General features: G+C 39.0%; 1 protein-coding gene across 1 annotated transcript; it reads right to left on the bottom strand.

Annotated features, from left to right (window-relative positions):
• Positions 1-18,527: 18,527 nt before the first annotated feature.
• LOC149202516 (uncharacterized) lies at positions 18,528-20,465 on the bottom strand. The gene is made up of 3 exons (XM_089401614.1): positions 19,768-20,465; positions 18,870-18,897; positions 18,528-18,687 (listed from the first exon to the last, which is right to left on the bottom strand). Exons 1-3 carry the CDS (start codon positions 20,420-20,422, stop codon positions 18,528-18,530), a joined length of 843 nt encoding a protein of 280 aa, XP_089257740.1. The 5' UTR covers positions 20,423-20,465.
• Between the last annotated feature and the right edge of the window lie 123,714 nt (positions 20,466-144,179).

Genomic DNA, 144,179 nt, shown 5'->3' with positions numbered 1-144,179 from the left:
GACCTATTCTGGAATTAATTAATGGGACTTAGCATAGCTTATGCTGAAAAACTTCATGAAATTCTTCTTCAAGCTTATCTGCTAAGACAGATAAAATCATGAACCTAGCCTATGAAGATGGCACCTTGTTAGAAGATGTTGTATGAATCATATGGATGGGAAAGACACTGGTTGCTTTCGTCTCCAAATGTTTGATGTGTCTTTGCACTTGACATTGACATGTATATATTGAGGTTATTAGATTGTTAAAGGTTTATTTTACCTCAATAAAAGTTCAACATTTTTGTCATGGCCAATGTTTGGTTGAGTAGATTTACAAAATCAAGTAACAGAAAGAATCATTTCATGATGAGCTAGCGTGTTCCAGTTTTTCATTTTTCAATATCTCAAAGGTATAACTCTTTTATTGGAAATTAGCAAGGCTCATTGGATTGGGAATGGCCACGATTTTATTGTCCTCCTAACTTAGCAACATTCTCATTTGGCTTTATTGACATTTTTTAACATGGATACATAATAAGCATGACATTCCATTAGAGCCCTGAGCTTCACCAACACAAAATCACAATCATAATGAAACTCATCCAATTGCAAGCATGGTTATATTGCTGGTTAATTAGAAGATGTCAAGCTCAAAAGAACAAACAATGCTTAACTTCTTTAAATGAGTTTGAGGTAAAGTAATAACTTGAAAGCAATGTGTAGTTGTGAGTACTGAGGAGATCAGTTAGAAGTTGTAGGGCTTCAAAATCTTAACAATTAATACAGAGACAAAATGTTCACGATAAGATCCCAAAGACAAAAAACTGCCAGTTGGGAAATTTCAAAGATAGTCAAGCATTTAAAAGGAAATGCAATGGAATCCCAACACTATGAGGAAATGTATCCATATTCCAACTATCATACTTTAAACATGTTAAATCAAGAAGGCTTAGACAAGCTTCCTTGCACCCATACAAACTTTAGTGGCCTGAGGAAACAAACACATCTCCAAGCATAGCACTTTATAAAGGCACATCTTTGTTGGTAAACCCAATATACAATTTTCCTAAAGAAGCTCAAAGACCCTTTTATAGGGTGGATCATTCATCAAAAGGGTCTTCAAGAGAAAACAAAATGTTTAGTTTTTGAGTTCTCCAAGCACTAACAAGATAGCTTTGCTTTACCTTGTTTTTTCAAACTCAACTTTTTCATTTTAGATGATATTTTTTGTACAAAGACATTGTTCAAGTTCCTTGTAGGTTGCAACCCAATTTAATCAATATTAGTACTATCTCGAGGAACAGTTTCCTTGTAAACCTCAGCCCCAATCTTGATCACAAATCTATTTTCCTAGTAGTTTGGTGCATTGTTCACAACTTGTTGAATGCTTGAAGTTGATATAAAGGATTTATGATCCAACTTTGACACAATGACGTTAGGGACCAGTTTGTCCACCTCTGATACACCCCAATCCAAATTTTTATTAGGAATATGGGAATAATATGCAGTGATAGATAAGTTTGGGAGGTATCCATATGGCCATATTCTTCCCATAAGTATCCAAATCATTGACCATGATTTGAGCATTATTGGTTAAGTTTTTCTTGCAATCCACTTGTTGGACGATAATACTTATTTTGTGTGTAGTATGACATACCTGAGATTGGAGCTACAGTTGTATACATAAGCAAGTGTTGCGCTCATCCATGCTTTCACATCTTTTTTCTTTGCTCCACCCCTATAGCTGAATTGATTTTGGCAATCTGAGTGATGGAATAATCTGCAAATTCTACACAGTGTTTAGCCACCACTGAGACGTTGGAATTATAGGTAGAAGTAGAAAGCAATTTTTGGGAGAGATAATGGTTTTTTTTTGCTCCTATTTGATTATCTCTTCAACTTCGGCATTTGCAATTACCTTGGTGTACAAAGACGACTTGCATCAAATCTTTCTGCATCTCAAGAGATTTGATCCCTCTCAGCCCTCTGTAGATCCGGATTTAAGATGGATCTATGCTTATCAATACGACATAAACAAAAAACCATAACTCACTTCATATGACACTTGTTGAAATGATATTGTCTTTAAATTAATTATTTTACCAACCTAGATTTGTCTTATATCTGGATCTACCAAGTGTCGAGAGGGATCAAATATTTCTCCATCTCAAGAGATTTAATCCCTTTTAGACCTTTGTAGATCCGGAGTTAAGATGAATCTACGCTGGTTTGATTCTCCCTTTAAATAGGATATATTCCACATGAATACCATAGGCAATACCATGGGTTCTCATAAACCTGGAGCTCAAAAACCACTGGTAACTTGACCAAGTCAAGTTTACCTTAACTACCGAACAAAAATTAATTAAAGAAAATAATAACGTAGAATTTTTATTTTAACATAGGGTTATTTTATTTTTATTTCAAATTTACCTTAACTACCCAACAAAAATTGATAAAAAAATAATAATGTAGAATTTTTATTTTAACATAGGGTCTTTTTTTTAATTTTATTTTTTTTACCAAGTCAAAATGTTTACATAACATAATAGGACAAGACAACATCTCTTACATACTCGCTGAAGAGTGCCTCTCGACACAATTAAAAAGACAAAATGATCATAACTACTTTGGAGATAGATCTCATTCTTTGATTTTTGTATACTACTACGAATATTCTAAAAGATTCCATGGAGGTTAAATCTCCACCATCCATTATTAAATTAAAATTATGGAATCCTTATTTCAAAATAAACACATTCATCCACATAATTAATATATTAATTTTAAGTTTAGAGATTAAATTTAAATATAATTTTTTTAACATAAACTATGAAATGTGAATGAGATTTGGCTAATAACATGCTGCATGCATAGCAAAAATATGTATTAGAGCATGATCTGTCACTAAAGTTATTGACCTAGATCGAATCTTCTTGCAAATTAATGGGGTTAATACGTCCCAAGTAGCGTGGGTTTGAGTTTTCAGAGACAAGCTGAGGCGTGTGGAATAGTGGCACCAGTTGGAATGGTGGAAGAGTTTGACTTTGTGCATAAAAGAAATATGTTCGTGAAATATATGTTTTAGATTTAGGAATTAACTTTCCCTAGATAATATTGGGTTTTATGTTTAAGTAAATATGGTAATTTATTTTAATATTTGTAATAAAACTTCCGCTTGGGATAGCTCAATTAGTAATGGTCGTGGAAATGAAGTCTCAACGAACTAGAAGTTTGGGTTCAAATATTGTTCTATCCCCTGATTGGGGTGAAAAGTTGGACATGATAAAGATGTAGTCATACCAAGCTTTAAAAAAAAAACTCTTTGTAATAAAAGAAGTTTTACAATAAATAAAATTTACAATATTTTTAATGTTTATATTGTAGTTATTATTACTATTATTATAAAACCTATGAATAATATTATACCCTAGTAATATGAACCCTCAGATTAATAAACCGAAGGGATTGATATATAAACGTAAGGGAATAATAAACCTAAGGGATTATTAACCCAAGGGATTAATATTATAAACGTAAGGTATATAAACCCTAAGATAAATATTGTAAATCATAAAATAAGCATGGTTCGCCATGGTTTACCATGGTTGACTAATATTTTCTCAAATATGAAAATCAACTATGGTCCAACATCGCATTGTGACAAAGATTGTCTCAATATGAAAATCAATCATGCTCAACGATGGTCAACCATGATCCAACGTCACATTGTGACAAAGATTGTCTCAATATGAAAATAAATCATGGTCAACCATGTTTCTTTTAGTGTTTATAGTATTTATCTTAGGGTTTATATACCTTGGGTTCATAATATTAGTCCCTTGCATTTAATATTATTCCCTTGGATTCATAATCCCTTGGGGTTTTAGTATTAAGCCCTTAGGTTTATTATTTTCTTGGGTTTACAATATCAATCTCTTAGGTTTAGTATTCCCTTGGGTTTATAATATCAATCATGGTCATCCATCATCAATCATAGCCAAGCATGGTCAACCATGGTTGAATGTTACATTGTGAGAAAGATTGTCTTAATATGGAAAGCAACCATGGTCAACTATGGTCCAACGTCGTGTTGTGACAAAGATTGTCTCGATATGAAAATCAATCATGGTCCAACATAGAATTATGACAAGGATTGTCTCAATATGGAAATCAAACATAGTCAACCATGTTTATTTTAGGGTTTAGAATATTTATCTTAGGGTCTATATACCTTGGGTTTATAATTTTTATATGTTGGGTTTATTATTTGCTTGGTTTTATAATATCAATCCCTTGGATTTATTGATATAAGGATTCATATTCCTAGGGTTTAATATTTTCCCTTTAGGTTTATTATAAATCATGGTCAACTATGGTAAACCATAGTCAACCATGGTTAATAGTGCTCAATCGTGGTCAACCATTGGCCAACGTCGCAACGTGACAAAGATTGTTTCAATATGAAAACCATTCATTGTCTCAACCATGGTCCAACATCACATTATGAAAAAGATTTTCTCAATATGATAGTCATGGTCAGCGATGGTCAATCATGGTCAACCTTGGTCAAGCATGGTCAACCATGTTTTATAAAGTTAAACATGGTAATCCATGATCAATCATGCTCAACCATGGTCGAACATCACATTGCGACAAAAATTGTCTTGATATGAAAATCAACCATGGTTAAGTATGGCCAACCATGGTCGAACATCACATTGTGACAAAAATTGTCTTGATATGAAAATCAACCATGGTTAAGCATGGCCAACTATGGTCCAGCGTCACATTATCACAAGGATTGTCTCTATATGAAAAGCAACCATGGTAAACCATAGTAAACCATAGTAAACCATAGTAAACCATGTTTATTTTAGTGTTTACAATATTTATCTTATGGTTTATATACCTTGGGTTTATAATATTAGTCCCTTGGGTTTAATAATATTCCCTTTGGTTCATAATCCCTTGGGGTTTTAATATTAAAACCTTGGGTTTGTAATAACAACCCCTTGGGTTTATAATACCAATCATGGTAAATCATGGTCAGTCATAGCCAACCATGGTCAATCATGGTCAACCATGTTTATTTTAGTGTTTGCAATATTTATTTTAGGGTTTATATACCTTGGGTTTATAATATTAGTCCATACGGTCCAACGTCACATTGTGACAATGATCCAGGTCTGGGTGTGATGAAGGACCATTCCAAGACCTTTTACTTTCGTGATGTGTTAAATTTCATTTTTAAAAGAACATAAGTGGATACATCTACATGTTGTAAAGAAGAGGAACATGTCAATCATCAACACATGAAAACATAAGCCATTGATAACGGAGTTCTTCCAGGAGGGACTACGTCTACGAGCCTCGGTGTCAAGATGGTGTAGGCTGCTACATTAAGTGATGTCAATAATGATGATGTACATAAGAGGTGATGTCACTATTATACGAGGAAAATGCCCTCATGGAGGAGTGGCTCCAAGAGATGTTCCACTATAGGAACTCTCAATCAAAAGGACTCCTATCAGTATGACACAAAACTCATGCATGATGATCATCCCGCCAACATGGCATAAAAGTGATCTCAATGGGTGGTGGGCCACCAACGCCGCCACCCCAACCATTCAACGTAATATTTATGGAGGGGCGGGCCATAACCGGCCCCTCCCCACCTCCCACAGAACCACCACAAACCACCATAATTTAAAACACCAAGTTAGGTGGGCCAGCCCTTGGGGCACGGACCCAACCCTATTAAAAACAACGACCACCGTTGCAATGAACATGGGTCGGCCCTTGGGGCACGGACCCAACCTCAACTGCCATTAAAGAAGAGATATGAGCCATTGGAGAGGAGGTAAGTAAGGTGGGTGGGCCGCCCAAGGCAGGCCCAACCCAACCTATTTTTTGTAATTAAAGAATTTTGTCATGTAAAAAAAGGAGGAGGCAGGGTTTGACTGCCCAACCTGCTCCGTAACAAACTGATCGTAAACCAACTCACAAAATGGAATTCTTGTGATTTCCGCCCACCGTTTATTATTTAAACGCAGTTTATCAGTGTGCCCAGAGAGAAGGGGGAGTGCACACAGTTTGAGGCAGATTTTTGCAAGAGGGCCGAATTTTCATTTTGTCAGATTTTGACAAATTTTATATGGTTTAAGCATTTCTTGATGACACGAACCTGATGGCACAGTCAGTTTCCTGATCTGAGCATCAGATTTGCAAAGGACACGAAGGAGGGAATCTTGGAGGAATCTAGGGGGAATCTAAAAGATTCCTTAAGCCCCAGAGTTTCATTTTCTCAGAATTCAAAAATTTGACAATCGATTTTGCGCTATTCAATGCCACAAATCTAATGGTGTGTTCAGATTTTCCATTTTCTCATTTCATTTTTTGGCCACTTTTCTAAGTGGAGTGCAGGGGTCAGCATTCATGTGCGAGCAGTCATTTCCATGTGATTCGACGTCGTGAGATCGATGGAACGAACATCCTCAGCAGCTTGACATCCTTTTCTTCAGATGGCCCCTGGATGTGAGGTATATGCAGTGTGTTCATGTACTTATTTTCTATGCATTGTGCTGCACAAATCCCTGTTTGATGCTTGATGTGGGATCTTGTTTCTTACTCGTTTTCATGATTCATGCTTGATGTGATGCGGAATCATCTATGTGATGTACTTGTTGTCATGATTCGTCATGTTTCATTTGAGATCCCTTTGTTGTCATGTTGATGGGATGCTCATGTTGTCGCCATGTATGTTTGCATTGAGATCCCTCTTATGCCATGTTATCGGGATGATCATCATGCATGAGTTTTGTGTCACACTGATAGGAGTCCTTTTGACTGAGAGTTCTTGTAGTGGAACATCTCTTGGAGCCACTCCTACATGAGGGAATTTTCCTTGTATGATAGCGACATCACCTCTTATGTGCATCATCATTATTGACAACACTTAATGCAGCGGCCTACACCATCTTGACACCGGGACCTGGGGACGTAGTCCCTCCTGGACGAACTCCATTATCAACGACTTATGTTTTCATGTGTTGATGATTGACATGTTCCTCTTCTTTACAGCATGTAGATGTATCCACTTATGCTCTTTTAAAAATGCAATTTAACACATCACGAAAGTAAAAGGTCTAAGAAGGGTCCTTCGTCACCCGGACCTGGATCAAGTGGTATTAGAGCAGTCTTTGTGTGGATGTGAATTGCAACGTGAACAATGGAACGTGCAGCAACAAAGGATGAAAAAGCAATGTATGAGACCATGCTCAACATTTCCAAAAGGGTGGAAATAATTTATGAAACTCTACAAAAAGAGACAGAGGAAAAGGAGCGATTGCAGCTTCAGTTGCGAGCCACAGAAGAGGCCCTGGAAGAACTGAAGCACAACAACCAAAGTCTTCAAACAGATAATGTTGAATTAAAGATGTGCCTACATGAAGATAAAGAGGAAAAACATAGTTTTCTATGACAGCTGCAAGCAAAGGACGAGGCCTTGGAAAAGCTGCAGCGTGACCCATGTGAGGTAAAAAGTAATTCTTTGAATTCATGTATGTGTCCTGATGATGATTTCGTTGTTTTTGAAAATCATACCACATGAATTTGCTCCAAACTATTGAAGAGAATGAGGTATGAAGGAAAAGGCTTGGGCATTAATGGCCAAGGCATTGTCAAACACATCAAAGTGGAGGAATTACCCCGACAAGCAGGTTTCGGGTATGTTAGAAAGGAAGTTGGGGAATGCGCCGAGACAGATAACGAACCACCAACAATAGATGATGAGAGGCCCTCATCAGTTCTTTCCAAATTGACAGAGGAGGTAAAATATGTTGATTTCATTTCGGTTTCATCTTCACATGGTATGGTTTCTGTTGGAGATTTGGAGATCCCAATTACAAGGAAAAACATGATGCTCCTTACTAGGACGAGGCACAAGAAGGAAAAAGAACTTGGTGTTAATAACCAAGGCGTAACTCAACCATTGGAGGTTGTGCAGAGACCTCAACTTGCAGGCTTGAGATACATCGAGGGAAAATGCTCGAAGGTGTCAGATTCTTTCAAGACATCGTCGAAATCATCGAGGAAAGAGAATGATCAGAACACATCCCTATCATCCCATGGTAGCGCCCATTGCAGGGAAAGAGTTGAGGCAAGCTCTCATTGCCATACCTACACCAGAGACAACAAGGAAAGGTATAACCACTCTCGACATTCGAATGTTCATTTCCATTATAATCATGTTGTTAGAGATGAACGTGAACCATGGAATCGAAAAACATGTACCTTTTGTGGATTACATAACCATACATTTTCTAAGTGTTGGAAAAGAATGGCAGCACGCAAAAGGATGAGGCATCAAAGACCCTCTCAACAGCAGGTAAAGAAACATGTTAAGCAAATCTAGAGAAAGAAGATGTATTGCAGTCATTGCAACAAAAATGGCCATCAAAGAGCCACTTGTTGGAGGCTCCATCAAGAGCAGCGCCTTAAAGAGAAAATGTCGGTGCATGAACCAGGTGAAGCAGTTGTTTGACCATCGAATGCACCACGAGGCGACCCATTCACCTTGATAAGTGAAAAATGGTTTCTAGATATGTTAGCTTGTCATGGTCGTGCTTTTGTAAATCATTTGTTGCATTTTAAAATGTAAAAGTGATGATGTTTTCCATCACTAGTTAGGCAACAATGATGTCTGGTCTCATTTTGAGTTGCATGTTGAACTATGAAAGTGATGTCATGTTTCCATCACTTGTCAAAACAAAATAGTGTTTGGTTGTATTTTTGTAAATCATGTGTTGCAATGATGATGTGTTTTCCATCACTTGTTGAAGCAACAATGATATGTTGGCCTTGTTTTCGTAGTTGGGGTATTGCGTCCATCTTGTTGTAAACTTGACCACCGAGTATGTGTTATAAACTCGTGGCAAGTGTGGGACACTTGGGTCATTAGTTGGTCATGAAAGTCAAGCATGTAATTTGCAAAACAATGTACTACAGGTTGCAGGTGTCGGCTCATCACTTAAGGCTCCGAAGAACAAAGGTGAAGGAGATGGAAGCGAGGCCTTTCAGGACGCTTGTGATGTAGACAAGGTACAGAAAAGTTGCAGATTGTTTTTTGTGCTTTTGGAGGACCAAAAGCTCCTCAGTGGGGAGGATTGATCCAAGTGGCTCCAAAGACACACACGAGACAAAGAGCGCTTATGGAAGCTCGAAAATCAAAGTGTTTGGATTATTCTTGAACTAGGTTCATGTTAAATATCTCGTTGTCATGATCACGGTGGTGCAAACGGTTCGTCAATCTGAGTCCGGATGAGGAAGATAGAGGCAATCAAAGTTGGGTTGACCTTTTGCTGACTACACAAGATTAATGAAGACACAATTTGTATTTTTTCCGACGGACGGAATCTGGCCAACTCCAGCCAGATTCCGGGCGAAATTTTCGCCTCGTTAAAATGACTCCTTCGGCTTAAAATCAAATTTTTTAGAAACGACTTTATTATTTTATTAAACAAAAAAAAATATAAAAAAAGGGGGGTTGGTGGCCCCCTCGCCACCCCAACCATTCAACGTAATATTTATGGAGGGGTGGGCCATGACCCCTGGACCCTCCCCACCTCCCACGGAACCACCATGGACCACCATAATTTAAAGCACCGAGTTGGGTGGGCCGACCCTTGGGGCATGGACCCAGCCTCAATTACCATTAAAGAAGAGATATGAGCCGTTGGAGAGGGGGTAAGTAAGGTGGACGGGCCCAACCCAACCTATTTTTTGTAATTAAAGAATTTTGTCATGTAAAAAAAGGAGGAGGCAGGGTTTGACTGCCCAACCTGCTCTGTAACAAACTGATCGTAAACCAACTCACCAAACGGAATTCTTGTGATTTCCACCCATCGTTTATTATTTAAACGCAGTTTATCAGTGTAGAGAAGGGGGAGCACACGCAGTTCGAGGCAGATTTTTGCAGGAGGGCCGAATTTTCACTTTGTTAGATTTTGACAAATTTTATATGGTTTCAACATTTCTCGACAACACGAACTTGATGGCACAATCAGTTTCCTAATGTGAGCAACAGATTTGCAGAGGACTCAGAGAAGGGAATCTTGGAGGAATCTGGGGGGAATAAAAAATATTCCTTAAGCCCCAGATTTTCATTTTCTTAGAATTCAGAAATTTGACAATCGATTTTGCAATATTCGACGCCACAAATCTGATGGTGTGTTCAGATTTTCCATTTTCTCATTTCATTTTTTGGCCACTTTTCTAAGTGGAGTGCAGGTGTTAGCATTCATGTGCGAGCAATCATTTCCATGTGATTCGATGCTGTGAGATCGATGGAACGAACAACCTCAGCAGCTTGACATCCTTTTCTTCAGATGGCCCCTGGATGTGAGGTATATGTAGTGTGTTCATGTACTTCTTTTGCTATGCATTGTGCTACACAAATCCCTATTTGATGCTTGATGTGGGATCTTGTTTCTTACTCGTTTTCATGATTCCTACTTGATGTGATGTGGAATCATCTGTGTGATGTACTTGTTGTCATGATTCGTCATGTTTTATTTGAGATCCCTTTGTCATCATGTTGATGGGATGCTCATGTTGTCGACATGTATGTTTGCATTGAGATCCCTTTTATGCTATGTTGGTGGGATGATCATCATGCATGAGTTTTGTGTCATACTAATAGGAGTCCTTTTGACTGAGAGTTCCTATAGTGGAACATCTCTTGGAGCCACTCCTACATGAGGGCATTTTCCTTATATGATAGCGACATCACCTCTTATGTACATCATCATTATTGACAACACTTAATGCAGCGGCCTACACCATCTTGACACCAGGGCCCAGAGACGTAGTCCCTCCTGGACAAATTCCGTTATCAACGGCTTATGTTTTTATGTGTTGATGATTGAAATGTTCCTCTTCTTTACAGCATGTAGATGTATCCACTTATGTTCTTTTAAAAATGCAATTTAACACATCACGAAAGTAAAAGGTCTTGGAAGGGTCCTTCGTCAAACCTGGACCTGGATCAAACAACGATGGTCAACCTTGGTCCAATGTCGAATTCTGACATAGATTGTCTCAATATGAAAATCAACCATCGTGAACCATCATCAATCATGGTCAACCATGGTCCAACGTCGCACTATGAAAAATATTGTTTCAATATGAGAATCAAACATGGTCAACCATGGTCCAATATTGCATTGTGGCAAAGATTCTCTCGATTTGAAAATCAATCATGGTCAACCATGGTCCAACATCACATTGTGACAAGGATTGTCTCAATATGAAAATCAACCATTGTCAACCATGCTTATTTTAGTGTTTATAATATTTATCTTAGGTTTTATATACCTTGGCTTTATAATATTAGTCCCTTTGGTTTAATATTATTCAATGAAGGTCAACCATGTTTTATAAAATCAATTGTGGTCAACCATGGTTAATCAGGGTCAACCATTGGCCAACGTCGCATTGTGACAAAGATTGTTTCAATATGAAAATCAATCATTGTCTCAACCATGGTCCAATGTCGCATTATGACAAAGATTGTCTCAATATGATAATCATGGTCAGCGATGGTCAATCATGGTCAACCTTTGTCAAGCATGGTCAACCATGTTTTATAAATTCAAACATGGTCATCCATGGTCAATCATGCTCAACCATGGTTGAACGTCACATTGTGACAAAAATTGTCTTGATATGAAAATCAACCATGGTTAAGCATGGTCCATTGTGGTCCAGCATTGCATTGTGACAAGGATTGTCTCTATATGATAATCAACCATGTTTATTTTAGTATTTACAAGATTTATCTTAGGGTTTATATACCTTGGGTTTATAATAACAATCCCTTCGATTTATAATATCAATCATGGTCAACATGGTCAATCATAGCCAACCATCGTCAATCATAAGCAACCATGTTTATTTTAGTGTTTACAATATTTATCTTATTGTTTATGGTTTATAATATTAGTCCCTTGGGTTTAATATTATTCGCTTGGGTTCATAATCCCTTGGGGTTTTAGTATTAATCCCTTGGGTTAATTATTCCCTTGGGTTTATAATATCAATCCCTTGGGTTTATTATTCCCTTTGGTTTATAATAACAATACCTTGGGTTTATTATTCCCTTTGGTTTATGATATCTATCATGATCAACCATGCTCAATCATAGCCAACCATGGTCAAATGTCACATTTCGACAAAGATTGTCTCAATATGAAAATCAACCATGGTCAATAAGCATGGTCACATTGTGTCAAAGATTGTCTCATGGTCCAACGTCACATTGTGACAACCATGGTCAACCTTGGTCCAATGTCGCATTCTGACACATATTGTCTCAATATGAAAATCAACCATCGTGAACCATCATCAATCATGGTCAACCATGGTCAACCAGGATCCAATATCGCATTGTGAGAAATATTCTCTATTTGAAAATCAATCATGGTCAACCATGGTACAACGTCACATTGTGACAAGGATTGTCTCAATATGAAAATCAACCATGGTCAACCATGTTTATTTTAGTGTTTATAATATTTATCTTAGGGTTTATATACCTTGGCTTTATAATATTAGTCCCTTTGGTTTAATATTATTCAATGAATGTCAACCATGTTTTATAAAATCAATTGTGGTCAACCATGGTTAATCAAGGTCAACCATTGGGCAACATCGCATTGCGACAATGATTGTTTCAATATGGAAATCAATCATTGTCTCAACCATCGTCCAACATCGCATTATGACAAAGATTACCCCAATATGATAATCATGGTCAACCATGTTTTATAAAGTCAAACATGGTCATCCACGGTCAATCATGTTCAACCATGGTCGAACGTCGCATGTGACAAAAATTGTCTTGATATGAAAATCAACCATGGTTAAGCATGGTCAATTGTGGTTCAGTGTCACATTGTGACAAGGATTGCCTCTATATGAAAATTAACCATGGTCAACCATGTTTTTTTTTCACTACTAGTTCATAGATACCCATGGTCAGTGGGTCTGCTACGTCCAGGATCGAACAACCTAGGGTGGACCCCACCCGAAGGGGGTCACACCCCTCGGCCTATTTAGTGACCTGACCCCAAGAGCTTTTGGGTTTCGACCCTGTAACCTCCCATTGGCGAGACACTTGATTGACCGACTGAGCTAACTCTTGGGGCTCATGGTCAACCATGTTTATTTTAGTGTTTATAATATTTATCTTAGGGTTTATATACCTTGGGTTTATAATATTAGTCCCTTGGGTTCATATTCCCTATGAGTTTTAGTATTAATCCCTTAGATTTATTATTCCCTTGGGTTTAATAATATTCCCTTGCGTTCATAATCCCTTGGGGTTTTAGTATTAATCCCTTAGATTTATTATTCCCTTAGGTTTATAATAACAATCACTTGGGTTTATAATATCAATCATGGTCAACCATGGTCAATCATAGCAAACCATGGTCAATCATGGTCAACCATGTTTATTTTAGTGTACACAATATTTATCTTAGGGTTTATATACCTTGGGTTTATAATATTAGTCCCTATGGTCCAACATCACATTATGACAACAATGGTCAACCTTGGTCCAACGTAGCATTATGACACAAATTGTCTCAATAAGAAATCAACCATCGTGAACCGTCGTCAATCATGGTCAACCAGGGTCCAACGTCGCATTGTGAGAAATATTCTCTCGATTTGGAAATCAATCATGGTCAACCATGGGCTAACGTCACATTATGACGAGGATTGTCTCAATATGAAAATCAACCATGGTCAACCATGTTTATTTTAGTGTTTATAATATTTATCTTAGGGTTTATATACCTTAGATTTATAATATTAGTCCCTTTGGTTTAATATTATTCAACGAAGGTCAACCATGTTTTATAAAATCAATTGTGGTCAACCATGATTAACTAAGGTCAACCATTAGCCAACGTCACATTGTGACAAAGATTGTTTCAATATGAAAATCAATCATTGTCTCAACCATGGTCCAATGTCGCATTATGACAAAGATTGTCTCAATATGATAATCATGGTCAACAATGGTCAATCATGGTCAACCTTGGTCAAGCATGGTCAACCATGTTTTATAAAGTCAAACATGGTCATCCATGGTTAATCATGCTCAACCATGGTCGAATGTCACATTGTGACAAAAATTGTCTTGATATGAAAATCAACCATGGTTAAGCATGGTCAACTGTGGTCCAGTGTCGCATTGTCACAAGGATTGTCTCTATATGAAAATAAACCATGGTCAACCATGGTAAATCATAGCCAACCATGGTGAATCATGGTCAACCATGTTTATTTTAGTGTTTACAATATTTATCTTAGGGTTTATACACCTTGGGTTTATAATATTAGTCCATTGGGTTTAATATTATTCGCTTAGGTTCATAATCCCTGGGTGTTTTAGTATTAATCCCTTGGGTTTATCATTCTCTTTAGTTTTATTATCAATCCCTTGGGTTTATTATTCCCTTTGGTTTATAATATATATCATGGTCAACCATAGTCAATCATAGCCAACCATCATCAACCATGGTCAAATGTTGCATTTCGACAAAGATTGTTTGAATATGAAAATCAGCCATGGTCAATAACCATGGTGACATTGTGGCAAAGATTGTCTCATGGTCCAACGTCACATTGTGACAACCATGGTCAAACTTGGTGCAACATCATATTCTGACACATTTTGTCTCAATATGAGAATCAACCATTATGAACCATCGTCAATCATGGTCAACCATGGTCAACAAGTGTCTAATCCCTTGGGTTTATAATAACAATCACTTGGGTTTATAATATCAAGCATGGTTAACCATGTTTATTTTAATGTTTAATTTTAAATTAATTATCAATAATTAATGAATTATTTATTTATATTTAATTATTAATTAAATGAGTTATTTATTAATAATTAAATAAATGATTTATTATTTAAATATTTAACAATATTTATATGAATAAATTTAAATATCAATTAATTAAATAGCAATATTAATATATTAATTTAATATTAATATTGCTATTTAATTAATTAATATTTAAATTTATTAATATAAATATTCGAATTCAAGCTTCTGTGATCCATATCATAATGTATAAAGAGTTTTTCGGAAGAAGTCACATTGAAGATTTGGGTCGACGCGTTTCGAACCAACAAGTGTGGTTCATCTTCAGGACACGATGAAGAAACAAATCTAGGAAGAGGGTTAAATAGGAAGACAGGTCAACCTAACAGTTAGAAGAAAACAACTATGTTTGACTCTGGGAGGGAGAAAGGACCAGTTTAATAATAATTAAATTAATAAATATATAAATATTTAATTTTAATATTTAACTGGTTAACGGCTATATTTTATTAAGATTAATAATTAAGGAATTTAGACTTCTGTGATCCATAACATTGTTCAGAAACTCTTCGGCAAAATCACATAACCAATCTTTTGTCGACGCGTTTCGAACCAACCAGTGTGGTTCATCGTCAGGACAAGTTGAAGAACTGATCCGGCTTAGCTTGATTAAATAGAGCGTGCAGAGACTCCAACGGCTATATTGCCAACAGCTAATTTTGACCTAATGGACAAAGTCAACCACTAATATTCTTGATATAATAAATTCTTATTATTCTTAGAAAACAGCTAAATTTGGTAAATAATATATTAAAAGATTGGTTATGTGATTTTGCCGAAGAATTTCTGAAGATTAATAATATTCAATTCTTTTTTACTTTATCAATATATATAAAAATAACTAAAGATTAAAACTATAATAAAAATTAATTATATAATATTAATATATATATAAATAACTAAAGATTAAAACTTGACAATAAAGATTAAATATATAATATATATATAAATAATGAAATTAATAAAACACATATCAATATTAATAAATAATATTAATATTAAATAACAATACATATAAATAAAAAAAAATATTAATATTAGAATTATTAGGATTTATATATTAAGTCAATCAACTTAACGAATATTTGATTAGGGTAAAATTCCATTCTTATTATTTTATTTTATATGTATACTCAATATTAAAAATAATAATGAATCTATAATATTTACAAAATATTTATAATGCAAGTATTACTTATATTATAATGGTAATACATATTGTTTATATATATATATATATAACTGAAAAAAGATGGAGAGAATTACGAGGAGAGAGTGGGAATCCAACCGCTACTAGAAACTTCAACCCAAATCTTCAGTATGACTTCTTCCGAAAAACTCTTTATACAACATAAATATGGTTATTAATATTAAATATTTATATTAATAAATTTAAATATTAATTAATTAAATAATAATATTAATATATTAATTTAATATTAAAATATTAATTTAACATATTAAATTTATAATATAATACATATAAATTGACGCCTACAACATATATCGACCACATTTATTTATATGATTGTGCTAGTATTATATACTAGCAATTGTCCCAAAAGGTACAAGGAGAGGCCAATAGGACTATTTAATTGGAATTTTTGAATTTTTCTAGAAGAGTTAATTGGTTTGTGGAAAACCTTGTTTTCTTGGACTGGATCATTGTGCAATTACTTTTCTTTGGATGTTTTGTTTATATCTATATTACAAGGAACACATTGAATGTCTTATTTCATTTCTGCTATCCTTACTAATATCCTGTCCGTGCTTTTTCTTGATCAATTTGATGAAATATTCCATTATCCTTTGGTCAAAGTCCTCACCTACATATTAGTGTACATCCTGGTAAGTTCAAAGCTCGAAAGCCAACCAAAAAAGTCAATCATAACCACCATGCACGTATTCAAATTCATAATGTAAAACTGTGCACGTATTCAAATTCATAATGTAAAACTGCCAGACAGAGTTTAGACAGAGTACCTCCAAGATAGGTATCACAGTTTGTAGCCAAAACCTCAAAAGCTCTGTTGTCAATAGTCAGAACACTGACATCAAACGTGCCACCGCCAAGATCAAAAACAACAATATTTTCCTCTCCACCCTTCTTGTCCAAGCCATAAGCTATTGCTAAGGAAAAATATTTACAAAGCTAATAGTAAAACTGTACTTGCAGAGTGATAGTTCTACGTAATACAGAATAAAAGTTCTACATCATAAAAATTATGAAAGGCAAACCAAACTGCAAAAGGCCTGAGACCCAGTACTCTGAAAACCAACCAGATCGATACAACCTGAAACCAAGTACTCTCAATACCAACCAGATCGACACAACCTTTTGTATGAGCTGAATATCCATGTATAAGCAATAAAAAAATAAAGCAAGAACTGTCCAACAAGGCTGCAATTTTTCTTATAAAAATATCTCCCACCGCAACGAGTTCATAACAGAAATTTAATGGCACTCCCCTGCACACACAATTTACATATTAACACTCCATTGCATGCATGCCTGCTTCTAAATGGTGTCCAGTCCACACTCTTTGCTTAAATGCCAATATCTATTAAGAAAAAACTACTGCACTATTACCAATATGTTGTGTTAACAACATATGACCAGGCAATTGGGTATTTAGATATAGCTGTTGGTTCCAGTGAAAAATACATCCCCACCGATAACGCACAGGAAAATGCAAAAGACAGCTAAAATAAATATTTGAATGAAGGTTAGCAAGAAGATGAGAATGAGATACCATTCTTTTAAAACAGTTTTATTATCAAGGCCCACATCTCCATAGTTGTCAATTACACTGTTTGATGATTGATCCATCCAAACAACAACATCCAGACCCCAGAAGATGAGCATGGCTTTGAATACAAGATGGATTTTAATAACAGTTATAATGATATACTTTGTTTGCTTGAATACCAAGAAGCTCCTAGAAGAAATCTACTACACTATATCATTTATTGGATTTTAATTGATACAGGCATTTAGGTCTTCAGAACTGGCTGCTGCTAGCATTTTTGCTTCTACCAACAATGTTCCAACACACAGGAAGATGCAACTGAAATAAATAGTTGTTGCCACATAGTGCTCACACCTCAGACACTCATGAGGCAGGACAACTGCAGAGATATTCTATTGCCAAAGTTTGTTAATTAAATTCTTAATTCCGAAAACTATGGAGTATAGCATGAAATCAGGACACTGCAGAAAATGGACAATTGTTTGCTCTTGTAAAGCTTTTACTTGATAGTGAACTAAAAAATGTGGCACCAATTTGTCCCAGTGAAACCTGCATACCAACTATATTTAACCTCTCTTTCTTACAAAGTGAAAGAATTACCTGAACTACACTGGTGTACCCATTTTCAAAGTCTCTCCCAGCGTTCTCCCATTACATCAAAAAAAATGTTGGGACAAATGGGATCGAACTCTGGAGAGTTTTTCCTGTACATCCTCTAGCTCTCTGTCTACACTAGCTATTCCAACTAAAACATCTTGATGTTTCTCCTCGATTCACCCAATAGAGATCGATATCATCTAAAGCTATTTTGCGACCATCATAGATAAAATCAAAGAAAACAAAGCAAAGAAAACAAAGCAAAGAAAACAGGAACACAGAAGAATATGGATGTTGCATCACCATTATTGCCCGATGTTGGTGGAATACTAGTACCACCCAAGCCACCAGATGCAGGTATGCTTATATTAAGAAGTGATGAACTGCTATTGCTGCAAGTAATTTGGAAAAATCAGAATGCTACAAAACTATAAGCTGAGATATAACATAAAATATATCAAAAATCCAGTAAATCTTGATTCTCAATTCTGTATGAAAACTTGAAAAAGTACTTATTGTAGAACAGAAAAATGAACAAAAGATAGGAGGAGGAATGCGGTTCCTTAGTATATACCTTTGTGGAAATGTGCATGTTCCAGTACGTGTCATCACAAAATCCGTAAAGGAAGATTTGCATGAGTGCAATGCATTCTCCAGTCTCATACAATTTCAAGCCTCAATTTGTATATCATGTTAACCCATGAAGGGAAGATTTTCGAAAAGGTATAATGTCAAGCATATTAATCACAGTCAAATATCTTGAATCTAGCAGAACCAAAACGGTGCACAAAAAACAAAAACGTCTTTTATATTCATATAAACTGGAACAGTAAAATTTGCATAAGACAGAGTGGGTATAAAGGACACTTAGTATGCATACCCTTAGCTTCTCATAACAAAATCAATAAAGAAAAAAATAATATGCAATATATCCAGGCATAAATGAAAGTTATGTTGCATGCAGAAGAGCAGATTGCCTACAAATATAACTCTCTCTTAATACATCACACAGTTCCATCATTAAACCAAAAGGAAATATCCTGAACAATACAAGTTATCCATAACGAGTGTTTACATTTGAAGGTTGCATGCAGTTTCAAGGCAGAAAACAGGCAGGAAATGGGTCTATAATCATGTCACTTACTTATCATGGTGGAACCTACAATGGGAAAATGTATATCAGCGGAGGATGTCTTTGCATTCAGATGAGCTCAACCAGGCATGGAAGTGGGTAGATGAATCATAAGCATGCAACTCAACTATCATCTAACACAATGTAAAGATGAGACTCAGCGGAAGGTATCCAAGAAGTTGACGCAGTGAAACAAAACAAGCAGACAACAAACTATGTAAAAGTGGATAAAACGTTTATCGTCACCACAGGACCATAGGAATCCATATAAACTGAGAAATACAATGAAAAGAAAAACAGGGGGCAAAAAACAAACTTCGCATAAGGGCATATAGCTTATTTGGATCTTGAGTAGTCACAATTGCATTGCCAGCAAAGTCACAAGTACCAGGGGCCATGCCATTCTTCTTGTAGTAGCTGTCAAAAGCATAGCAAGCATGAAAAAAAACAGTATCTGGGTTATAGCACGTGCCACTTTGTTGAATTGTTGTACAGTCTGCACCTCCAAGCCCGCAAGCATAGTCCAGAGCAACCTGCAAGCTTGAATCAGGGGTACCAGGCTTTGCTACACACCAACTTTGGCTTGAGTTGGTTGTTGGTGTTGTTGTGGTAGATGTTGAGGGAGGGGTGTAAGGGGTAACTGTTGGGGTGGTAGGGGTTGTTGGTGTGATTGTTGTTGGAGGAGGAGTTATTCCTATTGGTGTTGTGGGTGTGGTCGTGATCGGAGTTGGAGGAGTTGTTGTAATAGGTGTAGTTGGAAAAGTATCAAGCTGAGATCCCAACTCACTTGTCTTGTTCCTGGTAGAGTTAGCTTTATTGTCCAAAAGCTCCCTAGAGTTTGAGCGGAACAGTTCTTCCCCTTCTCTGCTCAACTCCTTCAGCATAGAAACGTCCAAAGAACTCATTTTCACTATTATTGTCCATATCCGAGCCCTATTCATGCTTTGGGCAAGAACTTGATCCCTGAGATTTTTGGTCATTAAAAAGGTCTTCATTGTTTCGGAAAGCAGACCTTGATCATTAATAACTATGGGAATATCAGGACAAGCTTGACTCAAGACTAGTTGATGTGGAAGGACAACTACATTACGATACAGACATTGATGCTCATCCTGGATTGAGTGCCAAGGTCCCTACTCCCATCTCTTCTTTTGATTCTTAATGGTGTTTATCTCTAATAGTATATCTGGTATTTTGTTATGCTCTGTAATGGGTCGCTTGTACGAGGGGTTTTTGTATTTTCGGATTAGCTAGTTGATATCTTGTGTATTATGGGATTAGTAGAGAAGTATGAATCCTCCTATATCCTCAGGAGTTAACAAAAATCTTCTTGGTGGTCTGGTGAGAACAACTATGCAATTTTGAGTTATTTTGGTAATACAAAGTGCTTTAATTAAAAAACAAATGTTTATTTTTATATAATTTACAATATTTAGAAATTGAAGTGTATTAATGTTGATATGAGTAGATTTTTATAGATGGATTAGTTAGTTGGTAAATATTCACATGCATCAAAACACTTATGTCATGATAGATATCACATTACAAAGATTCAAAGAAATCATAAAAACCAACTAAATTATAACTTTATTTTAAATTATTATTTTATTATTAATTATTAACAGAATCAATACATAGGTTAAACATATATCCTTTAAAAAATTATGTAACTTGGTTCTTACCATTGAGACTTACTTTCACTTTATTATGGAGATTCTTAACCCATAATAAACTATGTGATAATATTATGGGCCAATAACGTTGCTTACTCATATTACATATCCCAAAAAATATAACACATATTCATATGATATGTTTTTTTTAATTAATAAATTTAATTAAAAAAAAAAAACATAACTACTTTAGAAATACATCTCATTTTTTTAATTTATTATTATTTATAAAAATATTTTAAATTGTTATGTAAAAATAAAATCTTTATTATTCATTCAATAAATATTTAATAATTAAATTAAATTTTGAAAATTTTATTCCAAAATAAACCCATCATCAATATAAATAAAGTAAACTGATTAACCTTATTTTATTAAAATATATTTTTGTATTTTCTTTATAAAAATTATCAACCATCCATTAAAATTTGATCAAAGTTTTAAATTGAACTTAGATTTTTGTATTTTTTTATTAAAATATATTTTTGTATTTTCTTTATAAAAATTATCAACCATCCATTAAAATTTGATCAAAGTTTTAAATTGAACTTAGATTTTTGTATTTTCTTTATAAAAGTTATAGACTATCAATTCGAAATTTGAACGAAGTTTTAAATTTAATATTAACGTTGATAACAACATTTTTTGTTTTGGCATCATCAGAATTCCATGAATATTGTATAATTTGATCATTAAAATGATGTTATTATTATATATATTTAATTACCATTAACTAACAAATAATCTTACTTTTGAGGGAAAACTTACTAAATTTGATTATATCTGACCAGTAACTTTCCTTTTGAGAAAAAAAAATGTTAAATATGCCTGATAAGGATGTTCTGCTGAATCCACTTGAAAGGACACGTTTGGCGAAAGAAAAATGTACTCGATGCCGAAATTTGTTTGCTAAAAGTAATTGCCAGTAAATTATGGAGGTATCCTGATCGAATCGCGTCGGTTGTGAAGATGCCCTTGTACTTTCAAGTTTCACGCAATCCGGTGGGAAATAGACCTCAAACATCTCCCAGGTTCGGCAGCCTCGGTCGCTGGTTCGAAACCGACAAAATACGCGGAGATCGTCTACTGGTTCTTCGGTACTGTCAGAATCGGTCCAATTACATTTACAACGGAGCACTACTCTTTGTGCTGTGTTGGGAGCACCAATTCCATGGTGCGGTTACTATTAAATTTGGAAAGCTTGTGTTGTATTTGGAGCACTAATTCAGTGACGCGGTTATTATTAATGTCGGAGACCTTAATGCTACATTTAATGCTGGTATTGTGCATCCACGAAAGGCTTTGATCTGGATAGCTTACGCGTTGTCGGCCATTGGAAGGAGTCAGAGGGGTTCGATATTTGTGCTGGACAAATTTTCGAGACTTAGAGTCCAATCTTTGCACGCCCGGGATTTGAGATATTAATTAAAACATTGGCAAGCTCTTATGCTTTGTCTTTAGGATTTTTCATTGTTTTACCTATATGGCATCTCTAGAGCTCCGCTAATTAGATTAAAGTTTTCGTCTGTCAAGAACTGCAAGATTTTTGTCAGATTATGGTGTATGCCACGCACGAGTGAGGCGTTCTCTGATTCAGCTAGAGCTCCGCTAATTAGATTAAAGTTTTCGTCTGTCAAGAACTGCAAGATTTTCGTCAGATTATGGTGTATGCCACGGACGAGTGAGGCATTCTCTGATTCAGCAAGGTTTGAGCTAGAATCCTATTAAAGTTCAGTGTTTAGCGACCTGTAATCATTCTGGTAGACTTTGATGAATTTGTAGAAAATGCTTTGGCTATGCCTTCTCTCATTCGGCAAAGCTTGAGCTACGTTTAGCGAACAATCCCGTTAAAGTTCAGTTTTTAGCAACCTGTAAGCTCCATTCTGCTAGACACGATGAGTTTGCAGAAAACGCTTTGGCTAGACTTCTTAAGAAATACATCTGGTAGCCTTTTAAGCTTTTCCTTGCTTACTGTTTTCTTTTATGGAGAGCATTGGTAGATTTGGAGTTCAAAACTGACGGATTTAACTGTCATTCTATGGTGAGCATTGGTAGATTTCGAGTTCAAAACTGAGGGATTTAACTCTCATGCAACGATTTAGTAAATAAACGCCAAATTTCTACACACGAGATCCCGGCAATAAAACTCGCGCCGCTGCAAAGATTCTCGGTTGAGACCACGACAAGCAGAACGCCCGCTGAAAAATATTAAAAATAAGCGTAATACGAAAATTGTTTGCCGCAGAACTCTCCACGTGTCAGCACATAATGCGATTGCACAACTCTCCACGCGTCAGCACGAGGAACAAAGGGACGACGAAAGTCCCCTTCCTTTGAAGGCCTATCGGCCTAAATATATTTTTTTCATTTATTCATTTTTTAAATTTGTTAAATTAAATAGGAAAACCAATTCTAATTTTGATCTTTAAAAAAAACCAAAAAAAAAACCGCCTCAGTAGAAGGTTAGCGAACACCATATGAATTGTGGATTAAGTTTGAAGCCTCTCCTCGTGGGAAAGGTGCAGATGTTGTTATTCAATGTACAAAGGTTGCTATTCAATGTAATGCTTCTTTCCGGTGTGAATTATAGGTATTTTTACAATGGGTAAATACAAATTAAAGTACCAAAATGTTTAATTTGCTTTTTCTTAATACTTGGCAACATAGAATTATTATAATTAAAAAGGACAAAATAATTGACAATCATATAAGAATAATGGAATAGATAACGAGACATGCCTCACTGCCATGGCAATGGAATGTATTGTTTCACATAATTCTACACACAAAATAAGTTGAAATAAGGTTAATTATGGTTTCATTGAACTCTGCACTTAATGTGGCGTAGGTGGAATATTGAAGTGGTGTGGGTGGAACACACCAAGTCCATATTGAACGGGTGTGGTGGAATCCACCAACTCCATATTAAGGTGGTTTATATAAGAAATTTTAATTTAAAGTTTCGATACAATATAGTGATATATGTTAGAAAATTATAGTTATATAGTGAAAGTGGCGTATAATTTAACAAGGCCACGTAACTAGTGTTTCTTTGTCATTTAGTTTAATTATTGAATTTTGAAATGTATGAACTAACTATTGTATTTGAACAAGAGCTACTTTGTAGATATTTTTGTTTATTTTAAGCATCCTTAAATTAGAGTAAGAAACAAAGAAGACATACATGAATGAATGAATAAAGTGTTTTTAGTAGCCATAAAAAACTGCTAATAACCTGAGACTTAGTACTTGAACATTGAAACCAAAATTCTAGAACCATACTTCCAAACAAAAAATGTTTCTACCAAAAGTGTAAAAAAAATATTGATATCGAACGTTGAAACCAAAATTCTAGAACCATACTTCCAAACCAAAAAATGTTTCTACCAAAAATAATAAAAAAAATATTGTTATCTTGCATTAGAAATCTACTAACTAAAACTGCTAACATATACATATATATAACCTCTCATCAAATTCTATTTTTACACAATATTACATTTGTTCAAATACATATGAATATGCTCAAGATAAACATCACAAATATATATGAATATACTAAATATGAACAAAAAGTATATGTTCTACACAAGTGAAACGAACACTCAAGTAGAGATTTTTATCAAACACAATAAACGAACTAATAAATTAAGAAAATATTGATGTTGTAATGTTTTATGTAATAAAGACACAATTACCTTATTAATTTTAGGTGATATAATTTTTAACAAAATTATGATATATATTTTTTTAATAATGTGTTTTTGAATGCATAATAATTTAAAGATATTTCAATTATTTTTTATTTGATTTTAGGCAAAATTCACTAGTGACAATTTGACCATGACTTACATAACTAGATTCCAATGTATTGTAAAAAATATAAAAAATGAACATTTACATTAATCACCTTATGACATTTCAAAATGAATAAAGTATTTGGAAACACTGATATTAAAAATGTGAGTTAAACAATATAAAATTATAATTTAACTAACCATTATATCAAAGACTTTGAAAATAAATATGATTAAAATCTTTCTCAGTGAAAAATGGGTATTTCAAGGTGTATTTCAAGAACCAATAGATTAAAAGTTATGTAATCTTTGTAAAATAATAATTTAGCTAACTATCACATTTTTAATAATTTCTATATTTCTCAAAATGAAATGTATTATTTATTATTTAATAACTTATTTTTTATATGATGTAATATGTTATTTGATAGTGTATATGACAATTTTATAATTGTATAATTCTAGACATTGAAATTTAATATAAATTTTAAAATGCAAAACAACTAAATAAAGATTCAAAGATAAAAATAATTAAATACCACAAAAACTAAAAATATATGGCATATTAAAATTTTCAGTTAAAAAAAATATTTTCCAAAATATTTAACATGAATTTGGGGAGACACTTAAGCCCATTGCACCTTCTTACTTTTACTTTTAGTTGAAAACCTCTACTTGACAATAGACAAAATTCACCAAATCCACTATTTAAAGAAACCTGTATTGCTGGCTTGAAAAATTGCTGAAACCATTTGTAGCATCACCAGTACAAAACATTTTATCATGACTTCCCTGTCTAACCAGATTTATGATATTTGATATTTATTAAAAAGCTAGATCACTACAGAATAAGACTCTAACAAATCAGAATGTAGAAAAGTTACATTTAAAAAAAATAAAAAATAAAAAATTAATTTTTTTTCAAAGGTAAACATTAGATAAGATCATTTAATTTTTGGTAAATTTAAAATTAATGTCAACGTCAATGTTTTTTGAATACGTTATTACCCTGTTGCGGTAGGGAATAATAACAATGAAAAAACATAAATAGTAACCCTAATAACTATTCTCCTATCAAATTGAAACTCAAATTATAATAAGTTTTTATTAATTCAAAACACTATTAATATTGAAACTAAAAAACATAATTTAAAAATCAAAATAACTCGAATCCATATGATTCATATAATACTCAGGCATAACGTACGAACAACAATAAAATACTAATACGTGTATTTATAAAGTCCCTTAATGCCACATGTACTTGAGTTTGCTTGTTATGTGTGGCCCATTCGTTCCACAAATATAATAAATGAATTCCTAATACTTTAATGTTATGCCGATTTCCAGTACAATGGAAGAATAAATGTAGACGTTGAGCTTGTCAGCGTACACAATACGAAACCGCCAATGTTAGTCGATGCTTGTGAAGGTACACAGTACGAATGTTCTTTCTTTTGATTTATGAAAAGGTTCAATCTGTCAACGTACATATTATCATTACAGAATAAGACTCTAACCAATCAGAATGTAGAAAAATTACATTAAAAAAATAAAAAATAAATAAAAATAAAAAAATTCAAAAGTAAACATTAGATAACATCATTTATTTAATTATTATTGCTAAACATGAATACAATAGGAGAGGAGCTCTCGGCTACCGCTCTGCAACCATAGTCATGGAACCCCGTTGACAGGGGTTTACAGGCCGTCCCACGGCCCTGTAAACCCCACCTAATCCCGTACTTTTCCACCCTGGGCCGCCCTCGGTTTTCCGTGCTGGCTGCGGCCTCTGTTTTCTCTTAAGGCCGTAACCCTCTCCCTCTCGTTTTTACCCTACCCTAGGTTTTTATCCTTTTTACCTCGGCACCTTACCATTTCTGGTTTACCTGTTTCACATCTGCATCGGAACGGCGCCCTCTCTCCGGATCGGCCGACAGCACCTCGAAGGCGACGTTTATTCGATTGGCGGGGAGATCAACCTGTCACTATTACCTGTTTGGGATCTTTCTGTTTTTTCTCTGACTGCTACCGGTGAAACCCTATACGGTTATCTGGTATCGAGGAGGGCTCTGTTTGGACGGTTACATTTTTTTGCGGGAGGCCTAGCGCAGCTGCCGACATGGACACTGAGGAGGTGGATTACTCGGAGTCTCCGCTGGCGGATAGCTCCATCTGGCAGACCACGTTTTCTTCTTCGGGGGGTCTGTTCAATGGGAGCCTGTCTGCTGGCTTGGAAAACGTCTCCCCCCCCATTGACCCATCTCTCCCCTCCGATTTCCTTCCCGGTGAGCCCTCTACCTGGAACTCTTTTGCGATCCCATCTCCGGCCACTTTGGGTTTCTTGGCCGACTGCTTACAACCCTCCCCGAACGGAACTCCCCCCCTGCCTTCGGATCCTCCCTCCCTTGTCCCTCCTCCCGTTATTCAGGCGACTTCCCCTATCCCTCCTGTCGCCATCCCTCCCTCCTCGCTTTCAAACCCTCCATCGGCTCCCTCTGCCCCCTCTGGCAGCTATCACACGGTCCCTCCCCTTCCCGAAGCCATCCCTCCCTCTGGGTCGTGCCCTCTTCCTCCCCCTCCCGTTCCTCCCCCTGTGGGCTCTCAGGCTACTGCAAGCCAGGGCCGTATGACCTCCCGGCCTGCCAAAAAGCAACGCTGTCTAAAATCTGCGGAGGATGCCATTCTGAGGCTGGAAGAAGATATTCGCTGGGGGGAAGCCATGGATCTGGCGGACTGCGTCCTGGTGGGTCGGATCAAGGGCAGACATGCAACGGCTGCAAAATTAAAGGAATGGGCGACAGAGATTTGGGGACAATACCTTGTGGAGATACCTACGGTCCAGACCTTTGTGCGTGGGTGGTTCGCACTCAAATTTGCACGGGCGGATCACACGAGCTGGGTCCTTTCATCGTTTTGGCATTTTGAAAAGGCCCCGGTCCTCCTCAAGCGATGGACGCCATTATTCGACCCGGAGACGGAGATCATAGGCATAGGCCCAGTCTGGGTCAGGCTACCAGGATTGCCGTTGCAGTACTGGTCAGAAGACATCTTTAAGAGGATTGGAAACGCACTTGGCACTTTCATGGAATCAGATAAATCCTACCTAGCGACGGGCTCGCTGGCTTTTGCGAGAATCTTAGTGCATATGGATACCAGAGGGGGGGTGCCGGAAAACATCAACATACATTGGAAATCTTCTTCAAGAACACAGAAGCTTGATTATGAAGGCCTCCCCTACAGATGCAGAAGATGCCACCAGGTGGGTCACCTTTTTAAAGACTGCCCACTCATCCAGAAGGGACAACAGGCGGCAACAGACCAGGACCAGAACACTGCAGCAGGACAGACTATCCCCCCTGTGGATATGGCGCGCAGAACAGACCACATAATCACTTCAGACACGGTGGAGGCCCCCCCAGCTCCCCGCCGCAAGAAGCAGGGCTCCAACTCGGCCCGGCCTCCTTCTCCTCCTCTGACGAGATCCAGAGCTGCGAAGGGAGCGGTTTTCTCCTCGGGTACGTCCTCTATTTCGTCTGCCTCTGTTTCTCATTTTGCATCCATATGTATATCCTCTTTGGGTGTGCCTCCCATCTGTATCCCTCCCCCCTCATCCCCTTCTGCCCTTGACCTCGTCATGGATTCAAACCTCTCCCATAACCCTTCGTTATACGTATCCTGCCCCATTCCGAAGCCTCCTGGCATCCTCACACCCTCCCCTCTCCCTTCTGTCCCCCACCCCTCCTTCCCCTCGCCCTCCCCTTCTGTTAACTCCTCTCCTCGGTACTCCACCCGCTCGACCTCCAAACAAATCCTCCCGGACTCCATAGGGCTGTCGGTGGAAGCCCTTATCCTCTCGCCTAAACAGGGGCGGGGTCGACCTTCTGGTATGACCATAGCTCGTAAACATATGGAGGATGAGATCCTCCGCGGCAAGCAACAAACTCTTCACAGGGCCCTTAGAGCAAAGGACACCCGCCATCATCCCCCTCCATGAAAATTTTGTCCTTCAACTGTAGGGGGTTGGCCAGCCCCGATAAAAAATCGGCTCTGAAGCGTCTTTTTCTCTCAAACACTGTGGACATTATTTTCCTTCAAGAGACATTATGTAAAGCAGACTCTGCCACCTCCCTTCTTGGTTCATGGATGCCGGGATGGTCCTTCACAGCCATCGATGTGTCAGGAAGATCAGGAGGTATAGCTATAGGCTTTAAGAACAATTCTATTAATATCAAGAACATCTGGGGAGGTGTGGGTTTTTTGGGGGCCGATATATATTCAAAGGACATGGAGGAACATCTTAAAATTATAAATGTTTATGGCCCCTGCCAAAACAGAGAACTTTTCTGGCAAAAGCTTCTCGGTTCCGAGCTCCTTCTAGATGAGAACATTATCTTGGGGGGAGACTTAAATTTCTCCATGGGCTTCTCCGAATCTTGGGGTCACCAGGCGCAAATTGATCCACTCTCTGATTTCTTCGGACAACTGCTTGAAGATTACCGCTGGATTGACCTCCCCTCAGCAAAAATCCAATTCACATGGAAGAACAACAGAACAGGGGACCAAAGTTTAGCCAGGAGGCTGGACCGTTTCATCATCAAAGAAGGTCTAAGTAATTCACACCCTAGAGCAAGGCAATGGGTGGGAAGCGGAGGGATCTCGGACCATAGACCTATATATTTGGAAATGAGTGCAAGACATCAGTCACATAGAGCCCCGTTCAAGTTCAATGCTACCTGGCTGCGGGATCCCACCTACATCAAATTGATAACGGACTTCTGGAAGGCACATCCGATCCGGGAGGATGAAGACCCAGCCACTGGTTTTGTAAGGAACCTCTCAGAGCTCAAAGTAGTTTCGAGAGATTGGGCTAAGCTGAAGAGACAACAGGATGACCAGACCATCTCCCTTGCGGAACAAGCAATAGAAGCCCTCGAATCCCACTCTGATGGTACATTCATATCCCCAGAGCAGAAGTCAATGTATGATGATCTCATTAAAAGGAGGACCCAAATTCTCAGGGATAGAGAGGATTCCTGGCGACTCAGAAGCAGAGCCATCTGGCTAAAGGAGGGGGACGAGAATACAAAATTCTACCATCGGTTTGCAAATGGTCGGAAGGCAATCAACACCATCTGGGAACTACAGGATGAGCATGGATATACGGTGAGCAGGCCTGGAGATCTAGCACATCTCGCCACTTCTCACTTCAGAAATATATACAAAGCCCCAGAACAAGCAAGCCTACTTGAAATAATGAGGGTGGCAGAACTCTTTCCTAGATTTGTGGATGAGGAGGATGCAGAAGATCTCACAAAAGATATTACTTTGGAGGAACTGGAATCTACCATTAAAGGATTTCAGAAGGACAAAAGTCCGGGACCGGACGGCTGGACCATCGAATTCTACTCAGCTTTCTTTGAGCTGTTGGGGCAGGATATTCTCAATGTTATAAATCATTGCAGTCAAAATGGATCCATCCCCTCAAGTATCAAAGCCACTTTCATAGCCCTTATACCTAAATCAGACAAGCCTGTATCCTTTGATGATTTCAGACCTATTTCGCTCTGCAATTGCCTATATAAGATATTGGCCAAAATTCTTGCAAACAGGATCAAACCCATCCTCTCGGCTAACATATCCTCTGAACAATTCGCCTTCCTTCACCGTCGACAGATTCATGAAGCAATTGGTACTGCTCAAGAGCTTCTTCATTCTATGCAGAGCAAAAATCTGAAGGGTATGATCCTCAAGGTGGACCTATCAAAAGCTTTCGATAGGGTAAATCTTTTATACATCAGAATGCTCCTCACCCATCTGGGCTTCCCCTTCCTTTTCATTAAGAGAATAATGAGTTGCATCTCTGATGTCCCGTTCAGTGTCCTCCTCAATGGCTCCCCCTCCCCTTTCTTCACTGCTGAAAGAGGCCTCCGGCAAGGATGCCCCCTCTCCCCCCTCCTTTTTCTTCTCATTATGGAAGGATTAAGCAGACTGATAGCATCTGAGCATAGAAGAGGAAGATTAAAAGGGATAAAAATATCGGACAACTGCTTCCTCACACATCTACTTTTTGTGGATGATGTTTTGATCTTTTTAAATGGTAGTATGGCTGACTCTTCGGCGCTAAAATATGCTTTTGATCTATTCCAGAAAGCAACAGGGATGGTTATAAATATTCAAAAATCCACCATAACAGAACTTGGCTGCACTCCTCAGGAGGTCATCTACATTAAAAACCGCTTCCCTTTCCATATTCACCCCATAGAGGAAGGGCTAAAATATCTTGGATTCAGGGTGAAACATGGAGGATACAAAATAGCAGATTGGATTTGGCTAATCTCCAAAGTGGAAAAAAGGATAAATGTCTGGTATAATAGATATCTCACAAGGGCAGGAAGGCTCACTCTCATAAAAGCAGTCTTGGAAGCAACGCCGGTGTACTGGATGTCTCTAGCTTGGATTCCTAGAGGAATCTTAGCCAGGCTTCAAAAAATCTGCTGCAGATTCTTATGGCAGGGGAACAGACAAGGAAACCTATTTGCTTGGGTAAAATGGGAAACCATAGCCAGACCAAAAAAATGGGGAGGCTGGGGGATAAAGAGACTGGATCTATTCGCAAATGCTCTGGCAGCCAAGTTGGGATGGCAACTCCTTACATCAGACAGTCTCTGGTCGAAGGTAGTTAAGGAAAAATACATAGGCCCAGAAAGTATATACAGTTGGATATGTAGGGAACAAAGAGGAGGAGGAAGGCATTCAATCATATGGAAAGCGGTTATAAACTCTCTTCCCCTTATTCGAGAGGGCCTCACCTGGAGAATCAGGAATGGAAACTCTGTTCGAGTTGGTATAGACCCCTGGATTGGTTGTGGAAATGTGCACTTACTCCCAGCACAACTCCTAGCACACCTTAGGGATCAAGGAGTCACGCAGATTGCTCATATTGCAGACCAGGGAAACTCTACTTTTCTTCATCAGGCATGGAGGACAGTACGAGACCTTCGCATTCCAGATCAGTGGATACGAGAATGGGAGATATATGCGGAGGCGCTCTCACAAGCACAGGTCAGATTATCGGAGGAAGAGGACGAAATTGTCTGGGCTCTAGCAAAAAGCGGATCATACACCCCAAAGGAGGGATATCTACAGCTCATGCAGCCGAACAAACCAGACAATTTGCTGCAATGGTGGAAAACAATCTGGCACCTAAAAGCTGCCCCCAGAACTCGCCTTCTCATGTGGGCAATTCTTTTCAACAAATTACCAACAGGAGCAAACTTAAAAAAGCGATCCTTCCATGGACCTTTCTGGTGCCACTTATGCAAAAGCAATGACGAAGATACTGAGCACCTCTTCCTCACATGCCCGGTTGTCAAAGAACAGTGGTCTATACTTGGTACAAAATCCCCTCTATCCATCTATGGCAGGGCCATTCTATCAGCGACGCCTGGGAAAATTGGCAAGCACACCATTCAGGCAAAGAAAAGAACATCCCCCTCCTGATGTGCTGGTCCATCTGGACAGCCAGGAACAGAGCCATTTTTGACCAAAAATCTCCCCATTGGCCTGCCCTTATTGCGCACCTTCTTGCTGATTTTGCCCTCATTCCTGAGGATCCTCCACCTGCTCCCCATAGGACCATCACCCCGGAGATCATCGACAAATCCTTTCCCTGGGCCTATTTTGATGGCTCAGCCCAAGAGGCTGGTTGTGGGGGGGGAGCCATTCTCTATCTGAGAGAACACCACTCATTCTCGCTGCAAATTTACCTGGGTAGGGGCACAAACAACTACGCTGAGCTCACCACTGCTAAACACCTAATTTCATTTGCACATGAAAAAGGTTGTACAAAACTACAATTGTTTGGAGATTCACAGATTGTATGCAATTGGCTCACCAGGAAATCATCATGCACTGTTTTCTCTTTGAGACACATACTGGATGAGGCACTCAGACTAACAGATGCTTTTGAAAAATTTGAATGTCGGCATATCTACAGGGAGCGCAACTCTCGGGCGGACTACCTATCCAAACAAGCAGCGCAGAGGCAAGAAGCGGACTGGCTAATTCAAGAAGACCTGGATGGAACCTACTTTCAGCACTACCATAGACCCTTTGATGACCAACCGGCACAGAGGGACACTCAGAACTGAAAGGGGTCCCAATATGCACAAAGTGATGTTTTTTGTTTTTACATACATATGCTATTTAGATAGAACTGTTTTTTTATGGACAGCATAGATAAGGTGGACTGTTATAGTCACCTTTCTCTATTTTTTTGTGCCTCCTTACGGGGGGCAGCACTCTCAGCTGCACAAGCACAGAAACACAGTATATATGTTTTTTAAATATTACACAGACAGACTCTTATGACAGATACCTCTCCGAAACTCCCTGCGTGGATCAACAGTTCGGAGAGAGGATGGTGGTTTTTTTGTTATGATCGTACATCTTATTCCTTGTTCAGTACTTTATTTTGAAACTCTGGACAGCCTCTCGCGAGGTTATTGAGAGACACACAGTCTCAGTATGCATATGCACAGCATCTACAGAATGTAATTTCTCTTGACTAATAGAAATTACGACTTTTTCCATGGGAAAAAAAGATAACATCATTTAATTTTTGGTAAATTTAAAATTAATGTCAATGTCAATGTTTTTTGAATACATTATTACCCTGTTGCGACAGGGAATAATAAGTTGGAAAAAGAAAATTAAAATCATAAATAAATTTATTTATTAGCTTTAGCTAGTGATGTAACGGTAAGACACTATTTTTATTTTTCAAAATTTTTAGTTACTATTCAATGATTAAGAAAAGACTTTATAGTCAAATCTAAACATACAATTAACATGTTTTTATTTTTCAAAATTTAAGTTGCTATTCAATGATTAACAAAATGCTTAACTTGTTTAAATCTAAACATATAATTGAAAGTGATATAATAATGAGGTATTATTTTTCTTTTTTAATCTTTAAACTAATATTTAATGATTAAATAAAGCATAATTCACAATTATAGTTAAATGCTAATATGCAATTTAAATGTATTATAAAATTATTTTATTATTATTTAAAATAATAAAGGAAAATTTGATTTTTTTTTATTTGAAATTTTATTAAGATTATTTATGATCAATAAAATTAATATTAATATTGTAAAATCTGTATTTAACTTATCTCAGTAGAATTTTGTTTATTAAATATTTATAGGATTTTTTTAATCAAAAATTTGATTTGACAATAAGAAATTAAAAATGCTCACCTATTCTCATCATTTTCTCTAAATCAATGAATAAGGTTTTCCATAATAAATTTCTTACATTTCTAAATAATTTTACATTTACCTAATATATTTCTTACATTTCTAAATAATTTTACATTTACCTAATATAAGTGTAACTCTAGTATCCAACTCATTGCTAAACACGTATCAAGATTAATGAGGTTAATAAGTGGAGACTTCGTTGTTCTCCTCCTCCCACATACTTTTCATAATGTAAAATATGGTTCTATGAGCACACCTCATGTTTTGTTAATTGTTCTCGTGCACGCTTCCAAATTATTCTTCATATTTTCAATGTTCGCTGCACATAATAGTTGTTCCCTTTGAAAACATTTTTAGGTTTTAACATTTGCCTTCATGCATGAACGTCAGTTATTCAATAGATTTCATCACAAGAAAATATGTACAAGCTAAGTCAAATGTTGTCACCAAATGTTTGTTAGCTTTCTATCACATTTCACAATTTCATATTCATGGACCAAAATAATAAAAATGAATAATTAATAAATTCTCATCAATTAATACTTTTTGGTAAATTTTGTATAGGTTAATTAGATATATCATTTAGTTTAATGTAACACAATTGTATTGCTTATATTGCTTATTATATTTTATTATATTGTTTATTATATTGTAATATAACACCATTATATTATTGGCAAATTTTCTATAATGTATGTCAATCATATTTATTAATGTATGTCAACCACATTTATTAATGTGGTTGTGTTAAAATAAATATTGAAAAATGTTAGAATCTTTTTTTTATTAAAGACAATATTTTCATCAAAAAATGGTGCAATCTAACTAATAGACAAAATGATCCCTTTTTGGTTGAAGTCTAGTGTTGCAATTTTAGGCGAAATTGCGATTTTTTGTTGTTTAAAATGTGTTTTTGACTATTGGATTCAACACCGTAAAAACCCCCGAAAACACTTGAAGTTTGCATTAAATAACTTAAATTTATAATTCTTAAAACTGGTTATCAAATTTAAAACAAAATTGACCAGAAAAAATACTTGAAAAAGGAACATTTCCTCTATTTTTTTTTTAGCATTTCATCTATTATTTAGGTTGTGTTATTAAAACAAAACCAATAAAAAACAAAAATAAATTATATAACATTAAATTAAAAAACTAATTCAATCTGAATGAAAATAGACCCCAAAAAAATCAAATTATATAGCATTTAATCTTCTTATTAGTCTCTACCAAGGCACAACTCTAGCAATTGATTTGTTGTTGATCATTATTACTTTAACATTGACTAGTATAAATTATAATGTTGAACATTGAAAAATATACATTTATTTTTCAATATTATTGAAAAAAATATTTTCCAAACATTTGACTGGGTTGTAACTTGAAGGTCTTATTGCAAGTTTTGCATAACACAATTCCATGTGGATGACTGTATCAAAAAAAATTCTACAATAATTTTTGATATAGTTGCAATAATCTTGGCATGCTTTTTGGAAGTTTTTAACAAAATCAAATAAGATTAAATCCATATCGACTCTATTTGGAATTTAAAAGGCATGAAAATTTTCCACTAGAGATATTGATTCCGTGATAGATGCCACAAGAGCGAGTCGACCCCAAAAGAGATGTCACTTCAGAGATATTGATTATGTGAGAGATGCCACGAGAGCGAGCCGACCTCGAAAGAGATGCTACTTTAGAGATATTGATTCTGTGAAAGATGCCACAAGAGAAAACCGACCCCAAAAGAGATGTTATTGCAGAGATAGCCAATTCTTTTGACAAACTTAGCATTAGTGACAACATCATGGACAAGTATAGATTTCTCATTCCCGCATATAGCAAGCCAATAAATTCCTGAATTTAACCGAGAAAAATATAATTGATTTTCCCAAATCCTTAAAAATTTATATCTCGCCAATTTATGGATAATTTAAGTGACCATTTTCTAACATATCCTATGCATTTACTCAGAAGCATTACAACATTTATTTCTCAATGCTTGTCCCCCATATCCCTAGATTGTTAATCTTTTGAATTCATGCATGCCCCAGACTCTATTGGTGAAGACAAAGGCATTATTGTCTGGGTATGTGTTCTTCGTAACCTCATGGTGTTGCTATTACACGACAGTGACAACTTGAAGCTTTGCTAAAGTTAAAATGTATATCCAGCCATTATTTTGAGTGAAAAAATTATTCATTATAGAATTTACAATGATACAGGCATCAAAAGCGCCAATTTTTCACATGGTGGGTATATTGGGCTTGAATTTATAACCCAATTATCCATTATTCCAAGGAGAATTAAGCATATAAAATTCACCATCAAGCGTCGAGAATGGACTCCTCGGTGGCATGCACAAAGTTCATCAGTTCCATCTACTACGTACAAAATGTTGATCATCTTGTGAATCAATTATCGCTTATCCAAACCCCATGTCCAGTGTTGGGTATGTGTTACATTCTTTTCATGATTAGCTATACGCATTTTACATTGCATTGAGCACAGCCAGGGGCAACAACCCCCCTTGTGGGGGGCACGGGGTCTGGGGTAGTGCCCCGGGAATATTTTTTTTACGTGGACCCAATAATATTTGGGCGGAAACAAGGATTGGGGGGCGAACCCAAGGATGGGGGGCAGACCCAAAGATGGGGGGAGGACATACCCATCATTTTGTGCATGGGTTTTGCACATGGTTTTGGGCATGATGGTTTTCTACCCATGGTATTTTGTAGATCCGGTCAAGGGAACTACTGTTATGTTCTAATCCAGGGTTATGGATTGGGGTTTATAAATGTTTCAACATGTATATATATGTATTGTAACATTGAAAGGAATATAATTAAAAATCAATCTAGTAGTTCTAATTTTGGGATCTGGGAAAATCTTTGTGTATATTTATTTTATGTTCTCACTGTTGTATATTTTTTTGTTTTAAGAATTTGATTGTAGGTGATTTATGTAGAGGGTTAAAACCTACATTTGGTATCAAATCCAAGTTCGTCTTCAAGGGGACGCCTTTGTTGCTGAGGCATTTTGCTCGGTCTTGTGGTAGACCGCGTTCAGTGGGAGATCTGTCGGATTGATTCTTGCGGTGAAAGAAGATGGCAAACAGTTGAAAGATAGAGATCGAGAAATTTAAAGGTTAGAGTTTTGAGTTGTGGAAGCTTAAGATGGAGGATTTGTTGGTGAATCTATATTAGTGTATTATTGTAGATCTAGGTATGACACCAACAAGAATGTCGGCATAAGACTGGGCAAAGTTATCTCAGAGGGTGAATAACATAATACGATTGTGTCTCTCAGATTCGGTATTGTTGAATGCATCAGGGGAAGCTAAGTCAAAGGCTTTGTGGGACAAGTTAGGGACTTTGTATCAATTGAAGTCTCTGGTGAACAAATTGTTCATGTGGGAAAAGTTGTATAACCTGAGGATGAAGGATGGAAACTTTGTGACAGAGCATTTGAACGCCTTTAATACTGTAGTAAGTTGGTTGTTATATGTTGATATACAAATTTCAAATGGAGATAAGTGCATCAATTTGTTTTTTTATCTACTAGATTCGTGGGATAGTTTGGTTGTTGCAATAGGTAGCAATACAACTACCTTGAAGTTTGATGAAATAGTCTCAACCTTGTTGTCGGAGGAGATGAGATGGAAAAATATGGAGAGCCAGAATGGATATGCCTTGTTTGTACGAGGACGGTCCTAGAATAGAAACAAAAATAAGCCCTTGGGTGGGAGATCTAAATTTAGAGAGAGATCTAAATCTCTAGGAAAATTTGTAAAGGTATGTTGGAAATGCGGAAAAGAAGGGCACTACAAAAAGGACTGTAGATATAAAACTCCTGACAAAGGAAAGGGATCTGATGATTCTCCTTATGCAGAGGAAAAAACCACCTCAGACGAAGGTGAGGATGTGTACATGGATTCATCTTCAAGTACACATGTAGATCATGAGGCATGGTCAAGTGACTCAGGTGCATCCTTTCACTTCACTCCCCAAAGGGAGTTGCTCTGTGACTATGAGAAATATGATGGTTGTAGAAATTTTGAATAATAAACACTTATTCACAGAGATTATCCCGATTATACACTATTGCGGAATACATGCACAATACATAACCTCTTCTATGTTGATCATCAATTTAGCAGCATTAAAAACAATGAAACATCAATAGCATGCACACATTAACACAGTATGTATCCCAGGGAAATCTTACAGCTGAAAACCCCACACTATCTGTATATTAATGATTGAGAACATGTAACATTACATAGTACAATACTCCTCTCAAGTATCCAGCACTATCTCCACCTATTACACACAAAACTAGCTCAGATCCGAACAAGTCACAAGTTCAAATCTCCTCCACTACTTTGCCTGCCTCTATTGCACAATACCAAGTGAAAATCACTCACACTGAAAATCACGTGAGCACAGGCTATTTCATTGGGCATATACTGCGCAATCCTCATGGGCATACTCAATCCATGCTTGTGCAAATCTCATGCACAACTGATAGTCACAACTCACCCTTTCACTTACCTCTAACACCTGTCTCTATTGAACTGTCCATGCACTGAGTTAACTGATGTATTCTTTAGTTACTTTATGAGTTAATAATTAGTGAATTAATTAACAATCAATTCACACAACTCATCACTAGTGTATTCTCCAGTTAGACTGAATACAACTAGTTCAACTGAACGCAACTCCATCAACTCCACATCCAACTCCACAGAACTCACATGCATGATTTCTAACTGAAGTCCTCCATGCAATAGCTCAACTAACACATAAGAAACCACGTGATTCCTTCTTTTAGCTGCATGTGCCACATCCGTAAGCTCAAACTAAAGTGCTCCAAGAGAATAAGATAATGTTTAGAGTCCAAATATTACTAAGGGCTAATAATATTTGACTGTTTCTATTTTTAGCCTGGCAGTCTAAAAATAGACTTTGATCACTCCGCTGTGAACCAGAAATAGAAGCCCATCTATTTTTCCCAACATGACCAATCATCCATAAACAGCATTCTGCAACTCATAGACCATGATCCATATGTCTAAAAATAGACATAGTCTAAAAATAGACTTTGCGCCAAAAATACCCTGCGGGCCCACTTAGTGAAGGTGAATTCTTTCCACTAAGCTCCATCATCTTGTTGCATTCTCAACAATGGTGGTGGTGTCTTGTCAGGGGATGACAAGAAGGCCATAATCATCGAACGTGGAAAATTCAAGCTGAAGTTGCAAGGTGGAAGGATTATAACACTTCCTGGTGTTGTGCATATTCATGCATTGGCCATAAATTTGATTTCTGTAAGAAAGATGGATGATGCAGGTGTAAACATAGTGTTCGAGAAAGATACCGACAAGATGGTTCGGGGAGCACTAGTATATATGCAGGGAGTTTAGATTAGAACTTTGTACAAGATTCTCTGTAGAGCTATTATTTATGGGTGAAATAGTTTTGTGGTTCCTGAAAAGGGAGCAAAAAATCTAGTGGTCTCTAGAGAAAAGGGGATGTTATGGCATTAAAGGCTTGGACATATTGGAGAGAAGCACCTTTGAATACTACATGGTAACGATATGGTAGAAGGTAAGTCTAATTTCTCTCTGGATTTATATTTCTATGAACATTGTGTATATGGGAAGCAGAATCGGGTGAGTTTCCCCTCAGGTGGTAAGAGGGCGAAAGGGATATTAGAGCTTGTGCACAATTATGTGTTTGGACGTATGTCAGTTCCATCACTGGGTAAGGTTGTGTCCTATGTCTCATTTATAGATGACTTATCGAGGAATACATGATATATTTCCTCATAAAGAAATATGAAGTCTTTGACATGTTTAAAGAATTTAAGGCTCTGGTGGAAAATCAGACAGAGAAGAATATCAAGGTGTTGAGGACAGATACGGATGGAGAGTTCTGTGAGAAGGAATTTGAATAGTTCTATAAGAAGTGTGGTATAGCATGACAAAAGACTAATCCATACACACCTTGGAAAAATGGAGTTGCAGAAAGAATGAACATGACATTAATGGAAAAGGAAAGAAGCATGCTCAATGGTGTCAGGTTAGGACAAGAATTTTAGGCAGAGGCAATGGCGACTGAATGTTACTTGTTTAATATATCACCGTCATCGACATTGGAGGATAAGACTCCACATGAGGTATGGACTGGTAAGAAACCTTCTCTTTCACATCTCAGCGTATTTGTCTACCATGCACATGTACATGTTCGAAAGGAGAAAAGAACCAAGTTGGATATTAAATTTGAAAGGCGCATCTTTATTAGGTATAAGGATGGCTTAAAAGGTTATAAGCATTGGAACCCAAAAACAAAGAAATTTGTGTACAACCAAGATGTGGTGTTTAGAGAGGTGAAGGATGTTATTAAACATGAAGTCCTACCAAAGGAACCTGAAACGATAGAGTTTGAACTGAAGGAGGAAGAATGATAATCTATAGCAGAATATGAATCATAAGAGGAAGAGCCACCAACTCCAGTTTTGAGAAGATTGGTTCGAGAGAGAAGACAACTAGAGAAGTATAGTCCATCTACTTTTTGTTCAAATTTTTCTCTATCTATTACTGATGATGATCCCAAAACTGTTAGGGGGGCAGTGGATTTAGAGGATGACAAACTTTGGAAAGAGGCCATGGTTGATGAAATGACATCTTTGGACAAAAATGAGGCTTGGGATCTGGTGGATTTTCCGACTGGAAGGAAACCCATTGGAAGCAATTGGGTGTTTAAGAAGAAGATGAATGTAGAAGGCAAGGTGGAGAAATACAAATCTCGGTTGGTAGAAAAAGGTTATTCCCAGGTGTCGGGAATTTATTTTGGTGATATTTTTTTCTCCTATTGCCAATTTAGCTTATATTAGATTACTTTTATATGTTGTTGTTGCTTTTGATTTTGAGGTAGAACAGATGGATGTGAAGACAAAATTTCTTCATGGGGATCTAGAAGAAGAGATCTATATGAAGCAACCTAAAGGATTTACGGCGAAGGGTAAGAAAGAATTGGTATGCGGGTTAAAAAAGTGTATGTATGGGTTAAAACAATCACCAAGGATGTGGTATCAGAAGTTTGATACATATATATGGGGACTTGGCTTTACAAGGAGCAAAGCGGATCACTGTGTGTATTTTAAATTAATTGGTGACCGTGTTATTTATCTGGTCTTGTATGTGGGTCGTGCGTTGTTGATTGGAAATGACAAAGAAATTATTCAGGATTTGAAGACCAATTGACCTCCAAATTCGACATGAAGGATCTTGGCGTTGCAAACTATATTTTGGGAATGGAAATTAAATGAGATTGCGCAAAGAGGGAGGAAGCTCTGATTAAACTAGAGGAAGTATGTTGAGATAATATTGTAGAGGTTTAATATGTAGGATAGTAAATCGGTGAAGGTTCTTATTCCTGTAGGTGTAAAGTTATATGTTGAAAAATGTCCCAAGATGCAATAAGAGGAAGAGGACATGTCCCATGTTCCATATTCACGTGCAGTTGGTAGCCTGATGTATGTAATGATTTGTACTAGACCAGAAATTGCACATGCAGTGGGAGTATTGAGCAGGTTTATGTCAAAACTAGGGAAGAAGCATTGGACAACAGTGAAGCAGGTTTTCAGGTATTTGCATGGCACTAGTGATTATGGTTTGTGCTACCAAGGAAGACCAGGATTGGATAGAGTTTTGGACATCCATGACTTTGTTGATGTAGATTGGGATGGAGTCACTCATGCAAGCAAGGAAGCAATTTGGTTACAGAGATTGTATTCAAGTATGGGGTTGGTACAATGAGCTATAAGGATAGACTATGACAACCAAAGTGCAATTTTGTTAATAAAGAACCCTACTTATTATTCAAATACAAAGCACATTGATGTTCATTATCACTTTGTGAGGGATACTGTTGAGGAGAAAAAGGTGTTGCTAGTAAAGGTGGACACATTGAAGAATGTTGCATATGCATTGACGAAGTATGTGAGCACTGAGAAGTTTCCTTCGTGTAGAAAAACAATGAGCATTGCAGGCTTGGACCAATGACTAAGCTCTCTTATGTGGAAAGAGAACAACAAGTGGGAGAATGTTGGGTAAGTATTATATTATTTCCACGATTACCTAGATGCGTTGTATGTTGAGACGGGCGTAGCAGGGGGGTCACAGGGGGGTGGTAGACCCCCCTGTCAGGGGGGTTTGTAGGCATGGAGTCTGGGGCAGTGCCTCGAGAATTTTTCTTTTTATGCGGACCCAAGGATGGGAGCAGTATCCCCTGTGCACAGGGTCTGGGGCAGCGCCCTAGAAATTTTTTTTATGCAGACCCAATAATAGGTTGGCAGACCTAAGGATGGGGGGTGAACCCAAAGATGGTGGGCGTACCTACCCATGGTTTTGTGCATGGGTTTTACACATGGTTTTGGACATGATGGTTTTCTGCCCATGGTATTTTGCATATCCGTAGAAGGGAACTAAGGTTACGATCTAATCCAGGGTTATGTATTGGGGTTTATCAATTCTTAGGCATGTATATATATGTATTATAACATTGAAAGGAATATAATGAGAAATAAATCTCGTAGTCCTAGTTTTAGGATCTATGGAAAATCTATGTGTATATTTTTATGTTTTAAGAATTCATTTGTAGGTGATTTTTATACAAGGTTAAAACCTATAGGCAGATTCCCATTCTTGTAGATGTGTTTCCACTCTTTTTGTTCTTTTACATTTATCTATTCAAAAAAATTAACTGTGTTTGATTTCAATTTTAAGTGCTAATCTACTGAAATATTTGACTTGTTAATGGTGGAATAAGAATCCCATCGATGTGCTAAACCAAACAACACGATCAAAAGCTTCCACTAACTTTTCAGATGCCCTTATTCATCTTTGTATATCGATTTTTTTTAACAACTCTTGCTTGCATTTTGTCACATGAGTCACAAGGAAATAGACTATTTGAGTTTCTCAAGTTCTTTTAGCATGTTCTTGATGAACATTCTCCTTCTTCTATTCTTATCGATTGATTTGTTAGGGTGAGATGTTGCACTTTTGTTAAGATTTTTATGTGACAACCCTGGTGAAGTCCATCTTATTGTAAATATTGTCTCTATTTTGTCAAATTAAAATCATTTGAGAAATTGGGACACAGATTCCATAGTTTGGGGAAGAAGATTTACTTAAGTGGAACTAGTTGATATTTATGGCAGATCATGTACTTTAATGAACTGGTTGCATAATGAACTCAACTAAAAAAGGAATGGTTTGGAACCATACTAATATATGCAGATAGAGAATAAAAACTAAATGAGATCTAGTTGTGTTGGCAGACTGACAAGGGCAAAGAAGAGGGTATGCCCACGCAACCAGAGGCAACGACCACAATATTTAATTGGAGAAAATCCATGACTCTGCGCATTTGGAAGAGGCAAGCATTGAAAGGGATAAAATCCATGACTTTGTGCATTCGGAAGAGGAAAGCATTGAAAGAGGAGAAGAAGCCATGAATCTACGCATATGGAGGAGGCAGACATTGGAATTGGAAGGAAGAGAAGAAAGTTATTTATAGGGTCCTTTTTAGGGGGGTGCTCCATGGAGACTGGAGGAAAATTGTATTCTGAGGGAGAGAGAATTCACTCTGTAGCAATGCAACTGATGAAACCACTACATGTGGCTTGTTGGCTGAGAAAATTATAGAGAGTAATGGCTTGCCTTGAGGTTGATGAACCCACTGTGAGTGGCTTTCACAAGTGTTGATAAACCCACTGCGAAGCTTGCAGATTGATGAACCTACTGGCCAAGAGGTAGAGATACTCGTGTACTTGAGAGGTTGATGAACCAGTAGGTGTGGCCCTGGGTTGGGAACATTGGTGCTTGTACTCTCTAATGAGCTACTTGGATGGGTGATCTGCACACTCTCATGGTAGCTTGTATGTTGATGAACCTTCCCAAAATTAGAAAGAACTCTCCTCTTGGTATTGAACTGTTAGTCTGTAGGGCAAAAATAACTGCAGAATTAAGGTAGACCGAGACAACAACCTCTATGTTGTAACAATTAGGAGTTGTTGAGAAGTCCAAGGAACTGGTTTCTTATCTTTTGTATTTGACTTTCAATTAGCTGGTGGGTAAAGGAGGTTCAACCTATGGAGACCATGTTTCAGTTGTGGCATTTATTTTACCTCTAAATACTCCTCCTCAAGCTCTGGAATTTGGCTCAGGGGTTACTATTGCAAGAAAGGATTGGTTGGAGTGTGTCTAAGGTTGGGTGGAGAGTTGAAGCCCCACTCTCAGTCGGAAAATCATTGTGCTACATAAGATAAGTGTTTATTTTTGTTCCTTTGTTTAAATGTCATGTACATATGGTTTGTATTGGTTGAATGTTGTATTCGTGATATGAAATTGGCGTTTTAAAAGAGGAATGTCAATGCCATGTGCAACAATCTTTAAGGAAAGAATTGTTTTCATGTGACTAACTCTGGAATGGACTATAACCTTAATAAATGGGCCAATGTATGGGTGAAATCTCATCATTAAAATGATTTTCGTGTTTAATCTGAGATTGAAATTTAGTCCAGTGGTGTGTATGCAGCCTCTAGACATGAATAAATGTATAGGTGTATGCATTTGGATGCAATTTTCCCATTTAAGCTCATAAGAGATAGTGTAACTACTTATATGCATATGCATAAGTAAATAAATATATATGTATACATAGTGGATTATCATGGGCCATGACCAAGTCTCAGTAAAGCTTAGGAGGGATAGCCCAGATGGACTTGTATACTGAGATAATGTAATTACTTATATGCATATGCATAAGTAAATACATATATATGAATACAAAGTGGATTATCATGGGCCATGGGCAAGTCTCGGTAAAGCTTAGGAGGGATAGCCCATACATACTTGTATACTCATTATATATAGATATATATATATATATATATATATATATATATATATATATATATATATGTATGTATGTATGTATGTATGTATGTATGTATGTATGTATGTATGTATGTATGTATGTATGTATGTATCCACGCGCACTTGGAGCCTTGCTAAGGCCTCTTACCTTGTACGGATAATTGGTAAAGGATGCGGGGCGGGAATCCTTAAGTCCAGAGTGCAGGATTTTAGAAGGAAATGGCTTACACCCTCTTCGAACCTGCGACTAGGCGCGGTGATGAAGCACTTAAACAAGAGAAATCTGAGCTGTCAGAGAGTGAGTGCTTATGGTTTTCGAATAACCTCAAAAAATTTTGCCTGGAGATTTCAAGGGAAACACCCGAGATTTTATTCCATGGGTGTCCTAACATAGTGGGACCGGTTGAATGCCCTAACACAAAATGACGAAGGGAAGAACCATAATTAAATAATACTGGAAACCCCTATGTTACAAGGGGTTCGTAACTTGTCGTACATAGGCTGACGTGGTTCCCTTGTGGAGTTCCACGTGGCATCTTGTTTTAGCCTTTTAATCTGTCCAAGAGGGCTTAACCCCATGTGGCACATGGTGCTCTCACGGGAGTCCATGTGGATGATATGATGACATTTGACGTCATCTAGACATTCTATTTTGAAGACGTCACGCCAACGGCTTGGACCCTGGAGGTTTCGAGTGGAGGCACTATGGGAAGATTTTATCCCTAGGAGGACGTGGCAATTAGGTGTGTCAATGGACTCATTGGATTGGAGCAAGGAAGCCATGTAGGTTGTCTACATCACCTCGCAAGTTAAAAGGACAGGCCATCCTAACAATGTCAAAGAAGTCACAAGAGGGAATGGCCAGGGTGATGTGGCATGGTGGAGTTGAGTGTGAAACATTAACTAATGGTGACAGAACACATTGGTGGCGGAGCCCATGGAGGATCCCCGCCATCTTGGAAGGTTCAGACAGAAGATTCATTGGAGACTTGCAAGGGAAACAATCATGAATTTATTTGCGGGATGAGGTGGTAGGAGAGGGGCTCGTTCAACAGTTGAAGGGTTGAGAGGGGATTTACCCTTACAATATGACTATATATGTATTGATAGGTGTAAAAAAAAACTGACTATTTTGTCTATTGATTATATGTGTTGCTTGGTGCATTTTATTGTGATATTTGCATGTAGCTAAGTATTGATGATTTGGCATGATTTCATTGAGATTTAAGTGCTAACCTTAAATGAATTGTTTCAACTAGCCTCATACCAGTAGTGTGTCAAGGTGATGATCTACATTATGCACCTATGTATATTTAAAACTAACATTTATGTGTGTGTATGACAACACATGAATGTCAAAGATTGCATTAACAACAAAGGATGGTATAGTATAAAACCAAAGGACCAAGGAATGAATAGTAGGATGGTAAAATATAGTTCTAACCAATCACAACATGGGCAAGAAGAAAGATGAGTTGATCAAGGAGGAGGAACAAATTATCCCGATTGGATGGATACATTGAGGAACTTGAAAGCTGAACTCAAGAGTTGCAAGGCTGATAATGAAACTGTAATGATGTGACCCCACTTTTGCCCACTTTTACAAGCCCTTCGGGTAAATGTGAAGCGGAGAGCCACTATGACATGACCTGACCACCTAATTATAGTCAATGAAGTGGGGCCTACAAATGAGACTTACTGACCTTCCTCAAGAACCATAGACCACTCAGAGGCTGAAAAACCACCCCAGTTTACCAATCCCTAAGCTAGAACCCTTTTTTAGTGACCTAAGACTATAACCGCACCCTTGACACTATATGCATACAGTTGTGAGCCTCCAACCACACTCACAAGCCTTTCTCCATGCAATTATGGCCCCAAATATCCAGTTCAAAGCATGCGGTCCCAGGATCTGAGCCACTTTTCTAGGCTAGTCTCCAGACCATTGCCCATAACTTCTTATAACTTTTTATAATCATATTTTTCATAATGGCAATGCTAATAATTCAAAATTGAATTAGAAACTTGACCTAGACTGACTATAACATACTAAGTATTTCGTCAAACACATCATAAACACGTAAGTTACAAGTCAGGAATGCATACCTGAGTGTAAATTTTTGTACTTTAGCTGAAAATCACTGAGAAGGTCAGATGCACTCTCAAGTAGTTGCAACATCACTTGTTAGCCCATGCATTCATCAACCATTTATCAACTAATCAAAGCATGACAAGATCCATAACTATAACATGTTATAGAACCATGCTTATAACTAGCGTATAACCAAAATATTAAGCATTGCGAAACAACCATTAAAGAAACATAATAACAAGTATAAATGCTCATAACTCACAATAGGAAAATAGCTCTTATTAACATATGCAAAATTTAGCCCAAGTCAGGGGCTTCGACATACCACTTGACCATAGATTGAGTTGAACAAATATTTCTTTCATCCAATCACCCTCGTACCATATTCCAAGAATGAATGTGGGATCTCACGGGATAAACCAAGACATAAAAAACCAAGGGAATCTAGAGTTTAAACCACCCCTACCCTCAAACTATCGTGATCTCACCCAAATGGGTCAAGTGATCACAAAATAAAAACAAGCTTGGATGCCTCAGAATTCCTTCACCATCCCTTTAGGACATTTCCTCTCCACCCACCTATCGAGGGCTTCCTGGAGAAATCCATCTCCACCACCAACCCTTGGGAATTTTCCTGAGACCACCTCACCTAGATCCAAAACCTTTTGGAAATCCAAAGCTCAACCAATAAATGAATCCCATCACACCATGGCTAACCAGGAAATGGCAAGGCAAGGTTGAAACCACTGTCAAACCTGGATAAAACCCATTACAATGACCACAAGTGAACCAAATAAACAAATTGATGTACCATGCACTCACACCTCCACTAGGCAATCACACATGCAACCTGTTACCTGCAAAATATTCCTGCTGAAGCCATTGATCCAACCTTCTCCTTGCTTTCCTTTGCTTGCTTGCTTGCTTTCTCCTCTTGGTTCTCTTCTCTCTCTTTCTCACTTGACACAAGATAAAACCGACAAAAATTTGTGAACTAGTTCTCTAAATCATTTTTATTATTGATGTATGTATTTTCTTCATTTTTTTAAATTTTCCTTATAATTTCCCTGTCATGCCAATTTGTGTCTCTTCACCTTCCTTTTCTCCTATTTTCCTTTATTTTCATAAATAAATTCCAATTAATACTCCTTTCTTTTTTCAATGCCTTTGCCAATTTCCTTAGCCATTAATAAACCGAAAGTGATTCCCATTATAGTGTTTTTCCCAACATTCAACTTGGAATATGTGTCCCATGACCTTGGTATTTTCTTTCCCTTGGAAAAAGTCATAATCTTCATTAATGAGGAAAATTACATTTTGCAGATGTCAGCGGCATATACTGTATTGTGGGCTAGAAGCCTATCCTTGTGAGTACAAACTAGATAGAGGTGTTCTCCACGCAGGGAGACACTGCTCTGAGTTGTGATCTTCAAAAAATTACTTATGTACTTACTCTACGCAGAGAGTATCAAAAAATAATTGTCTTGTGAAAATGAACTGCTTGATAAAAACTTCATATAAATATTTATATAAAGACAACACAGGAAAATATATACAGAAAAAACTTTAATTCAGCTCCCATTGAGCTTTACTAATCTGATATCTCTATGAAAGGTCTATGATAATACTGATGGAAGGTTCCATCAGTTTGCTCCAGTATGCTCCAAGTGCCTACAAGCCTGTGCGCTGCTTCCTTGGATAGTAGATTGGCAGTTGTGTTCCTCTCCTTGTATATATGTTGACAAGTAAATGTGTCAAATAAATTTATAAGTCTAAAAATTTCTTCCATGATGTGTCTCAGAGAAAAAGCATGACAAATAGTAACTTTGTTAATCCAATTGCATATAGTTTTTGAATCTCCAAATAGCTGTAAGTTTTTGCACTGTTTTTCCAAGGCAAAGTGTATGGTGTATTTTGTTGTTGTAAGCTCAACAAAATTGTTTGTCCCTCTACCCATACCCATTTGAATTTTGTAAATATGATTTGATGTAATGTGGAGGACAATGCCTCCCCCACAACCAATGTCTTGAGTTGAACCATCAAAGTATGCCCAGGGGAGGGATTGGTTTATGCTCTCAGGGATGATATGCCTGGGAATTTGGTTTGTTTCCTCCTCAAGTATCTGTTGGTAATCTGCTAGGATTTGTGCAGTAATGTTCAGCCAGTGGGGGGGAGAATTTTGAAATATGATTCTGTTTCGGGCAATCCAAATGGCCCAGCTAGTCAGTAAAGGGATGTTTTTGCTCTTTCTGAAGATACATTGGACCACCATCCCTCCCAAGCTTCCTAAACGGTTGTGCCTTGCCACCTAGGGAGGGAAGGTATATGAGAGTGGATAGAATTCCAAAGCTCCCTTGTGCATGGACAAGTAAGAAAGAGATGATTCCCAGTCTCATTGTTTGCTTTGTAGAGGCCGCACCAGAAGGGTCCATGAAATGATCTTTTAGTCAGGTTTTCTCCCGTTGGGATTTTATGACGCAGAATGGTCCACATGAGGAGTCTGGACCTGGGTGGTGCTTTAAGTTTCCAAATGTTTCTCCACCAAGGTTCACTCTGTAGAGGTTTCAGAGAGTTTATAAGAGCTATGTATCCCTCCTTAGGTGAGTATTTCCCATGCTTTGCAAGAGCCCAGATAAGCTCATCCTCCCCTTCTTGTATCCTGATATGAGATTCCATGAGAGCCCCCGTGTATTCCTTCCAATGTTGCTACCATTGTCGAGGGATCTGTAACGTCCTTCCAGATTTCCAAGCTTGTTGTAAAAATGTAGAGCGACCATTGTCTTCTATATGGTTAATGTGCGTGATTCCTCTGGAGGTGAGGTATGCTCTGAGCTCCTGTGGGAGTCTGTGAGCGTTCCCACACCCAATCTAGGGGTCTATCCCTATTTTAACAACTTCTCTTGACTGTATTCTCCATGTGAGTCCATCCCTGATAAGGGGCATAGCCTGGAGGACCGCTTTCCATATGATCGATTTTCTAGCTTGTGTCCACTGAGGTTGTCGAATCCATTCCATAATATTTAATGGAGCTATGTATTTAGATATGGCCACTTTAGTCCACAGGCTGGAGGACGAGACTAGTTTCCATCCTAGTTTGGCCGCCATGGCTGTGGAGAAGGAGTCTAATATTTTTATACCCCATCCTCCCCACTTCTTTGGGAGTGCCAAAGAGTCCCAATTTGTCTAGGCGAAGATCCTTCTGGGTTGGTTTCCTCTCCACAGAAACCTGCAGCATAGGTTTTTGATTCTGGATAGTATTCCTTTAGGAATCCATGCTAAAGACATCCAATAGACTGGAGTTGCTTCCAGCACTGCTTTTATGAGTATCAGTCTTCCTGCTCTTGATAAATATTTTAAATACCAGATGTTTAGCCTTTTCTCTAGTTTGGTTATGAGCCAGATCCAGTCAACAATCCTATAACCATGTGGTTTTAATCGATAGCCCAGATATTTTAATCCCTCGTCCAGATTCAGTAGGTTATAGGGGAATCTTCTCAAGGCATACTAGACCTCATATGGAGTGCATCCTATAGCTGTTATAGAGGATTTCCCATTGTTAACCATCATGCCAGTGGCTGCTTGGAATATAGTGAATGTATTGAGAAGTGCAGTCACATCTCCTATACTCCCATTTAGGAAAAGTAACACATCATCCACAAAGAGTAGGTGTGTTAATGTGCATTCTTCAGTGATTCAGATCCCCCTAAGCCTGCCTCTTTGATGTTCTTCCTTTATCAAGAAACTGAGACCTTCCATGATGAGTAAGAAGAGGAGTGGGGACAATGGACATCCTTGCCTGAGGCCTCTTTCAGAATGGAAGAAAGGTGAGGCCGCACCATTTACCAGGACACTGTATGATACATTGGTGATACAACTCATAATCCATCTTATGAATTCAAAAGGGAAACCCAGGTGTGTTAAGAGCATTCTGAGGTATAGCCAGTTGACTCTATCAAAGGCTTTCGAGAGGTCAACTTTCAGGACCATGCCCTTCAGTTTGTGTGTCTGGATAGAATGTAGGATCTCTTGTGCCGTGCCGACCGCTTCATGTATTTGTCTATTCTGTAAAAATGCAAATTGTTCAGGTGAGATATGGTTGGATAAGATTGGCCGAAGACGGTTTGCTATGATCTTGGAGATGATCTTGTATATACAATTACATAAGGATATGGGCCGGAAGTCATTGAAAGATGTGGGATTGTCCGATTTGGGAATAAGGGCGATAAAGGTTGTGTTGAAGGCCTCATACATTCTTCCAGAGGTTCTGCATTCCTCTATAACTTGTAATAGGTCCCCCCCAGGGTTTCAAAAAAAGCCAGATAGAATTCCACAGTCCAGCCATCCGGGCCAGGGCTTTTATCTCGCTTGAACCATTTGAGAGTGTCCTCCAATTCCTTCAAGGAGACCTCTTTAATCAAATCCCCACTTTCATCTTGGTCTACAAACCTTGGGAATAGTTGGGCTGTCTTCATTATATCTCCCAGGGTGGCATTTGGTGGCGACTTATAAATGTTACAGAAATGGGCAGAGGCCATAGATGCCAGCCGGGGGAAGGTGTTCACAAGTTCTCCATACTCATCTAAAAGCTGCCAAATAGTATTGATAGCTTTCCTCCCGTTTGCAAATTTGTGGTAGAACTTGGTATTGTCATCCCCTTCCTTCACCCAGATGGCTCTACTTCTCAGCCTCTAGCTCTCTTCTCTGTTTTTCAGGATCTGGTTTCTCTTGGCCAGTAGAGAGGTAATTTGCTCTTTGTGCTCATGGGAGGAGAGTATTCCTTCATGGTCATTTTCATACTTCTCGATGGCTTCTTCTGGTTGTTTGAGAGTATGGTCTTCCTGCTTCCTCTTCTTATGAGCCCATTTCTTAGAGAGGCTCTTGAGTTCTTTAAGGTTTTTTGCAAAACCTTCTGATATAGTCCCTTCTGCCACTGGGGGATGATTTCTCCAGTAATTTGTGACAATGTGGATGTATTTAGCATCCCTAAGCCAGGCTGCATTAAATTTGAAAGGACCTTTTGGCTTGTTCATACCTCCTCTGATTTCCAAGTAGATCGGCCTATGGTCTGATATTCCTCCAGAGCCTACCCACTGTCTATTTCCCAGTCCCAATGTTAACATATGCTCCTTAATGAGATATCTATCAAGTATTTTGGAGAGACTGTCTGCTCCTACTCTGTTGTTCCTCCAAGTGGGCAGTATTTTTGGGGAGGGGATGTCTATGAGGTTGTGATCCTCCAGTTTGGCCTTGAAAAAATCTGAGAGGATATCCCTTTGGGCATTATGACCCCATGATTCTGCATAGCCGATGGAGAAGTTTAGATCCCCCCCGAGACAAGATTTTCCTTTTGAAGAATGTGAGATTCAAGGAGTCTGTTCCAAAACTCCTATCTATTGTGACAGGGGCCATATATATTAATGATCCTGAACTCGAAATCTAGTTCAGAGGAGTATATATTAGCGCATATGTACCCCGAACTCCCTCACACATTACAGATTTGAATAGATCAATTATTAACTCCTAACACTAGCCCCCCAGACCTACCTGGTGCATCGAGGGAATGGAAAGTCCAACCAGGTAGCCAGGTTTACAGGAGGTGGGTAATAACACTCCCCTGACCTAGGGTTTCTTGCAAAAATAGAATGTCTACAGGTTCCGCTGAGAGCAATCTCCTCATGGCTAATTTTTTTGCAGGGCTAGCCAACCCTCTACAATTAAAGGAGAGGAGTTTCATGGGGGAGGAGCCTCCAGGGTATTCACTGCTCTAAGTACCTAGTCAATGGCATGTTGTTTGCCTGAAACAATCTCTTCTCCTACTTGTACTTTGGCTTTGGATAGGGAGGATGGTCTGCCCCTAACCGATTTTAGAGGGGGAGGGGAGGTGATGATTCCAATACCCAGAGAGTCAAGGGCATGCGAGAAAAACCTAGCTCTGGTGGGATATCTTAAAGGAAGAGGGCTGGAATGAGAGGGAGGATCAAGTAATTGGGGATTTTGGGGAGGATGTTCAGGGAAAGAGGGTTGAGTGCAGGAGAAGGTGGGGGAGGGGGGTTTGATAGGGCATTCCACAGCCTTGGGGGGGATGAAGGTGTGAGAGGAAGACTGAACTGAAATGAATTGTTCATGACAAGATTCAATGTCGTGCAGAGATGCATTTGAGTATACAGAGGAGGAGTTTGTAGTCGACATACCCGTGGAGAACGTCGCCTCAGCAGCTGCCCTAGCTCTGGTGAGAGGTGGAGAGGGTGCTCTAATGGGTGCCTTTCCCCGCTTCTTCCTGATCTCTTTTGAGGGCACGGGTAATGCATCTGATTGTGCCTGATTTGCAACCTCTTCGCCCTCAGAGGAGCTTTTTTGAGCTTGAATATTGTTTTGAATTGTGTCTGTAATGTCCCTTAATAATAAATAATAAAAATAATAAATAACAATAAATAAAATAATAAATAGTAATAAATTAATAAACAATAATAAATTAATTACATGCTTTAAATAAATATAAATAAAAGAAATAAAATAAGAAAAATAGTAATAATAATAAATTAATAAATTAATTACATGCTTTAAATAAATATAAATAAAAAGAAATAAAACAAGAAAAATAGTAAAAATCAGTAAAACTATCAAAAAGTAAAAACAAAAGAATAAAACAAGAAAGTAGTAAGTTGCATGATTGACACATGGAGTGTGTGCATGTGGTTCCCCTTCTAATGTTTGCTCTATTTAATAGATGGTGAGGAAGATGAGAGGCATTCCATCATTCCAAGATTCTATCATTCATTCTCTTGGGAGAATAGTGTTCTAAGGCAGAGGAGTCACTGGCAGTAGTACGTTGATTGAGGGCTCGAGGGTGGCCAGTTGTAGCAAGTCCTTGCGCAATTGAGCCTACGGTTGGGTGGAGAGTCGTCCCCAAAACCTTGTTGCCGTTAGCGGACGTCAACCACAGGTAACACAGGTAAGTGCTACTTTGATTTGAATTTGGTATTAATTAGAAACTTAATTACCTGTTTATTTTGGGTTGTTACATATGGTATCATAGAAAGTTCAACCCTTAAGGCCTATGGGCATATTAGAAAAATAAAATTATTTTGTTGTTTTTGGATTTTTTTTTACTTGACTTGTTTTGAAAGTCACAGGATGGTTACTTCGCATATTTTTTTCTACAAACCCTCGCTATACACGTAAAAAAAAATTGTTCTAGCTCCATAGTTATAGTTAAATTTTGATGGTGTTCATTTTTAAATTCATTCCTATGAGTAATCTCCACGACAATTCTTATCCTGTACATATTATGAATCTGTTCCTTGGTTTATATGTTCTCGTTCTCTATTTGTTAGAGGTGCAAGATTAAATTAGCCATTCATAAGTAGGGGCATCAAACGTCCGTATCCGTGCTTTAGTTGATGTTTAAAGTGTGTTTCCAATGTTTGAGTACTACTTTTATTAATACCCAGTCATGATATTATCCGTAAAACAATTCCAAACAGATGATATTTCATTTTTGCCCCTGTAACTCGAAGGTGTAACTATTGTTGTGGTCCAAGCGATATTCTGTTTCTGATGAAGGTGTACTGGATCAAGCATTATCTGAAGGTTGTGTTGTAGTGGTTCAGCTTAATGCAGCAAAACAATATTTCAATGGCATCCAATGACATGTTTTCCATTGAATGGTCAATTTCTAAATGGTCTCAGAACCCGTTTCTCTGGTGCCTGAAAGACCTTGGGATATAATTCATCTCTTCCTTGTTTTAACTTCTTCATGGCATTCATCGGATCGTGTCTTCCACCTTGATTATGTTGATAGTTTTATAATTTAAAGGAATATCAGTGGTGCTAACAAGAATCGATCGCATGACCTCTCAGCGCCAAACGCTTCTTTACCAAGTAGGCTATACTATGCAAACTCGTTCTCGACCTTTTTCGACATGTTAAAATAATTCTTTTTAACAACATCGTGGATCGAGCCCTAGATAAACTGCCTTGTTTATGGATGCTGATTGATATTATGTTGGGAATATATTTCCCTTGTGATGATATGCGCTCAGGTTGTTTGATAGGTACTGTAAAGTACCGCCTTGAAATCAAGTATCTCCATCATGCTACTAATCGATCTCATGACATGCTTTCAAGGAGTCACGTTAACAATCATCCAGCTGGCGAGGAACAGCTCAGGTTTTTTGATGGGTATTGTAATGGATGGCAAAATACAATGTTAAGCTTTGTTTTCCTGCAGTGCCAGGGTTCATCGTTTTTAGATATTTTTCTTAAGAATGCTATCTAAGTTTTGGAGTGTTTATTGATAACTGATCGTTTCCATGAATCATCTGCATCGTGGACATTTGTTTAAGAATATTTTATTTCAGTTCTCTCCCCTCTTTCTCTCTCAAAAATTTTCCGAATATTTCCAATCTGGAAAAAGAATTCCTTCTCTACCGCAGTCAGTTCTTCTACCTGGAGAAAAACGGCTGTCGTCAAATTCTTGTTTGCAACTTTATATTTGTCTTGATAAATATGGCTTTTATTGTCTCGAAATTTTCCAAAAATTCACAGGCTTTTCAATTAACGTGACATGCTTGAATAACAATGTTGAAGACTTTTTCAAATTATTTATGAAAGGATAATCCATGGGAGAACCTCGCTTGGTTTCTATACATCCGTGCATGTAGGCTATCAGATCTGCAAGCGGGTAGAAAAATTCACCAAGATATCATCGCCAGGGAATTCGATCAATCTGTTTTTTTTATACTCTGCTTTTTATAATTCAAGGGTTTCTTTATTTTATCCTTAAGCATGCTTTCTTTCATAAGTACGATGCAAGGAAGAGCCCTGTGCTATTTGACTGAGTTATCAGTTGACCATCTTTTAAACATTTTTATATATTTCCCTCCAGCCTGTTTTTTTGGTGATAATTGGATCTACTGAAATGTCTTTACTTTTAAAGGTTGTGAAAATTACGTTAGAGAAATATTGCACATGAAGTGTTGGACTTAAAAGATTAAAATTATGATTACCACTATTCAGCACATGGGGGAACATTATTATTTTCTGCCGAGCAGGGACTATAGCAATGGATTTGCCTTTATCGGTGGGCAACTGTGTTAATCAACTTCTCTACCACCAATCAAATGCAATAAAGCTTTTATACTTCTTTTTTATAGCGTAAGATATAAGTAGCATATGATTTCCCCATCATATTGCAAGTGTTATTTTTTTGGGTAAGTTTTGAAATTGATAAAATAAAAAATAAATCTCATAAATACCCCCATCAAATTAATTATCTCTACATAGTCACTTTGTTATCTCATAGACTAGGTCCAAGAACCGATAATTGCTCGAAGCAATAGGTGCATGTCTCCATCAACTTGGTGTTCACCCAATTGCAGAATGATAAATGATATAGAGGCTAGAATATACACCATTTTATTACTTTGATTGTTAGGTGCTTAATGTTTGCCATCAATTCCCATCTGCAAAGATATGATCCCTGCATGAGCTTCAAAAAAAAATGCATTGAAATTTTAAATTTAAGCCAGAATGCATTGTCATTATGTAACGCGGGGAATCATAGAAGTTGTCAGAAATGAGAGGATTTAAACGATAAAACTCTTCTACAATAAACTTATTTGACAAATTCATTTTGTGTGCAAAGGATGCCAAATCTTCAGAGCCTCCTTGGGTTCGGTTGCAGAGACTTAGGATCAGTCACGTCTTTCGAAAAGTTTAGCGATAAATGATATAGAATCCTTGTATTTGGGTGAATAATATTATTAGTTGCATCTGTAATGTAATAGATTTTAAAGTATTTGGATGAGTATTATTATTTTCTTTAGTGTAATTAAGATACATTTTCCTTTAGTAATTAAAATTACCAATTAACAGTTGATTTGACTGTGACTAGTATTTCCAAATTCTTGGTGTGCACATTCGCAGGAATTATAAGTGTTTTTCTGTCTTTGGATTTTGCATTCTATAAGCTTTTGATTCTTTCCCGCTATTTTTAAAAAAAGAAAATAAATAACCTACCCTATTGTCATATTAAGTTTTTAGTGTGGGCCTAATGGTTAAGAGCATGTGTTTATATCCATTTTAAGGTCACAACCAAGCCAGACATTAAATTGGTGTACGAGACCCCTTGTTTGTGGGACAAGGGACCCACTTCCGTGCAAACCTGTGACCTCTTAGGACAACCGCTCATAAGGACAATTTTACTTTTTCTGTACTAAAGTACAATCCTAGAAACTATAGCTTGTATGTACTTTTAATCTATAGTTTTGACAATAGTTATTATTAAGATCTCATTGTCGAGTTCATTTTTTTTTAACAAAGCGGACAAGCTACATAATTAAAACAATATACTGTTGAATCCCATAGCTCATTTTATTTTTAATTTCAATATGGGATCATACAAATTTTAGGGGCACTACGTACTGGATTAATATTGCAATTGTGAAACAGGTAACCATTTATGTCTAAGAGATTAATATTAATAATTTCATTGAATTAGCAGAAAACACAGCAAGGCTAACTTATCTAAACTACTGCCTGTTCATTCAATCGCTGAAATTGGACAGTGCTAATGATTATGGTTATAAGTAATCAAAATGAAGAAATACAAGAAAGCTATATTGCTAACAACAAAATCATACTAACACTGCTGGAATTTAGGTTTGTGTAATCTCTTTGTGAAGCATCCAGGTTACAGCCAATTGCAGATAAATATGATCCACAAGGTTACCTCAAATGAAGTGCATATCTGTTCAAAGTCCAAGCACCAAAAGAAGTTCCTTCTCTCGTCAAAAATTCAAAGCGCTAAAATCATTATAGCTAAAATGTATTGTAGCCAATAAGTTTGTTCACAATTTCCTGGTTTTGTTGTAATTAATGAATGTAAAACCCGGTAGCTATTAAAGCTTTGCTAAGGGTTTTATATGGTATTGCCTTCGCGGGTGCACTTGCACGCAGGCCATATAATTAATAAAATGATTTTATTTTGTGTTTTGGAGAGGGATAACCTTCCCAGTCATCCGATCCAGTTTTGGGTCGGGTGGCGGTGTCTCTTCTTGTTATGGTGTGTTTCTGTTGGAATATTTCTTTGGTTTCTTAAGCCTTGGAGTAATTATTTAATGGCCATAAGAATCTCAAGATACATAAATTTGTTAACGATTTATTAAAGACAATCCATTAAATTTTTATAACATCTCTCTTCCAACATAAGTTATGATTGCTTAAACAGATACTCAAAATATTTCACTCTACAGCACAAAATTTCAATTTATCCTAGCACATAAGGTCATGAATCTGTAGACTTAATATTGGTGTGACATATAATTTCAAAAGTCATGGTGAATAAATTTTCTTTCAGAATTCAAGTACCTTCTTAAAACAATAATGCCACCAATATTCTTAAGCTTTACTCATTTGAATTTTGATTTTATGTTGAGACAATTCTCTAAGTTTTATTCAGACATCATTATTACCTTCCAACTCATGTTTTCCATGATTTAATACTACAAAATTAGTGATTATTAATAATTTGCATGATCAATCAAACAATTTCAAATTTGGAAATGGTCTAATTGCATGCCGTGCAATAGGGGAAAAATATACAAAACAGTAGAGAGAAATGAATCAAGAATTTTCAAAACTTTGTTGAAAAATTTGGCATGGTTAATGCATATCTGGTTAAAAATTCACTGCATAATTATTACAACAATAATCTAGGTATCTTCGCTCTTATTTTATGCTTCTTCAATGATGAATCTTGATATTGAGTGACTGATAATATTATTACAGTGTTTGGCTATCATTGCATGCATATGTGGGTGACTTGATTTCACTGTTAGAAATATGATATTTTTTTAGAGGTCGGATATAGGTCTGATCTTGACATTACAGTGATATATTACCTTTGCATTTCACACTAAGCTTGAATCTAGATCATTAGTACTCCTTATCTTGCATTCAATGATCATTGAGAAGTGAATTGGTGGACTGATTGGATCGTCTAGTGACTCACATCACATTGCAGTTTTTCTTTAATTAGCTATTGAATTTGGTATCTAAGGACTGATATATTCTTGGAAATAAGCTACAACAATTGGATTTCTTGACAGCAGACTAATGTTGGTATAACTTAAATTTTGGTGCATTCATTAGTTCCTCATTGGTTTTCTCATGCATCATTATAGACAGCAGATTGATATTTGCATTAGTATTGGAATGAGCCTCCTTTCTTATTTCTTCTTTGGGTTGGATACCGGCCCTTTCCTCTGTGGTTCTCTGCTCTCATTAGAATCTCATTGCATGGTAAAACCACTCATAGAAATCTCATTTTCTTGAGTTGTTTATGCTTGCATCCTCTTAACATTTTCTAAACGTTATTTCATAAAATGAAAAGTGCTAATCAACTACGATAGTTAAAGGTGTGACAGTGCTTCACTAATCTAAAAGTTTATTAATCCAAGATGTTGCTCACATAGCTCTCTCCATTACAACCATATAAAAAAGCAAAATTCTAAATGAGTCACATGATTAAAGGTATATGGTTTGTTATGACTCATTGATTCATTGGAAAAAAAAAAATTGTGATCTTGTAATCTTATAATCTTGGATGGTGATGATCTACCTATAATTGACAGTGTATAATTCTCTGAAAGATCGATATATTTTCTATCTATCAGCTTATTTTCACATGAATTTTGCCTTGAGAATCCTGTGATACCATGCTATGATGTTGAATGATGGTCATTTCCAAACATTGTAAACAACTGAACTTCGCATCCTAAACATTCATTTCTTGTGATTAAACAATACGCCAACTGACATGATTCGATCCACATTGGATGGCATTTTCTTTAAAAAAAATTGAGCACTATTAATATGGTATACTGGCATGTTTTTGTGGAGGAATAAATATTTAATGCTGGTGTAACTACTCACCACCGGTTCATTTTACAACACAGTTTACATAACGCTTGAAGTATTTGGATAATTGATGTTGAAATTTGTCACCAATTGAAGTGCTCTAACATAGTTCCAATTTACAATTGATAAACTCTGATATCTTATTACCTTTAGATGATCGTTGTTCACTTGCATCTGTTCATTATTTTATGGTTCAATCTGATCTAAAAACATAGAGATAACATTCCTTGAATGCTGATTATATTATTCACTAATTATTTGGGTTGGATTGCTATTCTCATTTAGTGATAGCAGTTGCTTGGCATTTCTCTGGTCTATTATTGCAAGAACACAACTCGTTGAATATGATCTTCTAACGATGACAGCAATTCCTTGATGAGTAAGATGTTGTGAAAGTCTAATTAGGAGTGCATACTTAGCTAAAACAGAATAAATCATATTTTATTGTTTGAACGTTATGATACATCTAAATCATACACTATGATTTCAGTTAGTTTAATTAACTATTATGATGTGGAGTATAATGTTACATGAGGTTTCGTGATTCAAGGTTAATTTCATATATTGGATAAAGTTGTCTAAGGAGAAATGGGAAGGAAAAACTTGCAAATTTTCTAATGATGATAGATCATGTGATTATGGCCAACTTTGTGCTAGATAGATACTTATAGTGGTTGAGAATGACAATGATGATAGTAGTGTTTCCAACTGTTTCAAAATCTAAAATAAAGATACTATTTAATGAGCAAGAATCTCTTGTCCAACTTGAAGAAGGTTGAATTTACAATAAAGCAATCAAATGGTATTGAGATCGGAACTTGACGAGATAAGAAAATATTTTTGGTGGTTGAAAATGATAATTGATGTATGTATAAGTGAACATGGATCAACAAACCCTCATGCAGGTAAATTAAGCATGATATAAAATAAATCATGATGACCTAGTGTTTATATGCAACTGCATATAGCGGTATTGAAATCGGTAAGCCAAAGGGTAAATGGATGTAAAACCAATGGATTTTAATTTTGAGATAGGTGATTTAAATAATGATTGTAATATCTTAACAATGAATTTCACCAAAATTTCCTTGGGGAAGGGAGAATATATGACGAGAGATTAAGACTCAAGATGATGAGGCTCATGTGAAATTTAGCAATGTACTTAGATGATTATATCTATGGTGTAAAGGGTCAACTTCCTAGTTGAAAGAAGTGGAAATGATTATTGAAAAAGTAATTGGTATCTTGATGAAAACATAACACTAATAACACTGATGAGATAACAAAGATCCTAGATGGATGTTGAATAATCTTAGTTCATAGTTGAATGTTTGTAAAATATTGAGATGTTCTCATATTGATGATGTTTCATGATATGATGGTATGAGGGTGATCATGCACATGTGGTTCATATTTATATAGTTGTTACAATAGTGATGATGTATCCTTATGATGATGATGATAGGCATATTGACATATTCATTTACTACGTGATAATAGGTATTTAATGTTGAATACTCATGATGGATATGATATGCATAGCACTATAATATGAGGATTATTGACATGTATGATATGTCATTGATACAAATATGTTAATGTTATAACTTATGATGGTATTTCATAAGGGGAAGCATGTGATAGTTGCATACAAATTTATGACATGCATGAGCATGTAGTTCGTTATTATTCATAATGTTGTGATTAATAATGATGAATGTTACATGATGACATGCGAGACTTGGCATGTGGATCATTTTCTATGATACTATGATGGTATGGCTAATGCATTGGTTGCATGTTGAGGTGTGATGATTCATAAGATTCCACAAATGGGCCGAGAGGGCCGGTTTATTTGATGATCTCGTGCGAGCCCATACGCACGAGGGATAATAAGTAACACCATATGGGTTGGGGACAAACTCAATCAACACTACATATGCCAGTGGTTCCTTTGTCTTGTGTAGCTCTTGATGGAAAACTCTTGAAGGGCTATGGGACCTTCTTGAGGAGGCCAAGTGCCTTATGTTCTAGACTAGGTGCCTAGTATTGTATTGGGATGCCGAAGTCTAGTGGGGGTGTAAGGACTTCGATGCCTAGGGTTGTGCGCCTTAGTGAGTTGTGGAGGGAGTGGGCCAACCTTGCGAGATGCCGGTGACATTGAGCACTGTACCGGATATCTGCCTTGGGACAGATGAGGTCTGAGTCAGGCTCGAGCCTTTGGGCCAGCCATGGACGAGGATATAAGCCGAGGAGGCTTATGCTTGATTTCGAAAGTGGAAGGCTTATGCTTGTTTCCGAAAGTGGAAAAAAGGACAGAGATTCCTTGGGATTTCCCAGGTGTTGTGAAACTTTCAATGCCTGCTGGTCATACTAGTTCAGCAGAGGTTGTCGAGATTGTTACATGACGTAATAAATAACAAAATAAATGTAATGTCCCTTAATAATAATTAATAAATAATTCAACTTAACTTCGGGACAAAGTTCCTTAAAGTGGGAGAATATGTAATGTCCCTTAATAATAAATAATAAAAATAATAAATAACAATAAATATTAAATAATAAGCAATAAATAAATTAATTACATGCTTTAAATAAATATAAATAAAAGAAATAAAACCAAAAAAAAAGTAATAATAAATTAATTACATGTTTTAAATAAATATAAATAAAAATAAATAAAACAAGAAAAATAGTAAAAATCAGTAAAACTATCAAAAAGTAAAAACAAAAGAATAAAACAAGAAAGCAGTAAGTTGCATTATTAACACATGGACTGTGTGCATATGGTCCCCCTTCTAATGTTTGCTCTATTTAATAGATGGTGAGGAAGATGAGAGGCATTCCATCATTCCAAGATTCTATCATTCATTCTCTTGGGAGAATAGTGTTCTAAGGCAGAGGAGTCACTAGCAGTAGTACGTTGATTGAGGGCTCGGGGGTGCCCAGTTGTAGCAAGTCCTTGCGCAATTGAGCCTATGATTGGGTGGAGAGTTGCACCCACGAAAGCAATGCCATATCAAACCCTTAGCAAAGCTTTAATAGCTACCGGGTTTTACATTCATTAATTACAACAAAACCAGGAAACTGTGAAAAAACTTATTGGCTACAATACATTTTAGCTATAATGATTTTAGCGCTTTCAATTCTTGACGAGAGAAGGAACTTCTTTTGGTGCTTGGACTTTGAACAGATATGCACTTCATTTGAGGTAACCTTGTGGATCAATTTCTATGGTACTATGATGGTATGGCTAATGCATTGATTGCATGTTGAGGTGCGATGATTCACAGGATTCCATAAGTGGGCCGAGAGGGCCAGTTTATTTGATGATCTCGTGTGAGCCCATACGCAAGAGGGAGAATAAGTAACACCATATGGGCTGGGGACAAACTCAATCAACACTACATATGCCAGTGGTTCCTTTGTCTTGTGTAGCTCTTGATGGACAGCTCTTGAAGGGCTATGGGACCATCTTGAGGAGGCCAAGTGCCTGATGTTCTAGGCTAGGTGCCTAGTATTGTATTGGGATGCCGAAGTCTGGTGGGGGTGTAAGGACTTCGATGCCTAGGGTTGTGCGCCTTAGTGAGTTGTGGATGGAGTGGGCCAACCTTGTGAGATGCCAATGACATTAAGCACTGTACCGGATATCTGCCTTGGGGCAAATGAGGTCTGAGTCAGGCTCGAGCCTTTGGGCCAGCCATGGACTAGGATACAGATCGAGGAGGCTTATGCCCAATTCCGAAAGTGGAAGGCTTATGCTTGTTTCCGAAAGTGGGCAAAAGGACAGAGATTCCTTGGGATTTCCCGGGTGTTGTGAAACTTTTGATGCCTGCTGGTTATACTAGTTCAGCAGAGGGTGCCGGGATTGTTACATGACGTAATAAATAACAAAATAAATGTAATGTCCCTTAATAATAATTAATAAATAATAAAAATAATAAATAATTCAACTTAACTTCGGGACGAAGTTCCTTAAAGTGGGAGAGTATGTAATGTCCCTTAATAATAAATAATAAATAACAATAAATATTAAATATTAAATAATAAACAATAAATAAAATAATAAATAAATAATAAATTAATTACATGCTTTAAATAAATATAAATAAAAGAAATAAGACAAGAAAAATAGTAATAACAAAAAATTAATAAATTAATTACATGCTTTAAATAAATAAAAATAAAAATAAATAAAACAAGAAAAATAGTAAAAATCAGTAAAACTGTCAAAAAGTAAAAACAAAAGAATAAAACAAGAAAGCAGTAAGTTGCATTATTAACACATGGACTGTGTGCATATGGTCCCCCTTCTAATGTTTGCTCTATTTAATAGATGGTGAGGAAGATGAGAGGCATTCCATCATTCCAAGATTCTATCATTCATTCTCTTGGGAGAATAGTGTTCTAAGGCAGAGGAGTCACTAGCAGTAGTACGTTGATTGAGGGCTCGGGGGTGCCCAGTTGTAGCAAGTCCTTACGCAATTGAGCCTACAGTTGGGTGGATAGTCATCCCCAAAACCTTGTTGCCGTTAGCGGACGTCAACCATAGGTAATGTTAGCCTCCTATACCAATAGGTTTCATTTTTTATGATTGGCAGGGGAAATTCCAAATATGTTCTACTTTGATGATGCAAAGATCCCATATTTCTGTGGAAGAACATGTCTGTATATAGTTTGGATAGTGTCCTACTTCTGGATGGGAGATCCAATAGCTTAATCTGGATCATGCCATGTTTAAATTGATGTTGTAGAATAGAGAAAGAGAATCTGTCCAAACTGTCTAATCTTGGCAGATTAGTAGATTAGGTAGAGAATAAAGGTTCCCAACTGCTTAATCTGGGGCCTTGGAAGTGATAAGGGTAGTTGTAGATAGAAACTCAAAAGGAAAAGGAAAGAAAAAGAAAAAGAGCAACTGAGGGTTTGCAAGTCTAAATGCACCCTCCTTGAAGTAATAAAAAATGCTAGGCACTAAGATGGGTAGGTAGAAAGGGGTTGCAGAAGCTTGTTTTCATTTATATTGTTGGCCTTGACAGAAAGCATATATTGGCAAGAGAAGGTTCACCTGTTTCAACATTTTGGTAACAACACAGTGAAGCATGTCTAACTCCCCAATCATTCCCCACAAAACTTCTTTCTAACATTCCCTAATGGTCCAATGGGATTTCCTCATTGAGTACTAATATCACCTTTTGATTATGGCAACATCAAGCCAAGGTGTTGATTCCTATTACACAAGAAAGCCACATTTCCTGTGTAAAACCCTTGATCATTTTCATCTGTTTCTGCACCTAAGTTTACTCATTAAACTTAGTATTCAGTTCCTCTCTCTCATCTCAAATCCATATTAACCCCTAATTTTACTATTTAGCTCCCCAATTTTCCCCTTTTCCCTATTATTATACCATTTTTGTGCAAAAATCCCATAAAATATATATCCCCCCCTCAGGCAATATAGCCTTAATACTCTAAAGGGCGAAGGCGTGATAAAGTTGGGCGCTAATGCAAATGTGCCTGCATAGGTTGTTTTGGGGGATTAAATCAACATCTGGTTGATCTAATAGCCCTAGCGCACTTTACAAACCTGTATATAGTTTACCCGCTGGTCTCTAAAACTTCATAAAACCCACGAATTCAGTTTATCCAAAGTTTATCCCGGCGCCATTTTCCACAAATAATAATTGTTTATTAGACGGGCCCCGCCGTATCGCTCTGCCATCTCCGCGTCCCGTCATCCGTCGGATTTGGGCCCTCCCATCCGACGGTCCTCGGCGATTTTGGACCGCCCCCGATCGCCGTCCTTTAGCGCCCGAAAAGTGTCAGAGGATGACGTAGGGCCTGAGGCGCGTGTCAATTTCTTGTTGGATCGGGCGGCTTCCGACACAAATCGGGCTCGTACCAAAAGCGGTCCGATAATACCGCTTACCGCTCTCCCTTTCCGCTCCACGCCATTGCCGCATCAGCGTTACCTCAGCTTCCATTCCGCCATTGTTCCGACTTGTCCGCCACGTCGCTCGTCCACGTCTACCCAATCACCAGATGACACGTCATCCCGCCGTACTCGACCCCACCAATGACGTCATGCTGACGTCATCCATCAAAAAGGTGCCAAAAACCAATTTTTCCATATTATCGCGCAAAAATCATATTTTTTCCCATTTTTCACTAAACGGGCACTGTGTAACTTGCATGCCATTTACGTCGTCCTCCGCCAACCTCAAGAAATTCATCCCCAAGCTGCTGCCGCCGAGGATTTTCAGTTATCAGCAACCCCCAAGCCGCGGAAAAATCAGGTATTTACCATTACCTCTGCGCACCTGATTTTCAATCACCTACTATTAAAAGCTCAAATAACCACCGAATTCCCCTGCAACTGTAAATGTAAACCAAGGTCATTCAAAGGGCAATTCCTGGGCCTTAATCCATCCAATTCCCGCACTCGTTGCTGTCTCGCTAAACTCAGACTCCATAGCGAGCGTTTCTCGCCTTGCGGAAGAACCACAGCTACACAATTTTACCTCTCTAAGCAGCATTTTACCTCTGTTTCACCCATATTAGCCCTTTTCTCTCTGCAAATTACCTTATCCATCGAAATTCACTGCTCTGTGTTACCTTTATTCAAAAGTCAAGTACAATTCAACTCCAAGTAACAACTAAGCCATGGAGACCCCTGTGGCCTTGAACATTACTCCCCTGAGTGCCCCACAGAGGAACCTGGACTGGCTGGCCCTTGCTGACAGGGATCATCAAATTAAAGAGACAGTTGAGATAACTACCAAATATCACATACACACTGTTTGTGAGCTGAAGGATAAATACATGAGTGGTGCTGATGACATAGGTATCTGGGAGTCTAATTTGCCCATTTATTACCTACCTCAAGTCAATGTGTTCCCAGACCTCATCCATCAGTGTTGTGAACACTATGAACCCTCACAAAGAGCAGTTTTGAGTTCATCTGGGAATATTTTATTCCACATCACTCCACAATCCATAAATCAGATGCTGAACTTTAAACCAACTAAACCTCTGGTCCCCCTTTCTATGAATTTTCTGCTCCAAGAAGCTGCCAAGTTGCCCAGCTCAGAGGTCACAAAGATTGGCCAGTTGTTCATGAAGCCAGAATATCAGCCCCGGCAACCTTCTCCTTATCTACATGTCTGGTTCAATGATACAGGGAGACTGCTAGTGGACATGATATCCTACATTCTGGGATTCAATACCAGTGAGTTTGTGGATGATACAACCTTGGTGATGTTATCCATGTTCACTCCAGGGCAGCCTCCTGCTCCCCAGTATGATTATGCCACATTCATTGCTGACAAGATTCATGAGCAATTCATGAATTTGGAGAGGGAAAGGGTATTCAAGTACACCTCCTATATATATCACTTAATGTTATATTTTCAGCCTGATAGTTTCCCTGTCTCCTTGAGAAAGCTGGATCAAGGCTGGATGCAAAAGGAAACAGGAGGTCAGTGGTATTTTGGTCATCAGTTTGTCACCATATCTCTTGCTCCCCATACAGCTATTGTGAGTTCATTGATTTGTTCATCTATCCGGCCTTGTCTCTGCTACAGAGTTATCCTCCTCCTAGACTCACCGACGATATGCAGAAGATCCTCCAGCTTTCAAAGAATTATAGCATTGGAGATTGGTACTTCTACCAAGACCACACAGTAATTAGAATATATGGCTGTGAGCTAGCCCCTTACAGACTGCCAAAGTATGTCCCCATGAGACTTTTTGCATTAGAGTATTTCCGACAATTTGGAAATGTAGACATGATTCATTTTCATAGCAGAAATAAGAAAGCACAACTGAAAATCAAACACCAACTGGGCCCATTCATTTTCAACAAAAGAGAAGAAGCATGGCAAGAAGCAGATAAAATTCTAAAGAGCTTCCAACTGCAAACAAGCTTCCTTTGGTCACCCTATGACCCCAATCATTTTATAAGTCTTAGAAGAGTCAGATACAGACTTGCCAGCTATGACCATGTCAGAATCCCACACATTGAAAAATATGAAAATCAGTTAGAATGGAAGCAGGGAACCCTAGTGGAGGCATGCTCTAGGGAAGAAATGAAGCAATTAGAAAAATCAGTTGACTTAGAATTTTTTTGACAGGTTTGCTCCCTAGTACTCAAGCATATTGGAGTAGTTGCTTCCTCTTCTACTACTCACCAGCAATCTGCCCAAGCCTCTACTCAAGCAGCAACTACAGCTAAAGGAAAAGAGATGCAACAAGAGGAGCCACTCTCTAACATAGAGCAGCAAGCAGAACAGCAAGAAGAGATGGCTGAGGCACCTTCAAATACAGAGCAGCAAACTCAGGAAAAAGTCCCTCCTAGGCAGGAGGTAACAGTGGAAACCTCGGTGCTACAAACTCCAACTAATGAGGAAAGAACCAGGAAGAGAGATAGGCAGGAGGAAACTCCTCTCACTACTTCAACAGATCAGCAAGGTGAGAAAAGACAAAGGCTGAATCCCTTTTCTGAGGAGGAGATGCCTGAAAGACCCACTGATACCATGCTCCCTCCCAACATTGAAACATCAGCCAGTTCCTTTCAGCAGGAACAAGAAATACAGCATGGAGGAGAAGTTAGTTCATCAGGGCAGCAGACAAGGTCCGAGCCTAGCATCAAGAAGCAGTTTATAGAGATAAAAGCAAGAAATGAGCCAATCAGAATCCAACTCTATAACCAGCTGCTCAAGATGGCGCCAACCAATCAAGAAAGGCTTATGTCGGCCTATGATATCCAAGAGGGAAAAATGACTCTTAGTCATTTTAGGCCCACCATGCTGCAGCCCCAGTCAGCTGCCGACTATATTAGGACTAACCTAGAGGTCTTTGCCAAGGACATCCATCCTATGGATCAGATAGAACTGCACAAACAAACAGGGGAGATGGTTTATGCCACATTGGCTGATAAGACTCTATTGGCACATAGGTTGCAAAACTCCCTGAATAACACTACTGCTCAATTGGAGTTAGAAAAAGCTTCCTCTCAAGCCAAGGATAACAGAATCAAGTCCTTGGAAGAAATTATCATAGAACTGGGGCATGATCCAAATGACCCTAAGGGAGTGCAAGCATTAATGAAGAAGAAAGATGAGGACATAGCAGCTTTGAAGAAGCTGGTTAAGCTACCACCAACCCTTCACCCTCAGACTGAAGATGTTGCCCAGCAAAGAAGAGATCAAGATGTGACGGCCATGCTGGTGGCTTTGCACAAAAGGCTAGTGGAGACAGAGGGTGCCTTGGAGGCGGCCCTAAAGCAAAAGGAAGGAGAACAGGTGATTCAGCCACCTCAGCAAGTTATAAATCTTGAGGATGCTCCTCAAGTTACAATTCCTCCCCAGGAAAGGACATCAGAAACAGGCCCTTCAGCACCAGCACCAGATGTGGCAGCACCAGAGCAGGCACCCAGCCTTGACATGCAGAATATGAGGAAGGAACTGGAGGCTCTTGAGGCACAGATGGCAGAACTAAAGGTAGCAAAAGAAAAATTGGCTACACTGGAAGAGAAATATGATAAATCAAAGCAGAATGTGGCTGAGAGGACAAGAGAAATAAGAACCCTGGAAAAGAAGATAAAGGAGCTGGAAAATGAATTAACCATGAACAAAACTATAGCTGATGTGAAGAAAATTCTATGGGCTAAAATTGGCCAATCCATTACAGACCAATGGCAGTCCATTGAAACAGTTCATGAACAAATGAATCTTCTGGGCAGAGCTCAAGCTGAAAATCAAAGAGCCAGGGCATCTTTAGGGAGTATGCCTGAAATAGCCAACAGAATGATAAATGTCCTTAACAATCGGACTGGCCTTCAGCTAGCAGGAATGGGCATTAGAGACAGGACTGATACTATTTTGCTGATAAAAAGGGTGCTTACCCTGAGAAGTTATGTCCAGACATTGGAGAGAAAGTGTCAAGAAATACAAGCAGAAGTGAATGAATTTATTGCAAAAATCACAGTTTTACATAACAGGGGCCTCCCCAGTTTGGTGACCAGTGCAGGAAGATTGTTATCACATGAACATTATGCCAAAAGGGTCAACAGCTTTGCAACAAATCAAATAACAGCATCTGCAAGCGCTCCAGAGGAAGCAGGGCCCCCATCTGGGCAGGATCTTTACGATAAGCTGGAAAATCTATTTTTTATTGAGCATGAGATCAGGCACCTTTTTGCAGTTCCTCCCAATTATTACAAATACACTGAAGCTGATGAAATTCTAATCAAAATGCAGAGGCACCAATTGCCCACTGAAGAATGGTGGAGGAGTATGATAGAAACTTTACTTTGATAAATTAATTTTGGCCTAAAGTCAGCATTTTCAAATGACTCATGTATCAAATCTACTTAAAGCAATAGTGGAAGACAGCTAGATGAAAAGGACAGTGTCTGGGTACAACTGGATAATGCAATTGATGTGTCCAACACAGCAACACCATGACAGGGCAGCATAAACGCAAGAATTCTCAAAATCAATGCAAAGGTGCTCGGCCGTCCCAAGACGCTCCAAAAGTCAAAAGATCTCTGACAGGAATGACTAGCTGTAATCAATCTGCTTTAATAGCAATAACTATTGTATCCACTATTTTTGAGAGTTGGTAGAGAAAGTTATGAGTCAATGACTCATTTTGAGATATTTTGTAAAGATAATTTTGTATATATACGCCCCGCTTAGCTTATTTGGGGGTTGTTGTTTATTTGTTCTGAAGAACTCGGCTGTATATTCTGAGAAGTATAATACAAGAAGCTGCTGGTTTTCTCAACTTGGCTATGCTTGGACGTGTTGTGATGGGATTGTTAGCTGTTGCAGAACTCTCGTGTTTTCTCATGATGCAATAAGTGTTTTCCTAACTGTCTCTATGTTTTATATGTTTACATAACTCATCTATGCTATATGTTTGATAATCTTAGTAGGAAGGAAAATGAATAGTTCGGGATTTGTCCAGTAAGACACCCTAAACTCAACCATTCCTGCTAATTATGTTTTCTTCAAGATTAGTTGTAAATATGGAATTCTTAAGTGCCCTTGTTTACTCTAATTTTATGATAAATTCTATTCAAGAATTCTCTTTTGCTCTTGAATAAGATTCAGCCTTTTATGTTATGTATCACCAAGAAAGAAATCTTTGTTGCCTTTCATGGTGTGATTCTATACTGTTTCTTCTTAAATCAAAGGTTTGTATCATGAATACCTATTTGGCTCTGCAGAAACATTCTTCTTATCACAGGCACTAAGTAATAATCAATCATGGACTCCACTTGCCCAATGGAATAAACCCTCTTTGATCATTGCAAACCCTTCTTCAAGACAACAGATGGCAACCAAAATTCAAACAAAAATGTATACTTCATAACTAGCCTAAAATCCCAAAAAACAAAGCTAAATCATAAGAGAGAGCCCTCTCTGATTGCAGGTAGGCTAGGACCTGTAATCCAAAGTTGGTTTGTGGTTACCTCGGCCGTATTCCCTTGGGAGTCAAAGGGAACAACCTGAGAGATAACATAATTGGCGACTCCGCTGGGGACTAAACTAATTTCCCAACCACTGCCCGATTCACAATAATTCCTACAAAATTTCAAAGAGGTCAGGAAACATAGAAGTTGGCTCCTAAGAAGAAAACACGTTACACTAGATCTAATCCAGATCCAAATCCATCACCTGTATTTGAAAATCCAAATCTTATTTCGAGGACTCTTAGGAAACAAGAAAAGGAAGAAACACTACAACAAAACAGGCAATTTGCGCCAGATTTAGCACCAGATTCTAGTGCATTTTTTTCTCAATTGGGATGAGCAACCTGGCGCTAAATCTGGCTCTATTGTACAATTTTTAAAGCGTCCTTTTTTGCACCAAATTTTGCATCTTTTTTACGCCAAATTTTCCATCATTTTCTGCATCATATTTTGCACCAAGATTTTCATTTGGTTTTACAACAGGTTTTGCTTCTAGTTTTGTGCCTTTTTTTGCATCTATTTTTGCATCATTTTTTGCTTCCTCTTTTGTGGAATTCTTTGCTTCTATTTTTGTGTCATAATTTGAATCGATTTTTACACCATCTTTGACATCTTATTTAGCGCCTTTTTTTACATCCAATTTGTGCCAATTTTTGCATCTGGTCTTATGCCATCTTTTGCTTCTAATTTTGTACTTATTTTTACATCTATTTTTGTGCCAATTTTTCTGCCTTTTTTTACACCATCTTTTCGATCCAATTTTGCACCATATGTTGAATCTGATTTAGTGCCAAATTTTGCATGCATTTTTGCACCATTTTTTGCATCCACTTTTGCATTTTATTTATCTCCCTTTTTTGCATCCTATTTTGCACCATATTTTGCATTTAATTTTGCATCATTTGTTGCATCCAATTTAGCATCATTTTTAACACCATTTCTTGCATCCAATTTTTCATCCTTTTGAGCATCTAAATTTGCATCCTATGTTGAACCATATATTGCATCCACCTTTGCATCCCATTTTGTGTCTATTGTTACGTTCACTTTTGAGCCATTTTTTCGTTTACTTTTGCATTTGTTTTTGCACCAAGTTTTGAATGATTTGTTGCATCATTTTACATCCAATGTTGCATCTCAATTTGCATCCAAAATTGAGCCATTTTTATGCCCATTTTTGCACCATTTTTTCTTCTTTTGTGTCCAATTTTGCACCATTTTTTATGTCCAAATTTGCATCCTTTTTGGTATCTAGTTTTTCATCCTTTTTGGCTTCCAAATTTGCATCCTTTTTTCTGCCACATTTTGTGTCCACATTTGCATCTCATTTTGCACCTAGATTTTAGTAGGAATTTTCATCTAGTTATGCATCATCTTTGACATCCTTGGTTTCACCATTTTTTAGTCCCATCTTGCATCTTGTTTTGTGTCTTTTCTTACATCCTTTTTGCATCCTAATTTTACACCGTTCTTTGCATCCTCATTTTGGTGTCCATTTTTGCATCCTTGTTTGCACCCAATTCGGTATCCTTTCATATGCCCTATTTTGTTCCCTTCTTTGTGTCTAGTGTTGCACCCTTTTTTAATTTTACTTTAAAAACATTTTTGTGTCATTGTTTGCATATTGTTTTGATGGCTAGTTTAACATCCAATTCTACTCCCAATTTTTCATCCATGGTTAAATCCACTTTTGGCTTCTTGTTTAGAGTTTTACTTTTATTTCCATTTATGACCACCTCTATGGGTTCATTTTACTAAGTTCATTTACATAGTGAAATATATTAAATTTTCTAAATATCATTTTGCTGTAGGATTTAATGCATGGTTAGATGAAAACAAAACCCTCTCAGTTTATCTCAGAAACCTAGGACAAACCAATTAAGAGAAAAGTTGTTCTAAGGCTTAGGATTCTTAGTAGATCAAGATGTAGAGTATAGATTAAGAAAAAGAGAATGAATTCTTGTGAGTCCTCACATGCAGGTCTTCTTGGAGTTTTTCGTATAGTCAAGAAGCGCTCCTAGCTAGCTCCAAAGCTTGGTCCTACACATAAGAGAGAGAATAAAGCAACCTTCACAACATAATATCTTAATAATCAAAACTATAAAAAACATATAAATATTATTGAATAAATAAATATAAACCAAAAACCCATGCATACATTAGTTGAATAGAAGAAGTAAAGAATGAATAGAAACATATGGAAGGAAGAACAACTGATCTATATGAATAAATTAGTTGGAGGAAAGTTACAACAATCAGATATAGTTACAACATCACCTCCCCCAACTCATAGCTCCAAAACTCTCCCTCTCAAGACAGATCTCAAGAGCATGACAATACAAAATTCCCATCATTTTTTCAATGGCCAAGCCTCTAATATATAGGAAAGTGGAGGCTATGAAGATTTCCAAAATTCCTCATTAGTTCAATTTGGGAAAAATCTTTTGGGTGAATAATGTTTCCTCATATAAAAAAGGAATTTTCCACTTTTTAGATGCTTTTGTGCTTAGGAAAAAGCTTCCCCATGCTTTATGGCTCTTTCCCACTTTTGTATGCTTTTATTTTTTAGGAAAAAGCTAAAGATGAGGATAAAGAGATTACATTCCACCATATGTTTCCGAAAGTGACCAAGAATGTCAAATTCAAATTCTAGTTTGCTTATGTTTTAGTTTTTTTTTAAATATATATTTAGTTTTAGTATTTTTTTTTTTCTAGAAAAATATATTTAGTTTTTGGTATATTTTTCTATAAGAAAAATTATATTTTGTTTTTATAAAAATGGATTTTAAACATTCCATTCATGCTAAATTTGTGATTTTATGATAGGAGTTTAAATTATATATAGTAAAGTAACTTAATGTCATGTGTCGTGTTGCTGAGATGGGTGTTATACATCTCTTTCTTGCTAAGTTATAGAATGTGCTTGGATTTTCTTAATGCAATAAAACTAATTATGTTCTTCATGATATCTTGAAATGTTCATCTTGAACCAGGCTAATAAAACAATAAAGTTAAAATAGGTTTTCCTTTGTCATTTATAGATCTTTGTCCCCATTAATCTTGGTCTTAATAGATTAATTGTCTTGTGGTGGCATTGAGTGGTCACTTCCATTAGTTGCATGCTTTGTAGTTTTCAGTTAGTGACATTTTTTAGGCTTGATAATATGTTATTTAATTTATCAAAATGTGTTATTGTCCATATTATTGTTAAATATTAATATTAAATATGCTGATTTTTAAGCATGTTTTAGCAAAACTTTCCCAAAATGTTTATAGATTGTATTTTATAATGCAATGATTCTTTGCTTGATGAAATTGTTTTGGGTATTTTTTTTAATGATTCATTGATTGATGAAATTGTTATGGATATTTTTTTTTAGTATATTAATTGTATGTGATAAAGTCAAAAATCACCTCTTTTTTAGATTTTCATTGATCAATTTCCCTTAAGGCCATCAAGTTCACCATTTGGTCCCAGGTTAAGGAAATATAGGAGTCATGAAGTGGAATTGTCCAAGCACTTAAATCTTGAGACATGTTTCTTTTTAGTCACTTTATACTTTCTTTCTATGTAAATTTTTGATGAAAATAGTCTTGGAACATGAGGGGCGTCAATAGTAAGCGAAAACAAACTCCTAAAAGAAAAATGGTATGCAAAGCACCCATAAATAATGTTGATATAAGAAGCAAAAATATTAAGTGAGGTTCAACCTCATATAATTAGAAAATGGGGGAGGAATTTCAAAGTAGTAGTGATTGATGCTTAGAGATACTTGGGTGGAATGGTTATTATTTGAAATGATTAAGACATCAAGGTTACCAATATGTTTACCTCTTTTCGCATTATGACAATACAATTTTAGTTAATTGACATTGAGGACTCCTACCATGTATCCAATGTCTATGACTCCAATATCGCAAATGGAAAACCTCTATTTCTCAATTCTATTTCTAGCACAAGTAATTTATACTCCCCATCTCCATGGATTGTTGGGAGTGACTTCAATATTATAAGTGTCTCGAGGAAAAGAAAGAATGAATCGAAATGTTTAACAAGATATTTTGTAAGCTATACCATTAAAGCCACAAAGTAGTCTCCATTAAAGTTGTCAAGAAATGAGTCTCCAACCCACACATGTGGATCAATGAGATGTAATACATGTGTGTGTGGTTACGAACTCAATACACCTCTATAATAACTCCACAAACTTATGTATTTCACTCTGTCACATAAATTGACAGTAGTGTGACATAAGTAAACCAAGAGTAGACATGAAAGCCTTAGGAAACAAACATTCCTTAGATCCTCAATTAGGTGCTTAAATGATGAAGTGAAAATGCAAGGAGAAAAGAAGAATTCATGATTTAGCCATCACATACATGTGATCAAGTGTGACTAGGAGTGTATATATTCATATATTTTCCAAAGAGGGAGTGAATACATGAGTTACCATTTATTGGCCCTTATTTTTCTTTCTTTTTCATTTTCTTATATATAGGACTTAGGGAATAAGGTTTTCATAAGTTTGGCACAACTCATAGACATAAGATTTACATGAATTTTCACTTCAACCTTAGAGTTTAGACTTAGATAAATCAATATAGTGTATGTTTAATGATTTTGGCTTTCACTTTTTTATTGTATTTCATCACAAATACAAAAGGGGAAATATTTTGCCACAAATCTATGAATGCTTAATCATAAAGTCATCATGTGATGAAAACAAATTAATGATGTTATTCTCTACGAAAATGATGGGTATTCTTGAGAAAATCTTATGCTTGTGGATGTTTCTTCCCTGGTTGAGAGGGAGTGAGGGTAGACACCATGTTATGCATGTGTCATGTACTATGGCTAGGATTAACAATCGTAAGCCTAGTAAAGGCACTAGTAGGGATAATGGTGGATTGGATAAACATCTGGGACCAATATTCTTTGAGAATTTGGACATTGACTAGGACTAATCGCCATAAGTCAAGTACATTAATCCAAGATAAGAATAGTCATGAGGATTGACATTTTCTGGTGTCAAATATTATGATAGTGGATTAGGAAATGATCATGTGAGGACATACCTGGTAAACATCTTGGTGGGGTAAGTGCCTTGAAAGGCAGTGGTGTCCAAATTTATGCCTCCCAACATTGTGCTCTGATCTAATGGAGAGATAAACTTGTTAGTCAAGGCCTTACTATTTTGAAAATTTTGGCTATGATGATGTAAATCATCATTGATGCTTATCAATCTAGATCCCTTCTTATATGAATATTTCAACTTGAGAGTACTTTTTTGTCTCATTATGAGTACCTCGCTAGTTTAGAGGGAGGGTCATCATCTTCATTATTGCCATCATCACCACCATCAATGTGATCATTATTGTCATCATTTCATTATCATCATAATCACCATTCATGTCTTCTTCATGATCATCATCATCATCATGATTTTGTATATTGTCGTCAATTGTTCATAATTATAGGTATCATAAGAAATATCACCAACCTTAGGACACATGATATATGAAAGAAAAATAACCACTTTATTTTTTAGAAATGATTGATGATCATCAACATCACTACCATTATCATCGTCATTATAATTGTCATCATCCCCATCATCATAACTAATATAAGTTTTATCATAATTTTTGTCATCTTCATCATGAACATCATAATCATCATTCATGCCATTATTGTTCTTGATTATGACCAAGATGAAAATAATGATAATGATGATCAGATGATGATGACTTGGAAGATGACGCCAAAGATAATTATTATGATTTTTACCATGATAACATTTAAAAATTGGGAGGAATGGCCAAGGTCATTAGCATCATCATCATTGTCATTGTAACTCCCATCGTCTTTATCATCATTGTCATTATCATAACAATCGAAATTCATGTCATCGTCATCATCTTCATTAGCATCATCGTTATAATTATTGACATTGTAATCAGTTGTTCATAATTTTCAATGTCATAAGAAATATAATCAATGCAAAAGATATGATGTGTGTTGGAAAATGGATGCAAAAGTAAACAAAAAAATGGGGTAAAAATAGACGTAAATTTGGATGAAGAGTAGACACAACATAAGTAGATGCAGAGCAAGACAGAAAAAATGAACAAAAGTGGATGAAAAAGTAGATGCAATAGTTCATACAAACTTGAACACAAAATAGGACTCAAACATGGATGAAAAAGTGGAAGAAAACATGGGCACAATAGTAAGCATAAAACTTAGCATGAATTGTGGTGAAACAAATGTGGATACTCCAATGAATGTAAAAAAAAAGGGACACAAACTTGAATGCAAAAAGGAGGAAAACTTGGATGAAAAAAGGGATGTAAACATGGGCCAAACATGGGTGAAATAGTGAACACAAAATTAGTTGCAAAACTAGACAAATCAAAAGTGGATGTAAAAGTAAATTCGAAATGGGATGCAAAAAACATAAACAATATTTGATGCAAACTTGGACACAAAAGAGGATGCAAATATGGATGCAATAGTGGAAGAAAATGTGGGTTGCAATGATAGGCATAAGATATGGCACAAATAATAGCACAAAAAAGGTGGATGTAATAATAGACACAAAAAAATATGCAAACTTAGATGCAAGACAAGATGCTATAAGGGATGTAAAAGTGGATGCAAAAATAGATGAAATATTTTATGCAAAAGAGGATGTGAAGATGGATGCAAAATTGGAAGCAAACGTGGGTACAACAGTATGTGCAAAACATGGAACAAATTTTGTCACAACAAAAGTAGATGTAATGATAGATGCAAAAAAAGAAGCAAATGAAGATGAAAAATAGGATGCAAAAAGGGATGTAAAAGTGGGTGTAAACATGGGTGCAACAATGGATGTAAAATAGCTTTTGCAACTTATTTGAAAGAGCAATTTTGTCCCAACAATTAGACTTGTAGCATAAAGAACATGGTTAATACATATGATTCGACCAAAAACTAGTTACTACCAAAATTCAACCAAAAAAAATATTACTGCATAAAAATAGAATTGAAAACAAAAAAAATAAAAACAAAAATTTCCCAAATTAAAAATAAATAAATGATAAACTTTTTTTTACCAAAATTTAGTGATTTTTTTAGTGCTAATACTAACATCACCATTACAACAAGATATTTTTTTAGTGCTAATACTGCCATTACAACAAGATATAAGAGGGATATAATGCAAAAAGTTTAATAATAATATGTATGTAGAAGATGGTCTTCAGACTGGTGAATTCATGATAATCAATGGGACTATAGTCAAAATAATTGGATGTTATTTACTTTTTTACATAGATTGTCAAAATAATTGCATAAATCGATTTTTTTTAACCAAAATTTAACAAAAACTTTGCTAGTGCTAACATTAGAACCACCATTACAACAAGATATCTTTCTAGTGTTGACAACACCATTATAGTAAGATACCTCAAGAGAGACAGAAAATTTAAAAAGTATGATAGTAATATGTATCCAGAAGATGGTAGTGAAACTAGTAATTGTTCATTCTCATTATCATAATCATTGTCATCATCATCACCATCATCCTTGTCATCATTATTGCCATCATTACATTATCATCATAATCACCATTCATGCCATCATCATCAGCTCCATCATCATCATCATTATGGACATTGTTTGCAATTGTTTATAATTATAGACGTTGTAAGAAATATCATCAACCCAAAAAATGTGATCAGTGCTAGAAAAGGGTTGTTTAGGACACATTGATATACGTAAGAGAAATAACAACTCTATTTTTGAGAGATGATCGATGATCATCATCATCACCACCATTATCATCGTCATTGTCATTTTTATCATCCCCATCATCATCATTAATGTAATTTCTATCAACATTGTTGTAATCATCATAATCATTCATGCCATTATTGTTTTTGATGATGACCTAGATGAAAATGATGATGATGACACCAAAGATAATGCTTATGATTATGACAATGACAACATCTAAAATTGGGAAGATTTGCCAAGGTCATTAGTGTCGTCATCATCATAATCATTGCCATCATCATCATTAATGTCATTGTAACCACTATCGTCTTTATCATCATAATCACAATTCATGTCATCGCCATCATCTTCATTTTCATCATTGTCAATATTATTGACATTGTCATCAATTGTTCATAATTGTCAATGCCATAAGGAATATCATCAATGCAGAAAATATGATGAGTGTTGGAAAAGGGATGCAAAAGCGAACATAGAAATGGGGGCAACAATAGAAGTAAAATTGGATGAAAAGTGGATACAACATAAGTAGATGCACAACAACATGAAAAACCTAACACAAAAGTGGATGCAAAAGTAGATGCAGTTGTCAATGCAAACTTGGATGCAAACATGAAGGAAAAAGTGGAAGCAAACATGGGTCCAATGGTAGGTGTAAAACTTGGCACAAACTGTGGTGAAACAAATGTGGATGCAACAACGGACACAAAAGTAGATGCAAAAATGGATGAAACAAAAGTGGATACAATAGGGGATGCAAAAACATACACAATATCTGATGCAAACTTGAACACAAAAGAGGATGCAAATGTGGATGCAAACGTGGAAGCAAATGTGGTTGCAATGGTAGGCGCAAGATATGGTGCAACAAAAGTGGATGTAACAATAGACAAAAAAATATGCAAAATAAGATGCAAAAATGGATGTAAAAGTGGAAGCAAACATTGATGCAACAGGCAAAACAAAATTGGATGAAAAAAATGGATACAATGGAAGTAGATGCAAAAGTAGATACAAAACGAGATGCAAAACCCAATGCATAAACCTAACACAAAAGTGGATGCAAAAATAGATGCAATATTTGATGCAAAAGAGGATGTGAACATGGATGCAAAATTGGAAGCAAACGTGGATACAATAGTGAGTGCAAAACATGGTGCAAATTATGGCATAACAAAAGTGGATGTAATGATAGATGAAAAAAAAGAATCAAAGTATGATGCAAATGAAGATGTAAAAAGGGATGCAAAAAGTGAAATTTAAAATGGGTGTAACAGTGGATGCAAAATTGTATGCAAAAGTGGATGCAATAGAAGTCGATGCAAAAGTAGATGCAAAACGAGACACAAAACCCGATGCAAATCCTGGTCCAAAATTGGATACAAAAAGGGATGCAAAAATAGATGTAGTAGTTGATGAAAACCTAGATGCAAATGAGGATGCAAACGTGGATGAAAAATTATAATCAAAAGTGGGTGCAAAAGGAGGTGCCAAACTAGGCGCCAATTGTGGCACAAAAATATTAGATGCAATAGTGGGTACAATAATAGATGCAAAAGAGGATGTAAATATGGATGCCAAACAAGATGGAAAAGTGGATGCAACAAAAGTAGATGCAAAATTATATGCAAAACTAGACACAAAACTCGATGTAAAACGTGGCGCAAAAGTGATGCATAAATGGATGCAAAAAATGATTTAAAAACAGATGCAAAAAAGGATGCAAAAGTCGATGCAAAAGTTGATGCAAGTGTAGGTGCAAAAAGTGGATGCAAATGAGGATGCAAAAGTATGTCAAACAAAAATAGATGCCAAAATTGATGCAAAACCTGGAACAAAACCTGGTGCAAAGGATGACACAAAACTTGGCATAAAATTTGGTGCAAAACGTGGTGCAAAACCTATTGCAATACCTGGTGCTAAACTTGGTGTAAGATTTGGTGCAAAACTTGATGCAAATTTTGTGTCAAGTTTTGCACCATATTTGATAAATGGATGCAAATAGCACCAAAAATGGGCTCTAGATGCAAAAAAAGAAGTAAAAAGGGATGCTAATCGCTGGTTTTGTTGTAGTGAAACTAGTCCAGATTCAAGCCCTGAAGCAGGATTTCAGAGTAACGTTCCTACGCCTGCTAAAGTCTCCCTTCATCCTCATGTCACAACTTCACAGTCTCCCAGTTCTACATCTACTTCACATAGCCCTTGTTCAACTCCCCCATTAACTACACACACCCCTCTCATCCATTTCCCTCCACTTGTTCCGTTTGTTCCTGTTGGTCCAGTTATCTCAGCAAACATGGCTAACAGGTATGCCCCTTTACAGTTACCAGCAAATCTAGGGGCTATGCCTCAGGATTACCAGACCAAGATCTCATATTTTGATGGTGCTAGTTCCTATCCAGCCCTGCAACATACCAAAAAGATGCAGGACTACTTTGAAAATTATGAGATAGATGATGAGGGGGTTAGAATGAAGATTTTTGTTCAAAGTTTGACAGGAGATGTAAGGTCCTGGTTTAGATCTCTTCCAGCAAATTCTATTGCTAATCCAGAAGCCCTCTACCAAACTTTCCTAAACAGATGGGAAAAGAAGAAAGACCCCCTTCACATATTGTCTGAGTACAATTCTATTAAAAGAGGTCCTCAAGAAACTGTCCTGGACTATTGTGCTAGATTTAATAATGTATACAACGCCATCCCCCAGAATCTGAGGCCTCCACCTGATCTGGCCTTATACACCTTTCCTGATGGGTTTGATTCAGACATGGCATACCAATTGAGAGAAAGAGCCCCCCAAACTTTAGCTGAGATGCAAGATATAGCAGTCAGTGTGGAAGCCAACCTAATAGCTAAGAGAAATAGGGCGAGGACTGAGAGAAAGACTACCTTCAAAGAAGAGCCTTCAGGCTGGGATCAGAAACTAGATGCAATAATCACCAGTATGCATAGGCTTGGAGATAGAGTTGAATCAGTTGAAAGGAAATCATCATGGGAGGGGCCACAAAATAATGCTGTCAGAAATCCTGGCTTTAGAAGAAACCAAAACCCAAATGCTGGAAGGGCCAACCCAGAACAAGACATAAGACCTCCTTTCCAAGAAAACTATGCTGAAGCATCCACCTCTAGTGAACAGATAGATGATACTCACATTAATCTGATGGGTCTAAATAATGAACAGCAGGTTTTTCTAAGTCAAGAAGATCAGGAAGATGATGATGTTGATCAGTTCCAAACCAAATCTGGTGAGTCATTTGACTTCAAGCAGGGCTATGACACAGCTGTTTTTGAAGTTCATAGACAATACAAGCTGAGAAGCAGGACCATAAATATGCCTCAGCCTGTAAAAACAAAAGATAACCAACAGCCCAAGATGTTAAAGGAGAAGGTCACTGTTATCGAACCAATTGACAAAACCAGCTCTATTACAAATGAAGTAACAGTGGAGGATGTAACTGAAATACACCCCCCAAGTCAAGAGCAACTAGTAACATCTCCTTCAGAGCACAATCAAAGTAATAGTCCTCAAAAGGTTAGTAAAAAAGATAAACCTCAAGATAAAACTGAAAGCCAGGAGGGTGCCTCTGGAAAGTCAGTTGACAAAGAAAAAGCTGCTAACCATAATGCCAAGACCCAATCTGACAAACCTTTTGACCTAGAAGCTGAAATTGGTAAGTTGAAGATAGCCATCCCTCTTTCAGAGCTGGCTAAGCATGACATTTACAAGCAGCAAATCAAAAAATCCCTCCAATTAACTCAGAATAAAGATGATGTCAATGTGTTGGATGATACACCAGAGGTACTTTTTGGCCCAGAAGTTGATGGGAAAACAATAAGCACAGGAGTTTTACCCTTTTATGTTAGCTTTCACATTCATGACAAGATACTACACAATGCAATGTTTGACTCGGGCGCCTCACATAATCTTATGCCTAAATCTGTAATGGAGAGACTAAACCTAGACATCACAAGGCCATATAAGGACCTATTCTCATTTGATTCCAGCCAAGTCAAATGCCTGGGCCTGATCAAATATTTGTGTGTTTCCCTTGTCCAGTATCCAAATAAAACTATTCTAATGGATGTGGTGGTAGCTGATATCCCACCTAAATATGGAATGTTGTTATCAAGATCATGGGGAGCCAAGCTCCAAGGGTCCCTACAATTAGACATGTCTTATGCAACTATCTCTGTCTTTGGGCAACCAAAGAGGCTATATAGAGAGACACTCATGAAATATATGGTGAGCAGTGAAGAAAAACCTCAAAATTTTCCCATCTATGCAGTCCATTCTGATATGGATTCCTTCATTCTGTTCAATGATAACACATGTCCTACAGCTGATAACAAACCTTTCACTCTGGAACAAAACATGCATACAAATGAGCAATCAGCTACCCAAGGTCTTGAAATTAGGCAATCAATTGATCAAACTGTTCTAGAAAATAAATCAGATGAAAAACAAGACCTCCAACTCCCGATTCCAAGTCCTAATGAGTCTCCTAATTCTGCTCTAAATCAAGAAATCCTTTGGTTTCTTGAGTTCGATGGATCAGTTAACAAGTTAGGGGCAGGAGCAGGAGTGTGGATCCACAATAAACAAAACAATCATGCAGAGGGTCGAGCTTATAGGTTAAATTTCAGATGTACTAATAATATGGCAGAATATGAAGCTCTCTTACTAGGCCTCAAACTGATCAAATCCTTACAGGCAACAAAAGTGTCAATCTTGGGAGATTCAGACCTCATTATCCAACAAACGAAAGGCAATTTTGTCACCAATGACAAAAGGCTAAGGTCTTACAGAACTACTGCTATTGAAATACTTAATGTCTTTACTGAATTTCAACTGACCAAAATATCTAGAAGCCACAACCTTCATGCACACAGTCTAGCTACTTTTGCTAGTACTTGTAAATTACCCTTTGAACCCAACCATTGTTTTACAGCTGAGATAAAACACAGACCTTCCATCCCAAACAATGTCAAAGACTGGCAAGTATTTGAAGATGATATAAAGATAAATAACTTTTTAACTCTGCAACAAGAGTTTTCAGGCCTAAATGTTGATATTGATGCTGTAGAAGACTCCCAACCACAGAGCAACCAAGGTCAAAGAATTATATCAGTCAAAACAGCTAAACAAATACTTCACCCAACAACCTTTGATAATGAGACTGTACAAGAGCTTAAACAAATCAATCTTGATGAAATAACTGGAGCAGAGGCTGAAGTTATACAACTAAAGGACAATTTTTTACCCACAGGCCTGACCCCTTTGAAAGACATTTTTTATTCAAACGATATTCCTAGGAAACCAAAGATGCAGCCCCTAAATGCTGTCATTGAAGAGTGCAACATTGGAACAATTGAAAATCCCAAGATAATAAAATTATCAAAGTCTTTACCCCCTGATCAGAAGCCCAAGTATGTTGACCTCTTTAAAGAGTTCCAAGATGTATTTGCATGAAGTTATGAAGATTTAAAATCCTATGATACTTCAGTCATTCAACACACTATTCCTCTCAAACCAAATCAAAAGCCTTTCAAACAGAAATTAAGGAGAATTAATCCTATACTTCTCCCTTCAATTGAGAAAGAGGTGCAAAAAATGTTTGAAGCAGGTATCATAGCACCCATCAGATTTTCAGAATGGATATCCAATCTTGTTCCTACAAGGAAGAAAACTGGTGAGATTAGGCTTTGTGTTGACCTTAGAAACTTGAATCAAGTTTCCCTCAAAGACAATTATCCCTTACCCAAAATGGATCACATTCTTCAAAGAGTGGTGGGGGCTTCTAGAATCTCATTACTTGATGGATTTTCAGGTTTTAACCAAATCTTGGTCCATCCTGATGATCAGGATAAAACAGCATTCACAACCCCATGGGGAACGTTTAAATATGTCAAAATGCCTTTTGGACTGAAAAATGCAGGAGCTACTTTTCAAAGAGCAATGGATATTGCCTTTGCCAAGGAGATTCATGACTTCTTAGTTGTTTATCTTGATGACCTCACTCCTTTTTCTAAATCTGACCAAGAACACCTTAGACACCTGAGGCAAATGTTTCTGACATGTAGGAAATATGGTATTTCCTTAAATCCCAAGAAGTCTCTGTTTGGCCTGGAAGAGGGTAAGTTGCTAGGTCATATCATTTCTAAAGAGGGAATTAGAATTGACCCTGACAGAATTCGGGCTATTCTAGAAGTCCCACAACCAAGAAACATAAAGGAACTACAAGCCTTTTTGGGAAAGATCAACTTTCTAAGAAGATTTATCCCAAATCTCGCAAAATTGATAAGGCTATTAAACCACATGTTGAAAAAAGATTCCAAAGTAAAATGGACATTAGAGGCCAAACAGGCCTTTGAGGGCATCAAGACTTCTTTGACTCAAACACCCGTTCTTACAAGTCCTCAATTTGATAGAGATTTCATTATCTTCTCTTTTGCCTCCCAACATACTATTGCTGCAGTTTTACTACAGAAGGATGATCAAGGAAGTGAGAAACCTATTGCTTTCTTTAGTAGAGCCCTTAGAGATGCACCTTTGAAATATCAGATTATGGAAAAGCAGGCTTATGCCCTGGTTAAGGCCATCAAAGATTTTAGGATTTATATCCTATACTCTCATGTTATTGCTTATGTGCCAAATGCCATTGTGAAAGACATATTGACTCAAGAAGGATTAGAGGGCAAAAGAGGAAAATGGATTGCTAGTATTTTGGAATATGACATTGAAATAAGACCAACAAAACTGATAAAGGGACAAGGTTTGGCTAAACTCATGTCTGAAGCAAACTTTCAAGCCTTGGATATTAATCAACTGGACAATGAACCGGAGCTGGCGACTCCACAGATCAATATAGCCTTTGAACAATCCCCCTGGTATGCTGATATCTGTTATGTATTGCAAAACCTGTGTGCTCCCCCAGGATTGTCCAGAACCAAAAGCAGATTTTTAAAAATGAAAGCTTCAAGATTTTGTGTTATGGATGGTAATTTACTGTGGAAAAATCATGAGGGTATATTGTTGAATTGTCTAACAATCAATGAAACTGACAATGTTATGAAAGATTTTCATGCAGGTGACTGTGGTGGACATTTATATTGGAAGTCCACTGTGGATAAGATATTGAGGGCAGGTTACTATTGGCCTACTCTATTTGCAGATGTCAAGAGATTTGCTACTTCATGTCATAAGTGTCAGGTGTTTGAGGGAAAAAGAAAGTTACTGCCCTTACCTCTGAAACCTATTTCAACAGAAAGGCCCTTTCAGCAATGGGGCTTAGATTTCATTGGAGAAATTCATCCTTCATCTTCAGGTCAACACAAATGGATCTTAACAGCCACAGATTATTTTACCAAATGGATTAAGGTTGTTCCATGTAGACAAGCGAATGATTCCATTATCATTCAGCTCCTTGAAACTAATATTTTATCCAGATTTGGTTGTCCTGAAAAGATCATTACAGATAATGTTGCTGCTTTCAGATCCAAGAAAATGGTCAATTTTTGCCATAAGTTCCATATTACCTTGGGACATTCCACAACATTCTACCCTCAAGGCAATAGTTTAGTTGAATCATCTAATACGAGCCTTAACATCATCAAGAAGATGTTGGAAGAAAATAAGAAAAATTGGCATAAAAAGCTTGCAAATGCTTTATGGGCAGATAGGATAACAACCAAGAGATCTATTGGGATCAGCCCATATGAGTTGGTTTATGAAATGGAGGCCAAATTTCCTTCATCACTAGGGATTCCTGTCATCAAGTTGCTTCAAGAAACCCAAGCTGAACCCAATGATATGCAAAGAAGGATCAACCAAACAATCTGTTTGCAACAAACCAGAGACCAGGTATACAATAGAGTTCAAGTTTTACAAGAGAAGCTAAAGAAAATCTTTGACAGAAGAACAAAAGCAGAAGACTTTTTCATTGGTGATAAAGTGCTTAAATGGGACTCAAGAAGAGAAGATAAGGGAAAGCATGGAAAATTTGATTCCCTTTGAAAAGGACCCTTTGTTATTCAAGCAGTACAAGGAAATAACACATATTTCTTGAAAAATTTGGATGACATTGAAGTTCAAGAGGGCCCTGTAAATGGCCGGATGTTAAAGCACTATTTTGACTATTTTCCATGTATATAATCTGACATTGCCTTGTACATTATTACTTAATTATAGTAGTTTGTTTTCAGCAGATAAAAGGTGTTACAGCTTCACAAATTTTGGAAAGGGAGCAAGGAAAGGCCATAATTTCAAGATTTCTCATTTTTTTGAAAAGCCTCAGTGTTGATCATCAAAAAGCAAAGTTCCCAGTTTTGGCAAGAAATTAAGGACCAAGGCGTTCTGACCTGCTGTTCTTGGTCTTTCATATGAAAAACCATCCCCAAGTGGAGCCACTGTTAGCCTCCTATACCAATAGGTTTCATTTTTCATGATTGGCAGGGGAAATTCCAAATATGTTCTACTTTGATGATGCAAAGATCCCATATTTCTGTGGAAGAACATGTCTGTATATAGTTTGGATAGTGTCCTACTTCTGGATGGGTGATCCAACAGCCTAATCTGGATCATGCCATGTTTAAATTGATGTTGTAGAATAGAGAAAGAGAATCTGTCCAAACTATCTAATCTTGGCAGATTAGTAGATTAGGTAGAGAATAAAGGTTCCCAACTGCTTAATCTGGGGCCTTGGAAGTGATAAGGGTAGTTGTAGATAGAAACTCAAAAGGAAAAGAAAAGAAAAAGAAAAAGAGCAACTGAGGGTTTGCAAGTCTAAATGCACCCTCCTTGAAGTAATAAAAAATGCTAGGCACTAAGATGGGTAGGTAGAAAGGGGTTGCAGAAGCTTGTTTTCATTTATATTGCTGGCCTTGACAGAAAGCATATATTGGCAAGAGAAGGTTCACCTGTTTCAACATTTTGGTAACAACACAGTGAAGCATGTCTAACTCCCCAATCATTCCCCACAAAACTTCTTTCTAACATTCCCTAATGGTCCAATGGGATTTCCTCATTGAGTACTAATATCACCTTTTGATTATGGCAACATCAAGCCAAGGTGTTGATTCCTATTACACAAGAAAGCCACATTTCCTGTGTAAAACCCTTGATCATTTTCATCTGTTTCTGCACCTAAGTTTACTCATTAAACTTAGTATTCAGTTCCTCTCTCTCATCTCAAATCCATATTAACCCCTAATTTTACTATTTAGCTCCCCAATTTTCCCCTTTTCCCTATTATTATACCATTTTTGTGCAAAAATCCCATAAAATATATATCCCCCCCCCTCAGGCAATATAGCCTTAATACTCTAAAAGGCGAAGGCGTGATAAAGTCGGGCGCTAATGCAAATGTGCATGCATAGGTTATTTTGGGGGATTAAATCAACATCTGGTTGATCTAATAGCCCTAGCGCACTTTACAAACCTGTATATAGTTTACCCGCTGGTCTCTAAAACTTCATAAAACCCACGAATTCGGTTTATCCAAAGTTTATCCCGGCGCCATTTTCCACAAATAATAATTGTTTATTAGACGGGCCCCGCCGTATCGCTCTGCCATCTCCGCGTCCCGTCATCCGTCGGATCCGGGCCCTCCCATCCGACGGTCCTCGGCGATTTCGGACCGCCCCCGATCGCCGTCCTTTAGCGCCCGAAAAGTGTCAGAGGATGACGTAGGGCCTGAGGCGCGTGTCAATTTCTTGTTGGATCGGGCGGCTTCCGACACAAACCGGGCCCGTACCAAAAGCGGTCCGATAATACCGCTTACCGCTCTCCCTTTCCGCTCCACGCCATTGCCGCATCAGCGTTACGTCAGCTTCCATTCCGCCATTGTTCCGACCTGTCCGCCACGTCGCTCGTCCACGTCGACCCAATCACCAGTTGACACGTCATCCCGCCGTACTCGACCCCACCAATGACGTCATGCTGACGTCATCCATCAAAAAGGCGCCAAAAACCAATTTTTCCATATTATCGCGCAAAAATCATATTTTTTCCCATTTTTCACTAAACGGGCACTGTGTAACTTGCATGCATTTACGTCGTTCTTCCGCCAACCTCAAGAAATTCATCCCCGAGCTGCTGCCGCCGAGGATTTGCAGTTATCAGCAACCCCCAAGCCGCGGAAAAATCAGGTATTTACCATTACCTCTGCGCACCTGATTTTCAATCACCTACTGTTAAAAGCTCAAATAACCACCGAATTCCCCTGCAACTGTAAATGTAAACCAAGGTCATTCAAAGGGCAATTCCTGGGCCTCAATCCATCCAATTCCCGCACTCATTGTTGTCTCGCTAAACTCAGACTCCATAGCGAGCGTTTCTCGCCTTGCGGAAGAACCACAGCTACACAATTTTACCTCTCTAAGCAGCATTTTACCTCTGTTTCACCCATATTAGCCCTTTTCTCTCTGCAAATTACCTTATCCATCGAAATTCACTGCTCTGTGTTACCTTTGTTCAAAAGTCAAGTACAATTCAACTCCAAGTAACAACTAAGCCATGGAGACCCCTGTGGCCTTGAACATTACTCCCCTGAGTGCCCCACAGAGGAACCTGGACTGGCTGGCCCTTGCTGACCGGGATCATCAAATTAAAGAGACAGTTGAGATAACTACCAAATGTCACATACACATTGTTTGTGAGCTGAAGGATAAATACACGAGTGGTGTTGATGACATAGGTATCTAGGAGTCTAATTTGCCCATTTATTACCTACCTCAAGTCAATGTGTTCCCAGACCTCATCCATCAGTGTTGTGAACACTATGAACCCTCACAAAGAGCAGTTTTGAGTTCATCTGGGAATATTTTATTCCACATCACTCCACAATCCATAAATCAGATGCTGAACTTTAAACCAACTAAACCTCTGGTCCCCCTTTCTATGAATTTTCTGCTCCAAGAAGCTGCCAAGTTGCCCAGCTCAGAGGTCACAAAGATTGGCCAGTTGTTCATGAAGCCAGAATATCAGCCCCGACAACCTTCTCCTTATCTACATGTCTGGTTCAATGATATAGGGAGACTGCTAGTGGACATGATATCCTGCATTCTGGGATTCAATACCAGTGAGTTTGTGGATGATACAACCTTGGTGATGTTATCCATGTTCACTCCAGGGCAGCCTCCTGCTCCCCAGTATGATTATGCCACATTCATTGCTGACAAGATTCATGAGCAATTCATGAATTTGGAGAGGGAAAGGGTATTCAAGTACACCTCCTATATATATCACTTAATGTTATATTTTCAGCCTGATAGTTTCCCTGTCTCCTTGAGAAAGCTGGATGCAAAAGGAAACAGGAGGTCAGTGGTATTTTGGTCATCAGTTTGTCACCATATCTCTTGCTCCCCATACAGCTATTGTGAGTTCATTGATCTGTTCATCTATCCGGCCTTGTCTCTGCTACAGAGTTCTCCTCCTCCTAGACTCACCGACGATATGCAGAAGATCCTCCAGCTTTCAAAGAATTATAGCATTGGAGATTGGTACTTCTACCAAGACCACACAGTAATTAGAATATATGGCTGTGAGCTAGCCCCTTACAGACTGCCAAAGTATGTCCCCATGAGACTTTTTGCATTAGAGTATTTCCGACAATTTGGAAATGCAGACATGATTCATTTTCATAGCAGAAATAAGAAAGCACAGCTGAAAATCAAACACCAACTGGGCCCATTCATTTTCAACAAAAGAGAAGAAGCATGGCAAGAAGCAGATAAAATTCTAAAGAGCTTCCAGCTGCAAACAAGCTTCCTTTGGTCACCCTATGACCCCAATCATTTTATAAGTCTTAGAAGAGTCAGATACAGACTTGCCAGCTATGACCATGTCAGAATCCCACACATTGAAAAATATGCAAATCAGTTAGAATGGAAGGAGGGCACCCTAGTGGAGGCATGTTCTAGGGAAGAAATGGCACAAAAAGAAATGAAGCAGTTAGAAAAATCAGTTGACTTAGAATTTTTTGGACAGGTTTGCTCCCTAGTACTCAAGCATCTTGGAGTAGTTGCTTCCTCTTCTACTACTCCCCAGTAATCTGCCCAAGCCTCTACTCAAGCAGCAACTACAGCTAAAGGAAAAGAGATGCAACAAGAGGAGCCACTCTCTAACATAGAGCAGCAAGCAGAACGACAAGAAGAGATGGCTGAGGCACCTTCAAATACAGAGCATCAACCTCAGGAAAAAGTCCCTACTAGGCAAGAGGTAACAGTGGAAACCTCGGTGCTACAAACTCCAACTAATGAGGAAAGAACCAGGAAGAGAGATAGGCAGGAGGAAACTCCTATCACTACTTCAACAGATCAGCAAGGTGAGAAAAGACAAAGGCTGAATCCCTTTTCTGAGGAGGGGATGCCTGAAAGACCCACTGATACCATGCTCCCTCCCAACATTGAAACAACAGCCAGTTCCTTTCAGCAGGAACAAGAAATACAGCATGGAGGAGAAGTTAGTTCATCAGGGCAGTAGACAAGGTCCGAGCCTAGCATCAAGAAGCAGTTTATAGAGATAAAAGCAAGAAATGAGCCAATCAGAATCCAACTCTATAACCAGCTGCTCAAGATGGCACCAACCAATCAATAAAGGATTATGTCAGCCTATGATATCCAAGAGGGAAAATGACTCTTAGTCATTTTAGGCCCACCATGCTACAGCCCCAGTTAGCTACTGACTATATTAGGACTAACCTAGAGGTCTTTGCCAAGGACATCCATCCTATGGATCAGATAGAATTGCACAAACAAACAGGGGAGATGGTTTATGCCACATTGGCTGATAAGACTCTATTGGCACATAGGTTGCAAAACTCCCTGAATAACACTACTGCTCAATTGGAGTTAGAAAAATCTTCCTCTCAAGCCAAGGATAACAGAATCAAGTCCTTGGAAGAAATTATCATAGAACTGGGGCATGATCCAAATGACCCTAAGGGAGTGCAAGCATTAATGAAGAAGAAAGATGAGGACATAGCAGCTTTGAAGAAGTTGGTTAAGCTACCACCAACCCTTCACCCTCAGACTGAAGATGTTGCCCAGCAAAGAAGAGATCTAGATGTGACGGCCATGCTGGTAGATTTGCACAAAAGGCTAGTGGAGACAGAGGGTGCCTTGGAGGCGGCCCTAAAGCAAAAGGAAGGAGAACATGTGATTCATCCACCTCAGCAAGTTATAAATCTTGAGGATGCTCCTCAAGTAACAATTCCTCCCCAAGGAAGGACATCAGAAACAGGCCCTTCAGCACCAGCACCAGATATGGCAGCACCAGAGCAGGAACCCAACCTTGACATGCAGAATATGAGAAAGGAACTGGAGGCTCTTGAGGCACAGATGGCAAAACTGAAGGTAGTAAAAGAAAAATTGGCTACATTGGAAGAGAAATATGATAAATCAAAGCAGAATGTGGCTGAGAGTACAACAGAAATAAGAACCCTGGAAAAGAAGATAAAGGAGCTGGAAAATGAATTAACCATGAACAAAACTATAGCTGATGTGAAGAAAATTCTATGGGCTAAAATTGGCCAATCCATTACAGACCAATGGCAGTCCATTGAAACAGTTCATGAACAAATGAATCTTCTGGGCAGAGCTCAAGCTGAAAATCAAAGAGCCAGGGCATCTTTAGGGAGTATGCCTGAAATAGCCAACAGAATGATAAATGTCCTTAACAATCGGACTGGCCTTCAGCTAGCAGGAATGGGCATTAGAGACAGGACTGATACTATTCTGCTGATAAAAAGGGTGCTTACCCTGAGAAGTTATGTCCAGACATTGGAGAGAAAGTGTCAAGAAATACAAGCAGAAGTGAATGAATTTATTGCAAAAATCACAGTTTTGCATAACAGGGGCCTCCCCAGTTTGGTGACCAGTGCAGGAAGATTGTTATCACATGAACATTATTCCAAAAGGGTCAACAGCTTTGCAACAAATCAAATAACAGCATCTGCAAGCACTCTAGAGGAAGCAGGGCCCCCATCTGGGCAGGATCTTTACGATAAGCTGGAAAATCTATTTTTTATTGAGCATGAGATCAGGCACCTTTTTGTAATTCCTCCCAATTATTACAAATACACTGAAGCTGATGAAATTCTAATCAAAATGCAGAGGCACCAATTGCCCACTGAAGAGTGGTGGAGGAGTATGATAGAAACTTTACTTTGATAAATTAATTTTGGCCTAAAGTTAGCATTTTCAAATGACTCATGTATCAAATCTACTTAAAGCAACAGTGGAAGACAGCTAGATGAAAAGGACAGTGTCTGGGTACAGCTGGATAATGCAATTGATGTGTCCAACGCAGCAACACCATGACAGGGCAGCATAAACGCAAGAATTCTCAAAATCAATGCAAAGGTGCTCGGTCGTCCCAAGACGCTCCAAAAGTCAAAAGATCTCTGACAGGAATGACTAGCTGTAATCAATCTGCTTTAATAGCAATAACTATTGTATCCACTATTTTTTAGAGTTGGTAGAGAAAGTTATGAGTCAATGACTCATTTTGAGATATTTTGTAAAGATAATTTTGTATATATACGCCCCGCTTAGCTTATTTGGGGGTTGTTGTTTATTTGTTCTGAAGAACTCGGCTGTATATTCTGAGAAGTATAATACAAGAAGCTGCTGGTTTTCTCAACTTGGCTATGCTTGGACGTGTTGTGATGGGATTGTTAGCTGTTGCAGAACTCTCCTGTTTTCTCATGATGCAATAAGTGTTTTTCTAACTGTCTATATGTTTTATATGTTTACATAACTCATCTATGCTATATGTTTGATAATCTTAGTAGGAAGGAAAATGAATAGTTCAGGATTTGTCCAGTAAGACACCCTAAACTCAATCATTCCTGCTAATTATGTTTTCTTCAAGATTAGTTGTAAATATGGAATTCTTAATTGCCCCTGTTTACTGTAATTTTATGGTAAATTCTATTCGAGAATTCTCTTTTGCTCTTGAATAAGATTCAACCTTTTATGTTCTGTATCACCAAGAAAGAAATCTTTGTTGCCTTTCATGGTGTGATTCTATACTGTTTCTTCTTAAATCAAAGGTTTGTATCATGAATACCTATCTGGCTCTGCAGAAACATTCTTCTTATCACAGGCACTAAGTAATAATCAGTCATGGACTCCACTTGCCCAATGGAATAAACCCTCTTTGATCATTGCAAGCCCTTCTTCAAGACAACAGATGGCAACCAAAATTCAAACAAAAATTTATACTTCATAACTAGCCTAAAATCCCAAGAAACAAAGCTAAATCATAAGAGAGAGCCCTCTCTGATTGCAGGTAGGCTAGGACCTGTAATCCAAAGTTGGTTTGTGGTTACCTCAGCCGTATTCCCTTGGGAGTCAATGGGAGCAACCTGAGAGATAACAGGTAACACAGGTAAGTGCTACTCCGATTTAAATTTGATATTAATTATAAATTTAATTACCTGTTTATTTTGGGCTGTTACAGTGTCCTTCTCCCTGTCTCCTGCCCTTTCCTTCTTATTCAGCGGACAATCTTTGTATAGGTGTCCCACCTTGCGACAATGTCTACAATGGAAGGGGACACCTTCATAGTCTAGGTTTTGCTTACGGGAGAAGGATTTCCACTGTAAAGTAATTTTCTCTTGAATACCTCCCCAAGTATCCAAGTGAACCAGAATTTTGGTGTATGCCATCATGCCAGATGCTAGGTAAGTTCTGTCGTGGTCAAGATAGGTGCCCAGCGTGTTGCCTATACGACGAAAGATATCCTCTGACCAGAATTGCAGAGGCAGTCCAGGTATCCAAACCCATATAGGGCCGACTCATATCTTCTCTATTGCAGGGTCGAATAGAGGGTTCCATTGCCGGAGGAGAACTGGTGCATGCTTGAAATGCCAGAAAGATGACAGGACCCAGTTTGTGTGCTCGGCTCTGGCAAAACGCAGAGAAAACCATCCTCTAATGAATGTTTGAATGGTTAGGAGATCCGCCAAGTGTTGTCCCCAAACCTCTGAGGCCCATATCTTAAGCCTGGCCGTTGTATAACTTCGACCACAAATTCTCCCTACCAGAACTCGGTCTGCCGTGTCCATGGTGTCACCCCACTGAATGTCCTCCCCGAGTCTGAGAATGACGTCCTCACTTCTGAACTTGAAGCACTTTCTCTTCTTTCCCCTCTGCATCGGCACTTCAGGGTCTTCTGTAGTATCCCCTGGCTAGTTAGGGTTTGGGTTCAGGGTTTCAAGGTGAGGGAGCTCAGCTGTTAAGATTGATTCTGAGAGAGGGGGTACCGTCGCGTAACTGCCAAATGGATGCGCCTCAGGAACTTGAACTTGTGGTATTTCCTGGGTCGGTGTGTGAGCTCTCAGAGGGTTGGATGAGGATTCACTAGGGTGAGTTAAGAGGGGGGTTTGAGTGCTAGCCACCTCACGGTTTGAATGTAGGCAGGCAGTGACAAAAATGGAAGGCAAAAGAGACTGCGGTAGCGAGAGAGGAAACGGCCAGATCGGAGGACGCTCTGAGAAAGTGACCGTGGAGCAAGAAGGTCCAGAATTGGAAGGAAGGCCCTCAATGGTAGCCAACAGGTCGCAACAGAAAGGCAGGATGTCATCCGCGGCTGAGTGAGGAGTTTGCCAGATATTGAAATTCTCCAACGGGTCTTCCGACTAGTCTAATAGGTCAAGTTCCATACCTGTTCCAATGTGCTCTCTGCCAACTGCCTCTAGTACCATCATAACTATCGTTGTAGGTAGGGTATCAGAAATCAGGTGGATACACAGTGAAATGGGGAGGAGGCGTTAACATCGTTGTTACGAAGTGCTCAGCGATAAATGGATGTCGAGAACCACCACGGGTGATGCAGCCGGAGAAGGGAGCAGGCGTCAGCAGCTAGCAAGTAGGTGGGGTGAGTAGGGGATCCTCGTGTTGCCATCTGCTGCAACAGGACCTAACCCTTTTCATATTGCCTCCTCCTCACCATTTTCCCTCTCCCTGCCGAGGTCGATAATAATAATAACAACCATGGTCCAAAAATAATTAGAATTGTGATCATGACCTTGGTATTATTTTGCCTTTATTAACCTTTATTACATGAAATTTTAACCTAGGGTTGTTACAAACACCTCCCCTTAGGGGAACACCATACTCGTGTTCTACGACACCTATAACCAGAAAACCACTGAAAACAAAGCATATTGCCTATGGAGCTTTATAACATAGCTTGATAAAGTATTTATAATGAACAACTACTGCAAATCATGACCAACATGACAAACATGACAATCATACCGCTTATTGGAGCTTTATAACACAATTCATCACGGTACTTACAACCATACACATATATACATATACCAAAAGCTCATTTGCTTGACCCAAAAAATACTGAAGGATACAAAGCCCACATATGATCAACCATCTCCCATGTAGCTTCATCGAGCCTAAAGTGCTTCCACTGCACTTAACTTTCTCGATTGCTCAGTTCTGGAGCATGGGTTGTTTTCACTGCAATATGCACTGAAGCTCCTGCTGGAATTACCTCTCTGGTTCCACCTGCAATACATACCAATCAATCACATGATCAACATCCTGGACATAGTTCTTAAGCAATGAAACATGGAAAACATCATGGAATTTCATTGTTGGAGGTAGTGCAAGTTTGCAAGCCATTGGTCCAAACCTCTCAAGGATCTCAAAAGACCCACAATATCGAGGTGCCATCTTGGCACATGACCCAATCCTCAAGGAACTACACTTCGACTTGATGTGCAAGTACACATGCTCCCCAGCGTAAAACTCTTATGTATGTCATGTGCTTCCTTTGAATTCCTCTTGATAACCTGCATTTCATGTTCTATCTCTGCCAACATGTCTGGTCAAATCAACACCTTGTTCACTAGATCATTCCAGATGGTAGGAGTATTACAACTCCACCCATAAATAACCTTACACAGACTCATCTTCAAGCACTCCTGATACCCATTATTATATGAAAACTCTATTAGTGTAAGATACTCTTCCCACTTCCTCTATTGATGCATGACATACATCCTTAACATGTCCTTAAGAACCCTATTAACCCTCTATGTATGTCCATCTGTTTACGAATGATAAGTTGTAATGAAAGCCAACTCTATCCCCAAACCTGCAAATAATTCCTTCCAAAACTTAGAATTAAAGTTGGTGTCTCTATGAGATACAATCTTCTTAGGAACACCATGCAATCTCACTATCTCCCTAATGAAAATATGAGCTACCTCACTAGTTGAATTCGTAAACTTAACTGCAATGAAGTGAGCTACCTTACTTAATTTGTCAACCACAACCATGATGAAATCACGTTGTCTCAATGTCCTTGACAAACTTGTAATGAAGTCCACAAATGACCTCCCATTTCCACTCTGGAATCAGAATTAGCTGCAATAAACCACTTGGATGCTTACACTTTGCTTTTACCTGCAGAAAGTCCAAAAATATCAAAACAAACTCAGGCAACTCTTTCTTTAATTTCGACCAATGACAATACTTCTTAACTATTGTAAATGTATTATGCTATCCTAGGTGACCTGAATACGACTTGACATGAAACTCCCTCAAGATAAGCTTCTTGAGCTCACTTTCATCTGGTGCATAAATCTTGTTCCTGAATTTGACCAAGCCATCTACTACGACATGATGCTTCTCATCCCTATTACCTTCAGCTTGTTGTTGTAACATGTCTCTCAACTATTGATACCTATCATCATGGTGTCCTACCTGCAAGATTTGCTCATATGATTTTATCCCATAAGAACTCACTGCTGCAATGTATTTCACCTGCACTCTCCTACTAAGAGCATCTGCAACCTTGTTCCCTTTCCTTTAATGTACCTAATATAGAAATCAAACTCACTAAGAGTAGCCAACCATCTAGCTTGCCTGGCATTCAGATTAGATTGGTTAAACAGAGCCAACACATTTCATGCATATGTTGTATTGTATTCTATGTTATCTAGTTTACTCTAAATGATATATGTATTGTTTGCTTATGCATGCATGTATGGACTATTATGTATGAGTATGTATGAATCTTTTTGAAATGTTTTGTTGGTTTAACCATCACTTTGGATTGCTCGCTAACTTGCCTTCCATGTTGTGATGTATCTTCGCTTGTGTGTTCCCTTCCAAGCCGTGTACTATTATAGGTTTCCAAGGGGCGCACTCACCTCACCCTCAGTGTGTTAGAACCTCTCATGCACCTTCCTTGACTTACTGCAGTTGTCACACCCTTGCTACCAATAGATTTATCTTACTTGCCTTTGTGCAAAATCGTGGTCAAGGCATTACTGTACGAACCACTGCTGGGACTCCTACACCAAACGGTCTGAGGTCTAATTGATACTTCTTACCGAGGAGATCCCCTTACATGTTTGTGGGTCCAACACCGTAAACATTTTAGTGCTAGAAGGAGGGCCAGATGACAAGCCGATTCCTCGCATCTATTTTGAATCTCTACATATCTATCATGACTTACTACCGAGTTTCTCTTTCGGAGTGCATGTCTTATGGAAACGACTTCATTATCTCGGAAAATCTCTCAGATAACTTGTCTCATAAAACATATGATGGTGGTTAGGCATGCGGTCGGCATTGTAGGCTCATGTGAAAGACATGGATTCTTTGAAGAATACATGAGCTGTGCGTTGTTCGTCTACACGCTTCGAGGGCACCCAATGCACTAGAGTGATACATTGCCCGAAAAATCTATTCATTCTCTTGCTCATCTAGTTGCAGAGATAGACTGTGCTTTCAATCACTTTGACCATGAAGCACTCAACAGAGAAATTCTGAAATTACGAAAAGCACTCGATGAATCCGTTGAATATTTTCACACATGATTTTGTAATCTTGCATACCGATTCCCTGAAGATGATATCGATTGGGAATTTCTTGATGGGATATTTGAGTATCTTCTTTACATATCTGAAAATCCACAATTCTTGAAATCACTCAAATCCCACTCATACTCTGGTGATGGAACTGCGCAAGCACAGCCGTTGTCACAAGTGATTGTCCGCCTTCACCTTATCAAACAGCTCCACCACCATGGAGTGATGTGGGAGATCATGCACATACCTCTATTGAACTGTCACATCCTCCCACCCCACCTGCTCTTGATATTTGCGCAAATTTGGCTTGTAAGCCTATTGGTTTTCATGTGGATCCATTCCCTTGACCTCTGTCCTCACTTTCTGTTGATCCTCTGGATTGTATTGTCTTATGTTCTTCCATTTCGAACTCCTCACCTATTGTGAACGAGGATCAAGTTGTCGATGAAGTTGGTGTTATGCAACCAACCTGCGCCATCATTCATGATGAGTGTGTGCAGGAATCTAAAGAAGAACTCGCGATGAAGGATGACTCCCTTTCAATCGCGCCTCATCCACTTCATCTTGACATCCATTGTGATTCTGCCACTACTGATTTCCCTGTGAAAACCCATTTCTAGATGTTTCTACTTTCGATCATTCACAAGACACGCTGGATGTCAGTTTGTCATCACAGTGCGGAGAGGACACATCTTCCTCTGAAAATCCGTCCAATATGTCATCTATATTTCTTGAAAACATAGAGGGTGAACATCTTTGCTTCCCATCTACCCCTTTGCCCGATTCAACAAATCATGAGGATGCCGACAAACAACCTGAATTTTCTGATCTTGGTTGTCGTGATCTATCCACTTCCTCATCTGATTAAGATGTTGATTCAATCATTGTTAATCTGTCCAAGAAACTGGTCTACGATGATCTATCTATCAACAAATTCAAAACCCCACAGGCCATTGAGGCACTTCAGCTCGATCTAATGGTTATGTCAAGCCCTCTTTGTCCTGAGGTTGGTTTCACTTCCAGTCATGAAATCGTTGAAACACTCAAGGCTCCTCATCACTCTCTGCTTTCCATTGAAGATCAATCAAACACCTAGATTTCGCTTCCTCCACTCGAACTAAACGATCCCATCACTCATGCACTGGAGGAATCTTACACGGAAAGCACACATGCACTACATAAGTGTTCTACCTTTCTCACGTTTGCTTGCATGTCACAGTCAAGAGAATGCACACACTCAACATCTGCATGCAATGTAGCACAACACCATTACAGATCCACACAGTTCATGTCATGCACTTTCACTCATCTTTGTTATGTGGTCACTTGTAAACTTGGAGTGTGTTTATCTTCACTGTTATATCTTTCTTGTTTGTTGGTTCGCATAGCTCTCTTGTTCGCGAACCATGCCTTCACCGACATGGGTCGAACAATGCGTCGATGGCTGCATTGGAAGTATCACTTCACGTGAGATGGCCCATGCACTGTGAGTTTAGGAGTAGGAGTAGTGTTTGCTTTCAGTCTATTTGATTGCATGCTTGTTCGCTTACTTGCTTTATTTGCTTGTTTTCTTGTTTGCTTACTCTCTTTGCTTTCGCTTTTGCTTCTACTTCTGCTTTGCTTTGTTGTTTGTTTTCTTGTCTTGTTCATAGGTTAGTTTCACATGAAACCATGTATGACTCTTGAAACAAGCTGGGTAAAGTACGAGATGACTTGTACAACTATCAACATTTGGTTATATATTGTCTGCTCTCTTATGTAAGAAGTTGTTGTCTTCAGTCCATGATACATCAATGGGTTAATCCTCGTCAGCTCAGTCAAGTCGGTTGTTTTTGGGTTAATCCTTGTCAGCTTAGTCAAGTAGAGTAAGGTGAGGTGGAAAACCTTAACAGGCATGTCAGAGGTATAATAAACTACTTCTCTGCAGGAACAAACTCTTTTTCTCTCAATAATTGGGATCCCTCTTCCACCTCTGAAATGAATAAGTGCTATGCACAGCTATGAAGATGAAAAATGAAAAAATAAAAAAGTGAAAAAAGTTTGAAAACATGAAAAATGAATAAGGAAAAAGAAGAGAAAGGTTTCATGCACAGAGAGGTGATGCAAGTAACTCTTCCAGGGTACTGACCAAGCTCGCTAGCAGCGAAGCCATGCTTGTGTTCCTATGTGACTTTGCGGGGTACTGTCCAGGCCTACTGGCAACAGAGCAACACCAGAGATGAAGCTAAGACTCTAACGACTATAATGCTTGTGCATTAATATACCCCTCAACCCCAATCGAAACAATTGTGTTGACTTGGCTTGGAATGTGTGTCAATCAACCAAGAGCTTGGAAAATGCTACATCTTACAATCAAGCTAGTATGAAACCAAGACAAGCTGAGAACTGAACAATAATTTCGGAGGTATTAGACTTGCTTTTCACGAACAAGTTCCATTCAGAGAGTTGGAGTTCTACCAGTGTGTCGACAAGTGTTGTAGCGGCTATAACCACCCTCCAAAATTTTGCCTTAGCTTCGTTTTGGAGCCTCCCTACCAACCTTCATAGCAGCATGTCTTGCTTCATCAAGTACACAAGCTCCAGTGATTTTCTTGCAGAAAGACAACCTGTCGATCAAACCTTGATGCATTACCCTCACAGGTTGTTCATCCGGACTTGGTCCAGCAGTATGCTAAGCAACTCCTTCAAGAATTTGCGCAAATCTAGAGGGCAACCAACCTTCCCTCCAGAAATTGTGCAATCCTAACTGGCAGCCTGCTGGGCCCCAAAATTGCGCAATTTTGCTGAGCAAGCTTCACCCAGAAAATTGTGCAATCCTTCCCAGCTGGGCTGCTCAGCCCAGAATTTGTGCAAATCTGGGCAGCAGTCAGCTGCTCTACCTAGAAATTGCGCAAATCTTCTGAGCAGCCAGCCCAGCTCCCAGCCAGAAATGCGCATTTTCTCCCAGTAATTGAGTAGCCTCTTGCATGTGCAGCTGAGTTGACTGGTTCCCTCCGGGACCGAGCAAAACAGACTTGCATGCATGGGTTGCTTCTCCCAAGGTAGCATGCAAAGGCATCCCTTGTTTCAGGGATCTATTTTTGGCAGTTGGAGGTTACATGCAAGGATCATTTCAAAAACCTCCCACCAAGTGCGCTTTCGCTAGATTTGTGGCATGCACGTCACAACCTCGATTTTATCAAAACTCATCAACCGGACATTGTAGAGCTCATTCCTCACATCAACCTTACAGCTCTGACATCCCACATTGCATCTAGGAGCTATCGACACATTCATCTCAATTATTTTGGGGTAAGCCCACTTTCCATGTCTTGTATTGCATTTCTGGCGCTTTTTGTGTTTCACTTTGTATGAACACTGTCTGCTTGATTTTAGTGAGCGCTTGTTGTCATTTTGATACATACTAGCTTGTACTAGCACCGTTTTAGTTTTCATTAACATCTCAATTTTTTCACATGCATGAAACTGTTTTTCCCAAACGGTCGTTGATTCAGCGACTCGCCTCACCCATATGCATGTTGTTTTTTTTTTTCTAAATTTGTCATTCATTTTTTGCATGCACGATCATTCACTTATGCCTACAGTTAGTATCGTCATGCATTCACATTTATATTCACTTTCTGTTGCCCGATAGCGAGTCTGGGCAGCCTTGGACCGGACTTTGCCTCACCAAGACAGCATTGTACAATCCTTAGAGGGAAGGCTTTGTCTTTCTCTTTAGAAATTTGCATTTCTACCTAGTGACTGCCCTCCAGTATTGCATTGCGCAATTCTGAGGGACAATGACTGTTGGCCTAGAAAATTGTGCAATGCTGTCACTGAGCCTGCAACCATTCCCAACTGAGATTGCGCAATTCTAGCAATCAAAAACCAAATTGGACTGTGCATTTCCCAGTTCCAGCAATCAGTCAGCCTCCCAGCAGCCCAAAATATTTCTTGCGCAATCTTGGCAGTCAGTCTCCCAACCTACCGATGGAAATTGTGCGACCTTCATGATTAGTCACACAGGGATGTTGCAAGTCAGTTCTCAAGTTCATTTTGGTTTTTGATTTACAGATTTCTTTCCATGAGTGTTTCCATGTCTCCAGGTGTCGCAGGTGTTCATCTGCCACTCAGCAGCAAAGGTACAATGGTTTCTAGGAGAGCAGAGTCGAAGAAATCATTTAGAGCACACTTGTGGAGGCACTCGATCAAGTGTCTATGATCTTACCTACTCACGAAGACATCAAGTTGACATCAAGATTTGATGGCAGCATCATCACAGTGAGCAGCATCATGAACATCAGCTGAAGGCAGCATACCAAATGCAACGAATGTAAGAGGAAGGTTGTTGAAGACACAGAGGCAGAACAAAGTTGCAAGCTCAAGCAGATCCATTGATGATGAAAGCAACTTTGGAGACTCAGGCAATGAGGTGACGACGCGATTGAGAGAAGACAGAGAATGGAACAAAGGAGGATTTTCATGTGCTAAAGCAATAACTCAAGGAAGAACATGAGGTACACAGACAAGCGAATAAGTTGCAGCAGGAACAAGAATAGCAGGGGGTGCAACATGCACTCACAGATGAAACTGTGCCCGTACAAGTTATAAATTCATCCGAGCATCTGGCATGGAGCAGACATGGTGAAAAATGTTGTTGATCGCATGCAAGGGATTCAACAGCATGCATGTCATTGTGCGCATGCATGCGATCCAACCCATTCAGCACACTCACCAAGGCGAAGACAAGAAGCAAGTCCGACTGGAGCTGAGCATGTAGTTGATAGTTGATGTGCATGACCACCAGCACACACTGGAAGATCAGCACGGACACTATGCATCAGTGTGTTTCCAGTTCTATTGCACCAAGAAGACCATGTGCATGCTAGCAGATGAATTGGATGAAGGAGCCATACCAATGCACCCGGATGCAACAGAGGCAAGAGTTCGCTTCAGCAAGATGTCACCATGGGGTGCATGCACACCATCACAAATGACCAAGCTTAGCATTAGCTCACCACCTTCACCATCACAAGCATGTCAAAGAGTTGGTCTCATCACAACGGACCGAGTTTCAATGATGTCTTGCATGGCTTGCTCAAGCCATGTTGTCTCACATGAGTACTTGTGCAGTGTAATGTAATGTCTTGTCAAGTGTAAGTCAAGTGTAGATAGTTGGATGTAATAGTCATAGAGTAGATGAAGAGTCATAAGAGTAGTTGAACTGTCACAAAGGGGAATGTCAAGGGTCACCCCACCCTTTGCTATAAATAGTCCCTCATAACTCATTGTATAGGCTTTTGGATAGTATTGTAACGAGCCTTGGCTTCTCCACTACGTAGAGCTAGTACATCTCTTTGGAGGAGCAAGCGTTTGTGGCTATAACATTCCACTATTATAACTAGTGGTTGGACATGGATGTAATATTGTATGACTAGAACTTACACTTCTTAATATAATAGAGCCAACATGTTTCATGCATATGTTGTATTGTATTTTATGCTATCTGGTTTAATCTAAATGATATATGTATTGTTTGCTTACGCATGCATGTATGGACTATTATGTATGAGTATGTATGAATCTTTCTTAAATGTGTTGTTGGTTTAACCATCACTTTAGATTTCTCATTAACTTTCCTTCCATGTTGTGAAGTACCTTCGCTCGTCTGTTCCCTTCCAAGCTGCGTACTATGACAGATTTCCAAGGGGTGCACTCACCTCACCCTCAGTGTGTTAGAACCTCTCATGCACCTTCCTTGACTTACTGCAGTTGTCACACCCTTGCTACCAATAGAGTTATCTTACTTGCCTTTGTGTGAAATCGCGGTCAAGGCATTACCGTACAACCCACTGCTGGGACTCCTACACCAAACGGTCTGAGGTCTAAGTGGGACTTCTTACCGCGGAGATCCTCTTACATGTTGGCGGGTTCAGCACCATCAACATGAAGATATGGGAAGGTGGTTACAGAATGGTTCAAAGCTCTCAGCTTCAACACTTCGACTAAATGGCTGGAATGTGTTTTTCATGCATGCATGTTAGTGTCTGTATTTGTTATGCATGCATTTTTATGGTTATTAATTATCATGTGTCTAGTCGGTGTTATAGTTTGTGGCATCATGCATGGTAACTGGGATGACGATTGAGATGATGTTGACATATTGATATGATTATGTATATATACATGTATCATGCTAATCTGGATTGATATTGCAGACGAGATAGCCTCCACTGAACTTCACTAAGGTATGTTGATTATGTTTATGTTTGGTTTATCTAATATGGTATGTTTGTAGGAATTAGAGGATCAAATATGAATAGAAAAATGGTGGACTGCAATTCACATGACTATCCCTACAAATCATATGAGCAGCATGGTGATGAGTACTCCACTGACATAGCAGACACATTGATCAGGAATTGTAAGGTAGATAATGACAGGATCATTCATTCATGGGAAAGACTTACTAGGGCATAAGAGAAGTAAGCAGAGGTTAATGCAGCCATTCTTCAGAGTCTATCAGATTTGCAGAGACAGGGACTATTCAGGATCAGTCATGGATAGGAGGAAAGGACTAATGGGAATATGGCAACTGGTCTTAGTCAGGATACAGGTTTGACAGGGATGATACAATTAGAGATGGTAGATTAATGGATACACCTGACAGGAGGGGTAATGGCCATGGATTTCATTCTAGTTCTAGTAGAGACACAACATCGTCATCACCATCACCATCCGTATAGGAGTGAGAAGTAGTACTTTCCAAAAAAGTTTAAGAAAACAGAGCTTCCTACATTTGATGCAGAAATGAAGAAGTCACATGAAGCAAAAGCTTTGTTACTTGGGATAAATAAGTTCTTCAGATTGCATGGTTTCTAAAAGAACATGAAGGTCAAGATATTTACTTTCATTCTGAAAGGGAAAGGAGATATCTAGTGGGAATATGTGAAGAAGTTCAAAGGCATTCGGGAAGAGGAGTTGACTTGGAGTAAAATCAGAAAGAAGTATCTATTTAAGAGATATTACGATCACAGGGCAAATGAATTCTATGAGCTAAAGATGGGATTTATGATTGATGAGGAGTATACTAGCATATTCTTAGAGTTGTTGAGATATATGCCTTATATTAAGCAGGAGAAAGAGAAGATTCATATATTCATGAGTGGGTTGTAGATATAGTTCAAGGACAAGATTGAGTTTGATGAGCCTAGATCATTGGAGGAAGCCATCAGAAATTTGAAGCATTGCTATGAGAAGTCAAAGCACATTTCTGAGACTAAGCAGGATTGGAAAGGTAGTGAGAAGAATAAGGGAAAGTGGGTCAAGAAGAGAAGAAAACCACAAGATACAAATGACAAGGATAATGAAGCACAACATAATAAGTTCAATGCAACTGACAAAGGACAAGGATTTTAGTCTGAGGAGTAGAACCAGGGTGATGGCAGGAAGCCTTTATAGTGTTAGACTTGTGGCAAGGATCATCGCAGGAGAGATTTTCCACAACATTAGGATGGCAGATTGTAGATTTATAGTGCTTAGGAGGCATAGATAGTGGGTGATTTGGGACAGAGTATTCCTCATATTTATGCAGCATGGGATAATAGGCAGGCTGATCACCAGGCATCTATTATCGAGATGGAAGGTAAGATTTGTGATCAGGTTGTTTCTATTTGGATTGACCCTAGATATAACTATAGTTATATCAGTCCTGACCTAGTGGATATGTGTGATTTGAATAAATAACTGCATGTAGAGTCTTGGTTAGTGCAGTTGGCTACAGGTACTAAGAAAATAGTTCATTATTGGGTAAGATCTTGTGCATTTGAGTTGAACAGTATGTCTACATAAACGCATCTGAATGTGCTTCCATTGGGATCATATAGTATGTTGTTGGGTATGGATTGGTTATACATTCACATGAGTAAGGTGGATTTTTATGATAAAGTTATTGAGTGCTTGGATAACAATGCAGAACATAGAATATTGTAGGGTAAGAAGAAGGCGACATCAGTTAGAATGGTTACAGCTATGCAGGCAAAGCATAGTCATAGGAAAGGATGTGTATTATTTGCAGTTCATATTTCCATAGATAATGATAAGGATGTTGAGGATATTGTGTTCTTGAAGAGGTACCTAGTTTTGCAGTAGTTTCAAGATGTATTCCCAGCAGAGATCTCAGAGTTACCGCCTCACAGGGAAGTGAACTTTTATATTGAGTTGATGCCTGAAGCGGCACCAACATCAAAGGCACTGTATAGGATGAGCACTCTGGAATTGGTGGAATTGAAGCTATATTTGAAGGAAATGCTTGACAAGGGATACATTAGGCCAAGTGTGTCACCTTGGGTTGCACCAGTATTATTCGCGAAGAATAAGGATGGTACTCTCAGGTTATCTATTGATTACAAGCAATTGAACAAGGTGAAGATTATGGAAAAGTACCCTTTGTCACGGATTTATGATTGATTTTATCAGTTGAAGGGAGAAGCAATGTTCTCGAAGATTGATTTGAGATTAGGATATCATCAAGTACACGTCAAAGAAGAGGACATCTACAACACTGGTTTCCGGACGAGGTATGGGCATTTTGATTTTGTTGTAATTCCTTTTGGTTTGACTAATTCTCCAACTACTTTCATGTGTTTGATGAATAGTGTGTTGCATCCTTATCTTGACAAGTTTGTGATTGTATTCATTGATGACATAATGATATATTCTAAGGATGAGGAAGAGCATGCAGAACGCTTAGCAACAGTGTTTAAATTGCTAATATATCATAAATTGTATGCCAAACTTAGTAAATGTAACTTCTTTCATACATAGGTACATTATTTAGGGCACGTGGTTTCCAAGGAAGGCATATCAGTGGATCCGGAAAAGATTATAGCTATCATGAAATGTGAAATTGCTAGGAATGTGGATGAGGTCAGATCCTTTATGGGATTAGTAGGTTACTACAAGTAGTTCATTAGGAACTTCTCATGGATTTCTTATCCTATTACATCATTGTAGTGAAAAGGAAAGAAATTTGAATGGACAAAGGAATTTGCAACGAGTTTTGAGTAGTTGAAGCAGTTGCTTACGAATTGCTCCAGTTCTAAATATTGCAGATCCATACAAAGAGTTTGTGGTATGTACAAATTATTGCAAGAGAGGACTTGGTAGCGTTCTGATGCTAGAAGGACAAGTATTATGATATGAGTCAAGGAAACTAAATGAGCATGAGCAGAACTATGTGACGTGCGATATTGAGTTGGCAGTGATCATTCATGCATTAAAGATGTAGAGGCACTATCTTCTGGGCAGACGATTTAGTCTGATGAGTGACCACAATGGATTGAGATACTTATTTGACCAACCTAATCTGAATGTCAGGAAAGCTAGGTGGATGGCTATGATCAGTGAGTTGTACTTCGAGATCTGGTACATTAAGGGAAAGGAGAACATGAATGCAGATGCTCTTAGCAGAAGAGTGCAGGTAAATCACATAGTAGCTATGAGTTCATATGGGGCATATTTACAGGATCAAATCTTACAGGCAGGGCAACAGGATGACAGGTATGAGCAGATTAAGCACAGGTTACAACAATAGGGTACAGTTGAACAAGACGTGGACTATCATCTCACGACAGATGGTTTGATCAGATTTAGGGACAATATCTATGTGTCGGACAATAGCAATCTTAAGAAGATTATCTTGTGGGAATTTCGTGTCAATCCATATTCAAGTCACCCAGGATATCAGAAGATATTGACAGCAGTTAAGAAGTTCTACCATTGGTTGAACTTGAAGAAAGAGGTGGCAGAGTTTGATGCGAGATGTTTGGATTCTCAACAAGTAAAAGAAGCGTGTAAGCATCCAAGTGTTTTATCACATTTGATTCTGATTCTAGAGTGGAAATGGGAATTCATTTCCATGGAATTCATTACAGGTTTGTCAAGGACATCTAGGCAAAATGATTATATCATGGTTGTGGTTGACAGGTTGACCAAGGTATTTCATTTCATTACAGTTACGTCTATGAACTCATCTAGTGACATAGCTCAGGTCTTCATAAGGGAGATAGTGAGGTTGCATGGTATTCCTAGGAAGACTGTGTTAGACAGAGATGTTAAGTTCACTTCTAGGCTATGGAAAGAGTTATTTGCAGTTTTGGGGACATAATTGGCCTTTAATACAACTTATCATCCCAGACAGATGACAGACAGAGGGTCAACAGTATTTTGGAGGGACGTGTTGAGAATGTATGTTATGCATCAACAACGAAAGTGGGAAGAAAATCTCCCACTAGTGGAGTTTGTGTATAATAATGGGTATCGGAAATCTTTCAGGATGAGTCTGTTTGAGGCACTTTAAGGGAAGAGTTGTAATACTCCTATCATTTGGAGTGATCCAGTGAATAGGGTGTTGATTGGACCAGACATGTTGGCATAGATGGAACATGTTATACAGGTAATCAAGAAGAATATAAAGGTAGCACATGATAGACATAAGAGTTTTGCATATCAACATAGCGTGTTTAAGGAGTTTGGGTTGGGGAATAGGTGTACTTGCGCATCAAGCCTAAGAAGAGCTCCTTGAGGATTGGATCATGTGCCAAGATGGTACCTTGATATTGTGGGCCTTTCAAGATTCTTGAGAGGAATAAACCAGTAGCCTATCGAATTGCACCGCCTCCGACAATTAAAGTCCATGATGTTTTCCATGTGTCATTGTTCAAGAAGTATGTGAAACATGTTGATCATGTGATTCATCGGTCTGTATTGTAGGTGGAACTCAATGGAGAATTACAGTCGGAACTTTAGTGCATTTTGCAACGAATGATGCTCATGCTCCGGAATCGAGCAATCGAGTAAGTTAAAGTGCAGTGGAAGCACTATGGGCCCCATGAAGCTACATGGGAGATGGATGATCAAATGCAGGCTATTTATCCTTACCCTTGGTTGATTTATTATGTAAATAAATAAAAATAATAAGCAAGGTATTCCAGGTTGAATGTTGGGCAAAACATACTAATGGGGATCACTGGTGATTAATAAATGGCTATGGAAATTGGAAAAGACATTGGTAAAGGTATAGAGGCAATAATTTCCATTTATTTATGAAAATAATGGAAAATAGGAGAAAAGGAAAGTGAAAGGTCACAAAATTGCATGTGAGGAAAATTAAGGGAAAATGAAAGATAATAGATGCCTCAATGATAAAAAGGCTTCTAAGGATCAATTCACAACTTTTGTGAGTTCAATCTTTAGCACTCTCATTTTATTCTCTCTCTCCCTCTCTCATACTCTTGCACACTTAGAAAAATCTTGGAGCATTGTTGGAGCATGCTTGGATCACTCTAGTTTTCATTGGATTTGGAGAAAGAAGGCAAAGGAAAAGCATGAAAGCGCAAAGGGACAATAGGATCAGCAACTATAGCGGGATTGCTTTGCAGGTATCAAGTTGAATGTATTGTTTCATTACTAGTTTTGGCATGCATAGTATATGCATGTGGTTATTTGGTTATGACATATGATTGGCACAAAGGATTACCTTGATTGACAATGGTTTTGCCTAGCCTTGTCGTTTCCTAGATAGTCATGGTGTTGTGGGTTTTTCCACTTGTTGTTTCTAGTAGGTGCTTAGATTCATTATGGTTGTGGGTTAAGCTACTAGTTCCTTGAGCAATTGGTTGGAACAAACGCTCTAGATCCCTGGAACAACTTGGGTTGAGTTACTAGTCCTAGAGCCTTGATTGGACAACACTTTTGAGCCCTTGGTGGGTTGAGTTACTAGTCCTGGAGCCTTGGTTGGACAAACACTTTGGAGCCCTAGAATGTTGTCGGTTGAGTTATTAGTTCCTGGAGTCGCATTTGGGACAAACGCTCTGGAGCCCTGGACAACTTAGGTAGAGACCGATCTCGTTGGTGTTAGTGATGTCCGACAGTGAGGTGGAATCACTAGTTGAGGTTTGAGGTGGTTTGACCTCTAGAATCCTTGGTTTGGTTTTGTTTGTTTTATTCCATGAGTTCCTACATTCATGCTTGGAATATGGCGTGGGGGTGATTGGCTGAAAGAGAGAATTGGTTTAGCCCAATCTATGTCGGGTGGTACGTGGAAGTCCCTGGCTTGGTTGGATTTTGCATATGTTAATGAGAGCTCTTTTCCTCTTGTATTTACATGAGAAATTGAACTTGTTATTACATGTCTTGATGGTTGGATTATCATGGTGTATATGTTTTTCATTTACTGGTTATCTGCTGGTTATATGATGTATATTGGCTATGGCTCTTGATGTGTTTTGATTTATTGATGAATGGTTAATGAATGCATGAGGTAATATATGTTATTGCAACTCTTATGATAGGGCATTAGACCTTTTTAATGATTCTCAAATAAGTATTAGACCCTTATGCTTAAATATGCATTCATGACCTGTAGATTACATGTTCGTTATGTGTTTGACGAAATGACTGTCATGGTTAGGCCTAGTTAGGTTAAGTCTTTGATCAAGTTTTTTGCTAGAGGATTTTTCCTTATGTCATTTTTTGTTTTGGAAAATCTCATCAATTTTTGGGTAGTGGTTTGGAGGCTAACCCTGAAAAGGTGGCTCTGATTTTATGGTCATAGGCTCAAAACTAGGAAATCTAGGTTGCAATCGCTTAGGGGCACTATTATGCATGTGAATGGAGTGTTACAATCGTTGGATTGCAGACTTTTGCATGCAGTTGTGAGTCCAGGTTAGGAAAAAGGGTGTCCAGGTCAGGTTTTGGCTTCCTGGGGTGATTACTCAGCCTCTGAGTGACCTGTAACCCCTGTAGGATGCATTGAGTTGTCACTTTGTTTTCCACAGTCAGCCCCACTTCCTTAATAGGACCTAGCAGGTCAGGTCATATCATAATATATCCTCTCATGTTTACCTTAGAAGGTCAGTGAAACTAGGTAGATATGGGAGGGGTGGTTACATTTGAACAACCTATTCTAAACAAACAACTAGTCCCATATGACTTCTGTCAACAAAATGTAAAGTGTTATGAATTGCATACCACAATGTGCGAAACAGGCGAGAAATTCATCCAATATTAAATAAAATGAGAAAAAATAGTCAAACAAAAAATGATTTGGCATACTTGAACAAAAATTATGTTAGACCTGCACCTATTGACCCCACGTTTCCTTATATTTTTTATAAAAATAAAGATGTTTCTTTGCACAACAAGATAATTTTGTCAGTTTTTCCCGGTAATGAAATTGTGATCAATGCAATCAGTCAAGACGAAGAAAACCATGGTGATATACCTTCCCGTTTACATACAACAATGTTTCCTTCATAGATAGTTGCAAAATTAGATATGTTAGTTGAGATATATGTTGACAATTATGATTCACAAGACGACCTTGTTAATGGAGCATATGGACTCATTAAATCTTGTAGGTTTTAACCCTGTACAGAAATTATCTGCATACGAATTCTTAAACAAAGAAAATAAACAATGCGAGAGCATAACCCATAAAACACATATGCACAGAGATTTTTCCGTGGATCCCAAAACCGGGACTACCAGCTTGATTTTTCATTATTGTCCTTTCAATGTTACAATACATATTTATACATGCCGAAGCATCCAATACCATGGACCGAAAACCATCGCGTCCAATACCATGGACCGAAAACCATTGCGTCCAAAAAACATGTGCGAAAATCATGCACATAACCATAGGTGGGTCTACCCAACCTAACATATGGTCCAAAACCAAAATTTTCCGGGGCGCTGCCCCGGACCCCATAAAGTGGGGTTACGGGTGCCCTTCAAACCCCCTATTAACTACGTGGAAAGAATATAACACAACCCAACAAATCCTACACAGAATTAAACGAAATTGATTTCATATGGATCAAATTCTTCAATGTAAACATAGGGCATTGCCAAGAAATAAAATTGGTTCACTTTTATAATGAAGGAATCTCCAAAGATTGGATCCCTATATTGTGAATAGCAAAACCGATAACGGCACCAGCAAAAACAGGCTATACCAAAATACGAAAACAATTTCTTTTTCAATTGGAATGTACATGCACAATTCATAGATCACAAGGCCTCACACTAGACAAGCTTGCATTTGATCCTACTAGTATACAGACTCATGCATTAGTCTATACAGCTTTGTCTCGTGTTAGAAATATACAATCCTTGTTCCTGTTAAAAAATCTAAAGTGTAATATCTCAAACTAGGACATACAATGAACACCAAAAACATGCACTAAGCTATAGAAAGAAAATACAATCATGCAAGCACAATTTTTACACAAACATAAATAGATCAATAAACCATAGAATAGTAGCAAAAAATCTGAGCCATTTTATTAAAATTTCTCTAGAGTTGAGTACAATAGAGTAGAATGATAGAACCTAGACTTTCTAATGCAAACATGCAATACCTAGGTGAAGATCTAAGTAAAACTCCAACTGAAATGGCTCAATCTGTCCCAATACACTACCCAGAATATTTTGTTGTTACTGCTAGAGGTGAACTGTGATTTATGCCATCAAATTTGCTCCAAAAATTCTAAAAAATTAGAGAGAGGCTCTTCATTCCCCAACCAATAAACCCCAAAAATATTTTGAGCTAATTCCAGCTGACTTGAAATGCTCAAATAGTGTGAAAATTCCAGCTAAACTAGAAATTCGCCCTACTATAAGAATGAGGATTTCAGACCCGAATATCGCCTATAAAGTTATGAAATTTTAACCACACACTTCTCTCACAAAACCCAGAAAAATATTGGGCTAAATCCACCAGCCACTAAAACCCCAAAATCCGTGTCTAGCCCTTCACAATCTACTAGTGAGCTACAAAAATCAAATTTCTATAAGAATGCACACTTTCCCTGAATGGAAACTCCTCCAAATCCCTCCAAAATTTATTCCTCAACTTTCAGCGAAAATATACTCCAATTCCTAACAAAACATTTCCACTCAACCCCTACAAAATAGCTAAAACTGCAACCCACAATAGTTGATCCTCCAATGAGCAACTCAAATTGCCTTTGTGCCCAAGGAGTGTCAAAATGAGTGAATACCTGCAATAAAGCTCTATGGAAATCCTGAATTGGACTCCCCAAACCACCTCACTAAGGAAACACTCAAAGTTCTTTGAAATGAGGGTGGAATTCTGCTTGGAAATTCCTTGTGCTAAACAACACTAGTTGACTTGGCTAAGCAACTCAAGCAAACTCTCAAATTCTGAAATGAAATGCCAAAGTATAATCATCAAAATGAGGCTCTAACCTTCCTCTCTTTTTTTTTCCCCCGAGAAAAAAAATTGAACTTTTCATTGCAAAAAACAAAAAGTTACATTGTATATGTTGTTGAGCATTCAGATGACTGCATGATTTTTAGTCATAGGGTTGCTGAGATGTTGCTTGAGGGATGCCCCCTCCTGCTATCTCAAGAGTCTGATTCTGGTTCACTGATCAGTTTTGTGTTCGAGGTCTCCTCAGAGAAGAGAAACCCCTGTTGAAATGATCAGTTTCTTGTGCATCTTAACCAAAAGGATCACTGTTTCAAGTTTTTAAAGTTTACTGCTTTGGCTGAATCATTCTCGGGTCTCCTCAAAAGGGAAAACAACCCAAATAGGAATGAATGAGCTAAAAAAATTTGAGGTTTTTAAGAATTTAAAGAGTGTCTGTAGCGATTGTTCTGAACTGAAAGAAAAGAAAAATGTAAAAAGAGGAAGGTGCCAGAGCCCTTGCTGTGGCTTCAAAGAGAAAGTTTTACACATAGGGTGCATGATCTGACACACGAATCTCGTCCATATGTTTGTCCTCTATTCGCCAACAGCCCATATTTTGTTGCAGACCCTCTTTAGAAAGCTTGTCTGCATCATCATTGTGTTCCCTGTATATATGACATAGAGAGATGATGTTAAAATGGGTTTTTAGATGCATGGTTTCTTCTAGTAGTGATGATAACATGTAGTTCTGACATTTGCTTGATCCATTGAACCATTTGACAATGTTCAGAGAATCCCTGAAGATTTGAATCATGGATATTCCCAGTTGCATGAGCCAGCAAAGGAGGAGTTTTAAGGTTGTCAGCTCGGCGAAATTATTGGTTCCATTCCCTAAGCCCACTGAGGCTTTGAGGCTTCTATGGGGGTTTAGGTGGATGATCAGCCCAGCTCCACATTTGTTGTCTTGGCTGGAGGCCCCATCAAAATATGCCCATGGAATCCCTTCCCTAATGTTCTCTTCTTTGATTGGGTGAGGAATCTCTTCGTGGGCAGGTTCGGGTTGCTTGTGAAGATAGATGCACTTCTGATAGCTATGCTTTCCACCAAAGGGATTTGATCTTGAAAGATACTTTTGTTCCTTGCGATCCATAACCCCCAGGAGATGATAAGGGGGAGGTTCCTCAAATTCCCTTTAGGATGTTGGGTCCACAAAGATTCCAGGCTACTGCTATCACCTACCCATTCCATGCAGCTCTTTTGTGGATCAGTTCCCCAACCGCTTGCAAGGCTGCTTTGGAGAAGGAGCAATCCATGAAGAGATGAGAGATGAGAAATTGTCTCAGAGGATATTTTGCAAAGGGCACATCTTCCTAGTCTTGACTTAAATCTTTTCTGGAGGATGTCCCAGGTAGGAACCTTCTCCTTTAGGAGACACCAAAAGAGCATTTGGGCTTTTGTTGGGCATTGTAATTTCCAGATTGAGGTTACCCACCAGTCCTAATTCCCCCAGCCTTTCTTTGTCATTAAGAACTTGTAACCTTGTTTTGGGGAGTATTTCCCTGTCTCTGCATGGGCCCATGCTAACTGATCTGGTCTATCTCTTAATCGGACATTTGATCTAGACAGCTCCGAGGTGAAAGTGTTCCACTCCCCTGTCCATTGAGGGTTGAGATTTAGGTCCGATCGTGAAAGCCATGCTTGGCCCCATATGGAGGAGTGTCCATGTTTCTTATTCTGGCTAAGGTTATTTATGCCTCTAGAGTTAAGATAGTTGATGAGTCCCTAGGATAGTCTGAAGTCTTCATTGAATCCTACCCAAGGGTCCTTCCCTAGTCAGACATGTTCGCCATTCCCTACCTGCCAGGATAGGCCTTGTTCTATGATCTTAAAGCCTTCTAATGTTGCTTTCCACACCACTGAGGCACTGCCTTTCTTTTTGGTTGGGCTTCTGATCCAGTCTTCTAACGGCATTGGGTCAATATATTTCCTTTTTACCACCATAGTCCAGAGGTTCTCCGATTTGATAAGCCTCCATCCCAGCTTTGCTGCTAGTGCTAATCCAAAGCCTGTTAAGTCTTTGATTCCCCATCCTCCCCATTCCTTTGGCCTTACCACTTTCTCCCAGGCCACCCATGGGAGTACCGAGTCTTCCTTTGATCCTGCCCATAAGAATTTGCTGCAGACTCTTCTGATTTTCTCTAGAATCCCTTTCGGGACCCAGGTTAGTGCAACCCAGTAGACCGGAATAGCCAGGAGGACTAATTTGATTAGTGTCAATCTGCCAGGTCTAGATAGCCATTTGTAGCTCCAGTGGGAGACTCTTGATTCTATCTTTGCTATTAGCCAGTGCCAATCCTGCTTCCTATATGAGCAAGGCTTTAGATAGAACCCAAGATATTTGAAGCAGTCTTGGAGCCTCTGGTCCTCGAAGGGCAAGTCCTCTTTGATTTGGGCTACTTCGAGCCTGTTGAATCCTTCCAACAGAAGTTGAGATTTAGCGTTGTTGATTTGAAGGCCTGTTGCTTTTAAGAAGAGCTTTAGTAACCTTTTTAATTCTTGAGTTTTAGTTCTTCTTCCAGTAGAGAAAAGCAGGATGTCATCCACGAATAGGAGATGGGTTATTTTCAGATTGGTTGCCACTTCCAGCCCTTGGATTTTTCCTTTCCTTCGGGCATCATTGATCAGTTGGTTGAGGCCTTCGGCTGCCAGAAGGAATAGGAGAGGCGAGAGGAGACATCCCTGTCGAAGTCCTCTTTGACTCTGGAAGAAAGAGGTGGATGCTCCGTTGATGAGAATAGCAAAGCTTACACTGGTTAAGCATCCCATTACCCAGTTTATGAAATCTATGTGGAACCCCAGGTGCATGAGAAGCATCCAAATGTACATCCAACTGACCCTGTCAAATGCTTTAGATAAGTCAATTTTCACTACTTCTCCTTTGAATTTTTTTTGAATGATATTGTGGATGGATTCCTGGGCTACTCCAATAGCTTCATGGATATGCCTTCCATTCAGAAAGTTGAATTGTTCTCTTGACATGTACCTGGATAGGATTGGCTTAACCCAGAGGGCTATCACCTTTGCTATGAATTTATAGATACAGTTAGAAAGGGAGATTGGCCTGAAGTCCTCAAAGGAGGAAGGGTCTTGTTTTTTTGGAACGAGGGATATGAAGGTTGAGTTAAAAGGCAGATAGATTACTCCATTCCTTCTAGATTCTTCAACAAATTTGGTTAGATCTTGCCCTCATTGCTCGAAGAAATGTTGGAACAGCTCCATTATCCAGCCGTCTGGGCCAGGGCTTTTGTCTTTTGGCATTACTTTTACTATTCCTTCCACCTCCCCTTGGTAACTTATCACATTAGTTCCCGCGAATCCTCTTCTTCCACATAACGAGGGAAAGTTTGGGCTGTTTGGATTACTTCTACCAAGGAGATTTCGCCTTGGTCAGCGAAAAGATTCTGAAAGTGTCCTATGCCCATCTGGGAAAGATCCTCGAAGGATCGGGCCTCTCTACCTCCTTCTTCTTTTAGATGCTAGGTGGTGTTTATGTTCTTCCTTCCTCTGGCATGGTTTGGAAGAATTTAGTATTTTCATCCCCTGCCTTTAGCCAAATGGCTCTGCTTTTCATTCGCCATTGCTCTTCTCTTGCCAGGAGGATTTTATTCCTTTTGCCTTCCTGCTGCATGATTTTTTCTTTTTTTTCCTGGGTTTCATATCCATCGGCTTCAGAACTTTCAAGCCAGTGGAGATTCCTTTCTATTTGGATGAGATCTTCATCTTCTTTCAGCTTCTTTTCCTTGGCCCAATTCACTGTGGCTTTTTTAAGGCGTTTCAGGTTCTCCATAAAGAGGAAGGCTTTATTATCCGCATCACTGGTGCTTGCAGGTCTCCAAGTGGTTTTAAAGAGGGAGTTGAAGGAGTCCTCTTGAAGCCAAGTAGGATTGAATTTGAAGGGGGCTACTAGTTTTTTGGGGAGCTTGGATAGTTCAAGCAGGACTGGCATGTGATCCGAATTCCCTCCTTCACCCACCCACTGACGGAAAACTGGAATTTTGGCAGCAGTTTCCTCCCGAAGGAGGAATTGGTCCAGTATTTTTGCTACCCGGCCTTCCCCTGCTCTTCTATTTCTCCAGGTAGGTCTTATCTTCAGCAAGTTAATGTCCAGTAATTTGTTGTCTCTAAAGAGGTTGGTGAAAAATTCTGACAGTTGATCTTGTCTGGCTGAGGGACCCCAGGTTTCAGAGGAGCCTATGGAGAAGTTTAAGTCTCCCCCGATTACCAGGTTGGGGTTGTTCATAGAGGACTTGGAGAGAAGGGTCTTCCAGAAGAGGGCTCTTCCCTGGCAGGGCCCATAAATGTTTACTATCAGCAGAGAGGTGCAGAGTTCTTGGGAGTAAACTTCCATCCCCATAACCTGATCCATCCCCCAGGAATTTAGGCCTTTGAACTTCTCTTGCTTAAAAGCCATGGCTAGGCCCCCAGAATGTCCTTTGGCATCCAAAACCTGGATGATCTAGCTTGGCAGAATTTTTGATAGTGTTTTGGAGACCTCTTCGCCTGCTCCCAGGGTTTCTTGAAGGAGAAGCATATCTGGATTGTAGTTTCGGATTACTTCTTTTAAGGCCAGCTTTTTTGGGTTGTTGGCTAACCCTCTGCAATTCCAGGAGATAATTATCATTAGATAACCTCCAGAAGGGGTTTTGCTGCTCTAAGCGCCCCAGAAATGGATATCTGCTTGTCATCCACAATGTCTATCTTCGCTCTTAGTTGAGCCTTGGATAGGTTTGATTTTCTCCCTCTTGTCTTCCTGTCTTCTGGCTAGGAGGATTGCATGTCAATTCCTCCTACTACCTCCAAAGTTTCCCACAGGGGAGGTTTCCTCTCTCGGGGTCTAAGGTTATAAGGATTAGTGGCAGGGAGGGTTCCCTCTCTCGGGGCCTCAGCATTGGAAGGAGCATATTCACGATTCAGATCTATGTTGGGGATGGAAGTAATTATACTTTCCATTTGCATGGTTTCTGAATGAAGAATAAGAGCAATAATGTTCTGATGCCTGGAGGGACCAGGCATTGATTCATCTATATTTAAATAATTTACAGGATAGAAAGAAGGTGGTTTTAGTGCTAGACCCATACCCTCTTTGGCGGTCGAGTGGCTTCCTTCAATGTAGACTTGAGGGTCCTGGATCAGTTCCTTCCCTTCGAGCTGGATGGGAGGCTGCTAATCCTCAGTGGCCTTCTGCTGCTGATCTGTTTTCTAGTTTGAATTCTGCCAGGGTCCCTCCATGTCCAAATCCATCAAATCTTCCCCCTTATTACCCTCTGTTGGGCTGTTTCTGTGAGTTTCCTCTAATGATCCCCCTGTCTCGGCCTTCTTCTTCTTTCCTCTGCATTTGTGGGCCATCGGGCATTCTTTTGCCAAGTGTCCATAAATGTGACACCTGTGGCATCGAAATGGCAAGTGTTCATAGTCAAGTTTTTGTAGGTATTTGAATTATTTTTAATGCAAATGTATTTCTTCAGCCAGTCCTGCCCGAAGAGTGAGGCTTACCAAGATGCGAGCCATCCCCATATCCCTAGTTTGTAAGAAAGACATGTCCATTTCCATGTATTTCCCTAGATGGTTCCCAATGGATCTGAAGACATATTCAACCTAGAGGAAAGGTGGGAGCCCTGGTAAGTGGACCCAAACTGGTAACTCATCCACTCTTTCCCTCTGGGCATCAAAAAGGGGATTCCATCGTTTGAAAAGGATCGGGTTCCTTCCGAAAGCCCAATTCCTGTCCAATACCTAGTCCACTACTTCTTTGTTTGTAAATTTAACCATAAACCACCCCTTTGCAAGTGTCAATGTTATGAAACCAGCTCAAGAAAAGATAGAAAAGATAGATCAACGCCTTAGAATTCAGCCTCTTCTAGGGGGCAACCTCCTTTACATTGCATAAATGAACAATTCTTTGATGATTCAAATGACAAAACCTCCTTTCTATATATAGGAGTCTAAGGAGTCACAATATAATCCAGCCGACCTAACAATAATAATATAAAGCCACAAAAATAACAATAGAGGGATTCTATGGGCACATTAATAACAATATGGGGGCAATGGGGGCACAACAATATAAATAAGGGGTATCACTACAATAGTAATGGGGTAATCACTAGTATTATAGGGACCCAACATGCCCCTCTCCTTCAAAAAAGTGTTGTCCTCAACGCTTGAGTAGTTCTGGATACTTCTGCATAAAATTCTCATCCTCCCATGTGAAATCTTCAGCGGATAAGTTCTTCCACTTGATAAGGTACTCTGAAATTGATCGATTTCGTAGTTGTCGAGTTCTTGTTTCTATAATTTCTTCCGGTTCCAATATAATTTTTCCTTCCTCGTCAAGTTCTGGCAATATTGTTTGAACTGGGAGTGTGTCGCCTATAACCTTCTTTAAGCATGAAACATGGAAAACTGGGTGCAATCGAGAAGCTGCAGGAAGCTCCAATTTGTATGCCATAGTACCAATCTTTTGCAACACCTTGTACGGACCATAATACTTTGGTGATAATTTATTATCCTTCTTAGCTTGCTTGAGGAACATTTGCTTATATGGTTGTAGCCGTAGGAATACCCAATCACCTACATCAAAACTTCTTTCACTGCGATGTTGATCTGCCTGTTGTTTCATTCTATTCTGTGCCAACACGAGGTTATCCTTTAAGAGTTGGAGGACTTGTTTTTGATGTTCGATGTGATGTTCCACTGCCTGAACCTTAGAATTTTCTCTTAAATATGATGTGATGGATGGTGGTTGATACCCATAAAGTGCCATGTAGCTTTTGAATTGTTTCCATAAATGCAGTAGAAACTCTACTGGCTTTAAGTGGATGTGATAATGCATAAAAGTGTGCATACTTGGTAAGTCTGTCAACTACCACCATGATGACACTCTTTCCCTCAGACTTGGGTAAACCTGTGATAAAATCCATTGATACCTCCTCCCAACGTTGGCTTGGAATGGATAAAGGTTGTAATAGACCCGGTGTCTTAATTGTTTCAACTTTATTTTGTTGGCAAACCAAACATTCTGCCACAAACTTTTGAATATCTGATTTAAGGCCATCCCAAAAAAATTCCTTCTTAACCCTGTGGTAAGTTTTTAAAAATCCTGAGTGCCCTCCTAAGGGAGAAGTGTGCAATTCCATAAGAATCTTTTGTTTTAGCTGGGAATTCTTACAGAGGTATAAGCGATCTTTGTACCATAACGAATCATTTTTCCAGCTAAATGTATCAGACGTACTGGAATCTTGTTGTAGCTTTCGAATAAGTGCCCACACTTCTTCGTCATTCTTCCATTCCTCCCTTGCTTCATTTATCCAATCTGGTTGGATAATAGAAATGGCGCACAACAATGCTTCCACATCCTCATCCTTTCTTGAGAGTGCATCTGCCACCACATTTTGCTTCCCTTTTTTGTAGATGATTTCAAAGTCATAACCCAACATCTTTGTGACCCACTTTTGTTGCTCTTCAGAGGATAATCTTTGTTCTAAAAAGTATTTAAGGCTATCATGATCCGTTTTTACCTTGAAGTGTCTTCCCATTAGGTAGGGTCGCCATTTCTTAAGTGCATGGAGTATTGCCAACATTTCCTTCTCATAAATAGCTTTGCTTAAAAACTTTCCCTTGATTGGACGACTTTCAAAAGCAATGGGTCTTTCATCTTGCATTAGAACAGCACCAATTCCATTTCCTGAAGCATCACATTCCACAATAAAGGTTTTTGTGAAGTCCGGTGTAGCTAAGACCGGTGCTTGGCACATTGCCTCTTTAAGATGTTCAAAGGCCTTTGTTGCTTCCGGAGTCCATGAAAATGCATCTTTCTTCAATAATGTTGTTAGAGGTGCTGCTATTCTCCCATAATTCTTAACAAACTTGCGATAATACCCTGTCAACCCAAGAAATCCTCGCAGATGCTTTATGGATGTGGGGATTTTCCATTCCTTAATGGCTTTAATTTTGCTAGGGTCTACCTTAACTCCTTCATGAGATACAATATGACCCAAATATTCCACCTCCTGGACTCCAAAGAAACATTTGGATCTTTTTGCATATAATTGTTTCTCCTCCAATAGTTGTAGCACCCTGTCAACATGTTCAACATGATCCTTCCAAGACTTGTTGTAGATTAGTATATCATCAAAAAATACTAACACAAATTTTCTAAGGAATGGTTTGAAAATTGAATTCATCAAACCTTGAAATGTTGAAGGTGCATTGGTAAGGCCAAAAGGCATGACCAAAAATTCATAATGACCCTCATGAGTTCTAAATGCCGTTTTCGGAATGTCTTCAATCTTCATTCTGATTTGATGATATCCTGAACGAAGATCCAACTTGGTGAAGTAAATTGATCCATGCAATTCATCCAGTAATTCATCAATGACAGGAATGGGGAACTTATCTTTAATAGTGAGCTTGTTGAGCTCCCTATAATCCGGACACATGCGCCATGATCCATCCTTCTTGTGCACCAATACTACTGGAGCAGAGAAAGAACTTTGACTCGGTTGAATTATACCAGCCTCTAGCATTTCTGCAACCATACGTTCAATTTCACTTTTTGGACATAGGGATATCTGTACGGCCTGATGTTTGGAGGAACACTTCCTGGAATCAGATGAATAGCATGATCATGATCACGCATAGGTGGGAGACCTTTGGGAGTCTCAAATACCTTGGAATGATTGTCCAGGACTTTTTGGAGATCTGGAGAAATAGATGATTCCAATGTGGAAACATCTAGCGAACATAATTGTGCAATTACACCTCTTTGCTCCTTTTTTAGAAGCTTTGTCATACCATTAGAGCTGATTATCTTTCCTGGTTTCCCTGCAATACCCCTTAATTCAACTTCCTTTCCTTCCATAGAAAATTTGATGAAAAGTTCTTGAAAATTAAAAGCTATTGTACCCAAGGATTGTAGCCATTGGACTCCTAGTACAACATCAGCACCTCCCATTGGAATGGAAAGCATTGGGCTAGTCAATACATATTCTCCCATGGATAGCTTGATATTATGGCACTTTCCAGAGCAATTTATTGTTCCTCCATTTGCAATCATCACTTGACACTCTGGTGCTGGATATAGGAAGCAATTCAATTCTTTTGCTACCCTACAATGAATAAAATTGTGGGTGCTTCCTGAATCAATCAACACTATTACCTTTTTCTTCTTGATTTGTCCTTCTATCTTGATGGTTTGAGGAGTGGTAATTCCCGCCAATGCATTACAAGATATGGTCGGATTTATTTGTTCTTCATCTAGGCTTTGTTCCTGGAGTATATCCTCTTCTTTTGACCTTTCTTGCTCCTTTTCTTCTTCCTCTTCACAATCTATGTAGAATAATTTCTTCTCAGCACACTTATGACCTTTAGTGTATTTGCTATCACAACTGTAACAAAGCCCTTTTGCTCTTTTTTCTTCCAATTGTTGTGGTGTCAACCTTATAGGTTGTGGAAGACTAGGGGCAACAACACTTCCGTCTTTATAGTTGTGAGTGGTATGCTTCCTGGTTGCCATAATTTTGCTTTCCATTTTTCTTGCTAACCTGAATGCCTTCTCTAATGAATCAGGTTCCCAAAGGCGAACATCATGTTGGATATTATCCTTTAAAGACCCTATGAACACATCAATCCTATGCTCCTCTGGAATATCTTTTACCCTTATGTTCAATTTTTGGAACTCCTCAATGTGCTCCATTATTGAACCCTTTTGTTTGAGACTTATCAATTGGCTAAAAAAAGTGTTGCTTTTTGTATCCTCATAATGTGCTATCAATTCTTCCGTAAAAATTGCCCAAGTGATAAATTGTTTACGAGAGCAAAGCCATTGATACCATACAAACTGATTTGGTTCCAAATATAAAGTTGCCATACGTACCTTTTGTGTGTTTTGCACATTATTGAGATCGAAGAATTGCTCCATCTGTAATATCCATGTGGCGGGATCCTTGCCATCAAACTTCCTCATATCGATTTTTGGAATATGGTGGGTCTTCGATCCAACATTAGAGTCTATGGAATCATGATTAACATTTCTTTTGTTCTCATCATGAGTTTCCTTTACTACCTTTTCACCATTAGTAAGTATTTCTTGTAGAAAATTTGTCAAATCTGTCTTCAAATCTGGCATGTCTGTCTTCAAATCTGTCCTCAAATCTGTCTTCAGATCATCCATCTTAGCTTCCATGCCCTTTATCTTAGATTCCACGCCATTTATCTTAGCATCTGTTAGCTTTTGTGAGCGTGACATTTGTTGCACTTGTTCTTGTAATTTTGATATATCATGTAGCATTTCTTCCTCTTCTTCATGAGTCATGCTAGAGCTTTCAGGTTCCTTACTAGGTGTTTGCATTTTCTTTCCTTGGGGCATCAGTTACTGATAATAATGCTTTACTATGCCCTTTGAATTCCTTCAAACCAAGCTTATGCAAAAATTAAAAAAATTAAAAAACTACACACCTTTTTTTTACTTTGTAGAAGCCTGATATTGAATCTGATGTATCTCTGTAATTTCGAATCATCTAGTTCTGAAATTGTGACCTGTAGTAGCCTTCTATGTCCTCTTTCCAATGCCACTAGTCTGATCCAAATTGGATTCTCCAAGAAAGAGTTATGCACAATCTCCCACAGTGACTGATTATAGACTGGTTCAGTAGAGCGAACTTGTATGAAGTGCCACGTGTCACTGTTTCAACCTTAGACTCTAAAAATATATAAAAGAAAACTACAGTATGTCCTCTTTCTTACCTTCTTACGAAATTTCAATCCGATGCTCAGAAAGAAAGTTATGACGATTTTCCCCAGGTCACCTGTTTTGAATGTAATTCAGGAGTCTGCAAAAAGACCAACTTCCTCAGATCATATCTCCGAAAATATCGCGCGAAAAGCTCTGAAATTCACACCCAAGGTTCAGCGCGATTTCTTCTCAAATTTGTTTTTTTTGCGACTTCTGAAACGTCACAGAAAAAAAGTTATAGCGAAAATGCCACGATGACCTGTTTGGAGCAGCGAAACCCTAGAATCCAAAGCTCTGATACCAAATGTTATGAAACCAGCTCAAGAAAAGATAGAAAAGATAGATCAACGCCTTAGAATTCAGCCTCTTCGAGGGGGCAACCTCATTTACATTACATAAATGAACAATTCTTTGATGATTCAAATGACAAAACCTTCTTTCTATATATAGAAGTCTAAGGAGTCACAATATAATCCAGCCGACCTAACAATAATAATATAAAGCCACAAAAATAACAATAGAGGGATTCTATGGGCACATTAATAACAATATGGGGGCAATGGGGGCACAACAATATAAATAAGGGGTATAACTACAATAGTAATGGGGTAATCACTAGTATTATAGGGACCCAACAGTCAACACCTGGAAGGTTGAATCCAAGGCTTCCTTCCATTGTTGGGAAGCCCATTCCTGGATGAAGTTTGCTGAGTGTTTTTTCCCTCTTGCTCTTCCAACCAGTGTAAAATCCATGACTTCCATGGCATTGTCTATTAACACATTTGTTCCCAAGATCAGGTTTGTTACTGATTCTTTTCTCTTAATTAGCTTGGGTTTTTTCCTCTTCTCCCCTTTCTACCTCTGTCGTGGCCCTTCCTCCCTGTCCTGGGCGATCGTTTCCACATCTGTCGCTTCTAGTTGGAGCGTGTTGGTTCTCCTCTCTTCCTGGGTGAACCCTATTCCGTCTTTGGTGCTACCTTCTGCTTTTCCCTTTTCGCTGCTTCCCATAGCCCCTCTGAGTGTTGCTTCCTCCCCTAGCTTTAGACCCCGCTCCGTTGTCGTCCCCTCTTCCTATAGCCCATATTCAAGGTTCAGGATCCCTACAAAGCCTGACCCTGGGCTGAGGAATTTCTTATTAGCCTACCTACAGCTGTTTGAATTTTGGATTTTCCCTAGTTCTGGGCTGGGGCTCATCTGCCATCCTGTCCCAGCTGTCGCCTTCCTCAGGCCCTGCTCTGACATCCCCTCTCGTGTCGCGTCCAGCCGTTTGCCTCTTGTACTTGCTCTTGTCTTTGTCCAGACCTCATGGCCTCCACCTGCAGGCCTTCCTGCCCCTACATCCACCTAGTTCCATTCTTCGAAACCCTAGGTCGTCTTCTGTCTGCCATCGATATTCCCTCCTCAATTAGGCTCTAACTTCACCTCCGCAACTTATGTTCACTTTAATTTTTCTTCTTTTCCTAAGTCTCAACCATTGCCTTTTCTCCAAAATTTATTTAATACCTCCACAACTTATTTATCCAAATTTTATTTATCTAAAAATATTTATTATTTGCCAAAATTGCAAAATTGATAAATTCCCTTAGAAAAATTATTAATTGGGGACATTACAATGTACCCCACCAAAAATTGCTTGTCCTCAAGCAATGCCTGAACAAGTGCCCTCTCTAACTTTTGATTGCCACTATAACCACCAATAAGACCAAGGTCCCAAATGTACCACTGAGTCATCCCCAATCTCATCATTGTGTTGACATGAAGGAATCCCTCAATATCAGGATCCCAAGCCATCCTAGTCAATGTCAAGCACACCTTGCTCCACTCACTATCCAACCAGATACATGTACCATAATCCTTTGCATATTAGAAATAAGTATAGCATCATGAATATGTACGACTCTTTCCAACTCTCAATGAAGCTTCCCTACTGAGTAGTCCACCCTATTCACTCCAAAAGTAAACTTTTGAAGACACAACATAATCCCTATGGGTATGAAGTCTCTCCCACATGAACTTCCCCTACTATCCTCCTGTTGACCAACCTTCCATGCTGGTGAAGTCCCCCACGCCAATAGCAAACCACTAAAACCCAATGGAAGATCTAAATGATCTCCCCCTGTAGGAACCAGATCACCCCTAAGGGTAGTTGAACCATGAAATCTTGTGATGCCCGGATCCCATGCCAATCTCATAAGGGTGCCACCATGCTAATGCTACACCACTTTGCCTATGTCATATTTCCCATCGTGTGGAGACTATATCCTCCTCTCCTGGAACCTGATGGCGAAAAATTTGTGAAGTCCAAACTCATCCTACCCTAGCATCTCCATGATATCAATGTTTATCCATCTACTACCAATCTCGGTCTGGAGCAATAACAAGGAAAATCGACCTTGCCATGTGATGAAGGTCTCGGTGTTCCCCCATAGGTCAAACCAAGAGTGATTTGAGTCACTCTTTGCCCCAAACCCGCTCGTCACAAAATAAAGTGACCAATCATCCAACCGAATCCCTAGATCCCATAACCATATCGGCTGCGGCAAAGTCCTCACAACTGCTAGCACCAACTCTATCAAGCGGAAAGAGTCAATTTTGCGGACAAAACCGACCTCCCTAGAAGCTAAGGCTTTCTAGTGACAAACAAAACAATCAAGCACTATCTTTCCCTAAATATGCATTTAAAATACAAGCAACCAGGTGTTTAAAGCATACCTTTAGTCCAACGCTGTTTGTAGCAGTCCAGCCTCTCCGATCCAGATGAGCTCCTCCTTCTCTTTGAAACCTGCATTCACTAACAAGCAAACGATTACATAGCACCTGAATAACTCATATAATAAAACATATTCATCATAAAGACCAAGGAGTATATGAAACAAATTATATATAACAACTTGTTGAGAAAAATGAACTTAATTGCATTAATTGGAAACAAAAGAAACCATTACAACTAGTGCCTTGGTGTTGTGCAGGTCCCTCCCAGGGTCCAGCAAGAGTTCTCCTTTACTTTGATCAGCTCACCCACTTCCAAATGAAGCTAAGAAAGGATGGAAATCTCTCCTCTCAAGCTCTATAAGGGAGTCCTAATTTCAGCAGCATCTACCCTTAGGAATGTTCAGCTTTCAACCTCCCCTCCCTCTGGCCCAATGCCTATATTTATAATGCTTTGGAGGAAGTTAATCAGGTCCACCATGAATGGGATAAGCCCCTCTTTCAATGGGATAGCTCCCCTCTTCATGGGATAAGTTCCTCTTTCATAGGGATGCATGAACCATCTGGAGGTGCTCAATACACGTCAAACCATCTTCTAGAATGCTCTAGATTCGACCACAAGTAACTTTTTTGAAGTAAAACTCGCGCCTTTTGACCTTTACAAGAGTACGCACCCACCCCTTTACAGACAGAGCGTACAAGTACGCAGGTATTGTGAACTTGAGGTGCGTACACGCAGGTAAGGTTAAGAGAAACTACGTAACCAGAGTTAATTGACTTTTTAAGAACTTTCTCTCTTTTTTGGAGTTTGACATGAGGAGCAGAGGTATAAGACTTACCAAGGAGGACAGTATGACAGTTGATGGAGCTATACTGACTGCAAATAGTCATGGTGACAAATTTTAGTGTAAGAGGTTGCCCCCTAAAGTGCGAAGCCTGTAGTAGATTAGGGTTTCATATCATCTAGGAAGGGTGAAGTACTTTATCATTTCAAAGATTATCTTGTGGAGAGCCTAGTTGGAACCTGCAAATATTCAACACAAAATACATATATAAGATCATATCATCACTGAGGTAGGCATTCCCATACTCAGATTGAAAACTTTAACTAACAAACTAACCACTGCTCTGATATAGGAATGATTTCGCAGTACATCATAATCATAGACTCATGTAGACACAATATGGACGCAGCCATCTGTTTAAAATTAGTCTACTGTATAATGAATACAAAACTCCTTGCAGCCTGGATGGTGGAAACTAGATCCAGGGTCTTCATTTCTACTTCCCGAAATGGTACGATTCTATCCATGCGAATAAATGAGTTGATGTCGAACATGGTAGAAACCTCTTGATTACCAGTCGATGATGTAAATTGTTAACAAGTGTGAGAGAGACCACCAGTGATGTCAATGGTTCTCAAAGTACCCAGTACAATCCATGAGATGTGAATGAATGTGTTGATGTCGAACATGTCATGGAATCCTTCGATCGAGAGTCAATGATGTAAACCGTCGTCAAAGGCGAGAAACCTTCCATTGATGCATGCAGATTTCAAGGTACTGACGATTTCTAGGTCATCTTTCTAGATAATGTGCTGATGTCGATAGAAAGCGACCCGTTGCAGGCAAGCCCACAACACGAAATCATAGATCAAGTTGAAGAAATGTAGCTGTAAGGACTGACTCAGGGATGGTCAAAATGGATGACAAGTATTTTGTAGATGAATGGTTTGTTTGCAGTGACCTCTTGAACACATAACGACACGACAGATGGCTTGGTGACAATTGACCCAAAGTTAATATCAGGAACCGGCTGAAGATTTTCAATGTGGTTTGATCAACTGTTAGGCAAAGGATTTCCCAACCTAGGTGAATGAAAAGTGTCGTGTTCAAGAGTGGTGATAAGGTTTCTTCTGAGACAAAGGATAACAAATAGGTTCATTTTCCTCTCTTTTCCCCCACCATTTCTGGCAAGTACCTCTTTATTTTTTACAAGCTTGAGGAGGATAACATATGCTTGATTATAATCTCATCCTTCGGATGAGTCCAACTTAGTTTAGATTCGAACCCTAAGAAGGAGTGGTTTGTTCATGTTTGTAATCGAACAGGTCCTTTACTGTGAAATTTTAACGAGTCCAGTATAGGAGAAACTCGGCGTTTTTCAATTTTAGAGAGTCTGAAAAACTTAAGAAGACTCCAGGGTTAACCTTTTTCGTAACTTTGTGTCTCCCAAACCTGAAAAAGTATAAAATAATACTTGAGAGAACCGCTTGATCTTTACGACCAAGGAGTACTTTCATGATTAGTGTCTTTGACCTGAAAAGTAAAAAGCGATCAAGGACACGTCGTTTTATTTCCAGTATCGAATTTGAAACGACAAAAATCTGGCAATCCTTTCCTGTTTTTACGGTCAGAAAAGGGCTATAAGGGGATCGTCTTTTAATTCCGTTTTAACGAGTGTAAAAGAAACGCTCGGCAATCTTTTCACGTTTTAGGAGTCAGAAAAGGGCTTAAAGATGACTCTGATGTTTTTGTTTGTAAAAAATGACAATTTTCCCTGAAAATCCTTTTATCCTGCACAAAAACCAACACATTACTCATACCTATTTAAAGATAGATAAAAATACTTTGAAAAATACCTTTTCATGGTGAAAAATAAGCAAATTTACCATTTATTTACCCAAAAAACCTATAAAAAGGGCTTTTACCAACTCATTTTTACCGTTTTACTGTTGAGGAGAGAAAAAGGGCTTTTGGCAAGAAACTTCCCGTGGACATTGTGGAGAATCCGACCGTCGAAATCGAACGCCGTTTCTTTCAGGTATTCTACAACATCCTCCTCTGCATTTTCATCCCTTTAGAATTTGTTTTTAGGCCCTAGTTTCATTTTTTTGGAGGCTTTGGGGTTTCAAGATCCGCCTTTCGGGGTACGCAGGTGTTCCACTGGTGACCCACGTACCCCGACATTTTCTCAGTTGGGAAAATGCCGGGAGTACGCACCTTGCCTTAAGGGAACCCGCGTACCCACGCTCTGTTCCTAAAGGCGGGGTGCGTACCCCGCAAAACGATTTTTCAAACCCCAATTTCTTCAAAATGGACCAAAATTTTTTGATTTCATTGAATCTAACAGATGTTTTTTGGTGTGTAGATTGCCCACCATGCTTGATTGGCGCAAGAGAGAGCACGAAGATGTTGATTTGGCCGCCATTAATCATCAACCGTCCATTAATGCTTTGAAGGCATGCGGTCTTTATAAATACTGGGCCATACCTGGCATGAGGGCCCAGGTGAGATTTCTAGAGTGGCTGGGAGAAAGGTGGAATGTTCAGGATCAGTGCTTTTATATCGGAGGGCACCAGCTCGAGATAGAGGCCTCAGATATTTACTTTCTCACTGGTTTGCCCAAGAGAGGCGAACACTTGACTCTGTTCGGGACTAGGCCGGGTGGCCAGTCCATCGCTAGTCTACGACTAGAGTGGTGTAACACTCAGAACCAGCAGAAGGGGATAGAGATCAAAACTATATCCCGACCTAAACTTATGGTGATTGCCTTTATAGTTACCAGACTTTGCGGGGCTGCCGCTTTGCACATTGCCACCGGGTCCCAGATGCGGATGGCGATTGATTGCTATCGAGGCACCATTTTCAACTGGTGTGATGCTGTGTTGGCCAATTTAAAAGGCCAACTGACTCGAGCCAAAAACGGGCAGCTGAAGACTTTTGGTTATGGGCCTTTAGTTGTCAGTTTTGGCTTAGAGAGGGTTCCGATGCTGATCCCACAGCAGCTCACTGTTGAGGTTGGGCTTCCCCGAGAGCCCAAATTGATGCGATGGGTTGCGGTTATGGCCCGTCATCCTGATGAGGGCACGGAGGTTGTTCGATTTACTCTGGAGTACTTTCACTGGTTAGAGGACCAGGTCTTTTCGATACAGGATTTTCCTTATGCCGGAGTTGATTTTCGTGGAGATCCGGACATGGTTCTTCCACCGGGAGAACAATGGGATGACACAGGTAATTCATTTTTCACAAGTTTTTAAACTATCTATTTTTTTGTTTTTTATATCGTCTCAAAACTGACAGTAATAATTTTCAAAATGCAGATGTAGGCCCACGTCGTCCAGCCAATCTCCGGCCTTTCGAGAGGAGACTACCAGTTGCAGCGGCACCGGCCCCACGGGACGAGGCCACAGAGACCTTAGCTGAGTTGGAACAAGACCTAGAGCGTCTTACAGCAGATATACCAGAGACTACTATAGATGATATTCCTATCAGGCTTCAGCGCTATGTAGTCGCAGTCCCAGGACCTTTTAGAAGGTTCTTGTGTAGGGTAGCCCGTGCAGTGGTGTCGTATAGAGAGCATCACCAGTGATTGGATGGTCGTTTTTGTAGACACATGTGACATTTTGGTTTTTTGTACTTATCATTTTTGCCGATCATAAGGTGTTTTTCAACCTATGATCGAAGACGATGTATTTTTTTTTGACACACTCCTATTTATATATATCATTATTACTAGCTTATCTTGTTAAACATGTGTGATGAAATGTTTTTAAATTTACATGTATGATTATTGAAAATGTCTATTTAACATTCGAGAAGCAATTGCATCTGCTAATGTATTTAAAGACCTTGGAATACGCTGATATTCAATGTAATCAAATTCACGTTCCAAGAGACGCACTTTCAAAAATAACCTTAATAACACTAGATTTCTAATGGCATACACTTCTATTAAGTTGTAATACAACGAGTTCAGAATCTAACCTCACTATCAAACTCCGAATCCCAAATGAAATAGATTCAGACAATAACTCAATCACTGCACTGTACTCGGCAATGTTGTTTGTTGTTTGACCGAGGCTCACCCCATGCATAGAAACTAACTCGTTAGAGGGTGAATAGATAACCCAAGCTGCGGAAGAGATATTCCGTGTACTACGACAAGCACCATCAGCAAATCCAATGTATGTTTGGAGAGGCATCGACATCTGCAAACATCAAGGGTAAAACTAAGATAAGCAGAATAACGATGAAAAACACACTTTCTAAGCTAAGCATACTGTCTAAACTAACAAACACACCAGCTAGAAAGAAAAACCTAACCTAACTAAAATCTCCATACCCATCATTTAAGCATAATACCTCTTTAGGTAAAGTCCATTTCTGGGTTTACCCAAAGAGTCCCCGTCAAAGTCTACCAGCTCATAGGCCCCTTTTGCTAGCTTTCGCTTGACAATATAGGGCCCATGCCACATAGGAATGAATTTTCCAGCACCTAATTTATCATTAGCTTGATCATATAATAGCACTAGGTCTCCTTCCGAAAAATTTCGAGGGGTCACATTTCGATCATACTGAGCTTTCATACGTTTTGCATGAGTCTCGATCGCCAATGCTGCATCACGTCGAGACTCATCTAATTGAGCTAAGTATAATAAACGCTTCTCCTCTTCGGAAGTAGCTGGAAGTAATTCGATGGCTATTTGAAGTGACGGGATTTCGCATTCAATGGGCAGCACAGCTTCCAAACCATAAACTAGTTGGAAAGGAGTGAACCCTGTTGATGTTTTCACTGAGGTTCGGTACGCCCAAAGCGCGGAAAATAACATGTTGTGCCAATTCGACTGATGAATACCAATGATTCGTCGGATCATGATAACTAAAACTTTGTTGATGGACTCAACCAGACCATTCGTTTGTGGATAATAAGGAGTTGAGTTATCGTGACGCAAACCAAGCTGGCCTGTAAGTTCTGTCATCATAATGTTTCGAAAATGGCGCCCATGGTTAGTAATTATCGCTTGTGGGACACAAAACCTAGCAATAATGTGATTGAATACGAAAATTGCAGCTGTCTTGCCGTCTGCCTCGAATGTAGGCATCGCCTCGGCCCACTTAGTAAAATAATCTACCGCAAGGATGATATACGCATGCCCCCCGACCGAGTGAGGGTTACATGTGATAAAATCGATACCCCATTTGGCAAAAGGACCAACGGCAATTATAGGGTGGAGAGGAGCAGGTGGTGCGCGCATCTTGCAATCAAATACTTGACAGTTGTGGCATTTCCGGACCGCAGTAATATAATCTTTAAACAAGGACGGCCAGAAGTAGCCAGCGCGCAATATCTTTTGGGCTGTGGCATACCCAGACATATGACCACCACACGCTCCAGAGTGACAGTCATTCAGAACCCTTTCAGCTTCCTCGTGAGTTAAGCAACGTCGAAAAACCAAGTCTGCCCCACGGCGATAAAGAGTATCTCCAATAATTTTGTATTGTTGGGACTGGAATCGAATTTTCCGACGTTCCGACTTTGAAACTTCGGGCCGAAAGGATTGGGTTTGAAGATAGACGATGATATCTCCATACCACGGATCTAAAGTGCTGATGAGAAACAAAGATTCGTCCGCAATGGGTTCCTCTGCCACAGTTTCCGTGTCAGCACGCGGGAAGTCACACATTAACTCTGCAAAAACTAAAGATTTCTTAGACTTAGATTTTTCAAATTCCAAGTCGAACTCCTGCAGGATAACGATCCATTTAGAGTACTTGCCCCCTAGCAATTGTTTAGTCAAAATGTAGATCATAGGGTTGCAATCCGAAATGATTGTAGTTTTACGGAGTAGGATGTAGTGACGAAAACGTTGGACAGCTTGGACGGCTGCCAATGCCAATTTCTCCACATGTGAATATTTGAGTTCAGTTGGATTTAATGTCCGACTAAGGTAATATATCACATGTTCCGTTCCGAATTCGTCTTCCTAAACTAAGACCATCCCGATGGTGGAATGGACGGTGGCGAGGTACAAAAAGTAATCCTGGTTGTAGTTGGGAGGATCCAGCAACGGTGCATGGGTCAACGCGTGCTTGAGTGCATCAAAAGATTTCTGAGCTATCTCATCCCAAGAGAATTGAGCGTTCTGTTTCAACAATCGGGTAAAACCCTTTGTAACCTCGGCGTAGTTAGGAATGAATCGTCGTAAAAAATTTGCTTTCCCCTGCAAACTTTGGAGTTGGCAAAGACTCGAAGGAGGAGGCAATTTGATGATAGCTTCTACCTTCAAGGGATCGACGCGAATGCCGGCTTTTGAAACTACAAATCCCAGCAATAGTCCCACTTCTATACAGAAGACACATTTGTATGGGTTCAACCGAATACAATAATGCCTACAACTCATGAAGATTGCTCGTAAATGGACAAGGTGATCAGCTCGATGTAATGAATGAGCGGGCAAATCATCGAGATACGGTTGCACAATGTGTTTGATGTCATGAAACGCATAAGACATCGCCCTTTGAAAAGTTGCTCCGGCATTCTTAAGCCCAAAAGGTAATTTGCAATAAGCAAATGTCCCCCATGGACAAATGAAAGTTGTTTTTGGTTGATCGGCAAGTAGAATATTGATTTGATTGTAACCGGAAAAACCGTCCATAAAGGAAAATATTTCACTGCCGGCACAATCATCAATTATTTGATCGATATAGGGTGTTGGGTAGTTGTCCTTTGGACAAGCTCGATTAATGTCCCTATAGTCGATGCATATTCTTATTGTTCCCTGTTTTTTGTTAACCGGAACAATATTCAATACCCAATCCGTTAACGGGATCGGATAAATGAACCCTGCTTTCAACAGCTTCTCAACTTCTTCTTTAATTGCAGCCGCTTTTCGTGGGTGAATCTGACGCAAACGTTGCCGGACGGGTTTCGCGTCCGGGTAAGTCTTGATCTCATGGACAACAATTGCGGGATCAATTCCTAGCATTTCTTCATAGGACCAGGCAAACATGTCACGGAATTCTTGAAATAGGGCCTTGTATGTTTGAATTTCGTCATCTAAACACGAGGCACCTATATGAATGTTCTCAACAATTCCGGGCTTGACTGAAATGTCAATGGGAATAGTGCGAGAGATGTTTCCCAAATTCAGCTCTGAATCAAGATGTTTCATTGGATTTTGAGCTTCTTTGACATATTCAGCTGTAAAGATTGATGAGAAATCTTTTTCAAAACGATCCTCCTCAGGTAAAAACGAAGATCTGTGATGAAGATCTTCCCATGGTAAATCGTCTACACACAGGACTTCACGAAGTTGCTCGTCAGATGACACAACTTCGGGAAACGCTATTAACTCCGAGGTTGACGTGAAAAGTGATTCCTCACGGACCACATTCATTTGGTTTATTTTGGTTGAACGCGGGTCGGTAAAAGACTGCACATCTTCATAGGCAATTTCATATGGACTCAAAGGCATAGCATCACCAAATGAGTCTATCTCAGATTCAGAAGGAACGATCCAAGGATCGTCATAAACAATGGTGTCTGATGTAATCATATGAATAGATGCAAACGAAGACAATGCGTTGATTGGAGGAAAAGGAAAAGTTCCCAGTAAACCGGCATCTTTAACTAATCCTACTCCAACATCCTTATAAGGGATAATCATTTTACCGACATGCTGGATACTTTCTGAAGAGGCTGGGTCGGATGAAAAGTAAGCCAGCTGGTCTATTGTTACGATCTTGCCATTATATGGAAACTTTATTACTCGAAAGACCGATGAAACGATCGTTGTCATAGCATAAGACCAACTTCGACCCAGGAGAAGGTTGTAGTCTAGAGGGGCATCAACCACCTCCACATCTAGACTAACGGTTTTTCCTTCGACCCCTATAGGCAAATCCTGTAGAATGCCAAAAGGATGGAACCCACGGCCATCAAAGGCCTTAAGAATTGTCGGGGATTGATTTAGTGAAGGAGAACCAAGCGATCTCCAACACTGTATCGACATAATACATGTGGAAGCACCCTCATCAATTACAGTCCGATGAATAGGCCTGTTTTTTACTATCACTGGGATCTGGAAAGCCATTTGATGAGGTAAACGCAGTGTACTATTTTCTAGATCAAAGATTATTAGGTTCGGGTCCTGAACATCAACAGCTCCTATAGCCGACAAAAGTAATTTGCGCTGTGCTGGGCATGATTGCAGCACTTCCAAAGCCGACATTGCTGAGGGTGAAACAGCTAAATCCTCAACAATGTTGTAATTCTGGGCCACTCTCGCATGTGGATTGAAAGCAGACCTACGAAGTACACCCTTGGCGGGCGATTTGATTACTAAGTCCAGGTTAGGTTTCTCGATCTGTAGTGGATCAGAACCAGGAGCTGAGGTTGATGGATTAGAATGAGAAGATTCTGCTTCTTTGCTATCAACAGGACTTTTACTACCATAATCTTGCGATCGAGTCGCAATCCTTACATGAGACATCATCAATATGGGTTCTTCACTGGCACTCGAGGAAGAACCTATCATCTTATTGATCCGGATTTAAATAGGAACGCAATAGATTACAGAGATAACCATAAATACAGAGATGCGATAACCATAAAAACAGAGATGCAGCGGAAATAATACTTCATTTCATTACTGTAAAATACTGAAATATGTTTACAAACAGAAATGGAAAGAAACCAGCTAGGGCGATGGTAGCTTATCTCTGAGAAGAGATGTGGCGGCTACATGCCTCTGAACTGTTCCGAACTGTGTTACAATGAGGCTCGAAGGCCTATTTATTGTTGAGAAACAATGGAAAACCCTTCACATCCCGAAACCTAACCCTTGGAAGATGAAACGCCAAATTGTGGGCCCCGTTTGGGTAAATTGGTACATCAATTTCCCGGGGTCGTAACTTTGGCATACGATCTCCGTTTGACGCGTACGATAGCTCGTTAGAAAGATCTATCCGAGTACTACCACTTTGGGAAGGGCAACATCGGTCTATAGACCCATGTTGCCCCCAAATTCCCAAAAAAAACGTCGTTTAGGGCCTCAAAACGGCTCCGGAAGTTCAGGACCCGAAAAACTGCTAAAAATAGTAAGTTGTGCTACAATTAAGGAAACTGAAAAGACTGAAAGAGACAGTTGTGGGGGTCCAAATGGGTTGGTGGGTGGCCACCAACATCCACCTGGATCATTCCTCCCCCCTTAGGAAGCAATGGTCCCCATTGCGTTGAGTTCCTCCATCTGCTGAACTTGTCCTGCAATCTCTGATGTGTCCAGTGATGGTGGGAAGCATGGTCGACGATGGTCCACATTGAACACTCGGTGCAAGCGAAGGAATGGAGGAATGTTGTGCTCCAAAGCATTGTTCCCCATAGCCTTGGTACTGCTGTAATGACCATGTCGGAGTGATTTGAGCTTCTGATGGGTTCTGGTAAGGCGTTCTTTCTGTCGATGCAACCAGACTTTGTTGCCCACCTGAAACTTGTGTGGTACCCATGTGGGTGAGGAGAAGTTGTTCCTGTGTTTTGTCATGACCGTATCCCTTTGCTGCTGCTGCTGCATGAAGGAACCCTTTACAGGGGTCATGGATGTAACAACAATCTTCCCCTTATTTTGGGAGTGAACCAGACAAATGAATTTCCTGGTCTGCGATATGAGCTTGCTGCCTTTCTTAGTAGTGATCAAAGATGTGGCAGTAGGTGGAGCTACCTCTGGTATCCTGTATAATGAATCACCCAAAGAAATAATGACAGCGCGAGGCCTTGACTCATACACAGCATGTCGCCTCCACAAGTATGGCTGGCCTAATAATACATCACAAACATCCAGAGGTGTAACATCACACAATACCTCGTCTGTGAAGGGCTTGATGCTGTAGGGAAGGCGGCACTGCTGGCGAACTTTCAGATCTCGCCCTTCATGAAGCCACCCGATACTGTACGGCTGCGGGTGCGGTGTAGTCGGTAGGCCCAACCGCTTCACGACCTCTGCTGAAACCAGGTTCTTTTGGCTACCACTGTCGACAATGAATCGCAGCGGTGAACCCTTCACCCACATCTGTGAGTGGAAAAGACGCTCCCCTTCCTCTGGATCTGCAAGTTCATTCTTCTGGATCTTGGCAGTGGCAACAGTGGCGCTAGGATCCGCATCAATGATCTGCTTCCCTTTGCCATTCCCCTTCTCGAGTTCTGGCTCAGGGTCGGAACATGCATCTGATTCGGAAGCCTTCAACTCGGCCACCAGCGACTGTTTGGTCCGACACTCACTTGTGTTATGAGTGGGACTCTTGTGGAACTCACACCACTTTCCTGTGTCCTTCTTCGGCTTCGCAGTGTTGTTCTTTTCTTGCGGCTTCGATGGGTTGTCTTGGGTCACCCCGCCTTGGCTTTGTCCTTTGGGCTTCGGATTTGCAGATCCAAAGTCTCGCTTCTTCTGTTTGAACTTTTGCTCGATTTTGACAGCATATCGGTACGCCGTGCCGAGCGAGGAGATGTTCAAGAACACCATCTCTTCCTGGATGTATCTATGCAGGCAGCCGCGGTATTTGAGTACCAGATGCAGCTCAGAATCTTTGATACCCAACTGTGTGCGAAGGGTATGAAAAATGTTTGTGAACTCCAGCACATCTTGGTCTCGTCCCTGCCGCAATGTGGTCCATTTGATGTATTTGTCCTCATAGCTTCCGACAGGGTAGTACTGCTCCTTGATGGCATCCCGAAAGTCATTCCAAGTGGGTGCGGCTGAAAATAGTGAGCCTGTACTTTCATCCTTCTGCTCGCAGTAGGTTTCCCACCAGTCCTTGACGTGGGGGGCTGCTTTGAGAAGAGCAAAAACAATCTTTTCCCGACTTGAAAATTCATGAACAGAAAAATACCCATCTAGCAGATTTAACCATTTATCTACGGCATCTGCGTCTATTTGTCCCTCGAAGATGGGGATTTCAAAATTAACTTGTACCTTAAACGGCGTGGCGTTTCCAGAGTCGCTTTTGGAAGTCGATGCGTCGCCTCTGGGTAGCCGCTGAAGGATCTGCGCAAAGCTATCCATCATCGCGTTCCTTTGCCGCTCGAGCGCTTCTTCGAGCAAGATTTTGATAGGATCTCCTGCCCCCTCGTCTTTCTTCTCATCCGCCATGGGAGGCCGTCGGGATTTGCGAGGCTGGTCTTGCAAAGGTTCGACCAGTTCAAGCCCTAACTCCTTATATCCCGACCTCGTTGGGGACATGCAAAGAAAAACAGAGAAAAAGCAGACCGCTCTGATACCACTGATCCGGATTTAAATAGGAACGCAATAGATTACAGAGATAACCATAAATACAGAGATGCGATAACCATAAAAACAGAGATGCAGCGGAAATAATACTTCATTTCATTACTGTAAAATACTGAAATATGTTTACAAACAGAAATGGAAAGAAACCAGCTAGGGCGATGGTAGCTTATCTCTGAGAAGAGATGTGGCGGCTACATGCCTCTGAACTGTTCCGAACCGTGTTACAATGAGGCTCGAAGGCCTATTTATTGTTGAGAAACAATGGAAAACCCTTCACATCCCGAAACCTAACCTTTGGAAGATGAAACGCCAAATTGTGGGCCCCGTTTGGGTAAATTGGTACATCAATTTCCCGGGGTCGTAACTTTGGCATACGATCTCCGTTTGACGCGTACGATAGCTCGTTAGAAAGATCTATCCGAGTACTACCACTTTGGGAAGGGCAACATCGGTCTATAGACCCATGTTGCCCCCAAATTCCCAAAAAAACGTCGTTTAGGGCCTCAAAACGGCTCCGGAAGTTCAGGACCCGAAAAACTGCTAAAAATAGTAAGTTGTGCTACAATTAAGGAAACTGAAAAGACTGAAAGAGACAGTTGTGGGGGTCCAAATGGGTTGGTGGGTGGCCACCAACATCCACCTGGATCACTTATTCTCCTTCTTTGGAAATGGATCTTTCAAAACAGCAGGAGTTGGGGAACCCTTGACGATTTTCACAACCTCGGCCTGATGAGGGCAATCTCTTGTAAAATGATCCTCTTCACAAATAAGACAAGGATATCGAGGTTTGCGTTTTTCGTCATTGGTTTCCGACTTTTCAGTTTTCTCCTTTGGAGTTTTGTCTGCTTTATTCTTCTTCTTGCCTTTCTTTTTCCCACCGGATTTTGATTTAGCCGTAGATGACTCTACAGCGTGAATATCGGCGGAAACTTCAGCAGAAGAATCTCCTGTCAGGGAGTCTGGTAAGGTTATAATAGGAGAAGAATTCTTTGAGGACTTCTTCTTACTTTTAGTGTTCACCGTACCAATCATACCATCAGCGGCATGAGACCCTGAAGGAGCAGCAGCGATTTGATTTGACTTAGGAAGATCTGGGATCTTTTCGTGTAACGTACCTGACTCAGTGTAAACTAAGTCAAGGTACTGCGCTTGAGCAATCACTTGCTCCTCAGTAACTACTCCGGCCTTAGCTACGTCTTCAGTAATCTTCGGTAACAATGATTTAACAAACCATTCAGCTAAGGTTTGGTCCGGAATAAAAACTTTTACTAACCGCCTTCGACGTCTCCATTCATGAATATGATCAGAAATATAAGTGGAGGTCGATTGCTTTAACGAAGTTAGTAACTCCGTACCATTATCATATCTGACCGGCAACTGAAAATGAGTTAAAAACGAAGTAGCTAACTGGCTAAAATTATAAAAAGAGGCCCGTGGTAACTCAATGTACCACTTGGCCGCGAGACCAATGAGAGTACGCTGGAAAAGACGTAAACGGATCGAATCATCCGAGATGCAATTAGAGGCACACCAGAGGTGGTAAGTCATCACATGATTCGACGGGTCCTCTCCAGACTTACCTTCGAACTTGGGAATATCACTGGGCAACTTATTTGGCATTGGCGGCCAAAACGGAAGATAATTTATTGGATCGTTCGTTAGGCGCGACAAGTCTGGTAAATCCAAAGTTGCGATAAACGGTAACTTCCGATTAGGATCCCTAAAGCTCTGGGTCACAAGACCAGTCCCAGGAGGAGGATATCCAAGATAACTTGGAATAGGAATCGCGTTCGGGATATTGTATCCTCCCGGAAAACCAGGATTAACCGGACCGTACTGGGGTCGTTGTGATTGTTGATAAGTGTACCCAGGATACGGTTGATACTGGTAAACTGGCTGCTGGACAGCAGGCCCCTATTGGTACTGTCCCTGGTACGGTTGATAAGTGAATTGTGGTTGACTTGTGACAACCGTACTTAAACCAGGTTGTCCTACAGGCATCTGAACTGTAGTTTGAATCGTGGATCCAGACGATGGTAAAGATGTCTGAGGAGTAGTTACAGAGACAGTAGAAACCGAAGCTGTCGATACTCCAGAAGTAAGTGGGGTAGATTGAACAGATGTTGTGGTAGTTGCAGCAGTCGTTTGAGATGGAGTACTAGGTGCAATAGGCCCAGACTGAGAAACTTTCGAAGGTACAGAAGTTTGAACATTAGACTGAACTGGTTGCTGGGGTGAACCAGAAACTAAGGGTTGTCCAGTTTGAGATGACAACTGTACACTTGGCTGCAATACCTATTGAATTTGCGATGGATCCCACACTATGTTCATTCCGGGGTATTGACCCATAACAGGTTGAGGATATTGAGATCCATAACCGGATTGAGGGTAGGATTGATAATTGAAAGGTACATTTCCCATACCTTGAACATAAGATTGACCTTGGGGTGGTTGGTAACCTTGACTCGAGTACTGACCTTGGGGTAGATACCCTTGAGGTAGGTACTGATACTGGGGTTGACCTTGAGGTATAAATTGATACTGAGGTTGGCCTTGGGGTACATATTGAGGCTGAGGTTGACCTTGAGGAATGTACTGCACCACGGGTACGTACTGTCCTTGAGGTTGCCCCCCAGACACAATTTGTGTACCTTGAGGTTGCCCCCCAGGCGTTAATTGAGGCTGCCCCCAGGCGGTAACTGGCCACCTTGAGGTTGAGAACTGGGAATTGAACCTGACATCATGTAAATGTCTCCTACGCCCAACGGTTTATTACCATTGTTTCCAGTTAATAACCTATGTTCAATGGGTTGAGGAGATGCTCCCGCAAAAGTACCAGAAAGTGACTGATACCCAGAGGGAACAGAAAGACCGCTGTACAAAAAAGATTCAGGAGATTGGGTAAACATGGACGACTGACCTGACATATTTACAGGAGTATAAATACCTCCAGGTGGATAAGGAGCACGAGGTGGAGAAAAACTTAACCCTGAGTTGTCCAAATAATTAGTTAAAGAAAGATACCAAGTAGTACTTCTAGGTGGACTGTAAAAAATGGATTCACGCTCCCTTAGATCAATAGTAGGTTGATTTTCAGGGATAGGGACGCCTATTTCTTCTTTTGGAGCAAGTTCTTCAATAGCTATCAAACTAGAAGGAAGATTTTCGGTGATGACTCTTTCTACCCTAGGTGAATCAGGAGCACTAGAAGTTGGAGTAACAGGTTCAGATATCTCAGGTTCTTCGCCTATATCACTAGTAGATGAAAAACTACCAGCAAGCTCAGAAACTGCAATAGCTTCGGGATTATAACCTGTTTCTAGACTTTGGTAATCAGGATGAACTACCAACGAAGACTCTCCTTCTTCAGGTGAACCTACTTTACTGCCACTAGGAGTTACAAGGACTTTCAAACCTTCGTAATGACCCGGGACGTCTTCAGGAGGTTGGCCCCGAAGTCTACGGGACTTCCTCAACAAATCGGCCACGGTTACAATCTCAGGAGACTGGCCCCGAAGTCTACGGGACTGTCTCGGTAATTCAGCCACAGTTAAAAACTTTTAACTACTGCACACACAAACAAAGTAAAATCTCAAAGCAAACCACCTAAAGTCTCTAAAGAATCAAACAAATTCGAATCACACGCCTAAAGAATCTAGGGTGTCAAACCATACACAAATAGTAGCCTTCCGGACCGAAAACACTAGTTGGTGATGAAATCCAACATCGCCGAATTCAGTACAGAAGTGGCGGGTGGAACAATTACCCCACCAACCTGCTTAATGAATAGACCGGCACAAGTTCCTCCACTTTAACCGTCTCGAGTGAAGTGAACCCCCCGGAAAATCCAAGTGAGTCTAGCCGACGTCTGCTCCAGGTACAGTGATATCTTCCCTCCACCGTCACCTTGGGTAGAACCCTAAAGATAATCGTCACTAAGGTCACCAACAGCAACAAATATACCTGGGGGAACAGTCTACGATCCGATAGCACGCAAGGGCAGAGTATCAAGCTCAATCCCCTTGTCGGCTCCTTGACAATAATCCAAGGTTTACCGACAAGTGACCCAGGCTCCTCGACAATGGTTAATCCGAGGTTTACCGTTTGTAGTACGTGCGTATCTGGCGTCGTTCCCAGTGAAGGAGGATTGATCCCCTCACTGGTTCGGACACGATCTCGTGCTTCTCCTTT

This window comes from Pinus tabuliformis, chromosome 2_1 (genome assembly GCF_031772625.1).
Source record: "Pinus tabuliformis cultivar Carrire ecotype Pingquan chromosome 2_1, CPIR1, whole genome shotgun sequence".
Classification (NCBI taxonomy): domain Eukaryota; kingdom Viridiplantae; phylum Streptophyta; class Pinopsida; order Pinales; family Pinaceae; genus Pinus; species Pinus tabuliformis.
This window is presented reverse-complemented; position numbering and strand designations above follow the sequence as displayed.

Bases quoted from the DNA above. Each gene is read 5' to 3' on its own strand.
- LOC149202516 (XM_089401614.1), bottom strand. From the start codon at position 20,422: ATGAAGACCTTTTTAATGACCAAAAATCTCAGGGATCAAGTTCTTGCC. The intron at 18,898-19,767 runs ATAAGCTATATG...TTGTGATGACAC, and splicing joins TGTGACTACTCAAGATCCAA to GTACTGGAACATGCACATTT. The intron at 18,688-18,869 runs GTATATACTAAG...AATTACTTGCAG, and splicing joins ACATGCACATTTCCACAAAG to CAATAGCAGTTCATCACTTC.